Source organism: Pelophylax lessonae (genome assembly GCF_965119305.1).
Source record: "Pelophylax lessonae genome assembly, chromosome: 8".
In the NCBI taxonomy this organism is placed as follows: domain Eukaryota; kingdom Metazoa; phylum Chordata; class Amphibia; order Anura; family Ranidae; genus Pelophylax; species Pelophylax lessonae.
The window spans coordinates 60,408,750-60,552,928 of record NC_138775.1 but is presented as its reverse complement, the minus strand read 5'-3'; the positions used below and the strand labels follow the sequence as shown (position 1 = coordinate 60,552,928).

Here is a 144,179-nt window from a genome sequence, read left to right as displayed (position 1 = left end):
CCATTTACATGGCGGGGCAGGAACTAGTTAAAGAGAACCTTGCAAGGCACCTTCATTGTGGCAATTTGAAGCTTCCATGGTCCTTTGGATTTTCTCCTCACCCCCTTGTGATACCACTGGCTGCTCTAGCATCCAATTACTAAACACTAGCACTGTGACATAGAAGGAAGTGGAAAGTCACATGATTGTCTATACCAGGAAGTACAGTGTATTTATCTTCCTTCTCTGCATTCAAAAGGAGAGGTAGTAAAATGAAGGAAAGATGAGCATATACCACTGGAGAGGTCAACATTAAGAAAAGCACAGGTATGCTCTAAGGCAGTGGTCCTCAACCCTGGCCCTCAGGGCCCACTAACAAGCCAGGTTTGCAAGATAACTGAAATACATCCCAGGTGATATCATTTGCTGCTCAGTGATTGCAGTACTCTAGTCTGCATCTCCCCAAGGTAATACCTAAAATCTGGCCTGTTAGTGGGCCCTGAGGACAGGAGTTGAGGACCACTGCTCTAAGGCAGTGATGGTGAACCTTGGCACCCCAGATCTTTTGGAACTATACTTCCCATGATGCTCATGCACTTTGCAGTGTAGTTGAGCATCATGGGAAATGTAGTTCCAAAACATCTGTGGTGCCAAGGTTCGCCATCACTGCTCTAAGGCCTCATGCACAGCAAGTGTTTGCTCAGCTCCCCTGAATGTCTTCCCTCCTTCCAGGAGAAAATCTGCTTAAAAATGCATTTTGCACCTACAAAAGTGGTTTATATTCACACACAATCTCTGATTTTTCCTATCTCATAGCGTATCAAGCATTTTGGGATCGACCACAATATGGATGAAGCGAACATTACGAGAAAAACTTTTATTGCATTCAGATGTGCATCAAAAAAAATAAATAAAATGAAGCAGCTTGCAAGCAATGTTTACTTACACAGAAAGGATATTTATTAAAGTTCTTTAGAACATCACACAGCCACTAAAAAGGTGTTTGCAAAAAAAGGTAATGAGAGGGCTTTACCAAACAATACCTAACATGTAAACTTGGATCTCCATCATCTGCCTGTAAACAAACCATACAAACAAGTGCAATCATACAGTATGTCTGACCAAGTGCAATCATACAGTATGTCTGACCAAGTGCAATCATACAGTATGTCTGACCCCAAAAGTAAAAAAAGAACGAAAACATTAACAGTGAAAAGACAAAAGCCTGCTCATAAATTCCGGCTACGGATGAGTACATGCAGACTAACAGAGTGCAGAGTGTGCAGTAATCTGTAGGAACCAATCAGAAATGAGCCTTGTCAAGATACATTTGAGGTGATGCCTTTGAACTACATGGAGGATACGGACATAGGGCTGTGTCACTTTGGCGATCTTCATGCTGGTGACTAGTCAACAGTGCCAGGATCACATAGGCTGATGTCAGACGAGCCATTCTGCCGCTAGAAACAAAATCGCTTTATGCAAGATTGCTAAATAGTCCGCCTGCCCGTCCCTGTGAAAGATCGCTCCCTCTGTCCCAAACACTGCTGAATCTAGTCATGGGATTGACATCCTGTTGCTTCAGCTACAGAGGAAGCCATTACAAAGGTTCAAACAAGCAGCCTCTTGGATTTCAGCAAATGGTCAGTGGCAGATTCGCTATGTGGCCCACCTGACATCAGCCTAAGAAACGTCTCACCAAGCTCCATGGAATCGCTGCCTTGCTGCCCCATCACTAGCAAGTGAGATTCAGCAGTATTTGAGCCAATGAGAGAGAAATTCCACGACTGTTCTGCTGGCAATGTGTTGTTAGTGGCAAAGTCACCCATCCGACATCCTACCTGCTCAGGGTTTCCAGGCATGGCTGTTATTTACTGCACCACCACCAGTAAAGAGAACCTGCCAAGACAAATATGGAGGCAGCCAGTGAAGTCAGAACTCCTGTGCTGCAAACCTGTTTAGTAACCATAATTGGTAAAGGATGTGATTGATAGTCTGCAATAGCAGCTCCCATACTTCTCTCCTGATAGCATTCTATGACCAGAAGCTTCAACCCCATCCTGACATACACAAAGAAATCTTGCAAAGCAGCAAAGGCCTACACAGAGATAAGGTATACAGTGTAGACAATGAGATTTTATCACAGCTGCACTGATCTATTGCTCAATAATTGTTGCCTGCAGTTACTCTTCACTGAGGTGTTGCTTACATCTGATTGGTTGCAGCATATTCTTGCAATTTAAACTGTGATGGTGAACATAAACTTAAAAAATAGTGCATGGAACAATGAGATGCATGGTGTAGTAACTAGAGCAACCAGGTATAAGGCCCAGTCCTTGGAGGTGCAAGCTGCATCTTTGAGCGTATCCAAAAGCAACATGTGAGGAAGGTTTCATGGACTTCAGTCAACTGAAATCCAATTGGTTGCTTATTTGTGGTTTGCCTGGTCATATTAGCAGCTGACCATTAAAATGGAAATCTGCAATTTGCTTGTGGGATTTTGATTGCACAGAAGGGCCTCTACCTGCATAGTTGTAGCTCCAGATATTACCAGGGATGAGAGAAAATACAGATTTCACCCAATAACATCTGGTACTGCAGAGTGACCATGCACATACAACAGTTCTCTATAACAATGGTCTGGATGGCTTTACTTCCATCCGTCAAGCAGAGGTAATGACAGTGGTGGGTTCTCAGAACGGAGTCAAGTCACACAATAGCTAGTCTTCCAATAGACAGGATAGAGTGTAACAGAGGTCAGATTATATCTCTGTTTAGTGCAAAAAGAAAACTGGATAAAAAGCAAAGCATGGCTAGAAGATTACACAGGACAAAGGGGTTTGCATAGTTTTTCTCTAATTTCTCTGTCACATGTAATTTCTATGATAACTGTGCAAACAGCAGAAACAAGATTAACATAAGTATACCAAAAAAAAAAAGCTTTGAAACTAGTTAACTAATTTTCCACAAATCTCTATTAAATTGCTTACCCTTCTGCTCAATAGTATCTTCTGATGACAGCTCAACTAGTCTCGGAAATGGAGAGAGGGGGGTTTGCAGCTTCTTTTGCTTGATATATATTGGGCTACCACTAAGCCAGGAGAAAGTCACATATGTTCAGTAGAAGAGAGAAGTATATACCTTTACTTTCCCCTTAGGGCTCTTTCACACGGGCGGTCCGATCAGATCCGCCTGTCAGTTTTTTAGGCGGATCTGATCGGATCCTCCATGCAGCTCTATGGGGCAGCGGAGGTCAGCGGAGACACCTCCGCTGACACCCGCTGCCATCCGCATCCGATCCTGTCCGTGAAATCTGGACAGATGGAAACCCTATTTTTCCATCCGTTCAGTAATCCGATCGGATCTGATGAGAGCGGACAGGCGGTCCGCTCTCATCCGATCACCCATAGAGGGCAGCGGGGGCTGAGACACCTCCCTCTCCGCTCTGCAAGCGGAGACGGAGCTGTCATCCGCCGGCTCAGCGGGGATCGCGGGTCGATCCCCGCTGAGCAACACGGATCCACCTACGGAGGCGGACCGTGTGAAAGAGCCCTTACTGAGTAGTCAACTACAGAGGGTGAGTGGTTGCCCAATCGGTGGTAAGTAGTTGCACATTTACTTTCCATTGTAAGTTCAAGGAGTATAAATAGGCGGACATTTTATTTCCTAAACAGGCCATCTTTTTTATTAGATTGTAATTTAATTAAGCAAAGCCTACAATAAACAATGTAATATATTTGTCAGTTAATAAGCAATGTTTATGTTAAAATATGTTTAACAATTTTTATTGTTAAAATATGTTTCTTATTTAAAGAACTCAATACTGAATACCGGCAATTTGGAAAACAAGGTAGATCCATTTAATTTTCATGCATAATCATAAAGCACATTAAAAAAAAATTAAAAGTCCAACCGAAGTTCATAGTCTGTAAGATTCCATAACAGATTGGTGCTATAAAATCTTTAGATATTGCAGTGCATCTCCTAGTGATTCACCGCCTCCACCTGTGCAACATGCTTACCAGAAGTTGCAAACCTCAAAATTAGAAGTCAATGCAGCATGAAATGTTTCATCCCCCGAGAACCGAGAGAGGAGCCACCCCAGGAGGTGATCGAGCCTGTGAGGGCCTGGAATAATCTTGTGCATCACATTAAAAGTCAGGCAGAGAGAGTATGAGATCCAGCAGCATCCACACACGGTCTGCGTGTTGCAAGTTGTGACACATGCTGTAGGTTTTTGAGAAAGCCAACTAGTGTTGTGCTAGGTTGTTGCTGCTGAGATCGTGGCGTATTTCATGCTGCATTAACCGCCTATAATTTTAAGGGTTGGCAACTTCTGGTAAGCAGGTTGAACAGGTGAAGGTGGTGAATCACGTGGAGATGCACTGCATTATCAAAAGATTTTTACAGTCTGTCTTGGGATCTTATGGACTATGAACTTCTGTTGGAGTTTTTATTATTTACCGTATTTGATATGCACATGAGCACTTTCTTTTCCAAAAACGCTTTATGATTATTGCTTATTACTAACTGACACAATTACAGAATTTAAAGAGACTGCACCTGCACAGAGGAAAGGGCTGCAGGGACTAAGGACTACAAATAATACATCCCCTCTTGCACATGACTTTGCTCCATCTTTATCTCAGAGAAAAGTAAACTGCTGCAAATCAGTTCTCTATTTTAGGGTACGTTCACACTGAACACGGGTTTGAAATCGTGCGAGTTCAGCTGAATTTGAAAGACATTGGTGCGGGTTTATGCAAAGAAGTCTATTGAAATAGTCAAAAGTAGTGCAGAAGCTACTTTTGGAAATTGGTGCAGTCGGCGTCTCACCGATTGGGACAGTGCCGTTGCCGGCAATAGGCTGAGATTTAACATGTCAAATCGCACGGATGTAAACGGGGGCTTTAAAGTCTGCTCTAAAAAGATGCACTTCTCAAACTATTCAAATTTAACTTTTATATTAGGTAAAAAAAAAAAAGGATTTAAAGCAGAAAATGGCCAGCACAAACTGAGATGTATAATAGATATAACAGAAGCACAATCACTATAAATGCCCGCTAATCATCAGTTTGTGTTTATTCAGCTTTTGCTAGTAAAGTAAGAAAACTACTAAGTATATAAAGCCTATGGCCACACTTCAGCTGAAGTCAAATGACCCAGAACATGGCTGTAGCTACTCACGTCTACCGTAATCACCGTACTCAAAAGTAAATTGCTAACCTGAATTGTTAAAGCTCACATTCACAAGCTGTTGTGCTCAATCTGTAGCTGTGTCAGATGTAGAGATAATAGTTCTTTGGTGGACAGGGGGCTCAGGTTCTGTATGTTCAGTTGGAAAAGTGTTAAGAGTTACGTGACCACATTACAACTGAACAGAAGTCCATTTCCCTAAGAAAAAAAACCCATTGGAGGGGGTGCCTTCTGCAATGCAAAGGTTTAATGTTCATTAACTTTAGGAGATTGAGGCTGGACTTCTTGTTCCAACGCATTTTGCTCCTCTCTGATGATCTGGGTGGTCTCACTGTGTTATCCTGTACAATGCAGGGCCATTTATTCTGCACTGTATGTGAGGAGGTAAGCGTGCAATTACAGCCCAGAGTGCCCTAGAGAGGAGACTGGTCACACAGATAGAGGAAGCCTGCCAGAGCGAGAAATATGGCATTACCCTTATTTCTCGACACCTAGGCAAAAAACAAGCATTTAACCTTTGCATAAAGAAAGTGTGTTTATGTGTAGCTTGCAAGCCCTGATCTGTCCATCTCTTTGGACGACCAATATCTCAGAAATAGATACATACTGAGCCCAACAATGCCAATAAATGGAGGCGTTACATGACAAATGGCGAGACAGATACTTTTGATCTTGAGCTGTTAGGGTTCATACACATGCAGAACATTAACATTGTTCCAATGGAATATGTTAGGCAAAAAATAAAAAAAAACATGCAAAAAAGAGTGCCAAAGGTGAAAGAAGAATGCTCTGTACTTCATACAAAAACCAGTCAACTTTTTTTTTTAATAATGGTGAAACTGGTTATTTGCCATGGAGAACACAGACTGGGGTTGATTTACTAAACCGAGAGAGTGCAAAATTTGGTGCAGCTGTGCATAGAAACCAATCAGCTGCCAGTTTATTTTGTGAAAGCTTAATTTAACAAGCTGAATTTAGAAGCTGATTGGCTACCATGCACAGCTGCACCAGATTTCGCACTCTCCAATTTTAGCAAATTAACCCCACAGTTCCAAAGACACCTTTGACCGTGAACTTAACTGCTTACAGAAGCTGCCTAAGGGCTCTTTCACACGGGCGATCAGTTTTTATTCTCCGCTCCGGTCCTTTTTTTTTTTTTCACAGAGCGGACGACACTTGTGTCATCCGCTCCGTTTGTCCGCATATCATCCCATCCGTTTGCGGATGATATACGAACATAATGTAAGTCTATAGGCATTGCAGATGTCAGCGAATGACACCGCTGACAGCCGATTTTTCTTCCTTTCCGTTTTTTGAACGCAGGAAAAATAGGGTTCTGTTCCGTTCCAAAAAACGGAACAGAACTGAAAGGACGCAAATCGGATGTCAGCGGATGGTATTCCGCTGACATCCACAATGCCACTGACTTACATTATGTCCGTAAATCATCTGCAAAAAAAATAGGATGATTTGCGGACATACGGAGCGCCCGTGTGAAAGGGCCCTTAGACTCAATTCACACTAGCGCAACTTATCAGGCGACTTGTCAGCCTGACAAGTCGCGCTCCCTCGCGGTCCATTGACTGCTACAGGACCCGTTCTAATAGGAGCGACACAAGTCGCTCCGACTTAGAAAAAGGGTCCTGTACTACTTCGGGGCGACCTCGGAGCAACTTGCATAGACTTCCATTATGTGAAGTCCATGCAAGTCGCTCCGAAGTCGTGGTGCATGGTGATGCACAAGTTGCCCCCGAAGTAGTAAGGAGTCGTGCCGCCCCAGTGTGAACCGAGCCTAAGAGCTACGCATGCAGTTTCAGCATCGTCTTAATTCAAACAAGGTCCATTCTACAACAGCAAGGAAAGTTTTGGTAAATTGCTGGCCTTCTCTCTCAAACCCAGAAAGCCAGATTGCCAATATGCTTAAAATATGACAGCAGGTGCTAAATGTTTTGAGCCTATTCTATTGTTGGCAGCTTAAAAGCTTGTTCCCTGGCCATAAAAACAGACCTTGCATCTAAATGAAAGGTGCGCTTATTCTTTAGACCCCATGTAAAAATTAAGCAATAAACATTACAAAAAAAAAAAAAGGAAACCCTTTCACCCAAACATCTGCCCATGAGGGTGACATCAGAGGCTTTCTGGTGAGATCCTGGGAAAGTTTGGGATTCCAAATCTCACTAGCAGATATTCCTGTGCTGTGCTGAGATTTGGGGCCTCTTTTTCCGAGGATCTTGTTAGAAGGCCACATCACACTCGCCTCGGCGCTTCAAGCGGAAGCCAGAATACAAGATTAAAAAGATTTATTTTTTTGGAATGTTTAATGCCGTTTCACATTGGTGAGGGAAATTTAAAGACAAAGCAAATGTTAAATTTAGATGCAAGGACAGCTTTATAGCTAAACTCTGGGTTAATAAAAGAAAAAAAAAGAAAAAATAATAATTTTCAGTTGGGGCCCCCTTGCACTGCAAGGGTTAAACGCCAATTTCTATGGGTATCAGAAAAATCTGTATAACTTTCCGTACTGAGCACCTTTGGGATACAGCAGCGCTGGACCAGTTATATGGATGCAGGAAGCCTGCTGGAGCCAGGAATAAGGTACAGTACAAACTACAACTTTTTTTGTACAACTTAAACTTAATGAGTTTTTAACCCTTACAGTCTACAAGGGAATTTTTATTTTCCAACCCGGAATTCAGCTTGAAGTCTGGCTAATAAACTGGTCTTGCTCCTGAATTCTTTATGCATTTATTTATACCTCCTCAAAAAGAATCAATGATCCCTTGTACCAAGTGCCAAGGACATTATTTCCTTAGTCTAAGAAAAGGAGTAACAATCCTATAATATACAAGTTATAAAGCAAATAATATTTAGCGACCGTTACAAAAAAAAAAAAAACTCATCAATTCAATAACATGGAAAACCGGCAGGGAAAAGAGGCATGGCGGTCATATTACAGTGACCAAAGCAAGCACCCTGTAAAGGAAACTTAACTCTTTTCATGTCTAATCATACTGTAACACTGGGGGTAACATCTCTAAGAGTGGGGCAGTGGATCCCCCAGATTCCTAAAACCACACAAAATAATGAGCCAGCAAACTGGAGTGGTGGCGAGGGGGAAACTAGTGGAGTCTATTGTCTGTTTCGGCTCTGAGACAACGAGGCAAACAACCTTATTGGCGACACTGCAGGCTGAATGCTTCATCATGCCTATAAATACAAACTGATTAGATTGTCTGATAGTATTCTGGGGGATAACATACATGGCAGTGAGGTGCTACTGCCGGTATACACAACTGAACCAAAAACAGGAAAAAAACTTCAGCAGGTGAGTGGAACGTTTAATAAATCTTGCGGTTCCGATAAGACTGTTCAACTTATTCCTTTAATTTAATGAAGGTGTCGGCTATTTTCGCGAAGTTTTCTTCCTGCTGGTCAAGAGCGTCAAGCACGATCCCCATTGGAGTCTTCTTAATTCCGACGGCCTCAATCTTATTCTCCAGCTTGTTCTTAATGTTGCGGAGCCTCAGAGAGGCATGGATGAACATTACTGAGGAGGAAAATGATAAAAAAAAATAAAATGACAATACTATATGAAGATAGAGACCATGTGACCTAAGCAGCTTTCTTGGTTAACCTCCCTGGCGGTATGATTATGTCAGGAATTATGTACCAAAAGCGGTACAATTTTTTGCATGGAAATTTGGCGTTATGTATTATAGGCCTACAATTCTTAGTAATTACTGACTTAAACCTGACCAAAACAAGACTCTAGTAGACATCCCAGATGTGATAAATTTGAAACACAAACGCATGAATTATAATCTAATCAATAATATAATTTTATTATATAATATATATTATATAATCAATAATATATATATATATTACATAATACAATTATATTATTGATTAGATTATAATTCATGCGTTGTGTGTGTAATATGAATGTTATGTGTTTGTGTTTTGTGCAACGTTTGAATTTCCCTCCCAGTTCCGCTCCCATGCAGCATTGCTGTGGCAGGGAACGGAACCAGGAAGTCATCTGACCGACGGAGGAGCGGCGGGGATTTCAGCTGGCGATCAAAGCAATGGGAGATCATCGCTGGATCGCCAGGAGAAGGTAAGGGACAGCGCTGCACGCTCTGCACATCCACCCCGAGCGTGACTCGGGGATACAGATCCTAGCCTAAAAAATCCACCCCGAGTCACGCTCGGGGATACCGCTAAGGTGGTTAAAGGACAACTCTAGGTGGGTTTAAAATGATAACCTTCATATGCAACTTAACTCAGAACGCCACCCAAAAGGGGACGTTCCACCTTAAGGCCTCCTCCTCCACTTCTCTTTCACACTTTTTTTCGGGGGGGGGGGGGGGGGTCCCCAGAAGACTGTGGGACCATTCACAATGTGCAGCGCAGCTTGCCCATCCGCAGTGGGCACCAGACAGTGAAGGAGCTCAGTTAGGATACTAGCGACAAGGACTTAAGATGGTCCCCAGTGCCACCTCGGGTGAGCACAACGCTGGATCCTGGTACAGGTGTCTGTTTAATAAAAGTCAGTAGCTTCCGTTTTTATAGCTGCTGACCTTATATTTTCAGAAAACCAAATGGAGCTCCTCTTTAAATTTAAAATGAACTCCAGGCAAACTACTAAAGCAAACCACTAAAAAAACACTGAAATACATATAAGGGAGCTGCTTAAAATCCAAAAGAGTTTATATTTCTGTCCACTCATTCTGAAGATTTAGGGCTCATACACACCGCAGCTCAAAGAAGCGGCTCCTACAAGCATTTGAGCTTTTTTGAGCTTTCATTTTTCTCTGGCACGTTTCGTCAGGCGTGCTGACGTCATCAGGGGATCATGTGACCGTACACTTCCTCACACATTATATAGAGGCTAGCACGATTCTCAGCATCCAATCGCTAGTCACCGAAGTTAGAACCGCCCATTCTTTGACAGATTGATAGGTTCTTCCCCTCAGTAAGGATACCTACCGGGGACATTTTAGGAGAGAATTTTAGGACAAACTTAGCACTATTGCGGCTCTTCCGTTTTAACCATTTACTTTCTCGGGGCCAGCAAATGCAAACTCTGTCAATGGTCCTTACACTCCAAATTGCGATTAAAATTACTAAATAATATACACATAAGTGATGAGATGCTGTTCGTGCTAAAAGACATTCCTTTTAAAATATCCAAAAACAATGATTCTAAATTATTTGGATATTTTAAAAGGAATGTCTTTTAGCACGAACAGCATCCCATCACTTATGTGTATATTATTTAGTAATTTTAATCGCAATTTGGAGTGTAAGGACCATTGACAGAGTTTGCATTTGCTGGCCCCAAGAAAGTAAATGGTTAAAACGGAAGAGCCGCAACAATGCTAATTTTTTCATAAAATTCTCCTCTAAAATGTCCCAGGTAGCTATCCTTACTGAGGGGAAGAACCTATCAATCTGTCAAAGAATGGACGGTTCTAACTCCAGTGACTAGCGATTGGATGCTGAGAATCGTGCTAGCCTCTATATAATGTGTGAGGAAGTGTACGGTCACATGATCCCCTGATGACGTCAGCACGCCTGACGAAAGGTGCGTCGGGAGCGTGAGACCGTAGAGTTCCGGTGTGGTGGAGCGCAGATGCGGAAGCGGCGTACCATCCACCTGATTAGCCGAATGAATTGTATCTTAAGGCTTTTATCTACCGCTATGTAGTAAGTGCAATCTTTTACAATTAAACCTTTATTACCTGACGGTATTACACTATTGGAGTTTCCTTTATTTTGCATTATGATGTCCGGAGCCCCGGAGCTTCCTATGATAACTGGCTTACTATCTACTTGATGTGGAGAAAGTGTTGAGGACAACCCGGAGCCTCTGTGGAGATACATGCTGGTTGTGACCCCCTGTAATTTAAGGGGTCAACTTCTTCTGGTAAGAAGTATTTAATCTGAGCACTGGGTGGATGTTGATTGGTGAAGGCACTTCTTATCAAGTCCAAGTTTGCTGCTGAGACAACTAGTTTGCACCGAGCACTTTAAGGACATTATTTATTTATTTACCATTGGAAGGACTTTTGTTATCAATATTAATGAACTAAATATTAATGTGGTTTTATTTGTGATACCTATCACTTTAAAGCACTATAGCACCTTATTGTGAGTTTAACTGCTGAGCGCAATACCCACCTTATATCACATATTAATAAGTTTTCACGTTTTTATTGCTGCTCGCAGGTGGAAGAAATTCCCTTATTATTCACTTTTACCTTTGTTGATTCTCACATATAATTTAGTTTTGAGTTGTCAAATATCACTCTGTTTGCGCAGCTCCCCTTTTTGGTTTGCACCAAATAATTTTTTCATTTAATTTTTCTCTGCCTGGAAACACCCCTCCATGTTAGTCAGTGTGTCCATGCACACTATAGGTGTTTTTAGGAGTTTACAGGCAGAAAAAAAAAACCTAAACCCTTTCTCTGTGCAGCAGCCCCCCCCCCCCCAATACTTACCTGAGCCCCCTCTCAACCCACTGATCGGTTTTGGCTCTCCGGGGACTCTGCCTCCTCATTACCTGAGCCAGTGGCTCCCGCTGCTGTCAATTACAGCCACTAAGCCAATCAGGAGAGAGGGGGGGGGGGCAAGCCACGGCTGTGTGTGAATGGACACGCAGAGCCGCAGCTCGGGAGCGTACCTGCTCGGGTGCCCCTGTTGCAAGCTGCTTACTCTGGCACTCAGCAGGGAGGAGGAACCAGGGCACGGTGAGGGACCGGAGAAGAGGAGGATGAGGACTGCTCTGTGCAAAGCCGCTGCACAGAGTAGGCAAGTAGGACATGTTTTTATTTTTTTATTTTAAAAGACTTTAAATATCAATAACTTCTTTGTATGGCCTTTACCATATTTGGTACCACCTGATATCAAGCACAAGATCACAAAATACTTGATTCTCCATGCATGCTCTTATGTCAGAAAACATTTGACAGATACCTTTTTAAGAGTTATTTAACTTTGAGAATTAAACACATTGAAACGAAAAATAATAGAAAAATGACTAAGTGTAGAAAACTTACACAAGAGCGGCAAAGAAATTCCGAATACAAAAACCATGACGCCCCCACACATCGATATGACGAGGTAGCTGCACAGCATGATAGACATGACAAATACGGTTGGGTATTTCTTCTTAAATTTTCTGACGATATCCCTGTTGTGCGAGGTCCACACGAAGGCCATGAAGACCAAAATCACCACTGTGGCTCCCAGGATCATGTTGAAAGGACTCAAAAACCTGAAAAACAATGAGAGTCAGAAAATCCTAAATATATATAATTTTTTTTGTAGAGGATATTTGTTTGATCCACATTTTTATCCAACACTGCAGATGTTATTTAAAACCTTCTTGGCCAACGACCCAAGACAAATACATTGATCAGGAATTTTGACTTTTCCAACATTCAGTTTTCGAAGGATTGCTTAGAGTTAGTGACCCACAAAGTATTGAAGCCAGGCAACTATTACTCAATGATGAACTCCTATTTCTCGTATGATAGGTATACTGTAGATATTCAACTGTAAAATAATGATTACACATAAATAACTAAAATATGAGAAAACCGTTTATAAAAACATAAAAGAATAAAATATGATTTCATAAAATATATAAATAAAATTGACTATTCTATATGTATGGGAGTGTGCCCTAAAATGCAGACAGTGTGAACCCAGGAACATGCACCCGCACAGCTGTGTCCGTACAGCCGCTGTGCCCCAGCTGACATGAATAGGTCTGCATGCACATGGATGAACAGAACACCTGTGCACCCCATGAGGGCAAAGACGGCCCTCGCACCAGTGTAAGCATTGTTCGGTTGCCCGTGAATGAGGCCTTAACCACTTAAGCCCCGGAAGATTTTACCCCCTTCCTGACCAGGGGGTATTTTGCGATTCGGCACTGCGTGACTTTAACAGACAATTGCACGGTCGTGACCGAGCGAGAGCGCGCCTCTGGCGGCGCGCGCTCAGTCCCCAGAGCCTCACAGGCTAGTGACGTATATATACGTCACTTTGCCTGTGAGGGGCTGACCGCCGCAGTATATCTACTTGCAGCGGTCGGCAAGTGGTTAAAGTGTTACTAAACCCAAGAGCCTGCATTCACTATATCTGGTCTTCCACAGTACACAGAACATGGAAATTCAATTATTTTAGTAAAATATAAACTGCTAAATACCTTATCTCATCAGCAGTATATAGCAGTCTTCTATCAGTGTCTGGGTAAAGCTTATAGGAGGAGTTTTCATTCTCGACTGTTCTATCAGGATTCAGACCCCTGACCCTCTGTCTGGAAAGTGCCGATTGGCCCTGTGCTGATCCCATGCACTCTCCCAAAAAAACAAAAAAAAAAAAAAAACACTTTCTAGCAATACATACCAAACTGAGCAAGTGTAGAGTGCCCCAAAGGCTCTGTTCTATCAGGAGATGGATTGGGGGACAGTCGAAGAAGGGAAGGTTTAGAGAAGACAGGATCAAACAGCCTTTTTACACAATGCAGAGGTTTAACCCCTTAGGTTCCACAGTGAGTATAACAAGCATGCTTTATACAGACTGAATTTACTATTGTGGGTTTAGTAGCACTTTAATTGGTATAGCTAGCCTTATAATATCCAAGCCCCAAAGGTGGTGACCTTTGAGCCCCCAAAATGCGTTTGCTGCTTAAGACTCTGTACACATAGATCAATAAAAAGATGACAGGCTCCAGCCTTCCTTACTCCATGATTATTTCTGAAAATAAAGAGAAACCGGTTCAAAATTTTTTTTTTTTTTTATAAAAAGGTAGGCCTTTTCTTCCCTCTGGTTATCCTGATGATCAGTGCACTGAGACAAAGTGATGGGAAATCCAAACTGACAGCTGTCACCAGAAAAAAAAAAAAAAAAGGTGAAGAAGGCAAATTACTTCCACAAAGAGAACACCTTTTAGTAAAAACTAGGGGATTTCCTCTTACTTTGGAGAGATAGATAGATCTCTTCCCAGATCATGTTGTGTTTATTGGGACAACTCCAACAGGATATGGACAAAAAATAAAAAACTGACCGGGGTTTTAAAACAACCATTCTTTACTCAATACAAAGCCAAAAAGAAGGTTTTTGGCTTTGGACATACTAGAATAAACGCATCTAGTGGAATCAGATGAGGATCAAACTTCCTGAAGAGAATACTTGTATTGGATTAGTCCCGGTTCACACATATGCGATGCGGGAACCCTGCGAATCCAGTGCAGGTTCCCGCATCGCACTCAACTCGCAGGCAGTTCACACTGCCATATGCAAATCACTGGGGGTGTCAATACAGAGTTAACGACACCCCCAGATCAGTTTGCATAGTGCGAACTGTCAGTTCAGACTTGAATCAGATCACATAGGTGTGAACATCCATGCTATCGGATTCTGGTGCGGACCCAAAAAAGGGTCCTGCGCGATTTTGGTCCGAATGCAATGCAAATTCAGCCATACAATCTGTATGACTGAATTTGCATCACACAGACATCGCATGTTATTTGCAGAAGCAGTGTGCTGTGAATCACATGCAATGTCGGTCATCGCATGTGTGTGAACCGGCTCTTAAAGCCTTTGGATCACCATAAAAGCCTCAAAACTAGCATGTGCAAAAGGCAACCAAGGCATGTACCAAGACAGCCTATATATACGTAATTACGTACCCAGTACAAGTTTCATTTTTTCATTTAACAAAAATGTACCCTTCACATAAGTGGTAGCTTCCGCGCTTCTAAACTGTTAAAACCCAACATGGAATCCTAGAATTCTCCTTTATCAAATCCCCAAGAATCCTACATGGAATCCTAGAATTCTCCTTTATCAAATCCCCAAGAATCCAACATGGAATCCTAGAATTCTCCTTTATCAAAGTCCCAGGAGACCGACATAGAATCCTCAAATTCTCATTTATCAAATCCCCAAGAATCCAACATGGAATCCTAGAATTCTCCTTTATTAAATCCCCAGGAGACCGACATAGAAACCTCAAATTCTCATTTATCAAATCTTCAAGAATCCAACATGGAATCCTAGAATTCTCCTTTATCAAACCCCCAGGAGACCAACATGGAATCCTCAAATTCTCATTTATCAAATCCCCAGGAGACCGACATAGAATCCTCAAATTCTCATTTATCAAATCCCCAAGAATCCAACCATGGAATCCTAGAATTCTCCTTTATCAAATCCCCAGAAGACGGACATAGAATCCTCAAATTCTCCTTCATCAAATCCCCAGGAGACCAACATGGAATCCTAGAATTCTCCTTTATCAAATCCCCAAGAATCAAAGATGGAATCCTAGAATTCTCCTTTATCAAATCCCCAAATATTCCAACATGGAATTGTAGAATCCTCCTTAAAGAAAACACCAGCAATACACACACAAAACAAAAATCTAAAAACGTTGAATTCCTCTCCTGTCATTATTCCCAGAATCATTGGTCAATGATGACTTGATGGTGTTGAAAACTAGTGACTCAATTGGCCCTGATCCATCAGAGCGATACACGTATGATCATTTTAAATTTCCAATTTAGCCCTCCACCTGCTGTGCTCAGTCTGTCTTTCCTCTCTTGCAACATGAAGAGAACCTGGCTGCCTCTATGCGTTATGTCCAGCACAGCAGAGGTGGGAGTTAATAAGTGCCGGGTTATATTTAGCTCACAAATAGCTACGTTTCTTGGTATGGAAAAAGTGAATGCGTTCAAAGCCACAGGAACTGAATGTTAACAGATGTGTAGAGACGAGAACCAACACCCAGTTATTCACCGCAAGAAAATCAAAGTCTTACTAATGTGCTTCGTATTTTGAACGCTTTATTCTACAATGTCACCTTTGTAGTAAAAAAAATAAAGTATATATATAGGTCTCTGCAGTATGATCCATTTATTATTAGGCATTTATCTTACATAAATCGCTATTTTATTTCCATTTAGATTTCTTAAATTTATAGTTTTTTTTCCTGAAAAAGACTGTACTCTTAGATTTACAAAAACTATGTACATCGAAGACCTACCTATTCAGTATTAATCACTCCACGCATGCCAGGGCGATACCGGTAGTTCTAATCCCGGACCTTTCCTTCAGGCCCCATGCCCAGTTATTGCTCAAATCTTGCCAGCTTCACTTTTAGAACATTTCCAAAAATGTGCCCCTTCTTAACATATAGCACTAAAAAGCTACAAATGTACTCCATGGTTATCGCTTACCTTGACTATTGCAACTTAATCCTTGTTGGCCTACCTCTACACACACTATACCCCCTTCAGTCTATCACAATTTCTACTCCTTTAGACTCATCCAAATAACCAACCACTTTGTTTCCACCACCCTCTTTGCCAATGTCCCAACTGGCATACAAAGCCAACTGCAACTGAGCTGCATCAACAACCATGTCTCAAAGTATCACCCAAACCGCCCTCTCAGTTCCTCCCAAGAACTCTAGCTCCCTCACCACCTCTTTACATGCACGCCACCATTCCTCGGGAACTCCCTTCCCCATTCTGTCCAACTATCTCCTACTCTGTCTGCCTTTAGGTGATCCCTGAAAACTCATCTCTTAAGGAAAGCATATTCCGCCTCTCCCTAACAACTGCAATTTTACATTCTCCATCAGCTTATTCCACTCCAGTTATTACCTCTCACTTGTCCCTCCCTTTTAGAGATTGTAAGCCCTCATAAGTAAGGCCCTCCAAATCTTCTGAATTGTACAACTATACCCTAAGTCAGGGCTTGACAAATCCCAGGCGCCAGGTCGCAATTGCGACTAGAAGTTGCGTCCCTGTGCCTGGCCTATGTCAGCCCATTTACTGTTGGCACCTGGCAGGAGCATAGACTGCAAGAGTCGTCAAACAACTGGACGCGACGCATGCAATCGACGGGAATCTTCGGTCAAAGTCCCTCCTCCTTCGACCGCATTGGCCATCTCCTTATGGTCTTTTTTTTTTTCTTTCAAGCAAGGCCTGCCGCTGTAGTCCGGGTTCTGGTTGGATGGGCCACGGGATTCCCACCTGTGATTGGCCTCCGCGGCTGTCAGTCAGGCAAGGCAACAGGTGGCTGTGCTACCTGCGTCTCTCACTACTTTTGGCTTGGCAGGCTGGTCTGGATGGTGGTGGGTCAGTACCCTATCTGTGCCTGACCTCAGTCGTCATCGCCGGTGGTGGTGGATGTGTCTTCCCGAGCCTGGGACATGGAGCTGTGAGAGAGGCCCCATCACCGGGAGAAGTTTGGCCGGTGTAGCTCGTGTTGGCTCCAGTCCGTGCTCCCCTCATCTCTGTTCATCTGACCACCCCCTCACCCCCCAGTCTCCTCATTGTCTCCTCATTGAGGTGCCTGGCCTGAGCAGCTGTCAGAGCTCCTCTCCGATCATCTCCATACTACTGTAGTTCCTGCTGGCTCTCTTGTGTGTATATATCAGTCCTGGGAGCCTGGCCTGTAGCTGGTCTCTCCCAGGCTAAAGGAGGCGGTTGTGGAAGGGCTAGGCTGTCCTTTTCTTGCTGAATCCTGGGTCAGTCCTAACTTTTTTTAGCTGGCTCCTAGATTCAAAGCAAATTTGCCAAGCCCTGCATTAGCGCTGCATTGCCTTGGTTTATTTGGCACCACAAAATATATTGGGTCACATTGGAGAAATGTGAACAGGCCCTAAAAACTGAATGCACCGCACCAAGCATTAGAAACTATCATAAATTCTCTGCAGCAATAAAAGGAATAATGACAGCGCAGAGCCAGAAGCCATCAGGTTATATTGGATTACAGGAAAAGTGTTCTATTTCTGTGTACAGGGAGAGGCCTTCTAGAAGTATTACCACCCGGATAAAGAAAACTGCCAAGGGATCACAAATGGCATTAAAGGATTCCCTTGCTCTGCCAATAAATATTGATCACATCCGTTTCCAAGCTGCCTAAACAAAACTCCGATAATAAGTTGTGTGTATCGGGATGTCCTGACAAAAGATAAACCAACATTACAAGGGGCTCCCGATCTGGACGTCAGATGGGCGATGACAAGGTAAAAGAATGAACGATCATAACAGATGAAAGGCGAATGGATACAAATATGTGACGCACTGCTGCAGCCTCACTAATTGGCTGTCACACACATGTGAGATCGCAGCTACATGCAAGGTTTTGTAGCAATAGTCCCTGATACATTTTAAACCTAAACTCAAGGGAAAAAAAACCCCCAAACAACAACTACTGTTTTTCTTGAATGGACATTCACATATTTACATATTTCTAACAGGATGTAAATATTTTTTTTAAAGCAGTATTAGAGCCGGTTCACACTGGGGCGACTTGTCAGGCGACTTGGTCGCCTGACAAGTTGCCTGCCATAAATTAGCACAGGACCCGTTCTAATAGGAGCGACACAAGTCGCTCCGACTTAGAAAAAGGGTCCTGTACTACTTTGGGGCGACCTCGGAGCGACCTGCATTGAGTTCAATGATATGAAGTCCGTGCATGTCGCTCCGAGGTCACGGTGCGTGCTGTGCACCGCGACTTCACAGGTCGCCCCGGCAAGTCGGATCGCCTCAGTGTGAACCGGCTCTTAGGCCCCTTTCCCACTTGTGCGACTTTCTTGGAACTTGGGACTGCAAAGTCGCATGACAAGTCGTACCCCATGATTTCCAATGAGTACCATTCGTATCGGTGCAACTTCAAAGTAGACCCTGCACTACTTTGGTCCGACTTTGATGCGACTTGAGGTCCACAGATCTCAAGATTACACAGGCATTGCTTCAAGTCACATCAGAGTCGCCCGACTTTCAGGACGTACAAGTGTGAAAGGGGCTTTAAACGGGTTGGAAACCCCCCCTTTTTTTAAAAAAAATAAAATAAAAAACATATCTATACTTATCTGCTCTGCGCAATCATTTTGAGCAGAGCAGCATCGATTTTCTTCTAGGGTCCCCCACCGGCGCTCCAGGTCATTCCTCTTCATCAGGTGCTCCCATGAAAAGCGGCTTTCCCTAGGCGCACCCATTCAGCTGCTGCGTCCGTTGACAGCGGGACTCGGCCCCGCCCCTGATTTTATTGATTATCAATCTGTCCAATAAGGAGGGAGACAGTGGCACATCGCAGGTATAATAAAAAGGGGGTGGGTCTGGGGGAAGCTGCAGCACAAAATGTTTTACACCTAATGCATAGAATGCATTAACCACTTCCCTTCCACCCGCCGCAGATTTACTGCGGCAGGGTGGCTCTTCTGCGCAAACCGATGTAGACCTACATCGGTCGTGAGCGGGAAGCTAGGGGGCGAGCACACGCCGCCGGAGGCACGCTCCCGCCCCCACTCGGCAGCAGGGAAGCTGAGGCACGGTCAGCCGGCTTCGATTGCCGCCTGACACCCGCGATCGCTCCCCGCTGAGAGAGGACGGTCGGCTGTTGTAAACACAGCCGACCGTTCTTTCCTCTGAAATGATCAGATTTCATGTGATCCTACTATATAGGATCACATGTCTCTATGGTCATTTCACAAGCCACGCCCCCCCCCCCACCACAGTTAGAATCACTCCCCTAGGCTCACATTTAACCCATTGATCACCCATAGGGTTAACCCCTTCCCTGTCAGTGTCATTATTACAGTAACAGTGCATATTTTTAGCACTGATTACTGTAGTAATGTCACTGGTCCCCCTAAAAAAGTGTCAAAAATCTGTCTGCTGCAATGTCGCAGTCCCGCAAAAAAAAAAAAAAAAAAAAAAAAAAAATACATCGCAGATTGCCGCCATTACTAGTAAAAAAAAAAAAAAAAAAAAAAAATATATGACAAACCTTTCCCCCGTAGTTAGTAGACGCAATAACTTTTGTGCAAACCAATCAAAATACGCTTATTGCAATTTTTTTTTAACAAAAATATGTAGCAGAAAACAAAATTGGCCTAAAATGTAAATTTTTGATTTTTACTTTTTTTTTTTTTGAGAATGTCATATAGCAGAATGTGAAAAATATATATTTTTTTCAAAATTTTCACTTTTTTTTGTTTATTAAAAAAAAAAAAAATTGCACAGGTGATTTAAATACCACCAAAAGAAAACTATTTGTGGGGAAAAAAAAAGGACATCAATTTTATTTGGGTACAGCGTCGCACGACCACGCAATTGTCCGTTATTAAAGTAACGCAGTGCCGAATAGCAAAATAGGGCCTGGTCATTAAGGGGGCAAATCCTTCTGGTCTTAAAATGGAAAACCTTTAGGATTTACAACCACTTGAAACCCCAAAGAAAACATATTGCAGCTTATGATTTCTTAGATGTGATGGCTGCATTCTTTTTTTTTAGGCTCTGTCTTCTATTTTCAGCTGGTGATCCAGCCAGTGCTGTTTTTCAAAAGTTCTCTAGCAGAATATATCAGGTACAGAGATAAAACAAACCATTTATTACAATGATCAGATTTTATTCATGTAAAAACTTATGCTGGCCACACACGCACAGAATTTCGTCCGAAAAGGGTCTTTTTAGGAAAGATCGTTCGAAAATCGGGCCGTTAGTGAACACAAGTTTACTGACGATTTCGATCCTTCGCCCGGCTAATGTCGAAGGATCCATAGTGAAAACTTTTATCTTTTCAACGAAAGTTTATATGTCTATGGTAAATTTGAAACGAAAATAATATTCTGAATTGTATTGTGCATGTCTTTCACATATCAGTGAACCGGAAGAAGAATCTATAAACATAAATTTTTCTCCAATTATTTGATCGACAAACGAAGGTTTCTACACGAATACTCCTACACGACCCGTTTTGTCCACTTATGTTTCCTCCTACCACGACCCAAAATAAAACATCCGGTTGTACGTGGGTGAATATGGGTTTTGTGTTTCCGGGTTACAGACGTCATTTCCTTCGTTTGGTCAATCGGTCGATAAAATTATATAGGTTTTTATTGTTGATCATTATGCTCATCAAAACGATTCTTGAAAAGAGTTTATTTCGTCAGTTAGTGGCCAATTCGCTTTCGAGCACCGAATAATCGTTCAGTCTGAAAACGGACGAAATTCTGTGCGTGTATGGCCAGCATTAATCTAGAACTATAGGCAAAGCTCTATTTTGGATAGATTAATGGAGGGTTATAACCCGTCAGATTTTTTTTCCCCCATTTGTGTCCCATTGCGGAGATTTCCCTTCACTTTCTGTCCCATAACCAAACAGGAAGTGAGGGGAAATCACTGCAAATTATTGGGAATTCCTTGGGACCCCCCAGGTCACCAGAACTAGTATCCCCATTGCAAGATTCCCTCTCTATTACTTTTCTGGGGATAACCCAAAGTTTGGGATTTTCTTTTGCTTTCAATAATGGTAAACAGGACAATGAGAGAGTGAATCGCCCTAACGGGGGCACAGAATCAATAAAAAAAAACTTAACAGGTGTTCTAATTCACCTCCACTCTATCCAAAACTGAAAAAAAGTTTTGAATTTAGTTATACTTTAATCCGAAAAGATAAAAAAATGGTTTGCTGTAACTGAATATAGTATTAGCTGGAGTTTGGCTTCAATTTGTTAGTGTAACTAAATCTGCTAGTACATTTAAACGCTCCCCTCCTCCCAGACTAAAAACGTTGCTGTCCAAAGGTTCCCCTGTGCTCCTTCATCCAGAGGGGGGGGTACTCTAATACAGGAGGTGCATTACTGGCCAGAGTACCAGGTGAAAACAGAGGGGAAAAAAAATAAAAATTATGCAGCCACCACATCTACTGTCTGGCAAGCTGCAATATATTACATTTTTTGTTTTGGGTTTATTTCTGCTTTAAAACAAGCCCCACTTCCTTCTGTAGCTGCGGGCACTGTGGAACAATTAATTTGAAGTAATTCATGGTTGTTCTCAAAGTTTCCCCTATTCCCCATTCATGGCAGCTCAGCTCACTATGCTCCCCTCCCCCCCCCCCCCCCCCCAGCAATGATTTAGAAGCTCAGCAACCCCTGCTACCCCCTCCCAGCAGTGACACTGCAGCCTTTTAATATGTAAAAACAGAGCAGGTGCTCTTGGATGGAGAGAGTAGTCAGCTGGGGATCTGGCAGAATGAAGTCTTTGCTACTGCTGTGAACTTTGAGGCTGCATTGCTCCACAGTGCCTACAGCTACAGAGGTCAGTGAAGGCTTGTTTCAAAGCTCATTTACCATTTAATTTGAAAAAATCCACTTTAAAGTAAACTTGTACTTTGTTCATACTTGACAAAGTAAAAGGTTCACTTTCATTTATAAGCAGTATGAACTTAATGCGCACTCACTCTCCCGCCAGCACACCCAGCTTCCATATGCGAGCTTCAACTTGCATAAAAGGAGTTGTGAATGCAGCTAGAACCCCCATGTCTTCTCTGTATAAGAAGCTCACAGTGTGCAGTGAAATCAGAGTAAGCAATTAAAGTAGAGGAGCCTGTACAACTGTGCAATAATGAAGGTAAGGCTGGAATTCGGCTTTAATATTGGCATACAGTTCCTTCTGAGGAATGCGGGATAGGATGGATGAGTCAAGCAGTGACCTTCCAGAAAATCTGAGTCATAAAGAACGTCAGTGTTCATGTTTACTTTCCAACAGTTACAATCTCTCCAACCAAACTTTGAATTTTGAAACAAAGGCAACTAGTTAGGGTAAGGGCTTGTTCACACACAACTATATTTCTAAAGCTTACCAAACGCTCCTATAGCATTTGTACGGTGTTAGTACGGGCATCAGACTGGCATTAATGAGCTTTAGTATGAGGCATTTTACAAGCATTAAAAATGCCCCCTAAACATACCATGCGCCGTTTTGAAGCGTTTGATGAGCGCTATGGCGTGTTACTGCTCCACAATGGAAAGTGACTTATTTTAACGTCCTGCAACCGCGCCGAAAATGCCTGCCTGAGCTTTATTATAGACTTGAATGGGAGACATTGAAGGGCTTCAAACACCTCCTGACTCGCCATGAGGCTTCAATTCTGAAACGAAGCGACGCAAACGCTTCATGTTTTTGTAATGTGAACAGCACTGTGTGCTGTCTATTGTATCTTGTGCATAGGCATTTGAGGGGGCATTTTTAACGCCCCTCAAACGCCTGTTTTTAATGCAAGTGTGTACTTGGCATAAAGTCTCGTACACACGATCAGATTATCGAATGATCTGTTGTCCGATTTTTGTGGCATGCTAGTCTCATGTCGAAAGTGAAGCGGTTATTTTCATATGAATTTTCCCGTACGACAGAATTCTACTTCAGAAGTGATGTCATGTGTTGGATTTTTTTGTATGTTCTTTCGTTTCTGAGCATGCCTAGTCTTGCTCTTAAGATTTTTACGAAATGATTTGTACGAAAAACTATACTAATTAAACGAAAATTGAACGTTGTGTTGACGTACGATAAAAATTTTATAGCCTGCACATCCAGTTTTTGTCGTCCGAAAATCCGTAATTGGCTGTTGAAAGCACCATACTAACAATCCGAAAATCGGCAGATCGTTCGTCTGAAGAAATTTCCCTATCGTGTGTACGGGCCTTTAAACTGGATACACACTATACAACTTTTGTTGTTTGATATTCTTTAGATTTACCTTCAGCCCCCGTTCACATAGGGGGCAACGCTACTTCGCACCGCAACCTCCGAGGTCACGGTGCGAGCAGCGCGCCGCGACCTCGGAGAGGCCGCCACGGACTTCATAACATTGAAGTCTATGGCGGTCGCCTCCTGGTCTCCCCAAAGAAGCTCCGGACCCTTTTTCTAAGTCGGAGCGACTTGTGGAGCTCCTATTAGAACGGGTCCGTGGCTTCCCTATGGGAGGCGACCTACGGCGACCTGTGAGGCGACCAGGTCGCCTTAGTGTGAACGGGGGCTCAACAATGTAGTGCAAGGACCTGCCTAATTGCATACAAATTGGAAGTGTTTAGGTTTGACCTCTTATTATATGGTTTTGGTGAATCTGAAGGAAAAAATCTAAAGACAATTGTATAGTGTGTATCCAGCTTAAGAGCCGGTTCACACCGCCACGACTTAGTCGCCTGACAAGTAGCGCTCCATTCTGTGCAATGGAACCGTTCTAATCAGAGCGACTCAAGTCGACTTAGAAAAAGGTTCCTGCTCTACTTGGGGGCGATGTTGCAGCGGCTTGCATTGACTTCTATTCGAGAAGTCGTTTGCAAGCCGCAATGAAGTCGTGCTACACGGGCGGCTTCAAAGTCAGGGTGACTGAGTCGCCCCGGTGTGAACCGGCTCTTAGTCTCCTACTGCTAGGAGAGATGAACAAAGAAACGTTTTGAGGGAACATGCCTGTAAAATCCACAGAGCACAGGTCTAAAATTTCCTATCAGCTATCACAGACAGGCTGGAGATGGGGTGAAGATGGGGTAATGACAGCTAAGTAATAAACATTTTTTGCCCAGGACCCTAGACTGTGTTCTTAGAAACAGCACCCTCTGGTGGAACACATGGATATGCACCTTGGTCTTCAGCTGAGCTCCTAGCCCACTGGCGGCCAACTTATTCAATATATGGGACTTCAAATGTGGCCCCCACAATCATCAAGAGGGCCACACATAATATTCAGAGAATGTAACAGTATAGAGACCTGTCAGAATGTGGACACATCCAGTAGAAGGTTATAGATGGGAGATTGAGTAAATACACCAGGGGAAAGTCTGAGACCAGACACGTTACATGAGACTGCTGGAGGTATCTGACATTACATTCCTATTACAGGCCTTTGCTCGCACATTAGTGCTTTCTACAATCCCCATATATAGTACTGATGTCAGGTTTTTTTTTTCTTTCAGATCCATTAAGAATGTAACCAAATTATTCATTAACCACTTTAAGCCTGGAAGGGTTTGCCCCCTTAATGACCAGGCCATATTTTGAAATTCGGCAGGGGTGGACAGTGTAGAAAATGTTAGCGTGTGTTAAAGAAACGAAACTAAAAACCAGCAGAAGCCAGTTTCATAAATATTTTACATCCACTGGCCCTGAATAATTCCCATTTGGATGGGAAAGAACTAACGGTGGCTGGATCCTGAGGGCCACACAATAGCAGCCCCTGGGCCACGTTGGGCATCTGGGTATTATTCTGATAAAAACATGCCAAAAATGGGGGGGGGGGGCGGGGGGTATGTCCTCACCGGGGTTCTCCAACAACAGCTGAGGAACAGAACCCTGTCCCACTCCACTCAGAACAGGGAATTTTTTGAGTGAAGCCATTTAACTCAAATTCCCCAGGGGTGTCAAACTCCATTTCATCGCGGGCCGCATCAGCATTATGGTTGCCCTCAAAGGGCCGGTTATATCTGTAAGATTGGATGTTCAGAGCACCCTACGCCCCCTTACATGAGAAGCCAAGAGTCACCCACTCTTCCTTACATCACAATGCACCCCCTTACCTTGTGCTGCTGCCAAGAAAAAGATGCGGGTGGATCTGGGAAGAAGAAAGTGCAGGGTCTGGAGGAGAACCAAATGAGGGCTGGAGGCAGCTTCCAGAGTCTGCTGAATGCTGGGGAGGCAGGGGCAAGGTGGTGTTGCGGCTGTGCAGGATCTGAAAGGAGGAGTTCTGCCCTCCTCTCTGCTGCGGACTGCTGAGAAGGGGGGGGGGGGGCAAAGACTAGCCTTTCTGCAGCTGCACGGAGGAGTGCAGGATCTGGCAAAGTAGTTCTGTCCTCTCTGCTGCTGACTACTGAGACAAGGTGGGAGCAGAGACAAAAGAGGGGTGCCGCAAGAGCAGTGCGAGGGCCACATGAAATGGCCTGGGGGGCCGCATTCGGCCCGCGGGCCTTGTGTTTGACACCTGTGCCCTAAGTGAACAGAGCATCCAGGGTAAGAAGGTCAATACCATTACAAGAAAATATTGCAAAGCTCAACTCCAATCTGCTTTTCAGTTTGCCTTCCATGCTATATAGCTTCTTTATCTTAAAGACTCATTCTTTTTACACCTGAAACTTTTTCTCTTTAGAACCTCAATCACACCTCCTAAATACGTTGGTTTTCTGTCTACAAATCCAAATTTGAAGGCTGCCCTTTGTCAACAGGAGTGTTCCTGGGGATCACCATAGCAGCCTGAGTATATATAAAAAAAAAAAAAGGTGCGAACGCAACAAATCCAGCAAAATTGGTCACAACGAGAGGTCAAAATATTTATCCAACACGTTTCAGAGGCTCACAAATCCTTTAATCGTGCAGGAGACAAATATGCTATTTTTTCTCTTAACCCTGATGATGAAGAGGGAATATTGAGCCCCTAAAAGGCTAAACTTTGACCTCTCATTGCAGTCATTCTCGATTAGTGGCGCTCATACTTCTTTCTATACCCTTCACACTGCATAGCCGCCTAGGTGATATGAGCTCTTATGTCGGCTCCTCTGGCTGGGGGAAGAGCAGTGACACCGGTAGCGACGCTGCTGAATTCAGACAGGGCAGTGTCACGTTATTGGCTGTGCTCTGTGGCAGTTACCATTACTCTGCATTTTTTACTTTGTTTGGAGTCTCACTTTACAAAAAAACTCAGCTCCAAATAGCGTTTTTTCCCCCCCCCCCCCACATTTTCCTATAAATAGTTCATCACAAATAAAGATGTGATAATAAAAAGTACAGAGTGATACAGGCAAAGCATTAATGAGCCGAACATAAGACCGCTCTGTATTGGCACGAGAGCAGCATAAAGACACACTCCGCAGGGCTCATCAGGCTTGTAAGGAACTAAAAATACATTTCCCAGTATGCAGATTGGATAGCAATTCCTTTCTAAAGTGGAACTAGAATAGAAAATGATATATACACTGATCAGCCATAACTTTATGACCACCCAGAGAATACTGACTAAAGCTCAGAGTTGTATAAAGTACTCGAAACCCATACTTGAGTAAAAGTACACGTGCTCTATCAAAAAGTGACTTGAGTAGAAGTGGAAGTGCTTGATCAAAAAGTGACTTGAGTAGAAGTACTATAGTATTCAACATTTTTTGTACTTAAGTATTGCAAGTAGTTTTTTTAAAAATGTTGCTACTCAAGTACTGAAAGTAAAAGTACCAGTAGTTTTGAAAAAAAAAATGCTACTCAAGTACTGAAAGTAAAAGTACAAGTACTGTGTTATGTAGTTATTAAAGAAAGAAGTCAAAAGTTTGAACATCATATTGTTTTTTATTATTTCAAATGCAGCTTTTATTTATACATACAGTAGCATTTATTTTCGTATGCGCTGATAATACACATGTTTTGAGCTTCATGAAACCTGCCATCTACTGTTCTGGCAGTGGTAATTTTTATAATTGTAACGAGTAACTATGCAGCACAAAAAAAAATATTGGAGTAGAAGTATTGAAATCATTGAAAAAAGGTAGTGAAGTAAAAGTGGAAGTAGGAGAAAAAAATTCTACTCTAGGAAAGTACAGATACCGCCTTTCGGTACTTAAGTACAGTAGTGAAGTAGTTCTACTTAGTTACTATACATCTCTGCTAAAGCCTCGTACACACGCAACTAATTTCCGCCAACCGCTCGTCCGTCTTTTGTCCAGTGGTGTCTGTTGGTTGGAATGTGCCTAGACTGCACACAAATTTTCCCGCACGACAGAATTCTACTTCAGAAGTGATGTCATGTGTTGGATTGCTTTCTTTGTGTTCATCTCTGAGCATGCCTAGTCTTGCTCATAAGATTTTTCCCCATCGAAATCGTACTAATGAGATGAAAATCGGACGTGTTTTGATGGTCGACAAAAATTTTTTAGTTTGCACACCAGGATTTTTTCGGCCGAAAAGTCGGAGTCGGTTGTCGGAAGCACCATACTAACAAGCCGAAAATCGGCAGATCGGTCGTTGGACGAAAATTCCCGGGCCGAATTTCTACTCGTGTGTACCGGGCTTCAAAAGCCTGTAAGTTGCGAGGTGAGACCTCCATGGATCAGACGTGTTTTCCACAGTTTCTCAAATGAATGGAGATCTGGAGAATTTGGAGGCCAAGTCAACACCACAAACTCGTGTTCCTTAAATCATTCTTGAACCCTACTTGAAGTGTGGATTATCCTCCTGAAAGATGTCGCTGCCAACAAAGAATACCCTTTCCATGAAGGGATGTAATGGATCAGCAGCAATGTTTAGGTAGGTGGTATGTTTCAAGTAATATCCACATGAATGGCAGGACCCAAGGTTTCCCAGTAGAACATTGTCCATAGCATCACACTACCTCTTGCTGGTTTGCCTTTTTCCCATACTGCATCCTGGTGCCATGTCTTTCCCAGGTAAGCGACATACACACCCACAACCATCCACATGATGTAAAAGAAAACGTCATTCATCAGACCAGGCCACCTTCTTCCATAGCTTCGTGGTCCAGTTCTGATGCCTCACATGCCCATTGTAGGCACTTTTGGCTGTGGATAGGTTTCAGCATGGGCATCCTGACCAGTCTGTGGATACACAGCCCCATACCCAACAAACTGCGATGGCCATTTATTCTGCTTTACAAAAATTGGGAAGGTTCCCCTAGGGTGGGACTTTTTAGGCACAAAAGTTTGGGGAGATATATCGTTGAAATTTTAATATTTTATTGAACGTAAACATACAAAAATACAAGGGTTAAAAGCAATTTGCAAACAACAAACATTCTGCCATTACAGTGACCAACCACATAATACAAAGACCAATAACCCGACGCGTTTCAAAGACTAAATCTTCTTCCTCAGGGGTGGCTTGGAGTGGTATTATGGGTAACTGTAAATGGAGTGAATAATGCTTACAGAGGTATTCACCTTACCTTTCAGTGGTCCTTAAAGCGGAGTTTCACCCAAAAGTGGAAGCTACGCTTTAAGGCCTCCTCTCCCCCAGCTCCTGGTTGTGAAACTGAGAATTTGGGGAGGAAAGATTGAGAGGGAGCAGGTACCCGCTCCCACTTCCTTTCCGGTCACCTTAGACGATCGGAAGTTCTCCTTCCCTCCCGAAGTCTTATGTGACACGATAGGTCCTAGAAAACTTTGGGACCAGTCACAGAGCACAGTGCTGCTTGCGCATGCGGAGTAGGAACCCAGCTGTAAAGCCGTTAGCTGTCACAGCCGGGTGCCCATAGTAAAGATGCCAGTGCCGCCAAGGCAGGAAACAGGGAGAACACGGCTTTTTGTAGCTGCTGACTTTGAATAAACACAAAAATGACTGGAACTCCGCTTTAAGGGAAGGCTGATCAGTGTATGATGCAATCTGTCCCTGGCATAAAACAGAACCAAAGGTGGGGCCCCTAGTTCTCTCCATATTGTGCAATTACGCTGAACATATTTGTGTACTATAGCACTCATTCACATGTGCAGCAGGCCTTGCCCCCTCTGTAAAGCAATCTGCAGTGGATCACTTTTCAGAGATGTTTGACAAGCGTTAAGGAGGCGATATGTCACTTCCTCGCTGCCTAATTAAACCCTGTAAATGCTGCACCAACACAGAGCAATCGCTTGCATTGCACGCATTTACGGGACAGCCCTACAGACTTGCATGGTGAGTGTTCAGGGGAAGCAATGTCCCCAAATGCTAACTGCCATTTAAAGCGGAGTTCCACCCAAAAGTGGAACTTCCGCTTTAGGTGGTCCTAACCTCCTGACATGCAACATTTGGCATGTCATTTTTTGGGGGGGGAGCGGGTACCTAATTTTGACAGGTACCCGCTCCCACTTCCGCTCGGAGTGCCGCGGCACCCTGAGTGGAAGTTCTCCCCTCCCCCTCCCTCCCTGCAATCTTCTGGGACATGTCAGAGGTCCCAGAAGATTGCCGGCCAATCACGGCACGCAGCGTGACTCGCGCATGCGCAGTGGGTACCCGGCTGTGAAGCCGCAAACTGTCACAGCCGGGTGCCCACAGCAGTGATGCCAGCGCCGAGGGAGAGGATCGAGGCTTCGAGCGGCCGCATCGCTGGACAGGTGAGTGAAATGGCTGGAACTCTGCTTTAAAGTAGTTCTAAAGTTTTCTTTTACCTTCAATGCCTTTCTTGCCACATCCCCAAACATTTACCTAAATCCTGTATTTTTCCAGTGCTGTGCACCCCCCCAAACATTTACACCCGAGTCCTGTATTGATCCAATGCCGTGTCCCACTCCTTACTCCTCAAACAGTTACCCGAGTCTTATATTGATCCAGTGCAGTGCAGCCCCCCAACACTTACTTGAGTTCCATATCAATCCAATGCTCTTGCTGCGGTCAATCAAATCCTATGAGCAGAGAGCAGGGTGAGCCACGCTGTGCATTTCTATAGATGCACAGCGCCTGGCTCCTGGGCAAGCGCGCACATCTGCCACCACACAGGAAAGGAGGAGCCAAGATTGCTGATGGGGGGGGGGGGGGGAACGACTCCTCCAGAAGAGGAGGATCGTGGCAGTTCTGTGCAATACCACTGCACAGAGCAGGTGAGTAGATCATGTTTATTTTTAATTTAAAAAAATATATAAATAAATTATATCTATGTTTTGCCTTTACAACTGTTTTCGTTTTTGCTGCGGCATCAGGGGTGGGGAAATTTAAAAAAAAAAAAAAACTACTTGCATTTTTTTTTTTCCTATTGGCAGAAAGCCAATAACATCATTTTCAAGCGATACGTTGCTCTAAAAATAAGCATTCCTCAGTAAACAATTTTCAATGCTGCTGACTCCTGCTCTGTCAGTCTTCACAGCAAAGAGGTAAATGTGGCCAGTACAGTCTCCAGCCAGTCTATTTGGAAAGGGAAAAGGAGAGGGGGGCATTGTCATCCTAGTCTATGAGCTGTGTGTTTCTATTGATGCACACAGTATAAGAAGGAAAGGGTGGCTTCATAAAATGCCATAAGAGAAAAGGAGCCACCCTGAAACAGAATGTCTGGGGCAAGGGTCGTGGCATTAGCTTAAACTGCAACATAGACCAGGATTAACAGACAAAGAAGCTGCATACTCATAATGCATACATAGCAAGTCAATAAAGTGCAAAACTGAGGGCTTAAAGTTTATTCATAAACAGCATTGAGGACGGGATCATTAGTTCGTTATCAGTTTTTGCAGACGACACAAAATTAGGCAGGGCAATAATGCCCCATACACACATGCAGATTATCTGCAGACTTTTGTCTGCAGACTTACCAAAACCATATAATATGAGGTCAAACCTAAACATTTTCAATTTGTATGCAATCCGGCAGGCCCTTGCACTACATAGAAAAGGTAAGTCTGCAGACAAAAGTCTGCAGATAATCTGCACGTGTGTATGGGGCATAACTGCACAGCATGAAGCAGATATCCTACAGAATGACCTGGACAAAATAACAGAGTGGGCAACGACATGGCAAATGAGGTTTAATGTGGAGAAGTGTAAGGTTTTGCACTTGGGGACTAAAAACATAAAAACACAATACACGTTAGGAGGGGAACCCCTGGGAGAATCAAAAATGGAGAAGGATCTGGGAGTATTGGTGGATGATAGACTAGGCAACAGCATGCAATGTCAAGCGGCAGCTGCCAAAGCCGGCAGAATATTAGCATGCATAAAGAAAGGGATGTATTCCAGAGAAAAGACTATAATCCTTCCACTTTATAAAACTCTGCTCCAACCGCATCTGGAGTATTCTGTCCAGTTCTGGTCGCCAGTCCTCAGGAGGGATGTGTTGGAGCTGGAGAGGGTCCAGAGAAGGGCAACTAAACTAATTAGGGGATTGGAGGACCTTGATTATGAAGAGCGTCTACAATCGCTTGATTTATTCTCCCTGGAGAAGAGACGCCTGAGGGGGGACATGATAGCAATTTTTAAATATCTCAATGGGGATCTAGGCTTAGAAGAAAAGCTGTTCAGTCGCAGGGATTGCATGAGGACTCGGGGGCATACAATGCGATTAGAGGAGAAGCGTTTTAACCTCAGGCAACGTGGGGGGTTCTTTACTGTTAGGGCTACAAGATTGTGGAATTCTCTACCACAAGATGTGGTTTCTGCAGGTAATATGGTGGCTTTCAAAAGACTTCTAGACGTACATCTCAATGATCAGAACATTCAGGGGTATGCGAGATGATTACAGCCACACACACCTACACAGGTTGAACTGGATGGACTATTGTCTTTATTCAACCTCACCTACTATGTAACTATGTAAAGTGATTGTAAAAGGAAATAAAAGAAGCAAAAAAACAAATCTCTATACTTACCTGCTCTGGGCAATAGAATTGCCCAGAGAAGCCCCGAACCTCCTCGTTTCAGGTCCCCCGTCGGTGCTCCTGGCTCCTCCTCTCTGTCCAATGCCCACACCACAAGCAGCTTTCCACGGGGGCACTCATGTGTGCTCACTCCCTGGCCCTGCATCCATTGACACAGACAGTGTGACTCGGCCCCGCCCTCCACTCCCTTGTTGCTTGCTTCAAATGACAGCAGTAGGAGCCAATGGCTCCCCGGGGGCCCCAGCAAAGCCAGCGAGACACGGAAGTGAAAGGAGAGAAGAGCTGCAGACGTGCACGTCGCCGGATCGAAGGAGGGCTCAGGTAAGTAGAAGGGGGCCTTACATTTTTTTTTACCTTAAAAATCAAGGAAAAATATTTAGGGTGTAGAACCATTTTAATATTCCTCGGTTTTCCAATTAAATCTAAAGCTGGTCGCAAGAATAACGACAATGGTTTTGCCATTGATCTTCTTACTGAAAAAATTAAAATCAAGAAAAAAAAAAAAAAAAAAAAAAAACACACATTTATGACTATCTCCTATCACAGAATAATGCGATTGGCTATAATATTACTAATTGTGCACAGCAATGATAAATATTCCCCAGACTTAGCGGGATAAAAAACAAAAAAAAGAAAAATATAAATCCCCACCAAATAATTCCGAGACCAACATTCCACATATTATTAATTTTATACAAATAAATAAAAAACTCTCCAATGCAAACAAACATAAAGATCCACATAAAATTGGGAAGGTGACAGAAAATCACATTGTATGGTTGACTTGGTGAAACCCTGGGACAGTCCCCAGGTATCGGTGAGAACTGGCACCACCAGCTGCAGCACAGAAGGAGGAATTAAAGTTGGAGGTGTTGATCACTGAAACTATTTATTTCTCTGTGCACACTCAGCAGATGTCATGGGAAATGCTCCATATCCAGCATTCTATGAATATCCTAGTACCCCCAGCTGTCTGTATCTGATCCTGTACAGTCCATGCTGAGCCTGGTAGTCCCCCAGCTGTCTGTATCTGATCCTGTACAGGCCATGCCGAGCCTTTTGTTCCCCCCAGCTGTCTGTATCTGATCCTGTACAGTCCATAATGAGCCTTGTAGTACCCCTAGATGCCTGTATCTGATCCTGTACTCTCCATGCTGAGCCTTGTAGTCCCCCCAGCTGTCTGTATCTGATCCTGTAAAGTCCATGCTGAGCCTTGTAGTCCCCCAGCTGTCTGTATCTGATCCTGTACAGTCCATGCCGAGCCTTTTGTTCCCCCCAGCTGTCTGTATCTGATCCTGTACAGTCCATGCTGAGCCTTGTAGTTGCCCCAGCTGTCTGTTTCTGATCATGTACAGTCCATGCTGAGCCTTGTAGTCCCCCCAGCTGTCTGTATCTGCTCCTGTACAGTCCATGCTGAGCCTTTTAGTCCCCCCAGCTGTCTATATCTGATCCTGTACAGTCCATGCTGAGCCTTGTAGTCCCCCCAGCTGTCTGTTACTGATCCTGTACAGTCCATGCTGAGCCTTGTAGTCCCCCCAGCTGTCTGTATCTGATCCTGTACAGTCCATGCTGAGCCTTGTAGTCCCCCCAGCTGTCTGTATCTGATCCTGTACAGTCCATGCTGAGCCTTGTAGTCCCCCCAGCTGTCTGTATCTGCTCCTGTACAGTCCATGCTGAGCCTTGTAGTCCCCCCAGCTGTCTGTATCTGATTCTGCACAGTCCATGCTGAGCCTTGTAGTCCCCCCAGCTGTCTGTATCTGCTCCTGTGCAGTCCATGCTGAGCCTTGTAGTCCCCCCAGCTGTCTGTATCTGATCCTGTACAGTCCATGCTGAGCCTTGTAGTCCCCCCAGCTGTCTGTATCTGATCCTGTACAGTCCATGCTGAGCCTTGTAGTCCCCCCAGCTGTCTGTATCTGCTCCTGTACAGTCCATGCTGAGCCTTGTAGTCCCCCCAGCTGTCTGTATCTGATTCTGCACAGTCCATGCTGAGCCTTGTAGTCCCCCCAGCTGTCTGTATCTGCTCCTGTGCAGTCCATGCTGAGCCTTGTAGTCCCCCCAGCTGTCTGTATCTGATCCTGTACAGTCCATGCTGAGCCTTGTAGTCCCCCCAGCTGTCTGTATCTGATCCTGCACAGCCCATGCTGAGCCTTGTAGTTGCCCAGCTGTCTGTTTCTGATCATGTACAGTCCATGCTGAGCCTTTTAGTCCCCCCAGCTGTCTATATCTGATCCTGTACAGTCCATGCTGAGCCTTGTAGTCCCCCCAGCTGTCTGTATCTGATCCTGTACAGTCCATGCTGAGCCTTGTAGTCCCCCCAGCTGTCTGTATCTGATTCTGCACAGTCCATGCTGAGCCTTGTAGTCCCCCCAGCTGTCTGTATCTGATCATGTACAGTCCATGCTGAGCTTTGTAGTCCCCCCAGCTGTCTGTATCTGATCCTGTACAGTCCATGCTGAGCTTTGTAGTCCCCCCAGCTGTCTGTATCTGATCCTGTACAGCCCATGCTGAGCTGTCAGTGTCTCCCTGTGTGCTGCATCATGAACGGACTCACCCCACCAGGCAGAAGACGGCAGCCGCCAGGGCCATGTAGTTGGTCTGGTAGTAGAGCAGGTTGCTCACCACCCTGTTGTTCCATTTGGAGATGTCTTTGAAGTCCGGCCGGGAGAAGCGGTCAGAGCCGGGGAAGAAGTCATCCCAGGCCCGAAGAGGAGCCACCTGGACGTCCATGTTTCTGCAGCTCTGTCTACAGTCAGCTACATCTAATACGCATGCGCATCCAGCCCATCTGCAGCCCAATGACTTCATTCAACTATCTACTGCGCATGAGCGCACAGCAAGGGCTTGTACTGCCAATGAGCACTAGAGCGCGCGGTGTGCTACTAAAAGTCGGCATGTTGTGGCTGGCAGATTAAAGAGAACCTGCCTGACCACTCACATTGTTCCTAAGACTGGTCATACACCTATCAATCCAAATTATTCAGCAAATTTTGGTTGGATTAAGTCATTATCCATAATTATTCACTGCCATTTGATCTGGCAAGATTGAACCTAATATGAATGTGGGATTGGCAGAATTCTAATAGTTTTCAAAATGTTTGCATGGTGTACGGAGCAGTTGGTCAATTCTTAAAGGATTACCTTGAATTGATGGTAACTTTTCATCCTGCAGGAAATCATCTTCATCCATGAGTATGTTAGCATTTGCACTGGATCGATCAGTTGGAGGTGACCCTGCCTCTCCACCTCGTCCATTCAGAGAACGTCTTGTATTCACGGAGAAAACTATTAAGTGTTTTGTGAATGGCGCCTATGGCAGCTACTCGACACGAGACTCAAAAGACAGTGGCGATCACTGGAGTGGTGACTACAACAGTGATTGTCGGCTTCCACGGCAATCTCACATCTATAAACTTACATTGGTACAGGCTGAAGTAATATAACTGCAAAAAATCCATACCCAGAATGCAGGTTTAAAGCGGAATTAGACTCCACTAACAGCGCTCAGGTTTATTGCCATAATGCCTCAGTTTGCACAGCAAATTTGCTCATTAAAGTGGACTTATGCAATGACCGGGATGTCCTTGACATTCCATTCCTGCCACTGACATCTTTCCCCAGTCTTCTTCTGGGTTCACCAACCCTGGACATCTTGATTGGCCAGCCCTGGGCAACATAACTCTAGAGCAGTGGTCTCCAAACTGCGGCCTGGGGGGACTGATGCGTGGGCCTTTGTTCTCCATTATTGAAGATCTTTTCTTCCCACTTATACAAGACACTATTCCTCCCACTGACACCAAGAATGGGGCATAATTCTTCCTACTGACATCAACAACGGGGTGATTTTTCTCCCATTGAAACCAATGATGGGGCACTATTCCACACATTAATACCAATGATGGGGCACTATTCCTCCACTTACACCAATGTAGGGACACTATTCCTCCCACTGATACCAATAATGGGACACTATTCCTCCAACTGACACCAACAACGGGGCACTATTCCTCCCATTGACACCAACAACGGGACACTATTCCTCCCATTGACACTAACGATGAGGCACTATTCCACCTACTGATACCAATGATGGGTCACTATTCCTCCCAATGATACCAATGATGCGTCACTATTCCTCCAACTGACACCAACAATGGGGCACTATTCCTCCAATTGACACCAACATTGGGTCACTATTCCACCCACCGATACTAATGATGGAGTACTATTCCTCCCACTGAAACCAATGATGGGACACTATTCCCCACACTGACAACAATGATGGGGCACTTTTCTTTCCACTGATACCAATGATGGGCACTATCCCTTCACCTGACATCAATGATGGGGTAATATTCCTCCCACTGATACCAATGATGGGCAGTATTCCTACCCCAGGTTAACTGCTGCCTAAGGCAGCCATAATTGCCATCCAACCCCCCCTGGAAACATTTAAAAGCTTGTATAATCCCTTGTAGGTGTCCCTATTACATTGGCAACTGCATGTGGCCATGTTTGCCTTCCCCATTTGACTGCCAGGATAGTAAAACAACAAACAGTGGCCAGGCCGACAGCATTCTAGCAACCAATGGAACTGTGTGTCATCGGTTGCTAGGATGTAGGTGACTGGGCTGCACAGCATTATTGGTTGCTAGGGTGCAGGTGACTGGGCTGCACAGCGTTATTGGTTGCTAGGATGCAGGTGGCTTGGCTGCACAGCAATTTTTGGCTGCTAAGATGCAGGTGACTGGTCTTCACAACATTATTGGTTGCTAGAATGTAGGTGGCTGGGCTACACAGTATTATTGGTTGCTAGGATGCAGGTGACTGAGTTTCAGAGCGTTATATGTTGCAAGGATGCAGGTGACTGAGCTGCACAGCAATTCTGGTTGCTAGGATACAGATGACTGATATGCACAGCATTATTGGTTGCTAGCATGCAGGTGACTGGGCTGCACAGCATTATTGGTTGCTAGAATGCAGGTGACATGGCTTAACAGGATTATTGGTTGCTAGGATGCAGGTGACTGGGCTGCATGAGTTGATGGCTAGGGTGCAGATGACTGGGATACACAGCGTTGTTGGTTGCTAGGATGCAGTTGACTGGGCTGCACACTGCACAGCATTATTGGTTACTAGGATGCAGGTGACTGGGCTGCACAGTATTACTGATTGCAAGAATGCAGGTGACTGGGCTGCACAGCATTATTGGTTGTTAGGATGCAGGTGACTGGGCTGCACAGCATTATTGGTTGCTAGGATGTAAGTGACTGGGCTGCACAGTGTTATTGGTTGCTAGGATGTAGGTGACTGGGCTGCACAGCATTATTGGTTGCTAGGATGTAGGTGACTGGGCTGCACAGTGTCATTGATTGAAGGGATGCAAGTGACTGGGCTACACAGCATTATTGGTTGCTAGGATGCAGATGACTGGGCTGCATGAGTTGATTGCTAGGATGCAGGTGACTGGGCTGCACAACATTATTGGTTGCTAGCATGCAGGTGACTGGGCTGCACAATATTACTGGTTGCAAGAATGCAGGTGACTGGGCTGCACAGCTTTATTGGTTGCTAGGATGTAGGTGACTGGGCTGCACAGCATTATTGGTTGCTAGGATGCAGGTGACTGGGCTGCACAGCGTTATTGGTTGCTAGGATGTAGGTGACTGGGCTGCACAGTGTCATTGATTGAAGGGATACAAGTGACTGGGCTACACAGCATTATTGGTTGCTAGGATGCAGATGACTGGGCTGCATGAGTTGATTGCTAGGATGCAGGTGACTGGGCTGCACAACATTATTGGTTGCTAGCATGCAGGTGACTGGGCTGCACAGTATTACTGATTGCAAGAATGCAGGTGACTGGGCTGCACAGCATTATTGGTTGCTAGGATGTAAGTGACTGGGCTGCACAGTGTTATTGGTTGCTAGGATGTAGGTGACTGGGCTGCACAGCATTATTGGTTGCTAGGATGTAGGTGACTGGGCTGCACAGTGTCATTGATTGAAGGGATGCAAGTGACTGGGCTACACAGCATTATTGGTTGCTAGGATGCAGATGACTGGGCTGCATGAGTTGATTGCTAGGATGCAGGTGACTGGGCTGCACAACATTATTGGTTGCTAGCATGCAGGTGACTGGGCTGCACAATATTACTGGTTGCAAGAATGCAGGTGACTGGGCTGCACAGCATTATTGGTTGCTAGGATGTAGGTGACTGGGCTACACAGCATTATTGGTTGCTAGGATGCAGGTGACTGGGCTGCACCACGTTATTGGTTGCTAGGATGTAGGTGACTGGGCTGCACAGTGTCATTGATTGAAGGGATACAAGTGACTGGGCTACACAGCATTATTGGTTGCTAGGATGCAGATGACTGGGCTGCATGAGTTGATTGCTAGGATGCAGGTGACTGGGCTGCACAACATTATTGGTTGCTAGAATGCAGGTGACTGGGGTACACAGCGTTATTGGTTGCTAGGATGAAGGTGACTGAGCTACACAGCGTTATTGGATACTAGGATGCAGATGACACCATGTTATTGGTTGCTAGGATGAAGGTGACTGGGCTACACAGTGTTATTGGATACTAGGATGCAGATGACACCATGTTATTGGTTGCTAGGATGCAGGTGACTGGGCTGCACAGCATTATTGGTTGATAGGATTCAGGTGACTGGGCTGCACAGTGTCATTGGCGGATAGGATGCATGTGACTATGTTGCACAGTGTCTCTGGTTAATAGTTTGCAGGCGGCTAGGCCGCACAGCATCACCAGTTGTTATGAAGCAGGTGGTGGCAGCATCCTAGCAACCAGCTCAGTGACGCTGTCCTGCGTTTGCAACCACTCATGCTGTGGCCTGGCTGACAACATTCTAGCAACCAATGGAGCTGTATGTCATTGGTTGCTATGATGCAGACAGCTAGATTGCGTAGCATCATTGGTTGTTATGTTACAGGTGGTTCCAGCACCCTAGCAACCAGCTCAGTAACACTGCCCTGTGTATACAGGGTAAGGTTAGTGAGTTGCAGGTAAGATGTAGTGGACACGGCTTCTTCCCCTCACTGGGTGCTGCCTAGGACAATCACCTCAGTTTGCCTCATTGGCAGCACTCTCCCGCATACAGTGCCTCCTCCGCAATAAAAACTCGCCAACAATCTTTTGTAAACTCAAATTTTTTTTTTTTTTTTTTTTTGTAAACTCAAATTTAGTTCCATCTTAATTGACCATAAGTCATTTTTATCTAACAACATTTATTTCTTTACACGAACACATCAAAACGGACCACAGAAGAGAAAATAGAACACAGGAATGCATCTCCATTCTCTCATCTGCATACAGTGTTGCTCAGATTGTCTGTTGTTAATAAAGTTAGTTTAAAGAAATAAAAAAAAATACGGCATGAACAGCTTGTGGCCTGTCAGCGCTGGCCCCGCCCCCTCGCCCAGGCCCGGTGCACTGTGGGAAGTGACAGGCTCAGGCGAATATGGCGGATGCTGAAGAGCCGTGAGTATCTGTGTGTGTCCAGCTAGGGTCCCCTCTGTGTCCCAGGCCGGGAGGGAGTGAGACCCTTCTTTTATTCTCTCTCTCTCTTTTTAGGGAGAAGAAAAGAAGGCGGATAGAAGAGCTCTCTGACAAGTTAGTGCTGGCACAGGGGAGGTGTTAGAACATGAAAAGAGGAAACCCTCTCACACAATGCCCAGGATACCCATAGGGGAGAGAGAGGCGGGGCTACCTGTCAGTCACGTGACCTGTAGACCATCACAACACAATACTGACCAATGGGGCTTCACTGGAATATAGAGTGCAATGATTGGTTCATTTTAAGGACATGTCCACCTAAACTAAAATGTGTACCAGGATGGTTACTTTGTGTGTTTTATTTTTATTATTTTGTGGTTTAGTCCTCATTTACAATGGCATGTGTTTTCATGTGTTGTGTTGGGGCCTGATACACCACAAAAGGTATATAAACTATTATTTTTGTAAAGTAACACACTACAGTATATGGTTATCAGGCCTTGCATTTTTCACCCCCCCCCCCCCCTCCCGTACTTACCTCTGATAAAAACCGAGCTGTTGGGAAATCCCGGCTCTTCTCTGTCAGTGCTTCCAGAATGGACCAGATCCATTCTGATTGGTCAGCACTACCCCTTTGACAGCGCAGACCAATCAGAAATGATGTGGTCCATTCTGGAAGAGCTGGGATTTCAATCCCTCCATCACTGGACCGGCTGTGGGGGTGCTTCCTGCTCAGGATCGCCGGGAGGTAAGGACAGCAGGGACCAGGGGGTGCGGAGCGTGTCTGATGTTCACTTTTACAATTTTTCTGTAAAGGTGAATTTACCCTTTAATAATGAATTGCCCAATTAAAACATTAATGCACTTAATGGTGTGAACAGAGCCTTATTGTTAGGGCAAGCATAGACTGCCTTTTAAAGTTTGTATAGGTAAGCGATGCACCTCTGCCATACATTAACTTTTCTACATAGTTTACCATTAACCTCCCTGGCGGTCTGATTATTTCAGAATTTCTGTGCTGAAAGCGGTACATTGTTTTGCATAGAAATCTGTTGTTTTACATTTTAAAACTCCCCTTCCCCTGCGATCCCCCACCTTCCTCCCCCGCTGTCCTTCCGCTGTCCTCCTGCTGTGTGCTCGGCCGATGCCGGCACCTGTCTTCCAGTTCCCTTCCCTGTGAGCGTTGTGACGCAGGGGGGTGGAACCGGCGACAAATTCAAAAATATAAATACACTAAGAGCCAGTTCACACTGGGGCGACTTGTCAGGCGACCTGGTCGCCTGACAAGTCGCCTGCCATAGATTACCACAGGACCCGTTCTAATAGGAGCGACACAAGTCGCTCCGACTTAGAAAAAGGGTCCTGAGCTACTTTGGGGCGACCTGCATTAACTTCAATGATATGAAGTCCGTGCATGCCGCTCCGAGGTCGCGGTGCGAGCTGCGCACCACGACTTCACAGGTCGCCTGGCAAAGTCGGGTCGCGCCTATGTGAACCGGCTCTTAATGACATGATACAAAGCTGTGATCCTAACAGATTACACTGTATCATGTCATTTCACCACAGGATTTCACCTGGGGACTTTTCCAGTGCCCTGCCTGTGCTTTTCCAGTTCTTTGTGCCTGGAAAATAGGGAACGACCATGGCCTCCAAAAAGCATTATTTTTGCTCAAAAGCGCTTTTAGAAGAAGTGGAAAACAGCAACAGCGAAACAGAGTTACTTGAAGAACCGAGCGATTCATGGGAAAATTCGTCATCAGGTACGGAAAGTGACGACAGCGTTGATTCTGATGTCTCTTTCTGGAAATTTTGAAGAATCATTTGATATACTTCCCAAATTCCACAAGCTATGTGCCAGAAAGAGAAATCAGAATCGTCGCTGTCGTCACTTTCCGTACCTGATGACGAATTTTCCCATGAATCGCTCGGTTCTTCAAGTAACTCTGTTTCGCTGTCGCTGTTTTCCAGTTCTTCTAAAAGCGCTTTTGCGCAAAAAAAAAAGCTTTTTGGACGCCATGGTCGTTCAAAAATTTCCAGGCACAAAGCACTGGAAAAGTCACCAGGTGAAATCCTGTGGTGAAATGGCATGATACAGTGTAATCCGTTAGGATCACAGCTTTGTATCATGTCATTAAGTGTTTTTACACTTTTGAATTTTCCGCTGGTTCCACCCCTCCTGCGTCGCAATGCTCACAGGGAGGGAACCGGAAGGCAAGTGCCGGCAATCCTCCTCACAGTCTCTCCCCACTCTGTGCACGGCTGACAGGGAGCGCAGGGAAGGTGAGTAATGTTCTGGGGAAATCCCGAGTGTTGCTCGGGGTTACCGCTTTTGGTACTAAAAATTAACCCCGAGCCACACTCGGGAATACCGCCAGGGAGGTTAGAGAAGAATACCAGGTATGGATATTTTATACATAGTTATGTTGGTCCAATGTAACTATCTGTACACTTTACCTAGCTGATGCCCCTGGAAGCTGGAATCACTGGAGTAGATACAGCTGCTCCAGTGACCTCCTCTTGCTTCTCGGTCTCACACCAAGCAGCTTCCCTGCTGCATTCTGAACATAGGAGGTTGATTGCTCAGCATTCAGAGAATGTTTTGCTTTTTCTGAATTAAATTAAATGGTTTCTTATTTGATGAGGTGGTGACATCACTGCCTCGCCTCTCCACCCCCATCCATTTAAAGAATGCTTTGCATTCATTCAAAAAATTCAAAGCAATCACTAAATGACACTGGTGCCAAGCGACTTACCACCTGTGTCCAGAATGCAGCCGGAAGCAAATGGAGATTTCTGGAGTGGAGATGTCTACTCAAGTGATTGGAGATTGCGGTGAGCATGTGTGGGATGCGAAGCAAAGCAGGTGGAGCTTTACTGGCCTTTTACCTGCTGTTTATACTATACTTGACCTTTGGCAAACTAGCAATCCTGGCGCTGGGGACAGCTTGGCAGAAAGAGAGAACACTCATCTGCTCCTATGACATTGTCTTTTTCTTGGCTAAAGCAGCAAGGTGTTGCTTCATCGCTGCTGACTGGTAGAGATGGGCTCAGGCGTGTTCGGGATTATGCCTGGGCCCATCTCTACGGTCTCATGAGCAAAATTCTGCACCGTTTTGTTTTCAATATTTATTAAGAATTTTTGAATTCTGGACCATTTTGGCCAGCGAGGAAATAACGCTGTAGGGTCTGGTGGGTGATTTCTTTAGCAATCTGTTGCAGACGACTTTTCACCAGCGTCAAGATTTCCAGTATGACACCGCACTTCTAGTGGTTATTATTGTGGTTAAAAGGGCCAGACTTCCTAAAAGAAAAAAAATCCCACTAGATACCGTCTATTTACAGATGTTCAGAATTCCAATAAAATATTATACTACAAACTCTTTTTTTTTTTTTTTTAATAAAATAATAAAAGATAACAAGAAGGTCAGGAGCAAAGTATTTTATATCTGATTGTGCATGCATGTTAAAAAGGCTTGATTGCCTATTATTTAAAAAAATATTAAACATCAGCACAGAAGTTCCCCTAAAGTTTAAAGCCTCGTACACACGCAACGATTATCGGCCGACCGATCGTCCGACTTTTGTCCAGAGTGGTGTTGTGTTGGTTGGAATGTGCCTAGACTGCACACTTATTTTCTCGGCCAACAAAAATCAACTTCAGAAGTGATGTCATGTGCTGGTTTACTTTCCGTGTGTTTTTTCTTCTCTGAGCATGCCCAGACTTGCTCATCAGATTTTTGTCTGCCGAAATCTGTACTGACTGACGAACAATCGGCCGTTGTGTTCACGGCCAACAAAAATTTTATAGCATGCACACCAGATTTTTTTCAGCCGAAAAGTCGGAGTCGGTTGTCGAAAGCATCATACTAACAAGCCGAAAATCGACCAATCTGACGTTGGCCGAAAATTCCCGGCCAATAATCGATGCGTGTGTACGAGGCTTTAGGAGGAATATCAGTTGGTCTGCTGGGAATGGGATTATCAGTTAAGACAAATCAGTCCCATTCTGCGGATATTTTTAGTATTTGGATCTATTTATTCTTCAGAGGTTCAGGCAGAATGTAGTCCTTTTTCTTGTCCTCCTTTGACGTCAAGTGCTACTAAGTTACATAAAGGGTAGCAGTGTCTGTAAGTGTTAAAGAGCATGAATGAACAGACATCAATGTAAATAAGCTAGGCCTAGGATGCCATTCTGAACTCTGAAAATTCAATACTTTTCTGTAATTTTCCTCTCCTGGTGCCGATACATTGCAGCAGACATATGGTTGAAGCTCCACCCCCTTTCAACCCACAGGACCAATTATAACTTTAAAAAAGATTGAAGTAGAACTATAAGTAAAACTTTCTTTTTAATTTTGGATAGAGTAATGGAGGGTTCTAACCAACGTAAGGTTTATTTTTGCCATCTTTGTCCCATTGGGGAGATTTCCCTTCACTTCCTGTTTCATATATGGGGCAGGAAGTGAAAGGAAATCCCTGAACATTAAGCAAATCCCATGGGGACCCCCAGGTAACCAGAACTGGTGTACCATTGTAAGATTTCCTCTTACTTTTATGGGGACAACTGAAAATGTGGGATTTTATTTTACTTTCAATGCTAATGGTAAACGGGCACAGATGGCATTAAAAACTGACCGGTGTTCTAATCCCCCTCCACTCTCTAAAACTAAAATAAAAGTTTTGCCTTTAGTTATACTTTAGGCCAGATCCCAGGCCCCCTCTTCTCTTTTTGTCCTTAAGACTTGCTGGATCCAATCTACTGACCTCTAGCTTCAGCCACTTTGAAGTACTCCAGGCAGGTTCATGCTCTCCTGTTTTAAGTCCTTAGGGGGTGGAGCTTCAACCATATGTATGCTGCCATGTAGGCACCAGGAAATCAACATTATACTGCATAGGACAGTTTTATTTGGGGTCGGGAGTTGGGGGAGCAGCTACTGCTGCAGGAAATAGCTGCCAGTTCCAGGAAGTGGTCAGGAAGGAAAACTATTATATTGTACATTCACATCAGTCCCTTACCCTCAAGGAGCTCACAATCTAAGGTCCCTAACTCGCATTCATACATACACATATTGGTGCTGTCACTGCTAGTGTCCCCATTACATCAGGAAACTTATAGGGCCGGCCATTCCACCCAGAATGTATACTAGAATACCTTTTGGATGCTTTTGACGTTTTACGCTGGCCATATACAGCTCAAATATCAGCTGATTCCTGCTATTTCTGCTAAAATTTTAGCCATATATTCACATATTTCTATTTATATTTTTTATATTCATATATTTCCGCTTCCTTACAAATGCAATGCATTCATTTTTCTTTAATGCAAAACAGTTAATAAGCTAGACAATGGATCCATTCAAATAATTGTTAATTCGTGCTTTTACAAACGAATTCCTATTCCAGCGGCCATATCTCAACTGGTGAGAATGTAAAAGGTAACATTTTTATTAGTTAGTATGGGCAGATTTTAGAAGTCAGCCCAGAAATAGAGACCACTTGAACCACAAAGTACCTCCAGCATTTTTGTTTAGGTGGATATCCTCATTTGGTATACTGAAACAGTATTAATGCTTCATTTTCCTTTATGTGGTTTTATTACTTTTTTTTTCTTCAACTTTTTGTATATTTTGTTTTCCCCTTGTTTTGTAGGCTGTTTAATATTTTGAACTATCTCAGCTATTTAAAATTAAATTAATTTATTATTGGTGATAAAAACAATAATTAGCCTTTATTGTTTGGTATTACTTAAAAAGTATGTCTTATTTTTTCTCCTGACACCCTGATGTTTTAGAATTATTCAGTTTGTGATTTGTTTTAACAAGTATACAGGTAAAGGTTTGAGGCTTATCAGAAAAAAAGAAAACCTTTTTAAAAGAGCAGTTAGGTATTTAAGGGCTCGTTCACGTCAGCAGATGCGCATTATACTCGATATAACGTGTGTTCGCTGGTGAGCGTTGTGTTGGGACAGAGCATTGTGTTGTTAGAACATATTGCACTGTTTACTTTTTTTATTGAAATGTTGCCAAACGACATTTCATTCAACTTTATGCACCGACTTTGTGTTGTTTTGTGCATTTTTCACTAAGCACACCACTACACATGTATTGTGTGAACAAGCCATGTAGAAAATATATATATTTTTTTATGTCTTTACGTGGAGTCTGCGTTGATCTGTGCTCAATGCTGCTCAACACACCTGGTGTGAACAAGCCCTTACTTTTGAAAATACTGATTGCTTGGCTGATTTAGGGCCTTCTTTCAATGCTTTGACAGCCACTGGCCTGAAAAAATAGGTTTTCAATTTTAACTTCAAGCCCCATTTTACTTTACTAAAATGTAGTCTGGCTACATTAAGGGTACATTGAAAAGGTATATGGTTAACATCTTACTTGTAAAATGGTTTAATTTATCTATAGAAAACGTTCGTTCTGGTATACATTGCAGAGAAGGATTGGCTACTGAGCACTATTCTCTTCAGTGGTCCAGACTTACCTTCTGCTGAATCAAAGTTAGAACTCTTCAATCAGTAGGGAGCTTAAGATTGGGCTTACTAGAGACATTGACCATATACCTGCTGAACTTTAGTCAGCTTATAAATGCAACGCTTGAGTGCCACCCATATAGTAGGGATCTATGCTTCTATCACTATAGGGAATATAACTTAGGTACTTAAGTTATAACTTGTATATAAAATTTTAACATATATATTTTATATACTGTGTATATATAATTTAAATAACCTTATAACTTAACCTGTATAACTTCCATGCCTTAAGCTGAATACACACTATACAAATTTTGTTCGATTTTTCTTTAGATTCACCTTCAACTATGCAGTGCAAGGGCGTGCCAGATTGCATACAAATTGAAAGTGTTTAGGTTTGACCTCATATTATATGGTTTTGGTAAATCTAAAGGAAAAAATCTAAAGAGAATTGTATAGTGTGTATCCAGCTTTATTCCTCTCTGACAGCGGTGTTCCTTTCTACTTGCATTCCTGTCTTCTAATATGGGTTGGCCCCTTGACGTCCTAACTTGCATTGCAGGACAGCTGGTCCTGCATTATACCGCATGACGTTGGTGAGACTGTGGCTGCACAACCAGAGAAAAGGAGTGCCCTCCTTATATTTGAGGGTCAAACATCCCCTAATATGAGGGGCATACAAATATTTATTTTTTATAAGCTGACTGAAGTTCAGAATTTGAAAATGTAGAGTGAAGTTTTGAATCTGGCTTAAAACTAAGAAGAAAGCAGCAAGGCTTAGACTTTACAGCATTTCCCCATTAGTGAAAGAGCCGACATGGATTGCCATGTGGTTAAAATAAAATACCAAGTTTCCATAGCCCTTAAGCTTGACATACACTATATTGTCAAAAGTATTGGGACACCTGCCTTTACACGCCCATGAACTTTGATGCTTAGTCTGTAGGGGTCAGTTTTGAGTTGGCTCATCCTTTACAGCTATCACAACTTCTACTCTTCTGGGAAGGCTGTCCACAAGGTTTAGGAGTGTGTCTATGGGAATGTTTGACCATTTTTCCAGAAGCGCATTTCTGAGGTCAGGCACTGATGTTGAACTAGAAGGCCTGGCTCGCAGTCTCTGCTCTAATTCAGCTCAAAGGTGTTCTATCGGTTTAAGATCAGGACTCTATGCAGGCAAGTCAAGTTTTTTCACCCAAAACACACTCATCCACACTATATTGCCATAAATATTGGGCCAGCCCTCCAAATCATTTGGTGGAGGGGGGATTTTGGTGTGGGGTTGTTTTTCTGGGTTGGGCTTGACCCCTAAGTTCCAGTGAAGGAAACTGTTAAGGTGTCAGTATACCAAGGCATTTTGGGCAATTTCATGCTCCCTTCTTTGTGAGAACAGTTTGGGAATGGCCCTTCCTGTTCCAACATGACTGCGCACCAGTGCACGAAGCAAGGTCCATAAAGACATGGATGAGTGAGTTTGGAGTGGAAGAACTTGACTGGCCTGCACAGAGTCCTGAACTCAACCCGATAGAACACCTTTAGGATGAATTAGAGCGGAGATTGAGAGCCAGGCCTTTTTGTTAAACATCAGTGCCTGACCTCATGAATATGCTTCCGAAAAAATGGTCAAACATTCCCATAGACACATTCCTAAACCTTGTGGACAGCCTTCCCAGAAGAGTTGAAGCTGTTATAGCTGCAAAGGGTGGGCCAACTCAATACTGAACCCTACAGACTAAGACTGGGATGCCATTAAAGTTTAGTTTAATGTGGTTGTAAAGGCAGGTGTCCCAATACTTTTGACAATATTGTGTGTACATAGAGCAGTTGTCTAGACACATCCTTTTAGCTTTTGAGTGCAAAACAGATCAAGGCAATCTACCATAAATAATGTTGAAGAATGAGGTGCGCAAACAAAAAATGAATCTCCAGCAGCAACCGAAACTTTAACCTTGATAAAGTAAACGTGTGATGTGCAAAAAATGGGTGCGCTAGATGTGAACAATGTGTGTTGAACCAAAAGGGAAAACACAATGAGCAAAATACCTAATATATAAATATACCCAGATATTATAAATGGTGCACAATGTGAACAAAAACGTGCTATAGAAATATGAGCAGTCCAAAACGAGTCCAAAATGAAAAAAAAGCTGAAATCTTCTTGATCGTGAATGAAGGTGAAGAAGAGGACGTGCAAACACCAAATCCCTCTTGGCACCCACGTGTAAAGAAAAGAGAGGTAATACCCTTACCAACTCAACATATTAAAACACTTCAGAAGATGACACCAGCCAGTGTAATAGATATAAAGTCCTGACCTTTCACTCTTCCACCCGATATGTGGTATATCAAAAACTCTTACCAAAGGCAAGTATTTCACAGGTCAGATGGTGAGTGATAATGTTCTCCAAATCATCAGGCAAATTATCCTGACTAGCAGGCAGTGAATTTTCTTGTAAATCTTGTCCTGACTCCTGTTGCTGTGTGGGGGTTGGTCTCTCTCCTATACCCCTCAAACTCAGTGACAGATAGTGCCCAAAAAAGAATGGAACAGGCGATGCGATAAGAGTGCATTACCTCTTAAATGACCTTATTAAAAAAGGTAGAACACTTCTCCATTCCCAGTCGATGCCTCATCAGGGGAAATGCGTCGGGGGAGAAGCCTGCGCCATCACCACCCGTGGTCCATGCTGCAGAGTGGCCACATATGAATTTGCATTTCCCTATTCAATCAACTTAACTGTTAGTGTTCTACCTTTTTTAATAAGGTCATTTAAGAGGTAATCGCCTGTTCCATTCTTTTTTGGGCACTATCTGTCACTGAGTTTGAGGGGTATAGGAGAGAGACCAACCCCCACACAGCAACAGGAGTCAGGACAAGATTTACAAGAAAATTCACTGCCTGCTAGTCTGGATAATTTGCCTGATGATTTGGAGAACATTATCACTCACCATCTGTGAAATACTTGCCTTTGGTAAGAGTTTTTGATATACCACATATCGGGTGGAAGAGTGAAAGGTCAGGACTTTATATCTATTACACTGGCTGGTGTCATCTTCTGAAGTGTTTTAATATGTTGAGTTGGTAAGGGTATTACCTCTCTTTTCTTTACACGTGGGTGCCAAGAGGGATTTGGTGTTTGCACGTCTTCTTCTTCACTTTTATTCACCATCAAGAAGATTTCAGCTTTTTTTTCATTTTGGACTGCTCATATTTCTATAGCACGTTTTTGTTCACATTGTGCACCATTTATAATATCTGGGTATATTCATATATTAGGTATTTTGCTCATTGTGTTTTCCCTTTTGGTTCAACACACATTGTTCACATCTAGCGCACCCATTTTTTGCACAATCTACCATAAATAGTTGTTATATATTTATATGGCAGGGGTGTTGGTTGGCTTGATTTGAATAAAGTACATGTAAACCCTAACCAAATGACATTTAATTTGCTAAAGCACCTTGTACCATAAACCACCCCCTTGGCCTTTTTTTTTTTTAAATAAAATCCAGTACTGATTTCACCATTTTTTTCATCTCAGTGCTTTGTATTGGCTCAGCTTCTCCACCCCTGCTTCACCTTTCTGCATTATAGCTGGGGGGTGTTCGGTGTAGGAGCAAAGAGTATACAATGGAGCAGTAGTAGGCAACCTTGGCACTCCAGCTGTGGTAAAACTACAAATCCCATCGTGCCTCTGAGCCATACCTGTGCCTGTCAGTCTTGCAGTGGCTCATGGGACTTGTAATTTCCCTACAGCTGGAATGCTACACCTGTAGTAGAGTCCCAGCTCTGAGGCTGCTGACATGGCATCCATAAAGATGACACTCAGCAGCAGTCTCAGGGCGTTTGGATGTCTACACAAGGGAGGGATTTCCAGGTAAATAACCTAAATGCACATTAAACCTTATAAAAAGATTTTTAATCTTTAATCTCCTTATGCAATCAAAATCTGGTTGAAGTTCCTAGAAATCTGTTTTATAGCCTTGCTGTATTGCATGGAAACTTTAGGACAAGTTTTTGATTTGTTTCCTGGATATCTTGTAGGTGTCCTTTACTAACAGCACCAGAATTTTCCCATTTCTTATAGTTTGTCCCTTTTCATCCCTTACAGCTTTATTCTCCTCCTGCTGTAAATCTAAATCTTACTCTGTTCTTTATTATAGAAGTAATATGAACTCAATAACTTTGATTTGCTATCTCAATGATTACCACGTGTATTGCTAAATGTTCTATTGTTATGTAATAAGCAGGATTTCATTTTCTGTGAATGTTATTTTATTGATGGTTAACTTATGCTTATAATAAGCCATTATATATGTTTATGTATTCTGTGGGCATTGTGGCTAGGGCTTAAAGTGGACCTATAGCCTACATACAACTCCCATGTCTATCCTGACCAGTCTGATTTAAATCTAATAAATAGGAGGGGAAGTAGGATCTTTGTAATACCTGTGCTGCAGAAAACCTTACATGCAGTTAATCGCTTGACCATTTGCCTAGGCATTTGGTCATCTTACCTCAGCTAAAGCAGCTTGGAGGCTAGACGAGCCAGACAGCCAATGTGGTTGATTCACTAAAACTGGAGAGTGCAAAATCTGATGTAGCTGTGCATGGTAGCCAAACGGCCTCTAAATTCAGCTTGTTCAATTAAGCTTTATTAAAAAAAAAAAAACCTTGAAGCTGATTGGTTTCTGTGCCGAGATGCACTTTCCAGTTTTAGTAAACCAAACCCCAATGGCTTTGCCTGATTTCTTATCTTCCTTTTCAGCTAAGCATATGAAAGCAAATGCCTAGGCATATGGTCACCTGGCTATCCATTATAAGGACTTGTGGCAGGATGGGACAGATGTATTTATTTTACTATAGGTCTACTTTAAGATGTCCAGCTCAGGCACATATAGGCCAATCTGGGACATATCCTACTTCTGCGGGCACAGTGTATAATCTCTGTAGACACTCTCTGGCTGACCATTCCGGGGGGGGGGGGGGGGGGGTAGAAATAGATCATCCCAGCTTATTTCCAGATAAGGCCTTGTTGGTCCTCTGAGGTGAGTCTAGCACTGTCGGTTTCTACACAGTTCATAAATATATATGTTCTCCCTATACAAGCACGCTTCTTCATGTCACCATCTTCAGAAAACCTGCTTTTGTGGTTGGATTTTCTAATTGCCATCCAATGCCTATGATTTAATCACCTGTCCTTTCCAGAGATCGTTTTCTGTAAATACTGCTTTGTTGTAGAATAATGTCAGTGAACTGTATTGTGTTCTATGCAGAATGGCTGTGGATGTTGGGTGTGGGGAGACTGGAGACTGGGAAGGTCGCTGGAACCATGTTAAGAAGTTCCTCGAGCGATCAGGACCTTTCATACACCCCGCGTTCGAACCAAGCAATGAAGTGAGAAACCACATGTTTACATTCTTTTGTCTATAGCTTTGCACTCTGGCTAGGTGGAATGAGAGTGAGACTTCTTATTTGTGTCTTATAACAAGTGCTATAGTATGATCCATTGACATTGAGAATAGAGCTCAACTCCAGGCACATTGCTAAATGCACAGATTAAATATACATATAGGAGTTATCCAACCTACTAAAGGATTTGTGTGTGTGTCAGTTTAGCCCTGATATTTCCGTAGTTCTTCCTCATAGGATGGCCCTGTCTGGCAAAACAAGAAACAGTTTTTTTTTTTCTTCGCATTGAAGTTGCATATAGGCGACATTTACATGAGCGTTTTGCTACGGTGCAAATGCCAGTGGTAGGAATCTACTGATTCCTGCGGCTATGTTTGAGAGAAGTGAGCAACTAGCTGCAGTTGCTGAGTGCATACACTTCAGTGACAGGTTGGCGGCCACTGCAGCTTATCGAGTCTGTTCACACTGTGTCCAGCAGTGATTACAGCGGGTAATGCGAACAGCGATTACCACGGCAAAAGGCATATGCAATTGTAGCCTAATGCCTCGTACACACGCAACGATTATCGGCCGACCGATCGTCCGACTTTTGTCCAGAGTGGTGTTTTGTTGGTTGGAATGTGCCTAGACTGCACACACATTTTTTTTTTCGGCCAACAAAAATCTACTTCAGAAGTGATGTCATGTGATGGTTTACTTTCCGTGTGTTTTTTCTTCTCTGAGCATGCCCAGTCTTGCTCATCAGATTTTTGTCTGCCGAAATCTGTACTGACTGACGGAAAATCGGCCGTTGTGTTGACGGCCAACAAAAATGTAATAGCCGCACACCAGATTTGTTTCGGCCGAAAAGTTGGAGTCGGTTGTCGGAAGCATCATACTAACAAGCCGAAAATCGGCAGATCGGACGTTGGCCGAAAATTCCCGGCCAATAATCGATGCGTGTGTACGAGGCATTAGCTACATTTGTGGAGATGATCAACAAATCCCCCCCCCCCCCTCAGATCTTGTCTACCCCAAGACTGTGTTTGGACAATGAAAGGAGAAGCAATCAGATTTATGAGCTTAGCATCTAAGCACTGAAACACTACTGAGTTTATTTATGTGCTGCTTCTTCCTTTCCTAGTTTAGGCTCAGGGATTGCAAGAAGGTAATACAAAGTCATATTAAGATACTTACTCTGCTTACATTTAAAATATATATTTAACAATGTTTTGATTACAGAACTGCATTTGTGTGTGATATATCTGCCTGGAGTTCAGCCTTAAGAGCAAACTAGTGATAAGAGAATTATGGGGCAACCTTTGCTGATCTCCTCCTTTGAAATGCTGGTTTGTCTGCCAGATACAAAATGATACACAGATCAGAAGGTATGCATTTAGCGCCGGTTCACATACACGCGACGCTACTTCCCGGGGCGACCTCCGAGATCGAGGTGCGAGCAGCAGCGCTGCTAAAGTCTATGGTGGTCGCCTCCTGGTCGCCCCAAAGAAGCTCCGGACCCTTTTTCTAGGTCGGAGCGACTTGTGTAGCTCCTATTAGAACTGGTCCGCAGCTTCCCTATGGGAGGCGACCTGTGGCGACCTGTGAGGCGACCAGGTCGCCTCACAGGTCACTCTAGTGTGAACCGGGGCTAACTCTGGCTTCACTTGCCTCTGGTTTGTTATAGATCAGCCTTTCTCAACACAGAGGAATCCTTGAAATAAATTTCTGGTCTTGAGGAACCCCTGTTAAAAATGAAAAATCTACAACTCATGACACAGTGTGACAGTCAGTGGGAAGAATGCTCCTAAAGGGCCGTACACACTTGACTAAAATCGGACGAAATATCCTCCGATTTTTCTCTGTCTTCTCAGCGTTCATTACCGTTTTTAGTCGACAGTGCATAAATGTTCACAAAATTTCTCGTCCGATTTTTCTTTTTTTTTTGGCACATTTGTTCGTAGACTTCCGGGTTGTCAGCAACTTCAGATCATGCGCGGTCTTTCGTATCCGATTTTTCACGGACGTACTGCATACACATTAAACGAAAATCGGACGTCTGGGGACGGGCGAAAACATTTTTGGTGTTTGTCCCTCCGTTTTTTTTCGTTGAAAATGTCGGCATCGGCTGCTGAAAGTTGTGTACACACTAGCCGAAAATCTGACGATTTCACCTCGGGCGGGAATTTTCGGCAGATTTTCTACTAGTGTGTAGTGTGTACCACACTTTACTCTTGTCATCATTGGGAAGAATTCCCCCCTTACAGATAGCTAAAAGGAACAATGGTGTCATTGGAAACCTATCTGAGAGGCAGAAATTGCCCATTGCTCAAGGAACCCCTAGCAACCTCAGGAGGAATCCTGGTTGAGAAACCCTGTTATAGATCCAAATATTGATTTGGAAACGGTTGAGGTCGGAAAGAGACAAGCATCTGGAATTTTCAGGAGGAGGTCAGCAGTGTCAGTCCCATTGTTTCCTTCATTCCAGTTTCACAGGAAAATAACACTGCCTTTTATTTATTTTTTTTAAATGTATGAACTATGTGTTTTTGTCCATGTATGTTGTAAGTAGTTTAAAAACCTTTCAAATAGTCATCAATTTCAGCTCTATTGATATTCAAGCCTAGCTCCACTTTTGTTGAAAAAAACATTCCCCTTTGGGTGATCTATGTACATTGTGGGGATTTTACCAAACTTTGGTGCCTTTTCTTTTGTTGTTCTGAAGAGATACAGTATCTCACAAAAGTTAGTACACCCCTCACATTTTTGTAAATATTTTATTTTATCTTTTCATGTGACAACACTGAAGAAATTATACTTTGCTACAATGTAAAGTAGTGAGTGTACAGCGTTTATAACAGTGTGTTTGTCTCCTCAAAATAACTCGACACACAGCCATTATTGTCTAAACCGCTGGCAACAAAAGTGCATACACCCCTAAGTGAAAATGTCCAAATTGGGCCCAATTAGCCATTTTCACTCCCCGGTGTCATGTGACTCGTTAGTGTCCCAGCTGTAAATGTGAAGCAAGTGTGTTAAATTTGGTGTTGTCACTCTCATACTGGTCACTAGAAGTTCAACATGGCACCTCATGGCAAAGAACTCTCTGAGGATCTAAAAAAGAATTGTTGCCCTACATTAAGATGGCCTAGGCTATAAGAAGATTGCCAAGACCCTGAAACTGAGCTGCCGCACAATAGCCAAGACTATGCATCCGTTTAACAGGACAGGTTCCACTCAGAACAGGCCTCGCCATGGTCTGCCAAAAAGTTGAGTGCATGCGCTCAGCGTCATATCCATAGGTTGCCTTTGGGAAATAGACATATGACTGCTGCCAGCATTGTCACAGAGATTGAAGAGGTAGGGGGTCAGCCTGTCAGTGCTCAGACCATACGCTGCACACTGCTATAAATTGGTCTGCATGGCTGTCATCCCAGAAGGAAGCCTCTTCTAAAGATGATGCACAAGAAAGCCCGCAAACAGTTTGCTGAAGACAAGCAGACTAAGAACATTGATTACTGGAACCATGTTCTGTGGTCTGATAAAACCAAGATAAACGTATTTGGCTCAGATGGTGTCAAGCATGTGTGGCGGCAACCAGGTGAGGAGTACAAAGACAAGTGTGTCTTGCCTACAGTCAAGCATGGTGCTGGGAGTGTCATGGTCTGGGACTGCATGAGTGCTGCCGGCACTGGGGAGCTACAGTTCATTGAGGGAACTACGAATGCCAACATGTACTGTGACATACTGAAGCAGAGCACAATCCTCTCCCTTCGGAGACTGGGCCGCAGGGCATTATTCCAATGTGATAACGACCCCAAACACACCTCCAAAAGGACCACTTCCTTGCTAAGGAAGCTGAGGGTAAAGGTGATGGACTGGCCAAGCATGTCTCCGGACTTAAACACTATTGAGCATCTGTGGGGCATCCTCAAATGGAAGGAGGAGGAGCGCAAGGTCTCCAACATCCACCAGGTCCATGATGTCATGATGAAGGAATTGAAGAGGACTCCGGTGGCAACCTGTGAAGCTCTGGTGAACTCCATGCCCAAGAGGGTTAAGGCAGTGCTGGAAAATAATGGTGCATACAAAATATTAACACTTTGGGCCCAATTTTCACTTAGGGGTGTACTCACTTTTGTTGCCAGCGGTTTAGACATTAATGGCTGTGTGTTGAATTATTTTGAGGGGACAGCAAATTTACACTGTTATACAAACTGTACACTCACTACTTTACATTGTAGGAATGTGTCATTTCTTTAGTGTCGGTTCACACTATGGCGTTTCAACTTCGGGGGCGACCTGTGAAGTCGCGTGCACCGCGACTTCGGCGTGACTTACACAGACTTCACATAATGGAAGTCAATGCAGGTCGCTCCAAAGTCGCCCCGAAGTGGTACAGGAACTATTTTCTAAGTCGGAGCGACTTGAGTCGCTCCTATTGGAACAGTTCCCGTAGCACAGAATGGACCGCGACTTGTCAGGCTGACCAGTCGCCTGACAAGTCGCGGTAGTGTGAACCGGGACTTAGTGTTGTCACATGAAAAAATATAATAAAATATTTACAAAAATGTGAGGGGTGTACTTTGTGAGATACTGTGCCAGTATGCACTGCTATTTTTTATTCCAGATATAAAGTAGATTTTCAAGTTCTACAAGTACAATTAACATTTGTAGATGTTCCCTGTAACATAACAGATATTCACTTTTTGAGTTCATTTCCTGTTTAAGAAACACTTATTGGACGATGGGTGCCTTTTATGCTCGCCATTGACATCGATCTGATCATTTAGTGAAATGATTTTGATGTCAATTTGTGCATAAATTGTGTATTTTTTTTTTTTTTTATTGATCTGGTAGTATTGAATCAATGATGGATTGGATAGGTTGGAAACTTCGGCATGATGTATGGGGCAATCAAATAGTCATTTGTAGTATCTGTCTGGAACAGTCAATCATAAGAAAGAGATGTGTGCATGGCCAGAATTAAGCAGCACTATCCACCCGAGGGCAATTACCTTAGACCCAGCCAAGAAACCACAGTCGCCAGCCACAGTTTTACAATTCTATTTTTCTATAGAGAATTCACAAGAGTGCAGGGGGATTGGATAGTATTTTTTTTTTCCTCTGCCATTTTGTGGATCCATCATCTATATAAATAGTTACAAATGTGACCATGGCTGCTAGGCTGAAAAAATGTTTTTTTTTTTTTTTTTTCTTTCAGTCATGCTTGGGGGTTGGAGAAATCTCTCTATCAGAAAATATTTATGGGGATAAAAATTTGCCCCTCATTGTAGCATTTCAATTTGATTCACACTAAGGCTACATTTACATGTCAGCGTATTGATCGCTGGCAGAATCGCTGCGATTCCGCCCGCGATCCAGAAATAAATGCAAATCGCGGGACGCCTGTGCGTTGCCCGTGATTTGCAATAGCACCCCAAATGCTGTGCGATGTTGCCGCGATTTCCGCCTGCCGAATCGCGGTAACATCGTGCAAAAAAAAATCGCGGGACGCATTACGCTCCAAAGAAGCTCTTGTACTTTTTTGGGCGTAATGCGTCCCGCAATTTTTTTTTGCGCGATGTTACCGCGATTCGGCAGGCGGAAATCGCGGCAACATCGCACAGCGTTTGGGGTGCTATTGCAAATCACGGCAACGCACATGCGTCCCGCGATTTGCAATGATTTCCGGATCACGGGCGGAATCGCGGCGATGTGAATGCAGCCTAACATCTTACTTCACACCTCCCTGATCATCAGATACCCTCTCCTACAAATCCAGTAAGCCTGCCTGGTTGGCTGACTTGGCTACTTTAGAATGGCTGAACAGTGAACATCATGAGTATACCAGGAGTCTCAGTTGTGTAATACATATTGCATCTTTAAGATGCATTTGTTTAGCAACATGTTTATTACAAAGTGGTAACTTTGGCATTTATATATTACTGCATGAAGCAGGATATTAAGCCCCGGTTCACACTTATGCGATGCGGGAAGGCTGCGAATCCGCAGCCTGTTCCCGCATTGCAAACGCACCCCCGGCAGTTCACACTGCCATATGCGATATGCTGGGGGTGTCAATGTAATCTTAACGACACCCCCAGTTTGATCGCATATCGCAGTGCGATCTTGCAGTTCGCACAGGATCGGATCGCACAAGTGTGAACCGCTGTGCGATCCGATCCTGATGCGGCTGCCAAAAAGGGTCCTGTGCGTGTTTGCTGTGGGTGCGGTGCGAATTTAGCCATACAAAGTGTATGGCTAAACTCGCACCGCACAGCCGATCGCATGTAATGAAGGAGCAATGCGCTCCGACATTACATGCGAACGCCGCAGCCGCACAAATGTGAACCGGCTCTAACCGTTTCGGTTCTTGTTTGACTTGATAACACCACAATCAGCATGCATATTCCATAAACCTGCATTAAGAGGGTAATTACTCAAGAGATAAACTATTATTTTCCAATTTTACAAAACTTTGGTTCAACCCCATCTTGACTATGCTGTCCAGTTTTGGTCACTGATCCTCAGGAAGAATGTGCTTGAGCTGGAGAGAGTGCACAGAAGGGCAACAAAGCGAATAAAAGGGCTGGAGGACACTAAGATAATACTGGATCAGAGAAGAGACACTGCTAGTATAACTAAAGGCCACATTTTTATTTTTTTGTTTCCGATAGAGTCCAGAGGGATTGGAACACTTGTCAGTTTTTATTGCGGTCTGTGCCCCCATTGTAAAGTCAGAAGGTTTTTTATCTTAATGCATTTTTTGCATTTAGATAAAAAACCTTCTGTGTTTAGCAGCCGTCCCAGCGCCCTCTAATACTTTCCTGAGCCCCATCTCTGTCCAGCGATGTCCACGAGTCCCTCGGCTGTCCGGGACTTTCCCTTCTGATTGGCTAAGATACATCCGCAGCGCCATTGGTACCCACGGCTGTCCAAGTCCATTAGCCAATCAGGAGATAGAGGGGGCGGAGCCGAAGCACAGCTCTGTGTCTGAATGGACACACGGAGTTGCAGCTCGGCTCGGGTGCCCCCATAGCAAGCTGCTTGCTGCGGGGGTACTCGACAGTAGGGAGGAGCTAGGAGCAGAGAAGATGGACCTGAGAAGAGGAGAATCCGGGCCACTATGTACAAAACCAACTGCACAGAGAAGGGAAGTATAACATGTTTGTTATTTAAAAACAAGAAAGTAAAAGTAAAGAAAATCTAAAATTTTTGGTTGTGTCCAGAAAAGTAATAGAGGGGAAATCTTCCAATGGGCATACTAGTTCTGGTGACATGGTGGTCCCCAAGGAATTGCTTTAGGCTAAGTACACACTGACATTTAAAGCAGGCATTTAAGAGGCGTTCAAAGATACAATGGACATGTTCACACTATCAAAACTTGAAGCGTCAGCGCCGCGTCACTTTAAAATTGAAGCCTCATGTCGAGTCAGGAGGTGTTTAAAGCCTTTCAACGCCTCCCATTCAAGTCTATTGTAACACTTGGCAAATGCTCTGGCAGGCAGTTGGGGTGCGGTTGCGGGGTGTGAAGATTAGCTATTTACTGTAATGGCATTTGTGGAGAGGTTTTAACATGCCTTAATGCTCATCAAACGCTTCAAAACTGCCTATAGAACGTTTGGGGAGCATTTTTAACTCGCCGTTAACACTTATAAAATGCCAGTCTAACACCCATACTCATTAACACGAGTCTAACGGCCATACGAACGCTATTCATTTGCAGGGATTTCCTCTCACTTCCTGTTGGCTATGGGACAAAAAATTCTAACAGAGGTTATAATTAGTGAGTGACTGATATCGGTTTTTCTTTGCTGATACCGATATTTTTGCCAATGCATTTAGGTATTGGCCGATATTTTTGTACATTTAAAAAAAAAGTTTTTATTTATTTTTTTTTTTTTGACAGGTACGTTTGTGGAGGGATCTGGGGGTCCTCCTCTGCACTTAAAAGCATTCAAAACGCCAAGTTTGGCTTTTTTGAATGCTGTCATTTTTTTGAATCTGGCGCCAGACAGTACCCGGAAGTGATGTCACTCATGACATCACTTCCGGGTTTTTGCATGGAGACCCGATCAGAGCCGAATGCGGCTTTGATCGGGTCTTTGACGGCCGTGCAGGCTGGTTGCCCGGGTCACCCGGTGGGACGGGAGACCCGGGCGAGCCGCTAAAGGCGGTGGGAGGGCGCATCGGTTGTCATTACAAGACAGCTGACCGTCGGCTATGGACGCCGGTACTGGGGTTATGCCTCTAGCTGCAGGCATCACTCTGGAACAAGCACTTTCCCGAAATATCGGTAATATCGGTAACCTCCGGGGCCGATTTCGATATATATGGAAAAGTGCATATCGGCTCTCGATATTTCGGCTTTGCCGATAATTGATCGATCCCTAGTTATAACCCTCCTTTACTCTATCCAAAATGGAAAAAAAAGTTTTGCCGGTAGTTCTACTTTAAAGGATAAGTTCACCTTTGGGAACATGTTACATATTCCACCCATTTTTAGGGTGGAGTATGTAACATCTTTCCACTACTGCAGCCACACACCATTCCCTCCTCTCTCTGTGACAGCAGTACGAGGAGAAGTTGTACGGGCATTCAGATACACTGACAGGTCTGCTGGACACCTGCATGAAACCAGCGATCAGCAGATCCTTTAACAGGGGATAGGGTTGCAATATACAAATCTTTAAATGGGGACTTGGCATTGGGAGGAAACCTGAGGTAACTAAAGAAGACACACAGCCACACAATGAAGTTGGATGAGAAGCGGTTCAGTCTTATACTGTTAGAATGGTAAGGATGTGGAACTCCCTTTCACAGTTAGTCCCGGTTCACACTGAGGCGACCTGGTCGCCTCACAGGTCGCCGTAGGTCGCCTGCCATAGAGAAGCTGTGGACCCGTTCTAATAGGAGCGACACAAATCGCTCCGACTTAGAAAAAGGGTCCGGAGCTTCTTTGGGGCGACCAGGAGGCGACCGCCATAGACTTCAATGTTATGAAGTCCGTGGCGGCCGCTCCGAGGTCGCGGCGCGCTGCTCGCACCGCGACCTCGGAGGTCGCCACCCGAAGTAGCGTCGCTCGTATGTGAACGGGCACTAAGTGTCAGCAGGGATTGTAGGTAAGTTAAAAAAATATTGATGTATTTCTTAGCGAGCACAATGCACAGGGATAGTAAAAAAAAAAAAAAAAATTTAGTCATACAAAATTATGTACACACACACACACACACACACACACACACGTTGAACTGGATAGACTGGTGTCTTTATTCTACCTTACCAATTTAGTTAACCAACCTAAGTTAAATAACATGTATCATCTTCATGAAGTCTCCCCCTCATTCTGAACACCTTCTAGAGCGCTAGATCCTAGCATGCATTTTAAAGCCAGTAGCACTTAAAAACAATATATGCTGGTTTTCCTAGTGGCGGGTTCTTCTTTAAACAAAGCTGTTTATATGAGTTCTGCCAGCTGTTCCAAATCCAATATTTTTATCAGATATTTTGAATTATAAATCTTCATGTTTTTCTATGCATCTCAGATTTATAAAGCTGAACTCCAGGTAGATGAAGTGTATTCAAAGCTAAAACTTTTTAGAGAAGGTATACAACTTTGGTCAGTGGAAGCTTCTTACTCTTTATTTGTCTTGTTACCATTGTCACCTTGACCTAAAGATGAACACCGCAACCCCCCCCCCCCCCCCCCCAATTAAAATTTTTAATGAAGAATGTTGTAAATATACCTGTTTGTAGACTCTATTCAATGGATCTCTGTTGTTCTCTTATACAAAAGCACGCACACATTGTAACAAGTTTATGGTTGCTGGTTGATCACATTGGGTATGCAGTGGAAACATATTAATTTTTTTTTTCTTTTGCAGTCTCTCCAGTTTCTCTTAGAAACCTGTAAAATATTGGTTGTTGGAGCTGGGGGATTGGGATGTGAACTCCTCAAGAATCTGGTAATTTTACATTTTATTTATATTTTGAATATTGAAAATTTGTTTTGCATTGCATACTCATCCAAGTAAATTGTTCATAATCATAAAGCTAAACCTGAGCCCAAATTTCGTTTTTTTTTTATTACCAGTGAAGGCTTAGAGCAGGTCAGGTTTTTATTTTAAAGTGCATTTTCACCTTTGCAGTCAAGGTTGACCCCCCCCCCCCCCACTATGTTACGTGTTCCTATTCACACAACATACCTAATAATCAAAATGTTAAAATATTTCTTGACCTATGTAGCTTTTTACTTTGGAGCAACTTTATGGAGAGCTTATTTTGCCTAGAATAGAAGGCATTGTGAAGATAACGCACAAAGTGAGGGATTGGTTTATTTAAAAGTGCATTACCATACAATGTACCCCCAGAGCCTTCAAATCTTCAACTGCTAGTTTGTACTAGGCTTTTAACCCCCCAAAAAAACTAAGAGCTCAAGAGGAGCCACTGTACTAGCAATCCAATGTTAGTATAGCGATCTCCGCCGCCAAGCTATTGTGTTCTAACAAGGGGGCTATTGGCTAAGAGTGCTAGTTGGGTGCCAATCTGCAGACCTTTTTTGATCATGCCCCTTCGACAGAAGGGGCCACCATACACACAGGAGTCGAATGTTCAACATTCGGCCTGTGTGTATAAGGCTATAGGACAGACAGTGGTCAAATCTAGTTTACAGCTGATAATGAGATCTGTCAGCACAGACAGGGTTAATTTTAACATAATTCCCCAGATCCTTTCCTAATATATCGAAGGAGGGAGCTTAGTAGAATTTTATAGGTGAGTAAAAAGTTGTAAGTTATGCTATAATAATGGGAACAAATATAAACTAGTTTGCTGAAATCCCCATTCTCTAAAAGTGCATTAAAAGAACATTGTACTATCCTAATTGTTCAGTACAAAATACAGGCAAAGTATTCATAGACCGTGGGTTATAGACGCATACTGTACATTCAGGTGTTTGGACACTGGCAAATCTTTTGAGGACATTTAAGTTGTTTAGGTTTGACCTCATATTATATGGTTTTGATAAGTCTAAAGGAAAAAGTCTTCAGAAAATCTTATAGTGTGTATGGCCCATAAGTCCTCAGTTTTTCCTAGTGTCCTAAGAACCTTTTTTCCTTTGTGGAGAAAGCACTCTTACCGTAACCACATTTTTTTATTTTTCTTGATTTGTTTATCTTCTAACTCTTCACTCAACTCCTTGCCTGATAATGCCTCAAATAAAAGCAGTGCATCCAAATTGGTGCAACCTCAGTAAACCTTGAGAGTTGTACCCAGACCCCACACTGTGGGGATGGCCTGTGATATTGCTTTAAGCCCTGCATGGGCTCTTACCCTGGCGCTTTGTGCAACGAGTATAATCAGCCGATGGAACCCAGTCTATGAAGACCTTTTTAGAGGTATGCCCACCATGATAGATGAATCCTGGACTTTATATACAATTCAGTGTCGTGGACAGATAACACTGGGTCATCATATATGCTTGTGCCTCTTACTGTTAGAGAACGGGACAATATTTGAATGGCATTTAGTACAGTGTAAAGGTTTCAAATTTTGGGGCTAAAACTCAACCACCTAGAGGTGAATGACCAGGTTGCACAGTTTACCGCTATCACCGCCTAGAGCTTTTGTAGGTTACTCAGGCACTTCCTCCAGCTCTTTCACCATGAGGATTTTCTGCAGGACGGTCTACACCTGGGTTGATGCATTCTCCTTCTGAACACACTTACCCTGTATTCCGCACACTACTCCGTGAGTACCCCACAGGGAAATACCCAAGAGCAGGTTAAAGGAAACCACTGCAAAATTGCAAGCGAACATTCATTCTGGTACAATCCCACACAACACGCAATCTCAGAAAAGCGATGCTCTCCTTGAACCAGAGCAGAAGCTGGCTCTAACACCGGTCTCTGTATTCAATTCTAGCTATATTTCAGGAAAACAACAAAAAACCCTATTTGACAGAAGCATAAATATTTTGCATCTATGTCAGTTTTTCAGACAAATAATGCCCTTATTACAGCCATCCTTGTTCAAGGCTTAAAAATGCTGTGCCTCTTCTCCTACTCTTGTTTTTATACTGTAGACAGATCCAGATATACCTGCCTTAGATGAGGCAGACAAAAGAGGAAGAGGATATTGAGGCAGTGTTAGAGGAAACTGCAGAAGGTTTTTCTCCCCTAGGTTGTCACTTTGTTGAAGCGTGAGCTTCACGCAACTGATTGTTAATGAAGAAAAACTCACTGCTACCATCCACAAAAGCCTTGCCATTGTGCAGTTCTATTCTCGTCTGTCTTGCAATGCCCTTGCAAAAACATTTAAAACATTCCCTGTTCATGAACTAATTTTTACTCCAAAATCTTTCCCAAACTTTAATTAATTGGAAAAAAGAGTTCACAAAGAAGTGGTATGTCCCTGTAGTTGATTCTGTCTTAGTCTTAAACTTCTCACTCTACCTTCTGAAGATATTCCTTCTTTCAGAGATACTGCAGCTTAAGATGCTTAGCAGGTTCTCTTTTCTCTTGCAGGTCCAGGACTAGGGCAATGAACAACCAACATGACCCTCCAGGATCATGCTTTTAATAGATTGTTAGAGAATTGACCTTCCCCTCTGCTCTTTTTTGTATGGTTGCCCTAGAACACGAGGCAGGTTCTGAATGGTTCTAATCGCCATTCACATGCATAGGCAAAGCTGCCTAAAAAAGCATCTCGCATATGCCTTTTCAAGGAAGGCGTCTGTTTGTAGAGGCACTTGACCAATTCATAAAACAATGGCACAGGAGGGCAGGTTTTACAAAGCCCCCTTAGGAGCCTCTACTTCCTCCAAAGCACAGAGCACCTAACTGATCCACCCAGGCTTCAACTTTAAAGCCTAGGTTCAGCCCTTCCTTTCGGCACAAGACTTTGGCCACCAAACCCAGTAAACCTTCCTCAAAGCCTTCTTGCCAATTAAGGGGTGCTCACACTCCTAAGAGTGGGGAGACATCTTACAGTTTGCCACTCTCTGGGTCACAGACATCCCAGACCTGTGGGTTAATTCAGTGGTTTCAAAGGATTACAAAATAGAGTTCAAAACTTACCTCTTTCTTCTCAAATCAACCAAAAACTGGACAGTCAGATTTGCAGAATGCCTTAAACCATCCCTTGTCATGGGAAGTATTTGTACCAGTAACTCCACAAGTCAGGTTCAAAGAATTTTATTCAAAACTGTTTACATTATTAACGCCCAATGGGGTATTCTTCCTTTTCTGAACCTAAAATATCTATAAAAATGTCAAAACTTTTGCATGGGGTATTCTTCCTTTTCTGAACCTAAAATATCTATAAAAATGTCAAAACTTTTGCATGGAATAGGCAAGGTCGGTAATAACCTCTCTGAGACATGGGGAATACATGGCATCCATAAACCTCCAAAATGTCTATCTACATGTTCCCATTTATCCAGTTCAAAGCGCTTTCTGCACTTTGCAATGACAGACAATCACTTCTAGTTTGTCGCATTGCCCTTTGGCATATCCTCTGCTCTCAGAATATTCATAAAGCTCCAAATATCTCTTCTTGCCCTTCTCAGAACTCTGGGCATCCAGGTCACAGGGTACCTAGATGACCTCCTTCTTAAGGACTCATCCCCCATCCAGCTGTCTGAAAACATCCACAGGACACATCAGATGCTTCTGGCTTTCATTTGGGTGTTCAGTTTGAAAAAAATCTTCTCTCCAGCCTCCTTTGCCTGGTATACTTGGGTCTGAACCTGGGCACATCCCAAGCTCATGGATGGAAACCTAACTGTCCAGTGATCCCTGCAGTACACATCCCAGGAGTGGAAAACTGGAAAGCAGAAATAAATAATATCTTACATACTGCATGTAAGGGTTGCACATGCTTGAAATTAAAGTCCCAGTATTCTATGATTTATGAGATGTATCTATGATGTATGGGGATGCCAGAATTTAAAGCATTCATGTGAGTTAGATCTCTACCTATAGGATTTCTTTAATCCACACTGAGCTAGGTGTAAATTGATTTCCAGAAGATGGTTTCTCTTTTAGATCATTCTACTGTTATAAATTCTAACTCTGGAATAGAAAAATGCTGATGATCAAGTGGAAATGGACCTTAAATCTGCTTTAGAGCCCCAGGGAAATTGTACTAAATGTGCACTATTGATCGTAATCTATAAGCATACCACGGAATCAATATCTGCTTTCATTTCCTTTTGCTTATCTGATAGCTGCTGTAGAGCTAGAGAGCATTTAAAATATAAGCAAAGAAAATAGGTGACGTTTTTTAATAACATTTTATCCTCTATTGTCAACAGGCTCTCTCGGGATTCCGACAGATCCATGTTATAGATATGGACACCATAGATGTCTCCAATTTAAACAGGCAATTTCTTTTCCGGTAAGTAATGACTTCATTACTAGAGCAAGAAAGTTGAAGAGAAAATTCTTAATGTCCCTTTTTTAATTTTGCAAAAGTTTTAGGGTGAAGGGTGATGTTAACCACCGCCTTTTCTATTACGTCCTCTGACAGTCGCCGCCCGATGGTATTAGCCTTCACTAATGGGTAATGGCGCACTCTGCAGGAGCAGGCTAGGCAGATAATTAATTATCAGGTTAATACAAAAAAACGTTTGTACCTCCGCACGCCACTAGGGGGCCATCCCACAGCCATTACTCAAAACCCATCTGATATTACCCCAATTTCATTCTGCCTAGTGTCAGGAGCAGAGCATAGGTCTTTCCCTGCTGAGACCTAGCGTCTTGGCTTTCTTATATATTTTTTTCTGAATTCCAGTGTTTTTTCTTTCCACACTAGATTTGGTTTTCTCTCACTATCACTAGCTAGTCAGGGATTCCTTTCCTGGAGGACTACAAGTGACTGCAGAGCTGGGCCTCGGACTGGGTAATATAGATCCTTATGGAGTCCCAGCCTGCCAACGAGCGTTGCAGGTTACTGGTACGCCCAGGCCTCTCAACGACAGTGGCCCTCCATATGGGGACGAGCCGGCTGAAGCTGCGCTTAGCAGAGGATGTCTCAACCCGGAACGCCCGCGTGTTGCCATCGTCCTTCCATGGCTGACGGCTCCCCCACTTAGGGTGGGAGGTCTCCCGTTTTTTAGCGGTGCCCGCTGCTGTACTGGTGAGTACTGAACCCCCTTGTCCCTGGGGACATTTGGGGAGTTGTGAGCCCACTCCTGGGGACAGCAAGGCGGACGGTCTTTAGGATCCCTCTTCTGGCCGGGTTGGGGTTCCCCCCTCCCCTCCCTGCCCCCGTTGGGGGCGCTGTATGGTATGCTGTGGGGGTCTCCCTGGGGTCCCTGCTAATAGCCAGAAATGTGTTTGGTGCATTTATTTTGCAGCTGTTTGGAGCGGCCGCCACTTTAGTGGTATGCAGATTCTCAGCTGTGTGTGAAACATCAGCCATGTGAGAATTTCTGCTCTAAAGCCCGGGTCGGGCGCCAACTTGGATGTGGACGACATGCCGCGTAAGGGCAGCAGCCATTTTCCCTGTGACTTTTGTCATAGGCTTTCAATAGACACCTTTTCTCTGGGCTCGAGGGCTGGTCTCTAGAGATGTGAGGTCACTTCCTCTTTCTTTACACTGTCTCCTGTGTACAGAATTATGCTGACAGGCTGGGGATTTTTGCTCATATCTCGGCCATTATTTGACCAAATCGAATTCTGTTTTTTTGCTGGAGTGTTTTCACAGGGGGCCTGATCTGTTAATGCAGATTGCGGGGGGTCTGCGGTTTTGCCGATTTAAAGGGCCAGCGTCCCTTTTTTATTTTAAGGCAAATTAGACTCCCAGAAAAAGAAATTCACCGCAGAACTGGTGGGGGCTTCAGGTACACCTGAATCCTCTTCCATGGCCTCCTTATCTGCTGCCCTTGCGACTTTAGTGCCCCAGGTGCATCTGCTAATGTCAGAACACTCTTCCAAAAAACAGCATGTGGACTCCTAATCGTCTGACTCTGAGCCAGAATTGGTTGCCACGGACGATGGTCCCCCTGAGGGGTCCCGGTCCCCCTCTTCTGAGCGGGATGAGGAGGAGTCTTCCCCCCTCGGTAGCGCGGAAACGCGCTACTATGGACGCTATCATTAGTGCCATTAAAGAAGCTCTTGTTCTTGAAGATGAGCCATCTAAGTTACGTAAGGATTTCAGGTTCGACTGACCACAGAAGTCTGTTCAGGCTTATACCTGCCCGGAGGAATTTCACGAGATTGTGAATGACCACTGGTGGCGTATTAAGCACATGTTGGTAGTGCCTAAGCGCTTTGCCGTCCGCTATCCTTTCGCGGAGGCAGTGGAAAAACGTTGGACGGTATTCCCAAAAGTGGATCACACTGTGTCTAGGCTGAATAAGTCCACCTTGATGCCAGTGGAGGATTCCCCGGTCTTCCGGGATCCGGCTGATAGACGGGTGGAGGCACTCTCCCATCACATTTATATGATGGCGGGTTCCTTGTTGAACCCTGTTTTTGCCTCTTTGATGGCCTCTTAGGCGCTGACGGTATGGGGCGAGGGGCTTCACAGCACCCTGGTGGCAGAGTCGGCTTCGCCGACTGTCCTTGCAATGGTTCATCAGCTCATCCAAACTGGGATGTATCTGTGCAACGCGGCTTTGAACGAAGCTCCCTTGGTCGCACGGTTGTCGGCGGTGGGGATCGCGATCCATCGCATTATCTGGTTGCAGAGCTGGTCGGCTGACCACGCGTCCAAAAAGGACGGTGTCTGAGATTCCCTATGAGGGGGGTCGTCTTTCTGGGGAAACTCTCTGGACAAGTTGATTTAAGGGGCTCACAGGAGGTAAGAGTACTCTGTTGCCCCAGATCACCAAGGGTAAGTCCCCCTGCGCGCGGCGGGGGCCCTCCTTCAAGACCCAACGTTCTTCCTTTCGTGCCTTCGGGACGCAAGAGAAGAGTAAACTCTTCCGAACCCCGGGTGGCCAGAAGAAACCATGAAAGGGTAAGCCAGTAGCCAGACAGTCGGGCTCGGTGGCGCAGTCCACCTCTGCTTGAAGGGACGCCCTCACCCATTGTCGGGGTGGAGGGACGTCTGCGTCGTTTTCAGGAATCCTGGTTGTCCGGCATTCAGGACAGGTGGGTTCCAGAACTGATTCGTTCAGGGTACAAGATCGAATTCCGATCTCGCCCCCTAGACAGGTTCTTCAGAAAAACCTGAAAAAAAAAAGAAAAAAAATCTCCAGCTGTCTCCCGATCATCTCTGGGATCTCATGGGGGCAGTGCACGATCTGCTTGCCCAAGGAGTCATTGTACCCGTTCCCTCATGGGAACGTTTTTCGCGGTTTTTACTCTAACCTATTCACAGTTACCAGGAAAGAGGGCGAGGTACGCCCGATTCTGGACTTAAAATCTCTGAACCGCTGTGTGCGGGTGCAGAAGTTCAAGATGGAATCCATCTGGTCGGTGGTAGCATCGTTGAGATCCAGGGACTTCCTGGCTTCAATAGACTTGCAGGATGCGTATCTCCACATCCCGATTTTCGAGGGTAATCGGAGATATCTCCGCTTTGCTGTGACTGGGAGCACTATCATTTTGTGGCGTTGCCTTTCGGCCTCGCTTCGACTCCCAGAGTCTTCACCAAGGTGTTGGCTCCGGTTCTAGCTTTACTGCGTTTTGCGGGGCATTGCTGTCCTCGGTTACCTAGACGACCTCTTGTTAAGGTCAAACTCAAGGGTGACCTTGTCGAGCAATCTGGCAGTGACGGTTCAGACACTCAAGGAATTCGGGTGGACCATCAATTTTCAGAATTCAGCACTGACTGCCTCAAATCGTCTTCAGTATCTGGGGATGGTCCTGGCTTCTGCTCAATCTTGGGTCTACCTTCCGGAGCAAAAACTCTTCAATCTCTCCTCTTTGCGGACCTGCCTGCAAGTTCTGGGCCTGATGGTCTCGGCCTTCGAAGCAGTTCCATTTGCTCAATTTCATACCGGGACTTTGCAAGCAGAGATCCTGCACAGGTGGGACTGGACACCTCAGTCCTTGGAATGGAGAATTTCCTTGAGTTGCCTGGTGAGGGGCCAGTCTTTCCAGCCTTGGTTGTGGACAATTCTCACCACAGATGCCAGCCTGTCGGGCTGGGGAGGAGTTCTGGGCACGCTCTGTGCCCAGGGGACCTGGTCGGCAGGGGAGATCTCGCTGCCGATCAATGTCCTTGTGCTCAGGGCGATAAAGCTTGCCTATTCCGGTGGTCATCTCAGCTTCAGGGGTGTCCGGTCTGCGTACAGACGGACAATGCCACAGCCATGGCATACATCACCAGGGGGGCACGAAGAGTGCCCGGGCGGCCATGGAAGTGGCAGAGATCCTGTCTTGGGCCGAATCGCATGTACCGGCGATATCGGCTGTTCACATTCCGGGTGTGGAAAACTGGCAGACGGACTATCTGAGTCGCCAGACCTTGGATCAGGGGGAATGGTCCCTGCATCCGGAGTGTTTTTTACCTTCTGTGTGCCCGGTGGGGGACCCCAGACGTAGGTCTGTTCCTGTCCCGCCTCACCAAAAGGTGGAAAGGTTTGTGGCAAGAACTCGCGATCCTCTGGCGGACACCGCGGATGCGTTGGTGGGGCCTTGGCACTGCTACCGGCTGGTCTATGCCTTTCCTCAGATTCAACTGCTGTCCAGGTTCCTTCGCAGGGTGGCGTCGGAACGGTTGTCAGTAATTCTAGTCGCCCGGACTGGCCTCGACGGTCCTGGTATGCGGACATCGTCCAGATGGTCGTCGAACCTACCTGGCGGGTTCCTCTGCGAGACCGATCTTCCATCCTGCTTTACAGTCGCTGGCTTTAACGACATGGCTGTTGAAAGCCAGGTCCTGAGGGATAGAGGCCTTCCACAGGCGGTCATCCCTACCTTGTTAAAGGCTCACTAAGCCGCTTCCAGGAAGATTTATCACCGCACCTGGAAAGCGTATATCGCTTGGTGCGGGGAAAATGGTCTTCTTCCTCATTCCTTCTAGGTGGCGAAGGTCTTGGCCTTCCTACAGTAAGGAGTTGTTCAGCGTCTGGCGCTGACCAGGGTCAAGGGTCAGTTGTCGGCCTTGGCCATCTTTTTTTCAGCGTAGAGCGACCGTTGGCGTTGCATTCTTTGATCCGCACCTTTATTCAAGGGGTGCGGCCCTTGGCTCCCTCGAGGAGGGCTTCTTTGCCTCCCTAGGATCTGACTCTGGTTTTGTCGGTGTTACAAACCTCTCCTTTCGAGAACATCCGAGAGATTCCTCTGTCTGTGTTGTCACAAAAAGTGGCCTTTCTGGTGGCCATTCCGTCAGCTCGCAGAGTGTCTGAATCGGCGGCCTTGTCCTGCCGTTCTCCTTATCTGGTGCTTCATAGAGATAAGGTGGTTCTGCGACCGAGTCAATCTTTTCTTCCCAAGGTGGTTTCTTCATTCACCTTTATGAGGATATCGTGTTGCATTCGCTGTGCGCACGGCCCAAGCATCCTCAGGAGTTTATCCACAAACGATAATGTGAATAGCTAGTGAAAAATTAAATCCACAAACAGTGGTATAAGAATAGTGTCCAGGATAAATTATGGTGAGTAAGATCCCAGAAAATGATACAAGTCCAAATAAATCCAGGTGCGAAATATTGTGAGAAACGTTCCTTCCAAGAACACCCAGGGAAAGTGTAGGATGGGGACACCTCAGTTCACAGATAATCAAAGCAGCTTACCAGAGCGCCATGGCTACTCTAATAAATGAGAGCCTCTCCCAGCATGTAGATAAACAACCATACATCGGTGAATCCAAGAAGGTGGGTGATACCTCTTAATCTCTCCTAATCACTCCGTTTGGTCAGATAAACATATGAGGGGAAATGAAGACAAAGGACCATAGTGTAATCCCGTAAACCACATAAAGTATATTTATTTAAAAGCACTACTCACAATGTAGACGACAAATGCAGGCACATAAAGCAGACCGCTGAAGGGTTCAGTCGCGGCGTCCCGCGTGTCTCGCCTCCTATCGGCCTTCAGGCGAGCGCTGTACATGTACGGCGATTTGCCTGTAGGAGCCAGCCTGCCCAGGTATATCTGTGACGGCTGGTCGGGACCGGTTAAACAGGATAGATCCACTGTATAATAAAATCTTCCTATTTGGGAGAACCGTTTACAGTGTCCACCTTCTCTCTATCTTTACATAATTTGTTTGCTTATTAAATACAGTTGTGCTTGAATAAATTTTCTGATATGCTTTTGCAGACCAAAGGATGTAGGAAGACCAAAAGCAGAGGTGGCGGCAGAATTTATAAACAGCAGAATACCTGACTGTTGTGTCACTCCGTATCCTTCCTGGAAGTTTGAGTCCTATACAACATTTTAGTTGTGTGCATAAAGCTGTCTTTCTCATCCCATCACAGCCCATCACTTTTCTGTGAGCTCTGATAACTAAGATAAGCTGAAGAAATGAACAGCTGAGATTCTTTCTGCTTTTATAGAAAACTGCATGCTCTTGACTGGCCACATTTTATTTGTAGTACTTTCAACATGACAGCCACCCCTGCAGTTGCAGATGATATTGCAGGTGTAACGTTTGGCAGTAGAGCAGAGATGAAGTTAAATATCGGTATTGGGGGGGTGAGGGGGTTGTGATAGGGATCGACAGATTATCGGCAAGGCCGATATATCGAGGGCCGATATGCACTTTCCCCGATATATCGGTATCGGCCCTGAAACTGGCTGATATTAACAATATTACTGTATGTAATATTAGTGTATGTAAAATCCTAGCATCCACTTTATTAGTGTTTTAGTGTGAAATACCTTCATTACATCGCCGCTTGGCCCTTCCGTGACCCTCAGCTGTCAGTGGGGGAGGAGAGAAGGACAGCAGAGCGGGAGATGTAACAAAGGTATTTCACACTATTCTAATCTAATACTCGGCGCTTCTGTGTACACTGCAGAGGGGAGGGGCTGAGATCCTCCTCTGACAGCTATGAGAGGAGAAAACAGCAGAGTGGGGATTAGCGAGGAGAGCCCGGAGCAGCGATGTAATGAAGGTATTTCCCACTATTCTATTACAAAAACACACTCTGGACATTATATAAAACACTAATAAAGTGGATTCTAGGATTTTAATGACACTAAACTAGGTTCACACGGGCTTCTTGGCAGGCAGGGAGGGAAGGGAAGACTACACATTACAGCTAAAAGACCTACCCCACAAAAATTGTCTTCATTTTTCAAAACTTTAAATGTACAAAATATCGGCCCATATCGCCCGATACCGATACTTCGTGACCAAAATATTGGTATCGGCCCTGAAAAAAACCATATCGGTCTATCCCTAGGTAGCAAGGCTGACTTGGGTTATGGTAAAGTTTAAAATGTTTATTTTGTGGCTTGTCAAGGTTATTTCTGACAGAAACGCTGATGGCTTTGGCTGAGACCACTGCGAACACAGAAAATATTATTTCTCCCAAGCCTGCAACAATCATTTGTACTCTTCTGACTACTAAGATCCAACACCTACTGACGTTTGTGCAAGGAGGTGTCAATTTCTTTCTTGGTTTATTCATAGATTTTTGTACTGTAAATAATGCAATAGGTGACCGCAAGATACATCCTACTGCAAATGTGAGAGTGAGTCTGTCTCTGCCTTAGTACATTGAGGTAGTTCTCTTCTCCCTAAGTGAAGGCAGGATAATCTCCTCCTGCCTAATGCATGTGGGGGGGGGGGGGGTGAGGGGGGACACGAGGGGGGATTTTCCAGTAGAGAACAAAGTAATACTTGTGGGCATTTTGAAGGAGGCAGTGAGCAGCAGTAAATCGGAGTTCATTTTTGTCCTTAACCAAATAATATAAAGTCATTATAAAAAAATTCAAGACAAGGATGAATCATTTTATCGAGGTAATGCTTGTCTCTTTCAGATATTACATAATGATCCCTTGTTATTCAGGAATTCAATATATTTTATTATTTTTTCCTACCACTCCAGAGTTTCATCTCATAGTATGTGGTCTGGATTCGATTATTGCCAGACGGTGGTTGAATGGAATGCTGGTAATGTTACACTTCCTTCTTTTTGCGACTAAAGTGAACCTGTGTTTACATAGTAAATGCCTCTTATGTACATAAACCGATTCAGTGCCGGGTCACACTTGTGCGATGCGGGAAGGCTGCGAATTCGCAGCCTGTTCCCGCATCGCAAACGCACATCTGGCAGTTGACACTGCCATATGCGATACGCAGGGGGTGTCAATGAAATGTTAACGACACCCCCAGTTTGATCGCATATCGCAGTGCGATCTGACAGTTCGCACAGGATCGGATCGCACAAGTGTGAACCACTGTGCGATCCGATCCTGATGCGGCTGGAAAAAAGGGTCATGTGCGTGTTTGGTGCGGATATAGTGCGAATTCAGCCATACAAAGTGTATGGCTGAATTTGCATCCGTACCTCCGATCGCATGTAATGAAGGAGCAGTGCTCTCCGAATTACATGCGATCGGCGCACTCGCAGAAATGTGAACCGGCCCATACTTTTAAAATTGTATAAAACCCCAAATCTTAACCAATCAGTGTGTGCATCTATATGAATCAATGTGTACAAATGTGCTGCAGGTTTATATCAAAAGTCCACAATTGCATTTATACCTGGGAGAGGAGGGGAGGGAATTGGGCATTGGGAGTAGTGTGTGTGTGTGTGTATGTATGTATGTATGTATATATATATATATATATATATATATATATATATACACACACCGCTGTGCAAACATTTCGGGCAGGTGTGAAAAATGCTGTAAATTAAGAATGTTTTTAGAAGATAGTTTATTTTTATCAATTAAAAAAATGGAAAGTCAATCATCAGAAGAGAGATCCAGATCAAATCAATATTTGGCGTGACCAAGCTTTGCCTTAAAAACAGCATCAATTCTTCTAGGTACACTGGCACACAGTTTTTAAAGGAACTTGGCAGCTAGGTTGTTCCATGCATTTTGTAAAACTAACCACAGATCTTCTCTGGATGTAGGCTGCCTCAAAGCTCTCTTTCTCTTTATGTAATCCCAGACAGACTCGATGTTGAGATCAGGGCTCTGTGGGGGCCACACCATCACTTCCAGGACTCCATATTCTTTACGTTGTAGATAGTTCTTAAAGACATTGAATGTATGTTTGGGTTGTGGTCCTGCTTCACAATAAATTTCAGGCAAAACACTCCTCCCTGATGATATGGCATCAAGGCTAAGTATATGCCTACATTGAGGACATCATTGATCCTGACCAAACTTGAAAGGAACCTCCACCATGCTTCACTGTTGCCTGCAGACCCTCATTTTTGTACCCCTCTCCAGCCCTTCGCAACAAACTGCCTCCTGCTACAGCCAAATATTTCACATTTTTGTCTCATCAGTCCAGAGCCGCTGCTGCCATTTTTCTGCACCCCAGTTCCTTTGTTTCTGAACATAGTTAAGCCTCTTATGGCACGTACACACGATCAGAAAATCATACGAAAAATACCGCTTTCAAATCGATCATACGATAATCTGACCCTTAGTACACAGCTTTCGAGAGCTGATCACGACAATTCATGCTAAATTATTCGCTGAGACGCACACGGAAATGTTTCTTGTACGATACCAGATTGTACTGATTTAAACGAAAATTGTACAGTTGTCCTTCGAAAAATCCAATACAAATACACTACAACACGTCTGAGTTTTTATTCTGTCTTACGTGAATTTTCGTAACTTTAGTAAACTCTTCATTTTCGATCTGAGACTAGCATGCAAAAAAAAGGACTATCATTCATCTGATAATCACATTGTGTGTACTAGGCATTAGCATGGCATGTTTCCGCGTCGGAGGTATGGCTTTTTGGCAGTAATTCTTCGATGAAGACCACTTCTGGCCAAACTTCTCCGGACAGTAGATGGGTGTACGTGGGTCCCACTGGTGTCTGCCAGTTCTGTGCTGCTTACACTGCTGGACGTCTTCTGCTATCGAAGAGAAGTAAGCATGGTGTGTCTTTCATCTGCTGCATTACGTTTCCTTGGTCAACCACTGCTTCTACAGTCCTCAACATTGCCCATTTCTTTCTGCTTCTTCAAAAAACCTTGAACAACACATCTTAAAACCCCACCCTGCTTTGAAATCTTTGCCGGGGGGGGGGGGGACGACCTTGCTGATGCAGTATAACTACCTTGTGTCTTGTTGCTGTGCTCAATCTTGCCATGATGTAAGACCTGTGTAATGAAACCGTCTTCGACAACCTCTCCTTAGTAGCATAGTTTGTCTGTTCCAAAGCAGTTTTATGCCTCCTACACAGCTGTTTCAGTTAGTGACCGTGTTTAAACCTACATATGACATATTTCATCTTTAGCACCTGCTTGGTATAATTGGCCATACACCTGACTCTAATCCTACAAAATCCCTGACTTTGTGCAAGTGTAAAGCCTGGTACACACTATTAGTTTTTCTCCGGGTTGAACGAAAAAAAGCTGTCAGCTCTGGTCGGAAACACTGTACTAACCATCCAATGTTAGTACAACGATCTCCCCTGCTGAGCTGCTTTGTTTTGACAGGGGGACGCCCCCCACCAGAACACTCCGATCAGCGCTCTCCGCCATGGCTGAGAACGCTGATCGGGAACCGTTTGGCTGCTGGTTTTCCAGCATGCTCGTCCCGACAGAAGCCAGCCAAACAGCTGGCTTCTGTTGGACCGGCTGCCATGTCAGCTGGCGTTCAGCCCGTGTATACGGGGCTTAAGCATTGATGCTGGTTTGAAGCCAAAGATTTTTTTTTTTTTTTTTCTGTTCACTCTTTGCATTATGTAAATTGATAAAAGTAATCAATTAATATACATATTTTTGAAAACATTCTTACTTTACGGCTAGTGTGCTCAACCTTTTGAAGAGCCCCAGGCCACTTAAGTAATTTAGTGACTAAGTGTGGGCCACAATGAAATTAAATGGTTTAGAACCGTGAGTATTTTATATTGAATAACGAAGAATTTAAACAACAATAAGGATCATCATTTTCTGTGGGACCAATCCAGTTGGGTGTTTACCCACTGTTTAATCACAATCAAAAAAATTACATATTTAGATCACCATGGTTCCCACTTTCGCAATCGGGTGTGACCAGCCAAAAAATCTTTTTCTTAACCTTAAATAAGGACATGTGCGTTTGTTGTGCGTTCCAGTGCATTTTACAGTGTATCAGTACAAAAAAAGGGAGAGAGATATTTGCGCTCAGAATCTAAGGAGAACCTGCAAAAAATTATGACAACAAAGGCAGCCAGCTAAATAGGCAGATTACAATCCTATAAATAACAATAACACAATAGAAGCAGCGCCAATAGTGAATATACATATAAAAATATATGTAAATAAATGAGAATCCTCAAATCATAAAAAAGTCCCAGAGTCCTTAAAAAGAAGAAAGAGGGAGGACCAATCCAGATCATCCAGTCACCGGTGTACACAGTAGGAAAAGCATAATATCACCCAGTAGTGACAGCCAAACTCCTTACCGGAAGGTCTGACCCTCTTGTTACAGAGTGGTCAGACAAAGCCAGGAAAATCAGAGTGAACATTGTAATAGAAGCACCCCTCTCACATCCTCCAACCAGAAATGGCTCCTAGGCTCTTCAGTAAAGGTATAATGCAGATGGAAACAAGCCCAAACCTCTCTCATTCACCAGCAAAAATGACACCGCCTCGGAAGGATAAGAGGGGGCCAATAGCGTAATATGTACAAACAGGCAAATTTTATTAAAGTATTGCACTTACATGAATACAATTTAAAAAGGCAGGCAGAGTAAAATCTGCGGTATGGAAAGCGTGCTACACATCAGAGTGCTCGGTCCGCCTTACGTGTATCGTCACACAGTTGACATCATCAGAGAGGTTTCGGTACAGTCCAGTGTAGGAAAAATGCAGCATGTTCTTTTTTTTTTCTGAAACTGGAACGCACTAGAACTGCTAGCTCTGGTGTGAACTATGCCATTGGAAACCATACAACCTACTTATCCATGCGTTTTTGATGCAGAAGAAAACACACTAGACTGCATGTGGTGTGAACTGGCCCTGAATCAGTGTTGAGGCCTTCACTATATCAGGATCTTTGGAGCCATCCCTTGAACTGCCAAAACAAGGTTTGTGGACAATCTAAACAAAAAACAGACCAGGGATGCGCATTCCCTAGTAGTGCAATAAACCTCTTTATTAACCACTTGCCTGCTGTACAATTTGACCCCCTTCCTGCCCAGGCCAATTTTCAACTTTCAGCGCTGTCACACTTTGAACGACAATTGCGCGGTCATGCAACCCTATGAAATTTTTATAATTTTTTTAACACAAATAAAGCTTTCTTTTGGTAGTATTTATTAACTAATGGGTCTTTTATTTTTTGCTAAACTAAATAAAAAATTTTGAAAAAAAAAAAAAAAACAAAACATTTTTTATAGTTTGTTTTAAAATGTTATAGTTTGTTTTAAAATTTTGAAAACAGGTAATTTTTCTCCTTCACTGATGTGCGTTGATGAGGCTGCACTGATGGGCACTGATGATGGGGCACTGATTGGCGGCACTGATTGGCAATGCTGGTGGGCACTGGTTGGACTTTACTGATAATCCGTGGAAAGAAAAGCCGATAACTGGCTTAACTGTGAACTTAACTGATAACTGTGAAGCCTGTGGACAGAAATTTGGGTATTGCGCTGCTCTATTTGTAGTATGCAAATAGATTTAGTATTTAGAGTGTAACATGTTCAGCAACCTAGCCCTGCACTGTCGATTTCCTCCCATTGTGACAGCAGGCGGGGGATTCTCTCCCCACACCCGCTGTCACAATTTGAAAACAGCGCTGCCATTGTGGCAGACAGCTTGTAGTTCTCAGTGCACTGCGAGGATGCTGAAAAGCGATCTCGTTGTTCATTGATCTTTCTGCTCTCCAGTATCTGTCCATGTAGGAGGTACAAGCAGACTGCTTTTACTGAGAGTTTGCATAAGCCTGGCATTGCACCTGCTATCTGCTGCCATAGTTCTGGCTCTATTCTGCTCCCATACTTGGGTATTCCCATTCCTCTTGTGCATTCTCCATCACGGAAATAAAGCTAGAAATCCAAAAGCGAGGGTGGGGACCCTCCTTATATAGCAGACAGGCCTTATAACACAAATTCAAAAGATTTTTACTACAGGATTCTCCAAGAGATTTGAAGAATATCTAAATCCAAAAGCAGAAATGTAATATATCTGTATAGCTCACCGATATTTACCTGTGGTGGCTGCATTGGTTTTAAAACATTTTTTTCAAGCTATGGACATTTTTAGCAAGTAAAGAAACTACCTTCTGATCTTGCCAGAAAAGCAGCGTCTTTGTCACTTCTGATGAGTTGAACTGAAAGCGCAAACAATATAGTCTTCCTTCCAAGCCACTTCTTGTAAGCTTCAAGTTCCTTTGCCCCCTATATATGGAGATGAAGAGAAGCAGACGAGAATTTTGAACCGGGAAAGCAGCTTCGTCTCCCTTCATAGATGCAATGCACTTTGCATATCCACCCTAGGGCAGGATGTATATTAATTGCAGCATTACCAGGTGGAAAAAAAAAATGTAAAGTTGTATTAAACCCAACAGTAAACATTTAAGTTATTGCAGCTTACCAATTCTTAGATGTGATGGCTGCAATTGTTTTCTTGTTTAGGCTTCCTTTCCTTTATTTTCATCCGATTATCCAGCTAGTAAAATGAATAGTGAATATGTCAAAAAAATTAAATATATGTATAATGACAATATGTGTAAATAATAAGCTAACTCAATGACCTTAAATCATAAGTGCTTCCCAATATCACACAAAAATAAATGTCAATAAATCAATATGTGCATACACTCAAAATCATGAAATTAAATGTCCATAAATAGGTGCATTCCAATCCTCAAAGTAATGGCCACCATAGAAGTGATTAATATATGATATTGTGCTTCACTCCACCGCCACCAGAGATCAAAGCCTCTCACCTGAAGATTTGACCCAGAACACTGAGTCAAAAACTTCTTTTTTACCCCTCTGGGGTCACAGGCAGATGATACCAAATGGTAAGGAGGTCTCAGACGGATGCACAGGGACAAGGTAACAGCGATGGTGCCGCTTTCACACAGGGCACATAGAGATCACCACATAAGCAAAGAAGCAAAAATAAATCTAATGCTCTCCGTGTGGATAAGCTGGTAACAGCCGTTTATTAAAATCAATATACTCACAAACAGCCACTTGGAGTCATGCTTGTAAAAATTAGATCGCGCAGCAGGGAAGGCTCTGCCCCCTATACGTGTTACATCTAAGCCTATTGGGCGCTGACTTCAACAGTAGAGGTCCCTGTGCATCCGTCTGAGACCTCCTTACCATTTGGTGACATCTGCCTGTGACCCCAGAGGGGTAAAAAAGCTGTCTTGAGGTGAGAGGCTTTGATCTCTGGTTGCGGTGGAGTGAAGCACAATACCATATATTAATCACTTCTGTGGTGGCCATTACTTTGAGGATTGGAATGCACCTATTTTATGGACATTTAATTTCATGGTTTTGAGTGTATGCACATATTGATTTATTGACACTTATTTATTTTTTGATTTTTTTTGTGTGATATTGGGAAGCACTAATGATTTAGGCTCCGTTCACATCTAGGCGTTTTGGGGCGTTTTTGGGGCGTTTTTCTGCTCTAGGATCAGCTCTCAAAACGCCCAACAAGACAAATGACAAATCCTATTCATTTCAATGGCCCCTGTTCACATCTGAGCGTTTTGACGCTGTATACAAAACGCCCAACGCTCAAAAAAGTACATGAGCTTCTTTTTGGGCAGATTACAGGCGTTTTCCATTGATCTCTATTCAATCTAAAAACGCCTGCACAAAAATCGCGGTAAAAATCGCGGTAAAATCGCGGTAAAAAACGCCGCAAAAATCGCGGTAAAATTGCGGTAAAAAACGCGCGAAAAACGCTACGCTCAGGTGTGAATGTAGCCTTAAGGTCATTGAGTTAGCTTATTATTTACACATATTGTCATTATACATATATATTTTTTTTTTACATATTTACTATTCATTTTTCTGGCGCAGCACCTGTTTGTTTTGAATTACTTATATTGTGGAAGTGGATAACACTATCTGGTGGTGGCTGCCGGATATATTTTTTTCAAAAATAATTTTTTTTTCTATTCACATAACTGCGCTGATAGCTTTTTTGCACATTTTTTATCCAGCTAGTAAAGTCTGTTGGTTTTAAACAGAACAAGCTCTCCTACAGTCACCAATTACCGCTGACAGGCGTGCTTACAAGAATCAACTTTTTATTTACTGATGTAAAACCTTTATCCTAAAAAAAAACCAAAAACTGTTGCTGTCTCTGCTTGTGTAACTGCAGTGTGAGCTTGAGTTTGACATTCAATTTATTAGTGCATCTAAATCTGCTAATACATCTAACACTCCCCTCTGCCAGATTAACAATGTTGCTATCCAAAGGTGTCCCTGTGCTTCTTAATCCAGAGTGGGGTAACTCTAATACAGGAGGTGTGTTATTGGCCAGATCACCAGGTGAAAACAAAAGGGGGAAAAAAAAAAAGATCAGACCAGTACACCCATCACATATAAGGATTGGTAAGCTCCAATATATTGCATTTTTGGTTTTGGATTTAATACCGCTTTAAAAAGGTAACTAATGCAGCCACCACCTCTAAGGGCTGTTAAGCTTCCTCACTCTGTCGAAAACATTGGCTGTTTATGCATTGTCAGGTGGTTTAACTCTCCAGCTTTCCCCAAAAACTGAAATCCGTCTCTGGTAGAGTTGTTTTTTTTTTTTTTTCCACATTAGAGGAGTGGCCGATTGCTTCCTAAAACTTCAGGTATTATACACCAGCCCTCAAATTTTCCACTCACCTTCTCGCATTTTGCAAGTGGAAAATGATTAAAGGGTGAGTGTGGGGCTGCCTCGGGAGCCGTTCTCCCAGCGATCGCCCAGGGGAAGAGAGGAGAGGAAGAGGAAAGCCGGCCAGATCATCAGAGCGGGGATCGCCCCGCCTTAACCGCTTTCATTTGAATTGCCGGGCACTCGCCTCACACACGTCACCACCTCCTGGCCTGGCGCCTTTGATGGACAGAATACTGGTCCAATGCCGGGACGTGTGATGTCTATAATAGGAGCCAATCCAAGAGCTGGGACTGTGTGTGACAGCGCGCGCCCAGCAATTCAAATGAAAGCTTTAACAGCGGGGCAATCGCCACTCTGTGATTATCTGGTTGGCTTTCCTTTCTCCTTTCTCTTCCCCTGCATAGGTGAGGCTGCATTGATGGGCGCAGGTGAGGCAGCATTGTCGGGCGCAGGTGAGGCAGCATTGTCGGGCGCAGGTGAGGCAGCATTGTCGGGCGCAGGTGAGGCAGCATTGATGGGCGCGGGTGAGGCAGCATTGAGGGGCACACGTTAGGCAGCATTGATGGGCACTGGTGAGGCTGCTTAATTAGCACAGATGAGGCTGCATTGACGGGCGCAGGTGAGGCTGCATTGACGGGCGCAGGTGAGGCTGCATTGACGGGCGCATGTGAGGCTGCATTGAGGGGCGCAGGTGAGGCAGCATTGAGGGGCGCAGGTGAGGCAGCATTGAGGGGCGCAGGTGAGGCAGCATTGAGGGGCGCAGGTGAGGCAGCATTGAGGGGCACACGTTAGGCAGCATTGATGGGCTCTAGTGAGGCTGCTTAATTAGCACAGATGAGGCTGCATTGATGGGCACAGGTGAGGCTGCATTGATGAGCACAGGTGAGGCTGCATTGACGGGCACACATTAGGCAGTATTGATGGGCACAGGTGAGGTTGCATTGATGGGCGCTGTTGACGTTGCATTAATGGGCACTGGTGAGGTTGCATTGATGGGCACTGGTGAGGTTGCATTGATGGGCACTGGTGAGGCTGCATTGGTGGGCACTGGTGAGGCTGCATTGGTGGGCACTGGTGAGGCTGCATTGGTGGGCACTGGTGAGGTTGCATTGATGGGCACCGGTGAGGCTGCATTGATGGGCACCGGTGAGGCTGCATTGATGGGCACCGGTGAGGCTGCATTGATGGGCACTGGTGAGGGGGCATTGATGGGCACTGGTCAGTCTGCATTGACTGGCTAACAAGATGGGAGAGCTGGAGCTGCTGATGTTTGAGGAGGACTTAGATTTTGTGGGGATAACTGAGACTTGGTTTGACAGCTCTCATGACTGGATGGCGACCATTCAGGGGTATTCCCTTTATCGCAGAGATAGAGAAGGTAAAATAGGGGGAGGGGTATGTCTGTATATTAAGAACAGTGTACAGGTAAATATGAGGGATGATAATAATAATGGAGCTATGGACGAGGCAGAATCCCTATGGGTAGAACTTCAAAGGGAAGGCACTGTGGGGAAGGTAATATTGAGCGTATGCTATAGGCCCCCAAACCAGAGGGAGGAGGGGGAGGCGGACCTCCTTTTACAGATAGGATTGGCAGCAAGGATGGGAAATGTCATTATAATGGGGGACTTTAATTATCCAGATATAGACTGGGCAGAAGGAACCGCGCATTCAGCCAAGGCTCGGCAGTTCCTAAATGTTTTTCAGGACAATTTCATGGGTCAGATGGTGAATGCACTGACAAGAAACAATGCGGTACTTAACCTACTGATTACCAACTATACAGACCTGCTCACGGATATAGAAATACGGGACAACTTAGGGAACAGTGACCATAGGTCAATTCGTTTCAGTATTAATTATAGTAATAGTAAACACAAGGGCAATATAAGGCCAATTTCCCAAAACTGCGCTCTCTGCTAGAAAATATCAAATGGGATAGAACCCTGGGAACAAAGAACACAGAGGAAAAATGGGAGTGCTTCAAAAGCATACTTAACAAAGGGATTGACCAGTGCATTCCAAAGGGAAATAAATTTAAAAGAGCAAAACTAAACCCTGGGTGGCTAAACTCCAACATAAAAATGCATATTAATGCTAAAGGAAAGGTCTTCAAAAAATACAAGACTGAGGGGTCATTGGCAGCATTCAAGCATTACAAAGAGTGTAATAAGAAATGTAAAGACGAAATCAGGGCGGCTAAAATAGAACACGAGAGACATATAGCGGAAGAGAGTAAAAAGAACCCCAAGAAATTCTTTAACCTCCCTGGCAGTATGATTTTGTCAGGAATTATGTACCAAAAGCGGTACAATTTTTTGCATGGAAATTTGGCGTTAAGGATTGAAGGCCTACAATTCTTAGTAAATACTTACTTAAAACTTACCAAAACAAGACTCTAGTAGACATCCCAGATGTGATAAATTTGAAACACAAACACATAAATTATAATCTAATCAATAATATAATTTTATTCAATAATGCAATGAAAAATAATGAAATTTGTCAAACAAAGAAATTCAATACACATCCTGAGTGTGAAACAGTTTGAAGCATGGAACTAGACAAAGTCCAACGTTGCAATCAGGACAATAGTACCTTGTTTCCTTTCGGACTTTTCTTCCATTGCCATCCTTCTTAGAACAGCAATCGACGCACATCCTGGTAGGCGCCAACTTTCTTGCGGTTGGCGGTACAAAGTCTACAAAATGACAGCCTGTCAGGCGTTCTGGATTGCCAACGTCAACAGCGCGTCGTCCGGGTCTGTTAGCAGATACTGATGGTGTCGGGTGGTTGACGAAAATCTGCTCAGCTACCTTCCAGATAAAGTCCGAATGAACAAGGGGTATGGTAGTGTTGGCTTTGTAAAGGATATAGGCGTTCCAAAGGCACTGTTCAAGGAGATGCCTGAAAATCTTTTTGTAGTACTTTTTTTGTTGCTTCCGCATCGCCGGGTAAAATGCCTGATCGGCTCGGTCGACACCTCCCATTGTGTGATTATAGTCGATCACGACTTGGGGCTTCAGCACATCTGTTCCGTGTTTTGTGCGGACCATGGCAGTGGAGGTGCTGTGCACGGTGCTCATGAGACACATGTCCTTTTTGTCTCTCCACCGCATTGCCATCATTTTACCCTTTTGAAAGGCAACCATCTCTCCTTTTTTTAGCTTATTCCTGCTAAACATTGATGGCATGTCACGCCGGTTTGGCCTAACAGTACCATACTCATCTGTTTTGTTTAGGAGCAAAACCTCATAAAGTTCCGGAGGTGTAAAAATTGTCCGTTGTCACGCAATATCCCTGGTTCAGCAGTGGGTCCAGCAGTGAAAGGACAGAGGATGTGGCCATCCCATAGCCGCTGTACCTGGGATTGAACTTGGTACCTTTCCCGGTGTAAATGATAGCATTCCATATATATCCTGTGGACGACTCACAGAGCATATAAAATTTGATGCTGAACTGCGCTCTTTTGGATGCAATAAATTGTATCCAGCTCAGGCGTCCCTTGTAGGCCATCAGACTTTCGTCCACACTGACATCCCTGTCTGGCACATAGGTCCGCTGGAAGTTGGTGACAATCATTTGGCACCCCTCCCAGATTTTTTTGAGTTTGGGCGCAGGATGTGTGGCCTCATCAAACTCTTCGTTGTTGGCGAAGTGTAAATTTTTAATGAACAGTGAAAAACGATATGCGGACATCACTGTGCCAAAAAATGGAGTGGCCAGCATCTTATTGGTGGTCCAATACCATTTCTGGAGCGGTTTCCCGACCACCCCCTGAAGGATGATGAGTCCCAGAAACTTCCAGATGTCCTCTATACTGACCGGTTCCCATTTTCTGGATCTGGAAAATCTGGCGTGCAGCGTAGCGGATTGCTGCTCATGGTAGCGGTTGGTTTCAGTGACGATTTTTAGAATTACCTCCTCAGAAATAATTTCAGGTACGCCAGAGGGTTGTCACTCTCCACATGAACCTTCATCCCAGGAGATCCAGTGAATCGTAATCTCGGGGGCGCTGCCTTGTCCGCATCGCTGTTTAGAGGGCACCAAGTGCGCACATCACTTAGGTCAGGTGTGGGATCATCGGCGTCACTTTCTGGATCAGTGTCGGTGTCAGAGTCAGATGACAAATCTCCCCACGACTCACTGTCACTGTTCTGCGAGCAGCTCCTTGTCGCAGTCGCTCATCTGATCCAAAAGCGCATATGTAGGACAGCGCTTTTTTGATGCCATTTTTAAATGATTTTATTTCTCACAAATGACAATGGCAAGGGGCACTGAAAGGGCACTGTGTCTTTTACCAAAGTGATACAGTGTAATCCTCTCAGATTTTTATATGTTTATGTTTGGTGCAACTTTGTATTTCCCTCCCTAGTTCCGCTCCCATGCAGCATTGCTGCTGCAGGGAACGGAACCAGGAAGTCCTCATACCGACGGATGAGCGGCGGGGATCTCGGCTGGCGATCACAGCAATGGGAGATCATCGCTGGATCGCCAAGAGAAGGTAAGTGATACCGCTGTATGCTCTGCACATCCACCCAGAGCGTGACTCGGGATACCAATAGTAGCAGGAAAAATCCACCCCGAGTCACGCTTGGGGATACCGCTAAGGGGGTTAAGTATATAAACAGTAAGAAAGCGAGGCCAGAACACATTGGCCCCATCAAAGACGATAAGGGAGTTTTGGCCACAGAGAACAGGGAAAAGACGGTAGTGTTAAATAATTTCTTCTCTTCAGTCTTCACAAGAGAATTGGGGGGGCTACACTAACCCAGCTTGTAAGGCCAAACTAACGACACATCTCAGGAAATACCGCCATGGCTAACAGAAGATAGACTTAGAACTAAACTAGAGAAACTTAACATAAATATATCACCAGGACCAGATGGCTTGCACCCGAGGGTTCTTAACCACTTGCCGACCGCCGCACGACTATCTACGTCGGCGGTCAGCCCCTCACAGGCAAAGTGACGTAGGTCTACGTCACTAGCTTGTGAGGGTCTAGGGAGCGAGCGCGCGCCCCCGCTCCCGAGTGGTCACGGACCCCCCCGCGCGTGTGACCGGCGGACCCGATGTCCGCCGGCCACTCTACGATCGGCGGGGGAGAGGGAGAAAGTCAGGCAGCTTGTGTAAACAAGCTGCCTGTCATTCTCCTCGCTGTATGAGAGCTGATCATCTGGATCTACTATGTAGATCTGTTGATCACTCTGCATACAGCTGAAGCCCCAGCCAATCACAGTTAGAATCACGCCCCTAGGGACACACACAGCCCCTCCCTCTCAAATAAAGTTAACCCCTTCACTACCAGTGTATTTTTACAGTAACAGTGCATATGTATAGCACTGATTACTGTAGAAATGTCACTGGTAACCCCAAAAGTGTCAAAAATGTCAGTCAAGGGTCCGATCTGTCCGCCGCAATGTCGCAGTACCGCATAAAAAATCGCAGATCGTCGCCATTACGCGTTAAAAAAAAAAAACAACAAAAATGACAAAAATCTTTCCCTTAGTTAGTAAACGCAATAACTTTTGCGCAAACCAATCAAAATACGCTTTTTGCGATTTTTTTTTTTACCAAACATATGTAGCATAAAACAAATTGGCCGAAAATTTTAAAAAATTTTGATTTTTACATTTTTTTTTGGGGGAATTTCATATAAAAAAAAGGGAAAAATATTGCTATTTTTGCAAAATGGACGCTCTTTTTTTGTTTATAGCGCGTGATCAAAAAATCGCACAGGTGATCAAATACCGCCAAAAGAAAGCTCTGTTTGTGGGAAAAAAAGGACGCCAAATTAGTTTAGGTACAGCGTCGCACGACCGCGCAATTCTCCGTTAAAGTCACGCAGTGCCGAATCGCAAAATACCCCCTGGTCGGAATGGGGGTAAAATCTTCCGGGGCTTAAGTGGTTAAAGAGCTCAGCCAGGTGATTGCCAGACCATTATTCTTGATCTTTAAGGATAGTTTACAGACAGGTATGGTGCCAGCTGATTGGAAAAAAGCCAACGTGGTACCAATATTTAAAAAGGGGCCGAGATATATCCCGGGTAACTATAGGTCGGTCAGCCTAACATCAGTAGTCTGCAAGATTTTGGAGGGGATGTTAAAGGACCACATACAAGACTTTAGTAATGAAAACGGTATTATTAGTAGTAATCAGCATGGATTCATGAAAAATCGTTCTTGCCAAACCAATCTATTAACCTTTTATGATGAAGTGAGCTGCCACCTAGATAAAGGTAAGCCTGTGGATGTGGTGTACCTGGACTTCGCAAAGGCCTTTGACACCGTTCCCCACAAACGCTTACTGTTCAAACTAAGGAAGGTAGGTATGGACCATAAGGTGAGTACCTGGATAGAGAACTGGCTCCAGGGGAGGTTGCAAAGGGTGGTGATTAATGGGGAGTACTCAGATTGGGCGGGTGTGGAAAGCGGGGTCCCCCAGGGTTCTGTCCTGGGGTCAATCCTGTTTAATTTATTCATAAATGATCTAGAGGAGGGGATATCGAGTAAAATCTCAGTATTTGCGGATGATACTAAACTAAGCAGGCCAATATCTTCTGGGCAGGATGTGGAAACCTTACAAGCGGACCTGAACAAAATTATGGGGTGGGCAACTACACGGCAGATGAGGTTTAATGTTGAAAAATGTAAAGTAATGCACCTGGGTGCCAGAAACCAGAAAGCAAGCTTCTCACTAGGGGGAACCTCTGGGTGAGTCTAGGATGGAAAAGGACCTGGGGGTACTGGTAGACAACAGGCTTGGCAGTGGCATGCAATGCCAAGCCGCTGCAAGCAAAGCCAACAGAATACTGGGATGTATAAAAAAGGGGATTCACTCCAGAAATAAAGAGATTATTCTCCCACTCTACAAGATTCTGGTCCGGCCACATCTGGAGTGTTCTGGGCACTGGTCCTCAGGAAGGGTGTGCTGGAACTGGAGAAAGTCCAGAAAAGGGCAACAAAAATAATTAGGGGAATGGAGGACATCAGCTATGAGGAAAGATTACAAGCACTGAACTTATTCTCTCTGGAGAAGAGACGATTGAGGGGGGATATGATATCAATGTACAAATATTGTACTGGCAACCCTAACATATGGAAAAACCTATTCAGAGAAAAGGAATACAATAAGACACGTGGCCACTCACTAAAATTAGAGGAAAGGCGGTTTAACTTTAAAATACGCAGGGGGTTCTTCACTGTGAGAGCAGTAAGGATGTGGAATTCTCTTCCGCAAGCAGTGGTATCAGCAGGGAGCATTGATAGTTTCAAAAAACTATTAGATGGGCACCTTAAAGACCACAACATACAGGGGTATACAATGTACGGTTAACAGCAAACACACACACACACACACATCATAGGTTAAACTGGATGGACTGATGTCTTTTTTCAACCTCACTAACTATGTAACTATGTACTATGTAACTATGGGCAGTGGTGAGGCTACATTCATGGGCACTGATCATGCTGCACTGATTGGCACTGGTGAGGCAGCACTGATAAGCTTCACTGATGATGATGCTGCACTGATGGGCACTGGTGAGGCTGCACTGATAAAGTTGTTATTAATATTTATTTTTGCAACTTCTGCATTCATGCAAAAACATTTAACAGTGTAATTTTATGAGATAATTTATGAGGACATGTTTAGGGGTGGGGCAGGGTAGGGGTTGGGTTGGGTGGGGTGGGGTAGCTGGTGGCGAGAAACCCTTAAGGCCTGGCTAGTAGCTCAGGACTTGAGATTTTGAGCCCTGTTATACATTATACATTTATTATTTCTTTATTCTTAGATATCCCTCTTAAATTATGAAGATGGAGAGGTACAGCAAAGCACGGTTATTCCTTTTATTGATGGAGGTACAGAAGGCTTTAAAGGAAATGCTCGTGTCATTTTACCGGGAATGACAGCATGCATAGAGTGTACTCTTGAATTGTACCCACCACAGGTCAGTGTGTAAAATGTTTTCATGTTTCAATGTTTTCATGCCTACGTGAGCATGCACATTTTCTGAGGTTGGCTGTCTCCTGCCTTATTTCCCTTTGCATTTCCAGTTCAGAAATACACTGTGAGAGGTTCAGACTGGTTTCCTGTATAGCTGGACAATTTGCTATGGAAAACCACTACATAAGATTTACTTCATGCTTTTTAGGGTTCTCCGTTGCTGGATGCACACCTGAGGATATAATTGCCAGTAATGAGCCAATGCTGAGAACATTTTTCTACAAGCACCAATCATATTTAGGCCTGTCTTTGAAGTTGATTGGTGATGCAAGAGGTAGAGAAAGTTACAAGGTCAAAGCTTTAGGAAGTACACATTTACTGGTTTTGAGTAGAGACGTGTGTATATATTTTTGTGTATTTATTGTGTATAGATTTTTTAGGGGATATACAGAACTTCTATTATGATAAATTGCGAGAAGGTATGACTTAAACACAGTTGCAGTGTTTACTGACCAGTATCATAGTACATTAGAAAAAGAACACCTATGTCTAGAACCTGCACTGAACACAGAAAAAGGATGTAACTAATTGAGTGGTAATAAACTGCAACACTTCTTACTAAAAACCTCCAATTGCCAACAATATCATAAGAGTCCATTCACACTGCCGCGACTTGTGAGGCGACTTATGCAACAAAAGCAATGTTAATCAATGAGTGCCGTCTTAATTGGCACTACTGAAGTCGCTCCGACTTCAGAAAAGGGTCCTGTACTACTTTGAGGCGACTTGTATCCGACTTGTCCCATAGACTTCAATGGGAGTTGTCTCCTTATCTTATTTGAAGCGACTTGTGATCCGACTTTCCATGAAGAAGAAGGAAATTAATTAGCCAGGCATTCCCCACTGGACTCCACCCCACATTCCACACTGGACTCTAGAAACAGAAAAAAAAAAATCGTTTGTCCAGAACCAGAAAAAACAGATCATTTTTCTTAGAATTATTTGTAGCACAGGGATAGGGCTCTGCTCCTTTTACACCTGGGCGTTTTTGTTGTAGGCGTTTATTGGACATTTTTTGGGCGTCTTTGGAGGCAGGCATGACATCTGAACTTCTGTATAGGGGTATATATATACACACACACATATATGTGTATATATACACATACACACATATAGGTGTGATAGGAGCGGAGCCCTATCCCTGCAAAGTCGCGCTAATTCGCCCCTTATGAGGCGACTTAGGGGTCGTGGCAGTGTGAACCGGCTCTAAGACCTCTGTAATAGAACTACAAAACATAAACAAGGGCTGCAGAGTACAACAGCAATATGTAGCAACTCCCTTAATATGAAAAAGTAAAAACAAAGTACCGTATCACATTTACAATGGAAACCCTGTACTCAAAGCAGGCCAGGGGTATAAATTGGCTCCAGCTCTTAGCCATTAGTTGACACTGAGATCCGGTAAGGTAGAGTTGTTGGCTCCAACATTCAGTCCACACCCTTTGTCCTGTTCATCTTTTCACCACCCACATAATGACTTTTACCGTGAGTGCTCTATTCACTGCTAGAGATGCTGTCTGCTTCCTCAGCCTTAGGCTGAGAGCACGAGCCAGAATATTCCCCGAACATGCTTTAAGTAGAAGGTTTCTTTTGAGTGTAATACTTTGCTTTTACATTTCATATTAAAGAAGTTACTGCACACTGCTGTTGTGCTTTGCAATCTTTGTTTTGTACTGGACCCCATTAGTAGCTCAATGAATGCTCTTGGAGTTGGAGTGGACGTTTAAAGCGTTGTTTTCTCATTATCTCAGGTTCCCCACCACCTTTATAAATTATCATACGATTAATGTGCAAACAAAAGGGAAAAAAGTTAAACTATACACTTATTTTACACCAGCGGCTGGTGTGCAGTCTGGCCGGACCACCAATGCCAGCACATCAGACTTCTTTTTTTTTTTTTTAAACAAATTATTGAAATGTTACACAAATATTTAATAACGTTGGCCAGCAGTGGATTGCCTCACATTGCCATGTGGCAAAAAAAAAAACTGGATGCACTACTTCTTTTCAGTGCACACCTCCACGGGGCAGTGGTGTGAACCACCCACATGAGGAGACGAGACATTTTACCTTGTCATGTGCTGGGATTTTGCTGAAATAGTCACCCAATGCAGTCCCACTACATCTGCTGTAAATTAACCTTAAATCTTGCAAGATGAGACTCCAGCACAGTCAGTGTTGGGCAACTTCTCGCAAGATTTGGGAATCGTCAAGGTTCCCAGGATCTTACCAGAAGGATTATGACATTGGCACTATGGGCAGAAGATCAGACTATGGTAATTGTATATTTCAGTTTTCTTCCCCCCACGGTCATACACCAGTTTATAATGGAGGGGGAGGTTTGGTGTAATAACCTCTTGCCCAACCGCCCACAGTATATGTATATATACATCATTACTTTGATGTTAAATAGCTGCCATAACCCCGGTATCGGTATTTACAGTGGGGATTCGGTGTGTGATAAAAGTGGTCTTACAGTAGGATTCACTTTGAAAGGCAGCTGGAGAGGTGACAACACCGGTCTTTTTGACCCCAGATGCTTATTTCTATTACAAGGGTATGCTTACATTCCTTGTAATAGGAATAAAAGTGATAAAACAAATAAATAAAATAAAGGGATAGTGTAAAAAAAAAAGAAGTAAAATAAGGGAAAACATTTTTTTTAAAGCGCCCAATTTCTCCATGCTTGCGTGCAGAAGCGAATGCATACGTAATTTGCGGCCGCATATGTAAACTATGTTTAAACCACATGTGAGCTATTGCCACGATCATTAGAGTGACAGCAATCATTCTAGCGCAAGACCTTCTCTGTAACTCTAAACCAGTAATCTGTAAAAAAAAATAAAAATGTTCCCAAAAAAAATGCGTTTAAAGGACCACTGCGCAAATACAGTGCGACGTAAAAAATTGCACCGATCACCATTTTATTCTCTAGGATCTCTGCTAAAAAAAACTATATAAAATTTTTGGGGGTTCAAAGTCTTTTTCTAGCAAAAAATACTACTTTAGGCCCCTTTCACACTTGTGCAACTTGTCATGCGATTTGGGGCTGCAAAGTCGCATGACAAGTCCTACTCCATGATTTCAAATGAGTACTATTAATATCTGTGCGACTTCAAGTTCCAACGACTTCAAAGTAGTCCCTGCACTACTTTGGTCCGACTTTGATGCGTCTTTTAGGTCACACAAGTGTGAAAGGGGTCCTTAAACTTGTAAACAAAAAGTTCCAGAAAATGCCTGGTCGGCAAGTGCATAAGAAGACCTTGCTTTCTAGTGTATGGCCTGTTTTAAGCTTGAAATCAAAACAAATAAAATGAAAACACCAGTCTGTTATGTATTATAAGGCCTATTGCAAATAGGATGCCTAAAACCGCTACATTTTGACGCATTCAGGCTATATCTTTATTTTTTTCAGATGAAAATTTAGTTTAATTTTTTTAGAGGGCCCATACACAAACTTGCGTTGCGTATAGATCAGCAAAAAAAACGGTGTTTTTGGTCAGTATTTGTGGCTTGTATGCCACACTTGATTTAAAAAAAATAAAATCAAGGCTAAAATCATTTTTAGACGTGTACATGTATCGTCATGTGCCTTACAGCTCATCTTTGTTTTTTCTGCAAGAAATATCTGATATTCATGCAAGACTACTGTGTGCAAGTGCTCTTAATCATTCCACTCAGCTGGCTCAAGTACCAGATATTGTATTGATATATATTGGTCTCTTGTATTCTCTTGTACTGAGTTTGGGAGAGGGAGGCCTAGTATTGGCAGCCAAACTGGCTGTGCTGATGGAACATGCTGATAGGAGGAGAAAGCCAAGTAATGTACTCCCTTTATCTGCTAAAATAATTTCTATATTTGTATTTATGTTCAGTATTTAGCCACTTTCCCAGAATTCAGCTTTAAGTATATATATTTTGTGTAAAAACTTGATTTTTTTTTTTTTAAAGGGTTAAGTTTGAGTGTCATTCCATTAACTTTGGCTGTGTTTTCCTGCCCTGTTACTGTAACGTATTTGTATTGTTTTCTCTCTCAGATTAACTTCCCCATGTGTACGATTGCATCTATGCCCAGGTTACCAGAGCACTGTATAGAGTATGTCCGGATTTTACAATGGCCAAAAGATCAACCGTTTGGAGGTATAACAGAAATCTTTGATAGTTAGTAGCAACTCATTTCTGATCTGAAAAGCGATTTCCTTTTCAGGTTTCCATAACTTATGTATATACGACTTATAATTTTTTAATGTTCGATGCATTTGGAAGGTTTAGTGACCCCGTTGGGTTCTTATTGCTGTCTCTGTCCCTGCTAGAAAGAATCACCCCCTCGATCGGTCCTGGCAATGATTATAACAGAGCTGAGAGTGGGGAAAATCCAAAATTTTGAGTTGTCACTGGAAATGCAACCCTTATTTATGCTCTCTCACAGCTCCTTGCTCCTCTACAGCCAATGCTGAAATCAGCCGTGTCGACGAACTGGGGGAGCGTTGGCATCACTCCCCCAGTCGTGTGACAGTGCTCAGGCCTAGCGATTGGCTGCTAGACTCACTGTCACAGGGGAGCAGGTCGCATGCTTCCCCATACCTAGAAGTGCTGACTATTCTTGCCAGTTGTGAAGGAGCAGTGGGAGGGGGGGGCACAGGTAAGAAAAGTATATGGGGGTTGGGGGTATCATTTGCAAAGAAAGAGGACAGCAGTGACTTGTTTTTGTTACATGAGACTCCTGCATAGGGATACATAAAGTTTTTGGTGCAAAGCACCTGTTCCCTGCGCTCAGAGTGGTGTAGTCTCTAGTCCACCTTATTAGGGTCTTTCCACTGTTACTGGTGCTGTGGACACGACAACCCAGGAGGAATGCTACGGCCTTGCTGCCCCTTACATGACCAGGGAAGTCTGGAAACACTGTAAACAACAACAAACACATGGGCGCATAGGCCTAGTGCATTATCCTTTGGATGATTTATTAAAAGGTAGAAAGATTAAAAATACACACAAATGAGTTCTTGTTAAAAAGCATATCACATAAGGAACGCAGTCCTCAGTAAAGGGATCCGAGGGTGAGTTGTCCCTTGAATTCGTGAAGGCTAACGCATTTCGAGGCTTAGCCTCTTCCTCAGAGCCTAAAGAAGCATGTCTAGGCACTTACTTAAATACCATACAATGACATATGGAACAAGACACAGATTGGGGTCAGGCCCTCCTCCTGTGGGACGTGTGCAAGAGGTGACCGCCCACATCATTAGTGGGCAATGTTGAAGTCACATGCATTGTGGAGGGTGCCTCCCCCTAGAGAGATTTTGGTCAGAGGGTACAAAACAATAAAATAATATTGTAATGGTAGAACAGTATAGTGATGTTTAAAGTGGTAGTTCAACAAAAAAATGGAAGAGGATGCAGAGGGTGCTACTAGTTTCTTTCGGAATACAGATAGATACGGTTATGAAACATATGTAGCCATAGGGATTAATGATCTTAGGTGTTTGATGCAAATAAAAGCCGTCATGAAAATTGCGTGGCCATGGAAATTTATGATCTTAAGTTTTGTGATGCAAATAAATGCAGTCATGAAACATATGCAGCCATGGAGATTTATGATCTTCCATTTTAAATGTAAATAAATGCATGCAGTCATGAAAAATGTGTAGCCATGGAGTATTGTGATCAGGGATGGTGGTATACAATCTATGATATATATCCAGATTTATCTTGTCACAAAACCAAATGGGAGAAGTGTATCCAACAGGGGGGTTTTCCAGATCAATGCATCGGTGGTGTGCAATCCAGAATGCATAACCGGATTCATCTTGTCACAAAACAAATGGGAGAAGTGTATGCTGCAGGGGGGTTCCAGATCAATGCATCAGAATTGCCAAACCTGTACAGTGAGCCAGAGTAGCTAGCCCGTGTACAATGAACTTGCTGCTTAGATAGTGTAAAAGGACAGTGGGCTTAATACACAGAAAGCAATATAGAAAGCAATATATGTGTAACAGGCTGACCTTTTTAGGAGAAGAAGTGTATGTGTGCTAAATCAGACTAAACAATCCCACCTGTATAAGTTTGTCTGAGAGTGTGAGGGGGATGGGGAGACCACCTGCCAGTGTACATTCAAGTAGTGAATACAGTACCTTTCCATTAGTCCTGGGCGGTTTGCAGGTCTCGGAGGGGGGCCAAGTTTACGCATGCTGTTGGTTGCTACATGGTGGAACGCACGCTAACCACCTCGGAAGCAGCTGTGCGTTCCACCTCCTCACCATAGTGGCCTATTGCCGAGTGTGTTGTGTGTTCAGTCCCGCTCACGTAGGTGGAAGGGGTACATCACAAAGGAGGTACAGATTCAAGTAACAGTCTTAGACAGCATTTGTTTACCTTTGCTCTAATATGGAAGAACTGGCTTCTATGCTGTGCAGAAGGCTGTATGCTGTTGTATAAAACTACTTGTTGTTTTCTCTAGAGGGCGTTCAGCTGGATGGAGATGACCCTGACCATATCCAGTGGATATTTAAGAAATCTCTTGAGCGTGCTTCTCAGTTCAACATCCGAGGAGTGACATACAGACTCACTCAAGGTAAACGAAAGCATCCTATAGCTGGAAGACTCTGCTTGAAACTTTTTTTTTTTTTTTTCATATTTATATGATAACTTCAGTCAACTTTTTTTATTTTGATTGCGTAGGGAAGGTTTTGAACCCCTGTCAGGTTTTCATTGGTGAGTCCCAATTTGGGGGAATTCCCCTAAACTTGTTCCCTCAATATCTCAATATTACCCCTGGGAAAGGAAGCAAAGGGAGATCTTCGACAAGAACATGCACAGCAAAATAAATTTGATAGTTTCTAATCTTCCCCATGCTATATATTTTTTTTGCTGTTGTGTCACCAGAACTGGAAATGAGAGGAAACCTATCCAAAACTTTTATAACGGTTTAGGCTGGAGTTAAACTTTAATGAGGAAGTAAACCCTTCCCAAAAAAATGAGAAAAAAAAGAAAACCCTGTAAGGCAAAAGCATAATGAGCTAGTATGCATCGCATTCTAGCTCATTATGAAATACTTCCCTTAGAACGAAGCCCCCGCAGTGCCACCCGCTCAGCCGACATGTTTGGCCGTCCTGGTTCGCGTCCTCCGGCCATCTGATAGGCCGGAGGCGCTATTACATACGTGCGGGAGCCACCGTTCACGGCACAGGGCTCTGAAGGAATGGCACGGTTGGCCGTTCCTTCAGAGCGCATGCGTCGATTACGTCATCGGCTGCATTAAAAGTAAATATTTCCTAAACGGTGCATGTTTAGGAGATATGTACAGTACCTATAGGTAAGCCTTATTAAAGGCTTACCTATATGTACAAGTTCCAAGAGAGGGTTTACAACCTCTTTTAAATATCTGAAAATGGGATCTCTGGAGTGTTCTGATCTGCAGTAAGATGTGTAATTTAACCTTGTGGTAATTTGAACTTTAATGTGTACTTTATACAGCTCATATGAGATCAAATGGAGCTCTTCAGCATAAGCATGTATGACATTATTATTTTCTGACTCGTAGGTGTTGTGAAAAGGATTATTCCAGCTGTAGCGTCTACAAACGCAGTAATTGCAGGTAAAACTCTGAACTGTTTGTGAAATTGTATGGATTTTCTGATTTTCCTTCCACAACCCAAACCTATACTGGTAGGGTAATTGGTTTTAAGACATAATAGCTTGGTGTGTTTGCTAATTGTTGGGATTTGAAATTATAAGTATCTGTGAGCACCTTATTCATGTTTGTATTATTATGGTAGCCACTGTTCTCGGTTGACTTGCTTTCTTCTTTAATGTATACAAGTGCCTTTAATTTGACAATGATCTCTTTCCACTTTTAGCGACCTGCGCCACTGAAGTATTTAAAATAGCATCAAGGTAATCGAGTTTATAAGTCACGCTTTTAATCTGAGTTGTTCCATGGCATGTCATGTGTTGACTCTTTTCATTATGATTTCTTGCAGCGCTTATATGCCCTTAAGCAACTATCTGGTATTTAATGATGTGGATGGATTATACACGTATACATTTGAAGCTGAAAGAAAGGTTTGTACAAACACGGGTGTGATGTTTTCCCGGACATTTTTAGCAGGATGGCATGACCTTGCATTGATTTTTTTTTTTAAAAGTATTCTGATCTAAAACCCGAACTATAGGCTGCCAGAGAGTAGCAACAGATGCATGTAGGAAAGCATCTAATCAAATAGTTTTATTATATTATCATCATGATTTATCAACTAACCCTTGCTAATAGATTTGTTAAAAAAAGAAAAAAACAATTTTGAAAAAAAACTGTATTTCGTAGTGTTCTGTGATTTCCTGCATGACTAATCTTGTCGCATTGTCAATTTTTTGATAGCCTTTTAGGTAATTTTCCCACTTGTGTCTGTCCATTGCATTTTTTCTAGGAAAAATAAATAGATTGGCAGACCAAGTTAGTCAGTCAGAATTTAAAAAAGCAGTCCTGTTGTCGATTACATAAAAAAGAACTGCAAAAGAAGGACATTATTACTTAAAGGATAAGTTTAACTTTGGGAACATGTCTTTAGGGTGGAACATGTAACATTTTCCCACTCCTGCAGTGGCTCTGCGATACAGCCGTGTCCTTTATTCACAGAGTTCTGTGAATGAATGCACTACAAGTACCGACATCCTTTGTGGCTGTCGGCTTGTAGTTCTCAATGAACTACCACAGCAGTGTTGAGCACAGTGGTAGTTTATTGATTTTTCCTGTCAGTGTGAAACTGCCTGCCTGTACGATGGCACCAGTGATCTGCTGATTACTGGTTCAATGCTTTCCATGCCTCTAAAAAAAAAAAAAAAAATAGTAAATGTGTGGAATTACATGAAAAAAAATGTGCATTTATTATTACTTTTTTTTTTTTTAAGGTAAACTTATCCTTGAACTTGTCTCTCCACGCAGGGCTGCTGTTAGAAATCGTGGGGCCCCGTACAGACTACCTGGCAGGGCCCCCCCAAGAAAATATTAAAGATATATTTAGCTAAAATTACAACAAAATCACTATTAGCAGACACAAATATAACATAACGCACATAATTCCTGCTAAATCTAAAAAAATATATATTTTAAATAAAAAAGATGAAATGAAAAAAATATACAGGCTGGGCAAGTTGGAGCTCAGTGATCAGAGAGACAGAGAGAGAAACAAAGTTACAATTTACATATAAACTCCTGAGCAGAGATAAGTGCTGGGAGGGGGGGCCACACAAGGGAGGGGGATTAGTGAGGGACAACTGTCTCTTTCTCAACAGATAAAAGCTGATAGCAGGGAGAGGGACAGATCAGAGTCAGGTGCTGGAGGAAGATTTCTGTATTTGTTGTCCATCACTAATCCCCCTTTCTGTGTGGGCCCCCCTGTGTGCTAGGGCCCCCTACAAGAGGGCTGGTGGTCCCCCCCTATCAGCGGCCCTGCCTCCACGTGTGCCTTTAGATCTCACTGTCTTGCAGAGTAATGGCCTCCCATAATATTCCTAAGCATCCAACACACATTCCCAACACACCCTACGCTTAGTTTCAAGAAAACAGTGTAGCTGGACCATAAAGATAACATGGGACCACAGTACTGTAAGGTTTAAAGTATTTGTAAACCCACAACAGTAAAATCAGTCTGCATAAAGTATGCTTGTTATACTAACTGGGGAACCTAAGGGGTTAATCCTCCGCATTGTGTAAAAAGGCCTGTCTTCTCTGATCCTCCCCTTTCACTGTCCCCAAACCATCTTCTGATAGAACAGAGCCTTGGGGGCAAGCTGCACATGCTCAATTAGCTGTGTAATGCTAGAGGATTTCTTTTTTTCTTGGGAGAGTGAATGTGATTAGCACAGGGCCAATCAGCACTGTCCAGAGAGAGGGTTTGGCGTCATTCAGCCTCATAGGACAGCCAGAGCAGAATGAAAACACCTCCTACAAGCTTTAACCAGTGCTCTGCTAACTGCTTAGTAGAAAAGGTATTTAGCAGCTTATATTTATTAAATCTATTGTATTTCCATGTTCTGTGTACAGTGAGACAGGGTCCTAGGTTTAGTAATGGTTTAAGTGCAGATATATTTGCTGGATATAAATAAACATTCACATTTTTAATTTGTTGAACTGAATATCCTTCTTTAATGGAGTTACCAGCATAAGACTGCATTAATGCTTTGCAAACTTTTATTGATTTTATTGATGTGTACAATGTAATCTTTTTGTAAAAATGATTTTACCATTAGCCCACAGATTTGGTTATTGTTTAAACTTGTTTTCCATGTTTTGGAACAGGATAATTGCCCGGCTTGTAGTCTGCTCCCTCAGAACATTGAGTTTCCATCCTCTGCTAAACTGCAAGAAGTTTTGGATTATTTAACTAATGATACCTCATTGTAAGTAGCTTATTCAAAGGAACATCAGGCTGAATCATTAACCACTTCAGCTCCAGAAGGTTTACCCCCCCCCCCCCTTCATGACCAGGCCATTTTTCTCGATATTTTAACAGACAATTGCGCGGTCGTGAAACACTGTACACAAATAAAATTGATGTCTTTTTTTCCCCCCCAAATAGTGCTTGCGTTTGGTGGTATTTAAACACCTCTGTGGTTTTTATTGTTTGCACTATAAACAAAAAACCCCGGCAATTAAAAAAAAATTAAAAAAATTTTTACTTTCTGCTATAAAACACACCCAAAAAAAAGTAAAAAAAAAAATCCCTAAAGCATATATTGATTGGTTTGCCCAAAAGTTATAGCGTCTACAAACTATCGGATATATAGAATTTGTTTTTGCTTTTATACTAGCAATGGCAGCGATCAGCGACTTATATTGGGATTGCAGCGGCCAAATCAGACACTGAGTGAAACTTTTTGAGGAGCAGTGATACCAATATAGTGATTAGTCCTAAAAAATATGCACTGTCGCTGTACTAATGACACTGGCAGGGAAGGGGTTAACACCGGGGGCGATCAAAAGGTTAAATGTGTCCCTGCTCGTACTGTAGGAAGTCAGAGATTCGTGTTCCTGCTTAGCAGAAGCTCAGGATCTCTATCTTCCCTTGTCACAGAACAGCTGTTTGCCTTGTTTACATAGGCAGATTGTTGTTCTGCCTCTGTCGGCAACGATAGGCGGATCCTGGCAGCGTGCGCGCTGCAAACCTGGATAAGGCGATCACGCATAGGTACGTGATTTTGCCTGTAGAAGTTGCCGCCCCACACTATATATACAGGGGGCGGTCGGCAAGTTGTTAAAGTGGTCTTCTTTGACAGAAGCTGGTCTAACGATTGGCTTCTGTTGAACGGAAAAGGCTACACACAGATCGAAATTCACCTGGTTCTTGCTGAACTGGCCGAGTTTGGATCCGTGAATACCTAGCTTTTAGCCTGGGCAGAGAGTTTGACTGTGGAAAGTATCCAGCAGGCCCCACCCACCCTACCTGCAGAAAACTTTAGGAGGGGACATACACAAGACTAATCACCCTGCACAAGATAGGAGCAGTGATCAGACTTTATTACAAGAAGCTCCTCCACAGAAGTAAAGTTTCACATTGGATTAATGCATGGATCTGGAGGAAGAAAACAATAAAATTAAAATTAAGAATACACATGCCTCTTGTATTTAGACAATATTTGCTTATGTTGGAGTTCAGCTTTAGGGCCCTTTCACACTAATCAGTTTTTCTCCCGTTTTTGCCTTACCAAAAGCTAAAGAAAATGAATGACCATTAAATCCTATCGAACTCTTCACACCAGTCAGTTGCTTTTTAAAAGTCCAGCATGCTGCATTTTTTGTGCATGTTTGCTGCGGTAACAAAAAAATGCACTTCCCCATTGAAACTAATAGAAAATAAAAATATTTGATGCGATTTTTGAGTCACATGCATTTTTACTGTGTTTTTGCAATGGCTCATTATGAAAGCAGCCTAAAAAACTCCAGGCTCCATGTTGTGCTGGTAATGTGGTCAAGACCTTAAAGCTAAAGCCACCGCCCCCTTGACCCCACTTCGCCTACTTCCAACCCCCTCGTCTCTGACACCCCTGCACATATGGCAAGTTTGTATTTTGCTATAAGCATCTGCCACTTATTTTAGGTGACTGATCTCTGATAACTCTTTCTTGAATGAATGTTTTTCTGCAGACAAATGAGGTCTCCTGCTATCACAGCAACACTGGATGGGAAGAATAAGACACTTTATTTACAGGTAAGAAGATTGTAGTAGGAGGTCATTTGCTACCTATCTTATTAGTCTGCATACATCTGGATCCATGTAGATTCTCTATAGCCCTAGGCAAGCCCATAGCGGTTCTTAAACCTTTTGAGTCATGGATCTTTTTAAGAATCTGATGAAAGATATGGAGCTCCTCAACAGGAATATTCACATAAAAGCAACTTTGCATGCAATGAATATTTGTACTCCAATTGTCTCATGCATATATGACATACACAAAGTTTAAATAAAGTAAACCATCTTCATGAAAAAAAAAAAAAAAATCCTTTTCATGAAAAAAGCAAAGGTAATGACCACTCATTTCAAAAATGAAATGCAATCCTCTTATACAAATTAAACAAAACTATTTTACTTCTGCTCAAATCTACTACTACTACTACTAGAAAATGAGAATTAGCACTTGCCTTTATGGATAACAAAAATTAGTCAGTCAGTGCAGCTTCATTTTTCAACATTACTAAACAGGGATTTTTTTTTAGAAATAATTTATTTCAACCAGCCCTGAAGAAGACGAAGAAAGTTGAAACACGTTGGGATAGCATTCACGCATTAGGGGCCCTGCATGTCCCCTTAGGTGGTTTGATGAGCCTGATGACTATTATGTGATCTTTTATCATGTATGGATGATTTAATCTTCACGTTGAATCATTGTACAATACAATGTATGTATTTTATTTTGTAACTTTTTGTGGTGCCTAAAAAATCCATATCCATGATACAGTTTTTCTTGCCATTATGAAGTTGGCAGTTGTGCAGAGAAGGATGATACAAATTTAAATGGTAAACCTAGGCCAACAGTGAATGATCAGATGCTTAGCGGTTGGCACTGTAGGCTGTGTCAGGGCAGGGGCGAATCCGGGGGGTAGGGGGATGGGGGGGGCGGGGGTCAATGGGGCAAAAAAATCTTACGGACTCCCCTGTCTCTCTGTCACATTCAGAATCAGCAGCAGGCCAGCAGCGGTGCCTAAGAAAGACCCTCTTGTTGATGCCGCGCCGTTAGCCTGGCCTCTACTGCCCGCTGCACTGGTTGCTATCGCCTGGCGTCTAGCGACCAGTGACACAGGCTCCAGCTCTGCGTGAGTGAGGGGAGAGAACTGTGCCTGCCAGTTTCTGTGCATGTGAAGGAATGTCCACTTTAACATTCATGGCTCACAACAATGGGCTTACTGCAGGCATGAATAAATAGGGACCCACAAAGCTGAAATAGGAGAAATATGTCCTATCAATATTTGGAAAATTTATGATGTGACTCTCATATTGAAAAGGAGACCACTGTTCTTTTTGTACATAAAAAGTATTCATGTTCCAGAATTATTAATTGCAACTGTAAGAAAGCGTTAAAACCTGATGTGAGACTTTTCTGCATCTCTAAGCCCATGTGATGGCGGCCTTACAGGTCTTGTCCCTCTGCAGCCTGGGATTGGACAGTAAAAGGAGAAGCAGCACACTGATGAGCTCATCTTTCTGTTGCTCTGCTCTCTCCTCCTATCAGTATGCTCCTTGCACTACAACACACCTGTTTAGTTCCTTTGCTGTTTATTCTTCCTCTCTGAGCTCTGCTGTACAAAGGAGTGCAAAAGGCTCACAATTAAAGTAGACGTTTAAAATATACAACATCTCACCTTTTAAATGCTGCCTCACAATGGCTCTATATTGCACTGCACACAGTGTCACGGTTTTAAACAAGGTTAGGACTGTATGATACGTTAAATACAGTTCTGTAAGCAACCCCTTATTTTCTGGCAGTGCCCCTCCCGAGACTAGAATCTGGAGCCACCCGTGTCAGGGTGCGTTTTCCTCATTTCTTTCAATGGAAAACTGTTGATTTGGACAAGGGTTTTTAACAAACTTTTTTCTCTTAATAAATGAAATCATCATTTAAAAACTGCATTTTGGATTTACTCAGGTTCTTTGTGTAATATTAAAACTTGATAATTTGAATCATTTAAGTGTGACAAATATGTAAAAAATAAAAAAAAAAAAATCAAGAAGGGGCAAATGCTTTTCTCTTTCGTTCATTGATGGACACCACGCTCCATAGTCAGAACCACAGGGTTATATCGCCCCTACAAGAGTAGGACACTTGGCAGAAAAAGACTTGGCTACCCCTTTAGGCAGTCCTAGCTGGTATACATCCCCCTCTCTGCTATTGACCTTCAGCTTTTTTTTTTTTTCTCTGCCTAGTCAGGAGTAAGGACCTATCTCCCTCCCGGGATCTTTTTGCTTTTTGCTGGTGGGTTCCACTTTTAATGTATGAAGTCTCAGAAGCATGTTTCCTCACCTGACCCCCCCTCTCGGAAGCAGCCAGTCCCTCTTGGTCCCAGCCCTCTATTGATGCACTGACAGCGGTCCTGGAGTCTTTTTTGTTACCCGGGTGGAGGTGGCCTTTTGGCGGCGGGTTAGAAGAAAGCGCCTCCCACCCTCCCCTGCCTCATCTGTCTCATCAGATCCTGAATCTGGCTCTGCCGCCGCAGATGTGGCCCACCCTGCAGGGCTTGCCATGCTCCCTGATCTGTTACTTAAGATGATTCCTCCACAGCTGTGGCTGCGCACGAGAAGGAGCTTGTTGACGCACAGATTACATCTGTGGGGGAGACTTTGAAGATGGGAGGATGCAGCTGAAGTTGCTGTGGAGGTGGCTGTCCCTTTTGGCACTTACAAGCCATCTCACATGGCAAAAGTGTTTCCTATTTTGACAAGTTTGTCTACAAAAACTGGGAGCGCCCAAAATGTCCCTTTGTGGTTCCTAAACGCTTTGCGGCGAGGTACTCCTTATAAGAGTCACTTCTAAAGAAGTGGACTGTCCCAGCAGTGGGGGACCCTCTGTCTCCAGGTTAAACAAGGCGACCATTGATTCCGGGAGAGGAATCCCCGGCCTTCATAGATCCGGCTGACAGAAAGACGCAGTCTGTGGCCCACAATATGTTCACTATTGCTGGTTGGGCGCCGAGTCCGGTTCTGGCCATTGCCCAGGTTTCGCAAACACTGACTGACTGGACTAAACTTTTGCGCCATGATTCCCCCCTGCCTTTGTTGAGTTGTGGACCTGTTGGTGTCTCAGCTCGACAGAAAGGTACAGAGGTTTGTGGCAAGGTCACAGGATCCTCTGGCAGATGCCACAGATGCTCTGGTGGCCCCATGAGGCCAGTTTCGTCTGATTTACGTTTTCCCTCCTCTGAAGCTTCTGCGTAGGATCAATGTAGAGGGAATTCAGGTCAATTTGATGGCCCCGGTCTTGGTACGTCGACCTAGTGCAATTGGTCGCCGACATCCCTGTTGACTGCCTCTCAGGGAGGACCTGCTGTCTCAAGGGCTGATCTTCCATCCTGCTTTACAATCGCTGGCTTTGACGGCCTTGCTTTTAAAAGCCAGGTGCTGAAGAATAGAGATTTGCCTGGGTCGGTGACTCTAGCCTTCAGCAGTGTCGGGAGGTCTACCTCTAGAAATATTTACCATCATACATGGAAAAGCGTACATTTCATTGTGTGAGTGGATCGATGTTCACCCTCGTTCCTTTTCGGTGGCTCAGATTTTGTGGTGTTGAGCAGAAGTTGGCCTTGAGCACTATCAAGGGCCAGTTGTCTGCCTTGGCGGTCTTCTTTCAGCGACCCTTGGCCACGCATTCCTTGGTGCTTACTTTCATTCAAGGGGCTCGACACCTCTGCCGGTGCAATCTCTACCACCGTTGGATTTGAACCTGGTGTACTCAGTTCTCCAGAAACCTCCCTTTGAAAATATCCAGGAGATTCCTCTGCTTATGCTGTCTCAGAAGGTGGCTTTATTGGTGGCTATCGCCCCTGCTTCCAGGGTGTCTGAACTGGCGGAGTTATCTTGTCGTACCCCCTACTTGGTGGTCCACAAAGATGAGGTGGTTTTTCATCCGCGTCCATCCTTCCTACCTAAAGTGGTCTCTGACTTCCATTCGAATCAAAACATTGTGTTGCCTTCTTTGTGGCCCAGGTAGGCCCACTCATCCTAAGGAATTTGCATTTCATGCCCTAGATGTGGTTGGGTCGTTTCGAGTGTATCGAGCAGCCACTGAGTTTTTTCCGAGGTCAGACTCTAACTTTTTGTGTACACGGATGGACCAAAAAAGGGCTGTTTGCTTCTTCTGCTACCATTTCCAGATGGATCAGACAGATGGTAACTCAGGCCTATTCCATCAAGGGTCAGGTTCCTACTTTCCCTGTAACAGTGCACTCTACTTGGGCGCTTAGTGTTTCTTGGGCATTTCATCATCAGGCGTCAGTGGCGCAGGTTTTCAAGGCCACCACTTGGTTGTCGGTGCCCCCTTTACAAAATTCAACAAGTGGATGATTTGGCATTTGCCCAGGGGCGTGGCCAGACGACGAACCCTATTGTGGATTACAACAGTTGAAGGACTTCCGGGACTACCTGATTTGACGTGGAGTCATGTTGAAGTGGGAATGGAGGCCCTGATACTGCTTTATACTATGTGATGAGCGTGTTTTTACTACACTACAAGTGAGTGCAATGTATGAGCATTTTGTTTAATAAAGGCTATCAGACATATTGCACTAGGGAAGCTATCTCTTTTGTTTTCCATGACACTTGGGAGAAACAGTGAAAAGAGTGCCACTGCATTGGAGTGTAAAGACCGTTTGCTTACTTCTGACCTGTCCTATGGCTACATTGGGATGTGTTATTAACATGCGAAGTGAGCTCATTTATGAGAATAAGTGAGCATGTGCATCCGGTGAGTGGCCACTTCTTACTTCCCCTTGCACTTGGTGGTGGACCTGTGGTGACCCTATCAGATAACACGAAGTTTTGGTGTATCCCTATCATATACCTAAGAACTGTCGTTATCCATATACGAGTACTTCATGGTGACTGAAGATTGGGGAAAAGGAGATTGATGTGTAATTTTATCCACCATTAGACCTATGGGACTATTTGATTAGAGACTGTGAGGACTGATATTAACCACACTAACAGTGTGGCGGACATTCATAGTCTTAGGGACCTTTTTAGATTGTTCCAGCGCTACTACCATTTCTCTACAAAGTCTTTTTTCTGCCTAGTGTCCTACTCCTGTAGGGATCGATATAACTTTATGGTTCTGAATATGGAGCGCTGTGTCCGTCAAGAACTCGGAGATATGGATTTTAGGGTAATTACAAAATCCTGTTTTTCACAGCACTGTGCTACCCAGGGTATAGGCAGGCTAGCTCTGTGTACTGGTGGGGGTTATCTTACTGCTAACAAGGATACTGGAAATCGGTATTCCATGATCTCCGTGCACTAAACACGGAATGGGATAAATTACAACAGCCTTTCTAAACCTCTTTACATTGAAAGAACCCTTGAAATGAAAATCCGCTTTCAGAGAGAACCTCGGGTAATATTTACTTTATCTACACATAGTACACAGTATATTATTTTAAACAGTAAGTTGTAGATATAAGAATAAAATGTAATGTGATTTCACCCAGCATATTTGATACCCTGGTCTGCTCTAAAATTACTTTTAATTACTTTTAATAATAGTGAAAACTAATAATAAAATAAATACCCAGAATATAAATACAGACAATGAACTGTCTAGAATTTCCTCACATTGTGATTAGTGAAATAATGCCTTTAGATTGTCATTCAGTAAAAAAAGGGACTCTCTACAGTGATGGTCAGAGCAGGAAGGAATTCTTTGATGGGTGGTCAATGAAATGCTCCCTTACATTGGTAGTTGGAGTAAGGCCTCATTTTACAAGTTTACTTTATGGAGATGGGGCATCTTAGTTTGTTAGTCATTGGTAATAATGCTCCCCCTACAGATAGCTAAAACGATTGTTGGTGTCAGTGCTTACTTATTAGAGAGGCAGAAACTGCTCATTACTCATGGAACCCCTAAGCAATCTTTGGTTGAGAAAAGCAGGAATACAAAATGACTTTTTGTCCTTTTTTATGGAAGGTGACATTATCCTTTTTGTTTCTTTTCTCTTTCTTTTCAGACTGTTGCATCTATAGAAGAAAGGACGAGGCCCAACCTTTGCAAGACTTTACTAGGTAATCTTGTTACTCGCAATAAATGTTAAGCTAGTTTTGGGGCGTGTTAATTATTATCTGCTTCAGACCTGAACGCTTCATATATGTATCCTAACAGTTGACATAACATTGTAGTTCAGTTGTAAAGCAAACCATAGGAGAAACCTGACAGATTGCTGTGCTCATTTTACATCCACAGAAGCACAATCTGGTTTATCTAATAAAGCAAAGAACAGATAGGTGTGTGCAGCTAATAACAGCCTAAGTCACCTCCCCACATAATTTGCATGAGAAACACAGAAAAGAGAAAGATTCCCACGGGGATTTAAATGGACATGGCCAGTCAAGAAGTAGGAGGAGTAAATGGCGATAGAAAAAGTGTAATTGAATAAAGATAAAATTGTGTGTGTATATATATATATATATATATATATATATATATATATATATATATATATATATATATATATATACACACACATGTAACACAATACCAAACTGTTGTAGGTTTAGCTCAGGTCTAAGGCATATGGTCAGTGTCATATGGTGAAACAACTGATCAATGGTTTCAAAATCTATGTTGATTTCTTCCTCAGGGGAAATTCAGAGCATAGCCATATTAGATCTATAGAATACAATTCTAAGTTGCAATTATTATCATGTTCAATAAAAAAACAGAGAATATAGCATGAATTTTCAGAAACTATATGAATCTATTAATATGGGATATGGAGACCGCATGCCATAAACTAGCCTCTCAAAAAGAGAGAAGGGTATTCTAGGAGCACAGGTGGAAAACGCGGACATGGGTAATTCGAGCCCATAGCTTATATGAAGCAAATACAAAATACAAAAGAAATGTGCAGCAGCCAATCAGCCATTGTTTTTCATTATTCATACTACCGGATGTTAGATGGAATGTGATTGCCTGGTACAAATCTGTTAAGTTTGCACACTGTTGTGAAATTAATTTGGTGCGCTACAATGTGTTCTGGTGTTTACATAAACAATAATAAACATTAACATGTAAACAAAGCAATAAATATGTTATCCACCAAGTGAATACAAATGCTGAACAAAAAAGTGGTCAGTGTCCATACAAGTGCTGAACAAATATAAAAATATTAGTGTCCAAAAACAAGTGCTGAACAGATTCCAATCTCTTTCCAAAGGGAATTAAAGTGTAGAAATAGTGACAAATTAAACTGGTGATGAAGTGATTCCAGCAAGATATGACAGTTTCCCACCACCTCTTGAATGTACTTCTTACCAGAGTGAAAGATAAAAAGGGCATATATGTGATAATCGTTTCCAAGAAACCTCTGATGACACCTCCAAAACTCAGGGTGAATCAGTAATACCTCCACCAAGTTAACAGGGTAGCCTCTTACCGGATATAAAGAAATGAAAGGTTTCTCCTGACACTTGCACTCGGTTTAGCATCCATAGCAATTCTTGTTAGCTTTGTTCTTTCTGGCTGACAGCAGATTTTGCACTCTCCAGTTTTAGCAAATAAACCCGTGTGAAAAGCACACTTTATAGATTCCCTGAAAATACATCTATATGTGGACAAAATTTTAGTGGGTCTGTTTATAAAGCAGTGAATGTGACTTTCACCAAACCTTTTTCCGGTGGAGAATAAATCACTGCCATTTAAAACACATGGACCCAGAATCAAATATCAAATGCACTGCGCTTCACTGGTACCAGGGCAGCTCTGAATATCCTTGCAAGCTCTGTGTGCCAAAGGCAAAGTATACTTGTGAAAATAAAGGAAGAAACAGAGTGCACTGGATAGTGAAGTTAAAACCCTTTTAAAAAAAAATTGCATTTGCAATGAAGTGTACTGATCAGGACATGCCAACAAGACAAATATAAAAGAACGAAAAGGAAAACTATGTAAGCTACATCAAGCTGGTGCAGAAGGGGGTCTGAAATTGTAAACTTGATGTTAAAACAGCCTCCACTATTCTGACAGGTTTCTTGACCATTCCTCTTTAGAGCGACTAGGTATAGCCCTGAGAGCAGGTCACTTCTTTATAAGTGCTATCTTCTAATTAAAGTGGTTTTATCTCTACTTAATACAGTGCGCGGTGTTTCTGCTTTTACATGGACCTGAAATATTTAACTGCAGAGGATGTTTGCTGAATGTCAGCTTATTTGCTTGATAAATATGCCCCTTGGTGTTTCTGCATGACATTAGCTGTTTAGACCAATGGTCCTCAACCCTGGCCTACGGGGCCCACTAACAGGCCAGATTTTAGGTATTACCTTGGGGAGATGCAGATTAGAGTACCGCAGTCACTGAGCAGCAAATGATATCACCTGGGATGTATTTCAGTTATCTTGCAAACCTGGCCTGTTAGTTGGCCCTGTAGGCCAGGGTTGAGGACCACTAGTTTAGACTATAGCATTTTGGGACATATAAAAATAGGTGCGCTGTTGGTGAATATAATAAAAGCTGCTACCAAAGAATCCAAATATGCGATTGGAATAAATAATGATGAAAAAGTGGTCTGGTGCACTAATAAATGTGACATTTATTAGCGCACCAGACCACTTTTTCATCATTTTGGGACATATGTCTGATAATTTACACCTATATCTCAATTAAAATGTGGCCTTATCCTGAAATTTTATATCTTCTTCCTCCTTTTAGAGCTCGGCCTTGTCGATGGACAGGAACTTGCAGTTGCCGATATCACGACCCCTCAAACCATCATATTTAAACTTCATTTTTCCACCTAGCTGACACAGGAGATTCCATGAAGGCACTTTTAGTTAGAATTACTTGCAGGACTGAGTAGCAAATACTGATATGGATGTGCTGTATGACAAAAATGGAAAAAGAAATCTGCAGCCAGTTGACGCCAAGTCAAGCATTGGTTTCTTACTAAGTTTATGTGGCTAATGGAAAATGCTCGTGTAACATAGCCCTCACCGAACAATTATTTATGAAAGGGAAAATTTTTAAATGTCCCCCAAGAGCATTTTAAATATACTTTTAGAAACATCTGCAATGTACAGTATTTTGATCTAATAAAGAGTACTTGTCAGCGGTGAAGCCATTTTGTTTGTAGATATACGTTGGCTAGTGATCCACTAGGAGCTAGTGACTTTTTGGCAGCTATACAAAGTTCATGCTTTCATGATGCCACAAGGGCTTAGCACAATAATAGGCTGCAGTCTCTGGCACATTTATCTGACCCACAAAATGGCTGCTGTCACGCATGCACTTCAGGTGCACTTTAGCTGCTCTGATCTGTATAAAGCCTTGTATCTTTTATGTTATGTCTTTCTTATGGCAGAAGTTACAAAAGCTGTCATTTTTTTGTCTGGTGTAAACAATATTGTAATTAGACATAATAAAAACATCTGTACCTTAAGTAATATTTATATGCTTGATATTATTAATACTTAAAAAGGTAACTCCACTTTCATTGAAAAAAATATAGCAAGTAAAATAGAAAAAATATAGCCCTTTACAATTGCTACACGAGCCATACTGTAATTTAATGTTATTAAAAATTAAGTTTCATTTTCAAACTGCAGCTGCTGTAATTTTCTGTAAAGTCAATGCACAATACACAGTAGGTGTACAGAAAGCCTACAGAAATGTAATTTCCTGCTTGTGTGAAGAACTAAGCACTAAGATACAAGTCAGGTTTTAGGCTGCTTCTGTAACAAAAATGTAATTTCCCTTTTGTTCATTTACAGACACAGCTCCTTATCATTTTAACCATTGCGTTCCACTGCCTCCTACAGGAGTAGGACACTAGGCAGAAAAAAAGTCTGGCTACGCCTATGGGCAGTCCCAGGGGTATACTCCCTCTCTGCTATAGGTGCTTAGTTTTTTTCTGCCTAGTCAGGAGTAAGGACCCAGTTCCTTGCTGGGATCTCTGGTCCTGCCATTTTTTTCTTTTTGGATAGATTTTTATTCTCCTGGTTTTTTTCCTGTGAGATCTACAATCAACTGCCGGACTGGGCGATGGACTATATAATCTGGATCCAGTGGTCACCCCAGTCTAGCCAGCGAGTGCAGACCTCAACTCCGCGCTAAGTCGGGCGTGACATAGCCTCACTGGACAAGGGCTGATCTGTGAGTTAAACGCCTTGCAAGGTCACATACGACCGGGTCTGGGCCCGAGTCACAGCGTTCCTCTTGGCTGACAGCCCCCCATTTCAATGGAGAGGAGGTTATGTGTGGAGAGGTGCTCGCCTGGTTCCTGGTATGGTAACTGTCTCCCCTCTCCCCCCAGTAGGGTTTTGGTGTAGACGTGGGCCTCTCATTGGGACCGTCGGATCCCAGGGCTCCCCTCCTTCCCGTTAGGCACCCCCCTTATGATGGTCCCTGTGGGGGGGGGGGGGCTGTACCTGGTGGGGGCTCCTGCCAGGGGCCTCCCTTTCTGCCTGTCCTGTTTTCTAAGGCCTAGAGATCCATCTTGGGTCCCTGGGAGCCTCGTGGTGCTGCGCGGGGCCACCATTTTGCTGTAGCTTGTGTGCTAAATGCACGGCAGCCATGTTTGTGTAGTGAGGCAGCCATTTTGCAGTGGTTTACCATTGAAAATAGCGGGAGCCATGACAGTGGAGCCCTATGGGTGGCGATCCTCATCCTCTGGTGCTGACTCCTGGATCTTTTCACTTTCTGATCGCCGCACGTGGAGTGCAGATTATCCTGGTGGCTGCATGTGCCTGTTTCTGCTGGGTGGTGAGTCTGGTTGGGTCCTCTCCCTCCCTACTGAGGATCTATTAGGTGTTCTGTTACTGGTGACCGAGTGGTGCTGCCGGAGCAGTGGGGGTGTCCCTTAGCAGTGTTTTTATACCTTTTTTTGTGGGGTCCCCCTATTGACTCATGGAGCCTTTGGAGCACATTTGCCCACCTGATCCCCTCTCGGAGGCTGCGGGGCCCTCCGGGTCCAGACCATCCATCGATGCACTAGCTGCAGTCCTGGAGTCCTTTGTGTCCCGAGTGGATGTGGTTTTTGGGCGAAGGGCTAGCAAAAAGAGCCCCCCGCCTTCCCCCGCCTCATCTGTCTCCTCAGATCCTTAATCTGATTCGGCCACCATGGACGTTGTTCACTCTGCTGGGTCTGCTACCAGTTTTCAGATAGTGAGGATGATTCCTCCACTCCTGTAGTCACACACGAAAAGGCGCTGGTGGATGCACTGATTGTATCTGTGCGTGAGACCTTAAAAATTAAGGATGTAGCTGAAGCTGCGACAAAAGCGTTAGTTCCCTTTGGCACTCACAAGCCATCCAGAGTGGCAAAGATGTTTCCTTTTTTGACAGAATTGTTGCTAAAGAGTGGCTGACAGGAAGGCGGAGGCTGTGGCCCGCAATATGTACACTGGGGGGGGGCTGGCTCAGCACCGAGGCCGGTATTTACCATTTCACTATTGTCGCAAACTCTGACCGAGTGGGCTAAGCTTTTACGCTGTGATCTGTAGGGGGTGCAGCTCCCCCCTGCTTTTGCTGAGCTGGCGGACCAATTGGTCCAGGGGCTACAGTTTATCTGTGATGACGCTCCCCTAGTCGCAAGGCTCTCTTTCAGCAGTGGTCTTTCGGTGTATTTTTTGGCTCAAATCCTGGTCTGCGGAGCACACTTCTAAAAAGGCCTTGACTGATCTTCCTTTTCAAGAAGATCACCTGTTTGGAGCTACCCTGGATGACATCATTAGGGACCTCACAGGGGGAAGAGTACCTTCTTCCGCAGGCTAGCAAGGGCAAGGACCCTCGTCGTGGGCCATCCTCCTCGGCTCAAAAGACGTTTTTTCTCCTCCCTCAGGTGCGACTAACAAGGGGTCAAAGCCTTTCAGGGCCGCCTCTGGTGAATCCAAGCGAACTTGGTCTGGCAAGTCGAGAGTGGGCTTCTCCAGACCTGCGGAAATGTCTCCTTGAGCATGAAGGCGCGCCCTCACCCGTATCTAGGGTGGGGGGACGTCTTTGCTGGTTTCCGGTCCCGTGGACTTCCCTGGTACAAGACAAGTGGGTCCACAAAGTCATATGGTCCGGCTACAAGATCGAGTTTCGCTCTTACCCCCCGGCAAGGTTCTTTCCTTCCAACTTGCACCCGTCCCCCAGACTGCTTACAGGGTCAGTTTAGGACGGTGCAAGACCTGTTACTTCAAGGGATGATTGTCCCGGTTCTGACATTGAAACATTTTCAAGGTTTTTACTTAAACCTGTTTACAGTTCCCAGGAAGGAAGGCAAGGTGCGTCCAATCATGGACCTCAAGGCGCTAAACTACTTTGTGCGGGTGCAGAAGTTCAGAATGGAGTCCATTCGCATGTAGGTGGCATCCCTGCATCAGGGATTTTTTTTGCCTCAATCGACATCAAGGATGCTTGCCTTCACATTCCAGTATGTGCTGGTCACCAGCGCTTCCTCCGCTTTGCCGTGGGAGAAGAACATTATCAGTTTGTGGCGCTACCCTTTGGTATCGCCTCTGCTCCTCAGGTCTTCACAAAACTGTTAGCCCCGGTGCTAGCATTGTTACGCCAACGGGGGATCGCGGTACTGGGCTACTTGGGCGACCTCCTTCTACAAGCCGTGTCTCCTACTGCTCTGGTGGAAAACCTGGAGATCACCATAGGAACTCTGAGGTAGTTTGGCTGGATTCTTAGTTTTCAGAAGTCTGCTCTGGTTCCGTCCACAAAGCTGGACTATCTAAGTCTGACTCTGGACTCGGCCTTACCCAGAGTGCACCTTCCTCTGGACAAACTCCAGAAACTGCAGGCTGCAATCAGTCTCCTACTGTCCAGCAGATGGTCATCTCTCCGGACTTGCATGCGGGCGCTGGGCCTGATGTCTACCTTCAAGGGGGTTCCGTTTGCATCGTTCCATACGAGGTCCCTGAAAGGGAGATTCTTGGCAAATGGGACAAGAATCCGCAATCTCTGGACAATCGGATCCAGCCGAGCTGGGGAACAAGAGAGTCCCTGATATTGTGGCTTCGTTCTCCGGCGCTGCAGCTGGAAAAAATCTTTCCTCCCCTTGTATTGGACAGTGGTCACCATGGATGCCAGCCTGTTCGCCTGAGGAGGCGTCCTCAGCACAAATTCTGCTCAGGGGGTCTGGTCACTGGAAGAGTCCAGACTACCGATCAATGTGTTGGAATTCCGAGCGATCAGACTGTGCCTGGAACATTGGAGGGATGTCCAATGCGCATTCAATCGGATAATGCCGTGGCTTATGTCAATCACCGGGGGGGCACAATAAGTGTCCTGGTGCCCCTGGTAGTAGCCAAGATTCTCAGGTGGGCAGAACGGTTTGTTATAGTCCTCTCTGCCATACACATTCTTGGGATAGAAAACTGGCAGACGGGACTCCCCCAGTCGGCAGGCGTTGGACCAAGGGAAGTGGTCTCTTCATCCGGAGGTGTTTTATTAGTTGTGTCTACGGTGAGGCATCCCCAAGGTGGATCTGTTGGTGTCTCGGCTCAACAGAAAGGTGCAGAGGTTGGTGGCTCGGCCACGGGATCGTCTGGCGGATGCCACAGACGTGCTGTTGGCCCCGTGGGCTCAGTATAATCTGATTTATGCCTTCCCTCCTCTCAAGCTTCTGCCAAGACTTCTACGCAGGATCGAGGCATAAGGGATTCCAATCATCTTAGTGGCCCTGGACTGGCCTCGCTGGGCTTGGTACCACGGTGTGGTGGGGCTGGTCGCCAACATTCCTTGGAAGCTTCCTCTAGGAAGGATCTGCCTTCTCAAGGACGAAAGCGTTGATTCCTTTTGGCACTCACAAGCCATCCTGTTGCCGCCTTGGGACCTCAATTTGGTGCTCTCAGTCCTCCAGATGCCTCCTTTTGAGAATCTTCGGGAGATTTACCTGCTTACGCTGTCCCAGAAGGTGGCCTTTTTGGTAGCTATCACCTCTGCGCGTCGGTTGTCAGAATTGGTGGTGTTATCCTGCCATTCACCTTACTTGATGGTTCACAGAGGTAAGGTGGTTCTTTGCCCCTGTCCGTCGTTCCTTCCAAAGTTTGTCTCTGGTTTTCATTTAAATTAAGACATTGTGTTGCCTTCCCTGTGACCCAGGCCAAAACATCCAAAGGAAATTGCCTTGCATGCCTTGAATGTGGTCTGGGCAATTAGGGTGTACCTGGCAGCTGCGTGGTCTTTTATGAAGTCAGACTCACTTATTTTTGCTCACGGATGGGCCTCGGAAAGGGTTGTCCGCTTCCTCTGCGAACATTTCCAGATAGATCAGACAGACTGAGATTCGGGCCTATTCCCTCAAGGGTCAGGTTCCTCCTTTCCCTGTCAAGGTGCTCTCTACTCGGGCGATCAGTGCCTCCTGGGCCTTCCATCGTCAGGCGTCAGAGACGCACGTTTGCAAGGCGGCCACCTGGTCATCTGTGCACACTTTCACAAAGTTCTATAAAGTGGATTTATTGCCATTTGCGAGTGCTTACTTTTTGCCGCGAGTTTTTGCAGGCTGCTGTTTAGACTACCTAGTCCACTTTGAGGGTGTATTGTTATTTTCAGGTGGGCTCCAGTTGTTTTGGTTCAGCTCCTGTTTACCTGGTTGGCTATAGTTTAGCCTTGGAAATTTTCTTTTTTTGCTGTTCCCACTCTTCATGTTTAACACTGCTTTGGGTCATGCCAATGGTTAAGAAGATCAGGAGCTGTGTCCGTCAGTGAACGTAAGAGAAAATTGGATTTTTGACTTACCGTAAAATCCATTTCTCTGATCATTAACGGACACAGCACCTACTCCTTTGTGGAGTTGTAATTCTTCTGACACTGCATGAAACTAAACTGAGTACCTATAGCAGAGAGAGGGAGTATACCCCTGGGACTGCCCATAGGCGTAGCCAGACTTTTTTTTTTATGCCTAGTGTCCTACTCCTGTAGGGGGCAGTATAACCCAATGGTTAAGAAGATCAGGAGATGTGTCCGTCAATGAACATCAGAGAAATGGATTTTACGGTAAATGTCAAAAATTCAATTTCTCTTTCGTTCATTGACGGACACAGCTCCTGATCTTCTTAACCATTGGCATGACCCAAAGCAGTGTTAAACGTTCATCGATGGCCACAATGCTCCATAAATCATAACTAGTGGGTTATATTGCCTCCTTCAGGTGTAAGACTAGGCAGAACAAAAACACCTGGCTACGCCCATGGGCCGTCCTCAGCTTGGTATATAACCCCCCCCCCCCTCTCTAGGTAATCGGTTTTAATTTGTCTAGTCAGGAGTAAGGACCTAGGCTCCTATCTGGGATCTCTGGTCCTAGCAATTTTTTTTTTCCTTCCTTACATCTTTTTTGTTTTTTCTCTCGGGAGATCTACAATCAACTGCCAGGCTGGGCGATGGGCTGGATAATCTAGATCCAGTGGTCCCCCCCCCCCCCCCCAGACAGTGAGCGCGTGCAGACCGCAGCTACGCGCTAGGTCGGCCGCGACATAGCGTCACGGACAGAGGCTGGCTTGCGAATTAAATTTCTTGCAGGGTCGCATTCGACCGGGCTTGGGTCTGAGTCGCAGCGGTCCCTTGGCCGATAACTCCCTTACTTTGGTAGTGAGGATTCTGTCTGGAGCGTTACCTGCACCATTGAAGGGTAAGTACAGTCCCCCCCTCTCCCCTTTTGGCGGATGTTTTTGGGGTGGACACGGGTAACCTCCAGGGACGGTCAAACCTGCCTGCAGTTTTCCTCTTCTCATCCTTAAAAATCGATCAGTGAGCTGGGCTTCCCCTGCTCCCTTTCCCACCTGTCTGGACCTGGAGTCTGGTGGGGGTCCCAGGGCAGAGGATGCAGCGGAGACCTCTGGGGTCTCCCCCACGATCTCCCCCACTATCCCTATTCTGTAAGGGTCCTGGGATAGTGTGTCCTGCCCTGATAGTCTGGAGGGGTCCCAGTGTAGGAGACCCTTAGCTGCATGCCCCACTGTTTGCAGTGTGGGTATAGTGCAGAAGGGGTCCCAGTGCAGAGTGCGCAGCGGAGTCTCCCCTAAAGTGTGTCCTACCTTCAGGAGGGGCTCTCCTTGCAGAGGGTGCAGCGTTGCAGAGGGCAAAGGGAAGATCCTGGCAGCATTCTGTAGCTGACTGAGGCCATTTTCCCTTAGTCTTGCTGGGCTCCGGTTGGCAGCCATGTTTGTGTAGCCAGATAATGTCGGGCCATTTTCCGTAGTCCGAGAGATGCTGGCGACAACAGAAGCCTCGTGGGGATGCCGAAGCTCCTCTTCCTCCTCAGTTTCTTCTCCTGTGCTTGGGACATATGAACAAAGATGGCATCCATGGTGATGCTGGGTCCGAATTCTCTGCATTCCTCCGATCGGTAGGATGAGTCCTTGGGGGCCCCTGTTATCTCCCTCTCTGCTGATAGGTACCCTGAGCCTTGGGAGGGGGGGGGGATCCTTTAGTGGTGGCAAAAGATAGTTTTTGTACTGCAAGGTATTTCTTTCCTTATGGAGCCTCAGGGTCACATCTCCCCCACTGACCCCCCTCATGGAGGTGGCAGGTCCCTCGGAAACCCAGCTTCCCATGGTTGCACTTATGGTGGTCCTGCAGTCCTTAGTGTCCCGGGTGGAAGTGGCGTGAGGGCAAAAGCCCAGGAAGAAGCACCCCCCGCCTTTCCCTGCTCAGTCTGTCTCATCTGATTCTGAGCCTGATGCCGCTGTGGACGCTGCCTGTCCAGGGGGGCTTAATATAACACCCCCAGATCCATCCGATAGTGAGGATGATTCCTCCATTATCGCAGCAGCGAATTAAAAAGGGAGAAGCACTTATCACTGCAGTGCATGGGACTTTAAAAATAGAGGATGCGGCTGATGTAGCCACGGACGTGGCTGTGTCTTTTGGTACGTATAAGTCACCTTGCACTCCAAAGTTGTTTCCTTATGTGCCTTAATTTGACAGGTTTTCCTGTAAGGAATGGGAACAACCAAAATGACCCTTTGTGGTCCCCAAATGTTTTGCTGTACGTTACCATTTTGAGGAGCAACTTTTAAAAAAGTGGACTAGTCCACCAGTGGTCAACCCTTCTGTTTCCTGGTTGAACAAAGCTACTATGATCCTAGTAGCGGAATCCCTGTCCTTTTAAGGACCTGGCTGACAGGAGGCTGTGGCACACAGCATGTTTACTATGGCTGGTTCGACATTGCGGCCAGTCTTTGCCACAGCCCTGGTGTCTCAGACCCTAACTGATTGGTCCAAGCTTTTGCGCCAGTGCCTGGGGGGTTAGCAGGTCCCTGCTGCTTATGTTGATTTAGCGGACCAGTTTGTCCATGAGCTGCAGTTTATTTGTGAACAGCTTTGAATACAGCTCCTGTGCTCTCCAAACTTTCTGTTTCAGTGGTGGTTATTAGGCGCATGCTGCGGCTTAAGAATTGGTCCCCGAAATACAAAAATACTGGAAAGAAATAATTCATTGGATTACGCACATAACCAATACACAACTTAAACTTAATGCAGCTTGTTGCTTACTTCATATAAATGACTATTCATACAAAAAATATAAGAAATCCTTGGTCAGACATTTTCTGAATGCGGCAAAAGCCATCATTCCATTACACTGGAATTCAAAGCAGATCCCAACAGTTAAAAATTGGCTGCTGAAAATAAAAGCTATCCATGATATGGAAGAAACATTAGCCATCAAAAAATAATCTCGTTTTCATTCCACGATCTATGGAGTCCCTGGGTCCTTTTCACTTTATCCTCTCCATATGAGAACCTTATAAATTCCTAAATGTACCTAAGATTAAAGATACGTCAATAACAACTTTAAGTCCTAAGTTTTTTTTTTTTTTTTCTTCTCTTTCCTCCTTTTCTTCCCTCTTTCCACCCTCTACCTTGTCAACTCTTCTATTCACCTTAATCTCACAAATTCCCAGTCCCTAGATATAGACATTCTACAACACTATTGCACTCATAAAGGAACTTTTACACCATGATCCTATGGCATAATTGCTTAAAAAGTTGATTGCGAGAAGCTATGTTTATTTTTGGCGTATCTAATATAAGGACTGGAACTATCCTTTGTTTGTTACCAATATGTTTATCATACTTTTACTTGTTCAATAAACTTTTATTGTGAAACAAAAAAATTGTTCCGCAGACCAAGCCTCCAAGAAAGCTCTCATTGATCTGCCCTTTCAAGGTGATCGACTGTTTTGGGCTACCCTGGATGACATCATTAAGGGTATTACGGGGGGGAAGAGTACCTTCTTGCCATAGTCTAGGGAAGGAGCCTCAACGCAGACGGGGGCCCTCCTTCGTAGGATATAGAAAATTATCATGTGTTTCTGGGATGGAGAATAAGGGAAATAGATCTTTAAAATCTTTCCCAGGAGGTTCCAAGCATACTTGGTCTGGTAAGCCTAGAGCTAGCTTCTCCGGACTCGCAGACAAGACCCCTTTAGCATGAAGGTCTGCCCTCACCCATTATTGGGGTGGGGGGACATCTTAACTGGTTTCCGGCCTCGTCGGCCTCCTTTATGAGCGTCAAGGGGATCCACAAAATGATTCTTTTGGTGGTACCCTGAAAGGGAGACAAGTCTTTGTGCAGATTTAATTCCTGCAAATGTTCAGGTGATGTCCGAACTGCCTAAGGTCCCCCCTATCCTTGTTCAGGGAATTGATTTACCTAGGTCTGATTCTAATTCTGACCAGGGTGGTCCTTTCTCTGGACAAAGATCAGGAACAACAGGCCGTGATTCACTGGCTGCTGTCACACACAGAATTCTCCCTCCCAATTAGCATACAGGCTCTGAGTCTAGTGGTATCCACCTTCAAGACAGTTCTGATTGCACAGTCCTACAGCAGCTCCTTTAGCAGGTTCGGCTCCACAGGAGGATACCAAGGTTTGTGGCAAAATCACGGGTTCCTCTGGCAGATGCCACAGGCGTCCAAGGGCCATGGTAAGGCCAGTATCATCCTCTGCTCAGGCTTCCTCCGCAATTCCTGCGAGGAATCAAGGGGAGGAATTCCAATCAGTCTGGTGCCCATAAATGTCACTTGGGGGCTTCCTCTCAGAGAAGACCAGTTGTCCCAAGGGCTAATCTACCATCCTGCTTTAGTCACTGGTTTTAATTGCTTAGCTATTGAAAGCCAGGCACTAAGGGATAGAGGTCTGTCTGGATCAGGGATCGCTACTATGGTGAAAGCGAGTAAGTCGTCTTCCAGCAAGATATACCATTGTAAGTGGAAAGCATACATTTCTTTGTGTGAATCAATTGGCGCTCATCCTCAATCCTTTTCTGTGGCTCATAGCTTAACCTTTCTTCAACAGGGCGTTGATCAGAAGTTGGCCTTGAGTATCATCAAAGGTCGGGTGTCTGCCCTGGCAATATTCTCTCAGCGACCCCCTAGCCAGGCACTCTTTAGTTCATACCTTCATTCAGGTGATTCGACATGTGGCTTCACCTGTACGGTCTGTTTCCGCCATGCGATTTGAATTTAGTACTTTCGGTTCTCCAGAAACCTCCGTTTGAGAATATTCGGGAGATTCCCTTGCCTATGTTATCCCAGAAGATGACATTCTTGGTGGCTATTACCTCGGCCCCCCAAGGTATCGGAATTGGCGGCATTATCCTGTCACAGTCCCTATTTAGTGGTCCATAGTAATAAAATGGTTCTTTGTCCTTGTCCATCATTCCTACCCAAAGTTGTCTCTGACTTCCATTTGATTAAGGACTTTGTGTTGCCTTCCTTGTGTTCCAAGCTGGCTCATCCCAAGGAATTTGCTTTGCATACCTTGGATGTGGTTCGTGCAATTTGGGTGTATCTGGCAGCTACTGAGTCCTTTCGGAGGTCAGACTCGCTTTTTGTGGTTACGAACAGACGAAGAAAAGGGGTGGCCGCTTCTTCGGCTACCATCTCCAGATGGATCAGACAGACCGTGATTCAGGCCTATTCCATTAAATGACAGGTTCCACCTTTCCCTGTCGCGGCGCATTCTAATCGGGCGCTGAGTGCTTCTCGGGCCTTCCGTCATCGAGCATCAATATTGCAAGTTTGCAAGGTGGCCATTTGGTAGTCGGTGCATACCTTCACAATTCTATAAGGTAGATACTTTGGCATCTGCGGATGCTTCTTTTGGCTGCAGAATTTTGCATGCTGCTGTTTAAGAGGGGCTGATCCCTCTTGAGGGGTGTTTTTCTTTAAACTTTTTTTTTTCAGACAGAGCTTATGTATTCTGGTTAAGGGCTCTTATTTTTACCCTTGAGTTATTTTCCCCACCCTTCATTTTCCTTTTGGCACTGCTTTTGGACATCCCAGTAGTTATGATTTCTGGAGCGCTATGTCGGTCGATGAACGTAAGAGAAAATGGGATTTTCTTTCGTTTATTGACAGACACAGCTCCTGATCTTCTTAACCATTGGTTTTACTGCCCCCTAGAGGAGTAGGACACTAGGCAGAATAAAAGTCTGGCTATGCCTAGGGGCAGTCCCAGGGGGTATACTTCCTCTCTCTGCTATAGGTACTCAGTTTTTTTTTTCTGCCTGGTCAGGAGTAAGGACCTAGTTCCTTGCTGGGATCTCTGGTCCTGGGAATTTTTTCTTTTTAGATAGATTTTTTTCCTCCTGTTTTTTTCCTGTGAGTTCTACAATTAACTGCCAGACTGGGCGATGGGATGGATAATCTAGATCCAGTAGTCACCCCAGTCTGGCCAGCGAGCGGGCACAGACCTCAGCTCTGTGCTAGGTCAGCCGCAACATAGTCCCACCAGATGGGGGCTGGGCTGCCACTTAAACTCCTCATGAGGTCGCAAACCTCTGGGTCTTGGCCAGAGTCGCAGCGTTCCTTCTGGAAGACAGACCCCCATTTTGATGGAGAACAGGTTCTGTCTGGATGGGTGCCCGCCTGGTTCCTGGTATCATAAGTGACTGTCCCCCCTCTCCCCACTAGAGGGTTTTGGGGTGGATGTGGGCCCCTCCATGGGACGGTCGAATTCTCCTACTTCCCGTTAGCCACCCCCCTCATTGGTCTGGTGGTCCTGGGCCATATTGCCCCCCCTTTCTTTGACACTGGCGCTGTGGGGTGGCCTGGTCCAACGCCTGGGGTGGGGGCAGGGTGCTGTGCTGGTGATGAAGGGGTGCGCCACCCGCAATCAGGGGGGGGGGGTTGTACCTGGTGGGGGCTCCTGCCAAGGTCCCCCCTTGCTGCCTTGTTTTCTGAAGCATGGGGATCCCTCCTGGTGCCACGCGGGGCCACCATTATGCTGTAGCCTGTCTGTTCAATGCACGGCGTCCATGTTTGTTTAGTATGGCAGCCATTTTGCAGTGGTTCACCATTGAAAATAGCGGCGGCCTATGAGGAGTCCCTGCCTAAAAAGTGGACTGTTCCACTGGTGGTGAACCCTCCGGTCTCCAGAATGAACAAAGAAACCATGATTCTGTTTGATGAGTCTCCTGCCTTTAGGGACCTGGCTGACAGGAAGGGGGAGGCTGCGGCCGGAAATATGTACACCCTGGCTGGTTCGGCACTGAGGCCGGGGTCCAGGGGCTACAGTTTATTTGTGATGCCTCTTCGGATGTGGCTCCCCTAGTCGCTAGGCTCTCTGTTTCAGCAATGGTCCTTTAGCGCATTTTTTTGGCTCAAATGCTGGTTCTTCGGACCAGACTTCTAAGAAGGCCTTGACTGATCTTCCTTTTTAAGGAGATTGCCTGTTTGGAGCTACCCTGGATGACATCATTAGGGGCCTCACAGTACCTTTCTTCCGCAGGCTACTAAGGGCAAGGGCCATTCTTCTCAGCTCATAAGATGTTTTTTCGTCCCTTAGGGGCGACTGACAAGGGATCAAAGCTGTTCAGGGCCGCCTCTGGTGGATCCAAGTGAACATGGTCTGGCAAGTCAAGAGCGGGCTTATCCAGACCCACGGACAAGGCTACTTCAGCGTGAAGGTGCGCCCTCACCCATATCGGGGATGGGGGGACGACTTCGCTGGTTTCCAGACCCATTGACTTCCCTGGTACAAGACATGTGAGTCCACAAAGTTTTACGGTCCGGCTACAAGATCGAGTTTTGCTCTTACCCCCCGGCAAGGTTCTTTCCTTCCAACTTGTGTCTGTCCCTGGATCGCTTACAGGGTCTGTTTGGGGAGGTACTACAAGACCTGTTACTTCAAGGGGTGATTGTCCCGGTTCCGACATCGGAACGTTTTCATTGTTTTTACACAAGCCTGTTTACAGTTCCCAGGAAGGAAGGCATGGTGCATCCAATTCTGGACATGCAGCTTCCTCTGGACAAACTCCAGAAACTGCAGGCTGCAATTCATCTCCTGCTGTCCAGCAGATGGTCATCTCTCCGGACTTGCATGCGGGTGCTGGGCCTGATGGTGTCTACCCTCGAGGAGGTTTTGTTTGCACAGTTCAATACGAGGTCCCTGCAAAGGAAGATTCTGACAAAATGGGACAGGACTCCGCAGTCTCTGGGCAATCAGATCCGGCTGGGCCGGGGAACAAAAGAGTCCTTGATATGGTGGGTTCGTTCCCCGGCACTTTGGCTGGGTAAATCCTTCCTGTCCAGCTGGGGAGGCGTCCTCTGCAATAATTTTGCTCAGGGATCTGTTCACTGGCAGAGTCAAGACTACCGATCAATGTGTTGGAACTCCGAGCGAACAGACTGTGCCTTGAACATTGGACGGATCGTCTTCAGGGTTGTCCAGTGCTCATTGAATCGGACAATGCCACGGCCGTAACTTATGTCAATCACCAGGGGGGCACAAGAAGTTTCCTGGCAGCTCTGGAGGTAGCCGGCATTCTAAGATGGGCAGAACGGTTTGTTCCGGCCCTCTCCACCGTACACATTCCCGGAGTGGAAAACTGGAAGGCGGATTACTTCAGTCGGCAGGCGTTGGACCAAGGGGAGTGCTTCCTTCATCCGGAGGAGTTTCATCAGTTGTATCTCCGGTGGGGCATTCCCGAGGTGGATCTGTTGGCGTCCCGGCTCAACAGAAAGGTGCAGAGGTTTGTGGCTTGGTTATGGGATCCTCTGCCGGACGCCACAGACGGGCCCTGGGGGGGGGGGGTCAGTATCATCTGACTTGCGCTTACCCTCCTCTCAAGCTTCTACCAATACTTCTACACACGATTGAGGCAGAAGGGATTCCAGTCATCTTAGTGGCTCCGGACTGGCCTCTCCGGGCTTGGTACTCTGATCTGGTGCGGCTGGTCGCCAAAGTTCCTTGGGGGCTTGCTCTTAGGGAGGATCTTCTCTTCCAGGGACCAATCTTCCATCCTGATTTACAGTTACAGGCTTTAATGGCTTGGCTATTGAACGCAAGTTGCTGAGATATAGGGGTTTATCTGAGTCCGTGATTCCTACCCTGTTGAAAGCTAGGAAATCTACTTCTAGGAAGATCTACCATCGAACGTGAAAGACGTACATTGCGTGGTGTGAATCTCTTGGGGTTCCTCCTCGCTCCTTCTTGTGGCTTGGATCTTAACCTTCCTTCAACGGGGGGGTTGAACAGAAATTGGCCTTGAGTACCCTCAAGGGCCAGGTGTTGGCTTTGGCGGTCTTCTTCCAATGACCTTTGGCCACACACTCCTTGGTTTGTACCTTTCTTCAGGATGTCCGACATTTGGTTTCTCCAGTGCGGGCTCTGTTGTCGACTTGGGATCTTAGTTTGGTGCTTTCAGCTCTGCAGAAGCCTCCTATTGAAAATATTTGGGAGATTTCCCTGCTTACATTGTCCCAGAAGGTGGCCTTTTTAGTGGCTCTCACTTCTGCACGCATGGTGTCGGAACTAGCGGCGTTATCCTCTCGTTCACCTTACCTGGTGATTCACAGGGATAAGGTGGTTCTTCCCCCCTGTCCGTCGTTCCTTCCAAATTTTTTTTTTAACTTTCATTTGAATGAAGACATTGTGTTGTCTTCCCTGTGTCCCAGACCTAAACATCTGAAGGAAATTGCGTTGCATGCTTTGGATGTGGTCTGTGCAATTAGGGTGTACCTGGCAGCTACGGAGTCTTTCAGGAAGTCAGACTCTCTATTTGTGCTCACGGATGGACCTCGAAAAGGGTTCCACTTCCTCTGTGACCATTTCTAGTTGGATCAGACAGACGGAGGTTCAGGCCTATTCCATCAGAGGTCAGGTTCCTCCTTTCCCTGTCAAGGCGCACTCTACTCGGGCGCTTAGTTCCTCCTGGGCCTTCTGTCATCAGTGGTCAGTGACGCAGGTTTGCAAGGCGGCCACCTCGTCGTCGGTGCACACTTTTACAAAGTTCTATAAAGTGGACGTGTTGCCATCTGCGGGTGCTTTGGCCTGCAAGGTTTTGCAGGCTGCTGTTTAAGAGGACCTGATCCTCTTTGTTTGGTTGAGCCCCTGTTGCCTGGTTGGCTAATGTTTAGCCTTGGGGAATTTTTTGGTTGTTCCCACCCCTCATGTTTAGCACTGCTTTGGGACGTCCTAATGGTTATGAATACCAGGAGCTGTGTCCGTCAATGAACGAAAGAGAAAATTGGATTTTTGACTTACTGTAAAATCCATTTCTCTGATGTTCATTGACAGACACAGTACCCTCCCCTAAATGGAATTATTATTCTCCTGCCATTGCTTGTTACAAAACTGTGGCTATAGCAGAGAGAGGGAGTATACCCCCTGTGACTACCCATGTGTGTAGCCAGATTTTTTTTCTGCCTAGTGTCCTACTCCTGTAGGGGGTAGTATAACCCAATGGTTATGAATACCAGAAGCTGTGTCCGTCAATGAACATCAGAGAAATGGATTTTACAGTAAGTCAAAAATCCCATTTTTTTTGTACTTACCGTAAAATCCATTTCTCTAAGTTATTTGACGGACACAGCACCCACCCCTCTATGGAGTTCTGATACTTCTAATACTGCTTGCTCTTAGGCCTTTTGTGTACATAGAAAAATACTTAGATCTTTGTGTTCAGCTCATGAAAAAACGGGGCAAAAACAAAATTGTAGCATTTATAATTTTGTTCAGTGTATATATGTGCATGTTTTATTGAAATCTTGTAAGTGTTTTTAAACAGCAGGGAGTTAATACATTTATTACAAATGGAGAGCTCTATGGTGTTGCTATTTTGTTATAACACTCGGTGGAGTTAGTGAGAGGAGGTGGACTTTACCTCCAGAGCGAAACAAGGGTGAGAAGGGAATCCGTGCTCAGAGAGTATAACATCAGTCAGTCATAGTGTCCAACACCCAGTGCTCTGCGCTTCACAGCAACTAATGCAAATCTTCTTTGTAACGTGTTCCTCCACCACCAGAAGCACTGCCTGCTCACCTCACACAGATAGATAAAACGCACATCTATAACATCCAACTGATGTTACACTCTCTGAGCACGGATCTCTTCTCTCCCTTGTTACGCTCTGGGGGATAGGTCAACCTCCTCTCACAAACTCCACCGAGTGTTATGAAGGGACAAAAAGGCAGCAACCTAGTGCTCTCCATTTATAATAAATTTATTAGGTAAAAACACAAGATTTCAATAAAACATGCGCATATACAGCTGCAAGAAAAATGATGTGAACCCTTTGGAATGATATGGATTTCTGCACAAATTGGTCATAAAATGTGATCTGATCATCATCTAAGTCACAACAATACACAATCACAGTCTGCTTAAACAAATAACACACAAATAATGAAATGTTGCCATGTTTTTATTGAACACACCATGTAAACATTCACAGTACAGGTGGAAAAAGTATGTGAACCCCTAGACTAATGACCTCTCCAAGAGCTAATTGGAGTGAGATGTCAGCCAACTGGAGTTCAATCAATGAGATGAACAAAGGTGGGGGGTACTGCGCTTCTGGGTTGATAATCAACGATGAATTAATATATAAATCAATAAATAAATAAATAGTGTTATGTGTATGTGCCTGTCACAATATAAGTATAAGGGAACTCAAATACCTAAAATAGATCCATCCTCATGATAAACAAATAACAATATTAAAATTGGTGCAAAAAAAAACACTTAAAGTGCTGATGATGTGCTGGTGGCAAATACAGTGCTCAGGTGCAAACAAATAAATATATCCAAGTGTCCTTAGTGTTTTACAAAAATGTTAATAACGGTCCAAAAGTGCAAAAAAGTCCAAATAATTAAGGTGGGTGTTCAGGTGGGTAAACTATCTCCACAGGTGCTACTCCTTCACCAAACACCGTGCACAAGGTAGTGGGGTGCTTCTTCTTATCCCCTCTAGGTGTACTAGCTGCTCACCTTAAGGACAATGGGAAAAAGCCTTATCAGTAATCCAGGGGGCTCCTCTCCAATCCTATACCATGTTCCACTAGGGTCAATAGTCAGGGCTGCTGTAGGTCACTTGGCTCCCTCTCACTCTCCAGATTACCAGCGGTCACAGTAGATCTCAAAGTAAAATACTCAACATAGTGCAAGTATGTCTGGGTAACAGGTACTTTATTAAAATATAATTAAAACCACTCACATTTGTGGAAAATTCACAGCGCAAAAGGATAGCATTAGAGTGGGATCGCAGTCCTCACTTCCGCAATGTGCGTCACTTCCGGTCCGAACGTCCCTACGCGTTACGCCACTTCCGCGTCACGTGGCTTCTTCAGGGGATCACGTGACGCGGAAGTCACGTGATCCCCTGAAGAAGCTTACCAAAAATCCACAAAAATGCAAAAAAAAACCCTGGCCGTCCCATTGTGTCAGGGTGTGGCAGCATCTCAGAAAATTTAAGTAGACTAATAGACTCTAAAGGCCCGTACACACGTACCGATCGTCGGCATACAAACGTCGGTGGACGAAGGATCTGCCGATTGTACGCGTGTTAGTATGGTGCCTCCGACAGATGTCTGCGCACAATCCGCGGACAAAAGTCTTTCTTGCAAACATGAAAATATTTGTATGCCGACACCAGAACAGACGATTGTTCGCCTGTCAGTACACAATTCGGCCGACAGACCGCAGATTTGCAAGACTGGGCATGCTCAGAAAATAGAAAACACAGGGAAAGTTAACCATTACATGACATCACTTCTGCAGTCGGCGGACAAAATTCTTGTGCTGTCCTTGTGCTGTCTTTGCACTTTTCAGCAGACACCGACATCCCGGGGAGAAAAGAGGAACATTTGTAAGCCGACCATCGGTACGTGTGTACGGGGCTTTAGTTGAGACCTTACGTTGAAAATCTACCGTCTTATGTCAAAGACACCATTCATCTCCTTACCATTTTGGAATCTCTTTCGGTTCCTCCGGATGCCCTGTTGGTGGCTATCGATGTAGAGGCTCTCTATAGTTCGATACCACACCAACAGGGCATTCGGATTATTGACCACATTTTATCACAATCTGATCATTCCCATGACGATATGAATGATTTTGTCATTCGTGGTTTAGAATTTATTCTGACCCACAACATTTTTTCTTTTGATGGTTCCCACTACCTCCAGGTGCAAGGCGTAGCGATGGGGACCTCTTGTGCCCCATCCTACGCCAATTTATACCTAGGGGTGTGGGAACGTCATATTTTCTCGGAAGAGTCATTAAGCACATGGACCAGACATATTATGTCTTGGTACCGTTACATCGATGATGTATTTACAGTATGGAGTGGTTCGGAGGACCAACTAGGAGAGTTCATGACACGCCTAAATAACAACACCTTCAATTTGAAATTTACTATGACATACGATCAGCATGCCGTTAATTTCTTAGATATAACCATCAAGAAGGACTCCCTAGGCAGTTTCCAAACTTCGCTATATCGAAAACCTACAGCAGCCAACACGATCCTCCATGCCACCAGTTCCCACCCTCAACCCCTCATCCGTTCAATACCCTACAGCCAATACCTTCGCATTCGAAGGAATTGCTCAGTAGACTCCCAATTCCAAATAGAGGCCAACAACCTCCGAAAAACGGCTCCTCCTCCGAGGTTACACAAAAACTTGCCTCAAAAAAGCCTATAACCGCACTATTTCTCACACCAGACAAAATCTAATTTTCAGCAATAAAACCACTACCAACAAATCCAAAAAAGAGTTTACGTCACCTAGGATAATACTCCAGTACACAAAACTACATCAATTGATTCGAAAGACAATTGAAAAATATTGGCATCTTTTACTCATTGACCCCAACATTAGTCCCTTTGTGTCGGAGAAACCGGCTATAACATATAGAAAATCAAAGTCTCTGGGGGACCATTTAACCCAGAGCCAATTTGTTGGAAAATTCAGGAAAGACCCCTGTAAGAGACTCGGTACATTTTCTTGTGGTGGTTGCAATCATTGTCAACATCTAAATACCTCTAACAATATTAAACTTCCGAACGGCAAACCATTCAAACCCACCCACTTTGCTAATTGCAAAACGGTGGGGGTAGTTTACTTTCTTTCATGCCCGTGCGGTAGTTATTATATTGGGAAAACCAAGTTTGCATTACATAAACGTATTTCAAGACATATCACAAGCATGCGCAAATGCGACCCAGACCTTCCTCTGGGAAGACATGTACGCGATAGACATGCAGGCCAATTCCCTGGTCCTAAATTCTTTGTCTTGGACAGAGTGCATCCCAATCCCCGTGGAGGGGATTGGAACAAGGTTTTACTACAAAGAGAAACAAGATGGATACTGTACCTGGAGGCAACCAAACCTCCAGGCTTAAATGACATGGTGAGCTTCAAACCATTTTTGGAGGGGTTCTCCTCAGGAGGATGGGAACAATGATATTGACCACCTTAATCCCTGATACATTCTTTTTCCCAAGACAATTGTAGTTATGATGGCGTTTTCTCTATAGCGGTCCATGTATTAATTTTGTGTCCTATTAACAACATGACTTTCTATAAAAATTCCCCTTAATGATCAAAATTATGTTTAAAGTGACAATGGTGTCAATGCACTTAATATAGTATGATATTATTATTCATAATCCTTCCCTTTTGTACAGTTATATTTAATCAAGCCTCTTTTACTTTTACATGGCCGCTCTAGCGGAAACGCTATCTGCTATAATTGAATGCGTGCTTTACACACATTTTTGGGCTTTCCATCTTATTGATTGGATCCCTTCCTTTAAAAATGTCGACAAATACAAATCACCATTTTGTGTATAATGCAATAAGATCTGTCTATCATTCTGTAAGCTGGGATCATGTTGTTACATCCTATAATCCAGCATTACTGCAGAAATTCCCACCTCATATTCATATAATTTCAATAATGATATCAAATTATGCAATTCGCTTGGTTCAATGTGTAAACTATATTACTGCTGTCCTCGAGCACTGTTATAAAAATTGCATTGCTTTATTATTATTTTTATTTGCATGCCTCCTTCCTCATTGTAATACAGTAGACCCTTGGGACATTGTTGGAATATCTTACCAACCCAATACAAATTACCAAAACACTAGCCGAATGTTCTATGTGTTTCCCTTCAACCCCTAGAGGTGTTTTTGTTTTCCCCTTTCCCATTCTTTTCCTCTCCCCCCTACTATGTTCTTTCTCATCCCCCTCCTTTTTCCCTTTTCTCTCTTTTCCCTCTCTTCTTCCAATGTGGCTATCGCTGGCTGTGCTTGTGGTCACCCCCGGCGCAGGTAGGGGGCGCTCCTCCCCAGGACGTCCCCTGTTGTGGGAAATTCACCCTCTTCTCAGAGCGGTGATGTACTTCCCTTCCAGCGTCGGTTGCCATGGCAGCGCGGCGCTCTCTCCCCTCCGCTTCCTCTCCAGGATGTGGGTGGGTGCCGCGCTCTATTGGCAAATGATCACGATTGGTCCTTCTCCACAGAGGTCGAAGGGCCACGCTCTACTGCGCAGCCGCCGGCGTAATTCTGGACGCTTTATAGCGGGCGGCTTGATGCATTCACTCGCAGAGGATGTCCATGCCGAGGTGAACAGGACGGAGGTGAGTATATTACCATTACCGCTTCTTACATGCCTAATCTATTCGGCACCACTATACTACGTTGGGTCTCCTTACCGTATACTCTGCACTATGCATGTTTTATGTACATCGGATGGCGATGCACTTTTCTCCATACTATGATGCTCTCCACCCTAGTCACTGCTTTATGTTACACTTTATGCCCTTTTTGCGGCAAACAGTCACTTCCTTTCTTTTCTCCACCTGGTTGTTTTCCTCTGGATATGATTTGACTTCTACCTGTAATACTAGAATTACTCTCTTACTTTGTTTGCAGTCCTTGATACTTATTTATATGAGATATGGATCATTATGTGTAATTCTGATTTGCTCCAATATTTCCCAGACTACTATTTTTATTACAATATTATTAGAATGAGTTGTCATATCATGCCCAGGTGGCTCACGGGTTTGGCACCGCTTATCCTCTTCACTATCTCTTGGATCCTATTTGATCTCCACACTCTTCCTTTATATTCACATTTACTGCATCACTTCACCTTTTCCTTCCTGACATGCACACTATCTCACATTCGAATACCTATTCCTGGTTCCTCGACCTCTTTTCCGACTATTTTGGCCGCTTCCCCTTATCTCCTCTTCCATTGTCAACACATATCTACTTATACTTTTCCTCTCCAGGATAATATCCACGCCAGACAAATGTCCTACTCTTATACTTTATTTACCTTCTGCCATGAACAAAACGTACTTTGTAGAGGTATGTGAGAAGAATTCCTCTCTCTTTTCAATGACCTTACCTGCCCTACATTAGATATGTTTGATACTTTGCTCACCCTCCCCCACCCTATTATCTTTTCAGTGACATTAAGTGACTCTTTTGAGTGACTATAACTACTCATGAGAAATTTGGACCAGTGACGGATCATTGTGGTGCCCTCGATCGGGTCGGCTTCCGCCCACATTGCTCTATTCTCTCCTTACCTTTCCAATGAACTATGTTCTCCTCGCCACCTGACATCCTTTCTTCGGTTGACACCGATTTTAATTGACAGCCCAGTTGCCCCTACTAAGAAGACCTCTTTGGGTAGGTATTGACCTCTAAAGCCTAAGATTTTCAATGTATTTTTTATATACCGCATACAATGAACCGCCTAATCTCGATGTTGTATGGTTTATGAATTTTACAACACTAATATGTAATTTATGCCCATAAATAGGTTGACATTGTGTACTGAACTCTGGGTGATCCCTGATGAAGGGTTTTTCAACCCGAAACGCGTAGGGTCCAGTCCGGTTCATCCTACCAATGACACCCAAGGGTCTTCTGTACGGATACTGGTCTGTCTAACTTGCAAGTTTTTACTTGTCGTGTCTATCCTGTTCTAGACATACATGTTTGTGAGATTTTTTGTTATGTGTTATAAATAAAGTTGATTTTTACATGCATGCTTCTTGTATTCTTGTTCAGTGTGTGTGTGGCATATAAAATCCCATACCATTGGGGGATTTTCCTATATCTATTTATCGGGATGATGGCCACCCACACTGGGTATTGCGTGATAGGTCCTACCTAATCCTATTGTTGAGGGAGGGGTCTTTGTTTCTGGCTGCTACTGGGGAATCTAGTGTTGCTGTAGGGGATCTATTTGTGCAGAGGGTCTATTGTTGCTGGGGAAGTCTGTTGTTGCTGGTGGGGGTATCATGTTGCAGGGAATCAATCATTGCTGGGAGGGATCTACTGTTGAGGGAGGGGCCTAATGCTGCTGGAGAGTCTATTGATGCTGGATGTTGGAAGTCCATTGTTGCAGGGGTGGATCTATTGTTGCTGGGGTGTCCATTGTTTCTAGATCTATTATATTGCCTTTCTTGTTATCGTTAATTCTCTAAAAAAGGTGGTACTGGGAGGTGGGTAGGAAATGAAACCAAGGAATGGTGCTCGGGGATAGGTAGGGGACAGAGTTAAGGGGTGACTCAGAAGGGAGGAGTTCCTGCACCTATTCTCTGAGAAAAAAAGCCATGGGAAGGATAATATCAACATATATAAATACAAAAGTGGTCCATATAGTGAACTTTGTGTAAAGTCACAGAGGACAAGGGGGCACTCTCCTCTCCAAATAGGGAAAGGTTTCTTTACAGTAAGAGATGTAAACATGTAGAATAGACTCCATTAAGAGCTGGCTCTGGCCAGATTGTTTCTTAAATGCACATAATATAACTGGATACTTTTATAGGTCCAGCGCCTTAAAAAAATATTCATACCCCTTGAAATTTTCCACATTTTTTCATGTTACAACTAAAAACGTAAATGTATTTTTATTGGGATTTTAAGTGTAGACAAAAGTGGAACATACATATTTGAAAAGTGTGGCATGCATTTGTATTCAGCCCCTTTTATTCTAATACCCCTAACTAAAATCTAGTGGAACCAATTGCCTTCAGAGATCATCTAACTAGTAAATAGCTAAATAGGTTTGTATCCCAAAAGGGTGGTACTGTGGATACAGAAATGGTAACAATGTGCCACATTCTAACATATTCAGAGTACTACCATATGAAAAACATGAATTCAATTTTTTCCTAAGGTAGTACTCTTAATTAGTAAATAGAGTCCATCTGTGTGTAATTTAATCTCAGTATAAATACAGCTGTTCTGTGATGCCCCCAGAGGTTTGTTAGAGAACCTTAGTTTACAAACAGCATCATGAAGGCCAAGGAACACACCAGACAGGTCAGGGATAAAGTTGTGGAGAAGTTTAAAGCAGGGTTAGGTTATAAAAAAAAATATCCCAAGCTTTAAACAACTCATGAAGCACTGTTGAAGAAGGGTGCCCATGGTATCTCTGAAGTAGCGGCAGAGATCCCCAGCTCAGGTGGGAGAATCTTTCCACAGGACAACTATTAGTCGTGCACTCCACAATTCTGCCCTTTATAGAAGAGTGGCAAGAAGAAAGCCATTATTGAAAGAAAGCCCTAAGAGGTCCTGTTTGCAGTTTGCGAGAACCCATGTGGGGGACACAGAAAACATGAAAAAGGGTGCACTAGTCAGATGAGACCAAAATTGAACTTTGTGGCCTAAAAGCAAAACGCTATGTGTGGCAGAAAACTAACACTGCACATTACCCTGAACACACCATTCCCACTGTGAAACATGGTGGTGTCAGCAACATGTTGTGGGGATGCTTTTCTTCAGCAGGAACAGGGAAGCTGGTCAGAGTTGATGGGAAGATGGATGGAGCGAAATACAGGGCAATCTTAGAAGAAAACCTGCTGGAGTCTGCAAAAGACTTGAGACCGGGGTGGAGGTTCACCTTCCAACAGGACAACAACCCTAAACATACAGCCAGAGCTACAATTGAATAGTTTAGATCAAAGCATATTCATGTCTTAGAATGGCCCAGTCAAAGTCCAGACCTAAATCCAATTGAGAATCTGTGGCAAGACTTGAAAATTGCTGTTTACAGACACTCTCCATCCAATATGACAGAGCTTGAGCTATTTTTCCAAAGAAGAATGGGCAAAAATGTCACTCTCTAGATGTGCAAAGCTGGTAGAAACATCCCCAAAAAGACTTGCAGCTGTAATTGCAGCAAAAGGTGGTTCTACAAAGTATTGACTCAGGGGGGCTGAATACAAATGCATTCCACACTTTTCAGATTTTTATTTCTAAAAAATTTTGAAAACCATTTATCATTTTCCTTCCACTTCACAATTATGTGCCACTTTGTGTTGGTCTATCACATAAAACCCCAATAAAATACATTTACATTTTTGGCTGAAACATGACAAAATGTGGAAAATTTAAAGGGGTATAAATACTTTTTCAAGGCACTTTAAAGCTGATTGCCTGTTGGGGATCAAGAAGTAATTTTTTTTCCCCTGCTGGAACAAATTGGATCATGCTTTATTGTGTTTTTTTTTTTTTTTGCCTTCCTCTGGATTAACTGTGAGCATAGAATAGTGTATATGGATGTTTTTTTTATTTGTGTTTGTTTTTATTGGTTGAACTGGATGGACTTGTGTCTTTTTTTCAACCAGATTACCTATGTGACATGGCAAAATTGGCTGTGGTGCTGAAAGTAGCTGTGAAAACAGCAACAGGAATTGTAGGTGTGTGGGGATAGCCACAGCCAGGAAGCCTGTACAAAGCCAGGTTAGACCTTCATATGAAGGTAGGTACACCTACCTCTTGCCATACCTACCCACCTTTCCTGCTTTGACTGCAGCAAGGGCTGGTAGCACTCCTTTCTTTTGGCTGTCCTACAAGACATTTTTTTATAGCTAGCAAACAGCATCCTCTTTTCTCAGATTTCTTTAAAATCCGCGGTGGTGTAAAAAGTACAACGAAAAAAGTACACTTAGGGGTGTGCTTTGTCCACCCCTCCCCCCCGAAGGGGTAGGACCTCTGCCCTGATCCCCTGGGGCGCAAGGCTCCTGAAAGGGACAAAGGGTTTCCAATGGTCTGCCTAGCCAGAAGGCCTGGCAGACCCCGTTCTTCTGGGCACCCAATGCCGCATCCGAATACTAGTTCGAGATGCTCTCCCAAAGAGAGACCGCCCAAGGACAGAGGAGGAAGAAACCAAAAGGCCACACATCCTCCCCCTAGACTTCAGGGCATGCCCTAGGACTTACACCCTCCATCCTAGTGTGAAAAAAAAACACACATAAGTGAAAGGTGACAAACATGGTAGAAAATAAATAAGTGTTTGTGCATAGTGCACTGGCCGGGCCCTGAGGCCTGGTAACAAAAATTCCCCCCGGATTTTAGCCAAAAGGCCCAGCCCTAAAAGGCGCAGTGCAGAAAAAGTGTTTGGAATCTGTGACCATGTGCTGGTTCACACATTGGGGTCTCACACCCAAGTTTTACTAAGAGCACCTCTGGGGCGACCACTCCCAGAGGGCACAGACACCGCGGACCCTCTGTCTTCCAAGCCCTTGGCCAGACAAGGTAGCACATTTGAATCAGGAGGTAATGGACCCTTCAAGCTTTCTCTGGGAGAACTTACTCCCGGCCCCCAATTACGCTCAGGCGCTCCTGTTTCAGTTCCTGCCGATACTAACCTTCCAGGTCCCCATCACTCCAGCAGGTTTGCATAGCCGCCACCCAACCTTGGTCAGGTCAGATGACAGCACAGCGCCCCCACTAGATGACTGATAAGAACAGATACTACACTTAGCCAAAAGGCCCAGAAGCGATCCTCTTTTCTCGGATGATCCACTGCATGTGACAAGCCCATCATTTTGCTTTTAGCCGTCTTAGAAGATTTATTTGACCCATCCTAGCTGATGTCCTTTGCTAAGATATTGTGATCAATATTTTGCATGCCTTTTTTGTTCCTGTAATTGTTTCTTTGGAATGTGTTATGGCCGTTTACAGATTTTTCGTAACATTTTTAAAATCCAAAAAAATTATTTGAAACAAAGCATTTAGGCCCCGTTCACATACGAGCGACGCTACTTCCAGGGGCGACCTCCGAGGTCGCGGTGCGAGCAGCGTGCCGCGACCTCAGAGCGGCCGGCACGGACTTCATAACATTGAAGTCTATGGCGGTCGCCTCCTGGTCGCCCCAAAGAAGCTCCGGACCCTTTTTCTAAGTCGGAGCGACTTGTGTCGCTCCTATTAGAACGGGTCCGCAGCTTCCCTAATGAAGGCGACCTACCGTGACCTGTGAGGCGACCAGGTCGCCTCACAGGTCGACTTAGTGTGAACGGGGACTTACAGGTTGACAGCACATGATGCAATTACCAGTGATTAGGATCAGGTCTTTGGATGCAAGTAGCTTGATTTTGGAATTTTGCATGGATACATTTCTAAAATATAATATACAGCAACAATCTAATGCCTCGTACACACAATCAGATAATCGAACGACTTATGCTTCGCATTCTGTTGCATAATACTAGTTTTAAATTCAACAATGCATACTAAATGTTTGATTTTTTTCGTATGATTCTGGAAAAGCTTCCTGGTTGCGTAGGTACCTATCGTATAGTGCAAAACAAAAACAATGGCAGCCAGGCTTTTTACGGGTTATTTTCATGTTTCTGATCATGTGTCAAAACCAGGTACCTGCTCCCCCCCCCCCCCCAAAAAAAGTGCCAAATGTGGCAGTGAAGGGGGGAGGGAGCAAACAAGCAGAGTTTCCCTTTTTGGGTGGAGCTCTGCTTTAAGTCCTGCTAGATCACTTCAGGCTGGCCCCTTTTGCAGGTATAGCTATGTAAAACATTAGAAAGAAATGCCTATACTGTTTAATTTCCAGTAATACACTGTCTCATCCTAATCTGCACATGCTCAGTTGCTCTCCATTTTTAGGCACTGCAGAATTTGTAGAAGCCGAGCTGCTGACAGCCTTAAAGCAGAACTAAACCCTTCTATCATTTACAGCCAAGAAAGCTGCTTCTGTTTGATCTGCAACTGCCATGGTGCTGCACATTTGATCAAGTATGACACCAGTTATTTGATGGTTTAACAGTTTGGTTGAGGATACAAGCAAATGTGACGATTAGCAATCCTGGCATTCCAGGAATGTACCTGTTTTTTGAAACCGTTAAATGGACTGGTTTAGTTCCACTTTATGATTTACTGCTGTTCAGGAGCTCTGGGCCTCAGCAAAATGGCAGCCTCCGTCAAGAAGGAACAGGAGCAGTGCTGGAGGCAATTTACTGCACAAACTACATTTGGAAGCATAATTATAATTGTGGAATGTATGAATACAAAGGTGAAGGGGGAGGGGGGGGTGTGGGGGTGATCCTTGTAAAAATCTTGGTCCATGTACCTGTGGGGGTTGCAACTATTGTAGATATATGAACACCAACAAAGGGATCATTCTTTTGTATTTTAATATTTTTATTGAAATGACAAGATACAATAGTAGAAAATAAATCAATAAAACAATAATGCAATAAAAAATGTCCAGGTTTTCATCAGAACAAAGATATAGGCCCTTCAGAAAGCCAGCAATGACAATGCAAATTATCCTCCGATAGATAAAACAAAGCATTAGGTGCTCTCAGACATAAAGAAAAGATGCAATCATTAATGGAGGAGCTAACCCTGGCAGATTTATTATAGGCAAAGTATTAATAGGACTGTGAGGGAAGGGTGGGAAGGAGGCAAAAGGAGAACCGGATCATTCTTTTGGCTCTCCTAATAGATACTATACTGCTGATTTCATACTGACTCAAGGAATAGTTTTTACCTTAACCGCTTGCTGACTGCTCACAGTATATTTACGTCGGCAGTCAGCCCCTCACAGGCAGAGCGACGTAGGTCTAAATCGCTAGCCTGTGAGGGCTCTAGGGAGCGAACGCGCGCCGCCGGATGCGCGCGCCCGCTCGGTCACGGACCCCCCCAGCGCGCGTGTGAGGGCAGACCCAATCGTCCGCCGGTCACTCAAGATCGTCAGGTGGAGAGGGAGAAAGGCAGGCGGCTGATGTAAACAAGCCGCCTGTCATTCTCCCCTATGTAGGAATAGTGATCATACGGTTCTACTATGTAGGACCGTTGATCACTGTTCCTACACCTCAAGCCACAGCCAATCACAGTTAGAATCACACCCCTAGGGACACACATAACCCCTCCCTCTCAAAAAAAGTTAACCCCTTCACTGCCAGTGTAATTTTACAGTAACAGTGCATATGTATAGCACTGATTACTGTAGAAATGTCACTGGTAACCCCAAAAGTGTCTAAAATGTCAGTCAAGGGTCCGATCTGTCCGCCGCAATGTCGCAGTACCGCAAAAGAATCGCAGATCGCCGCCATTACGCGTTTAAAAAAAACAAAAATTACAAAAATCTTTCCCTTTGTTAGCAAACGCGATAACTTTTGCGCAAACCAATCAAAATACGCTTTTTGCAATTTTTTTTACCAAACATATGTAGCATAAAACAAATTGGCCGAAAATGTTAAAAATTTTTGATTTTTACATTTTTTGGGGGGGGGATTTAATTTAAAAAAATGTGAAAAATATTGTTATTTTTGCAAAATTGTCGCTCTTTTTTTGTTTATAGCGCATGATCAAAAAATCACACAGGTGATCAAATACCACCAAAAGAAAGCTCTGTTTGTGGGAAAAAAAGGACGTCAAATTTGTTTAGGTACAGTGTCGAATGACCGCGTAATTGTCCGTTAAAGTCACGCAGTGCCGAATTGCAAAATAGGCCCTGGTCAGGAAGGGGGTAAAATTTTCCGGGGCTTAAGTGGTTAAACCTAAAGCAACCACATTTCAGTAAGTTTCACTAAAAGGTTCACAGGTCCGGGTGGCCTCAATAATTCATGGGCACTGCAGCCCTGCCTTGATGACCTCTTTGGCGGTATGAAGCATATGGCAGCGAACTTGGATTTTAGGAATTTTAAAGAAACGGCTGTGTTTTGTACTCCTACCTATTGTACTATGGTTAGCATTAATAGCATATTTATGATCTGTATGTACTCTGGATGAATTTCTTGAGGAGTATATTTATTAGTCTGTTTTCATTATAGGACACTCTTAGTCTGCATTGATATACCCCTGAGAAAGAGAAAGACCTTTTAAAGCCTTGGGTATTTCTGTCACAAGATACTGCCCACCTTATTGATGGAGGATGCAGTAATATGTAATTGTTCCACCTTGTGTAGATGTAATAACAGCCAGAATTGTTTGTAAAACATTTTTTAAACATGCTATTCTTTATTTTCTTTCAATAAAATAATATATGTTTATTATGGAACACAGTCAACAGCTCTTTGTTTGTTAAATCCCAAATCTATAGGAATCATGTTTTGATTGTGTTATACCGGGATGAGGGTAATTTCCACTAAATACACTATTATGTCAAAAGTATTGGGACACCTTGCTTTACATGCACATAAACTTAAATGGCATCCCAGTCTTAGTCCATTGGGTTCAATATTGAGTTAGCCCACCCTTTGCAGCTATAACAGCTTCAACTCTTCTGGGTTGGCTGTCCACAAGGTTTTCGGAGTGTGTCTATGGGAATTTTTGACCATTCTTCAAACAAGAGCATTTGTGAGGTCAGGCACTGATGTTGGTGACAAGGCCTGGCTCGCAGTCTCCACTCTAATTCATACCAAAGGTGTTCTATCGGGTTGAGGCCAGTCAAGTTCCTCCACCCCAGACTCGCTCATCCATGTCTTTATGGACCTTGGATCTAAGAGACTACTACATTGGGAGGGACCTTACTTTGTTCACTGGCATTCAGTAATGTTGGAACAGGAAGGGGCCACCCCCAAATTGTTCCCACAAAGTTGAGAGCATTAAATTGTCCAAAATGTCTTTGTATGCTGACACCTAAAGAGTTCCCTTCATTGGAACTAAGGGGCCAAGCCAAACCCCTGAAAAACAACCCCACACCATAATCCTCCCTCCCCCAAATGATTTGGACCAGTGCACAGAGCTAGGTCCATAATGACATGAATGAGTGAGTTTGGGGTGGAAGAACTTGACTGGCCCGCACAGAGTCCTGACCTCAACCCAATAGAACACCTTTGGGATGAATTAGAGCAGAGACTGTGAGCCAGGCCTTCTCGTCCTACATCAGTGCCTGATCTCACAAATGCGCTTCTGGAAGAATGGTCAAACATTCCCATAGACACACTCTTGTGGACAGCCTTCCTAGAAGAGTTGAAGCTGTTATAGCTGTAAAGGGTGGGCCAACTCAATATTGAACCCTACGGACTAAGACTGGGATGCCAATAAACTTCATGTGTGTGTAAAGGCAGGCGTCCCAATACTTTTGGTAATATATTGTATTTATGATCTGTATGTAGGAGGAATTTCTTGAGGAGTATATTTATTAGTCTGTTTTCATTACAGGGCACTGTTATTCTGCATTGATATACCCCTGGGAAAGAGAAAGACCTTTAAAAACGCATTGGGTACTTCTGTCACAAATTACTGTCCACTTGACTTGTGAACAGAAGAAAATTTTGTTTAATTTTGTTTTCATTTGTAAAATACATAATTTTGTTCTGTTATATTCGTTATGCTACATTAATTCATTTTCTGATAATTTGTTATTTCTGTAGATTATAGATATTCGTTATAACTAATCGATTTGTTTAATTGTTTTTGTTTTCGGATAATTCTTTATTTATGTATATACACATATATATATATATTTATTTATATATTTGTGATAACGGTACGTAATTCTGAACTTTGTTTGTTTATTGAATTCATTAACACACACACACACAATGACAATGTCTCTTCTGCTGCTTCTCAAAACTCGTCTCCTCTGCTTATATGCATTACAACACCCTTCTCAGGAATGCACTTTGCCAGTGGTTGTGCTGTGTCACCAGGGCCGGCCCTACCATGGGTCCTACTGGGTCCATTGGATCCAGGCAGCACTTGAAGAGGGGCGGCAAATTGACTCCCAAGATTCTTTTTTCCAGCAGTTTTGTGTGTCATCAGTTTGTGGCGTGTTACGGGCGGCATTTCCCCATCTCATACTGCTGCCTGTAATGCAAACTGAGTATGAGGCGGAGTGTCTCATCTGTGGAACGTCGCTCACGTGATAGTGGTGGATGTCAGACAACGGCGCACTCCATCTCACGCAGGGCAGGCTTGATCTTCTAGGGCACCTTGCACGGCAGACATAGGAGTGAAAGGAGGACTGAGGACAGACAGCGGGTGTTTGGTGGACCCGTCTGGTGGTGAGTATATATAATATTTTCTAAATATTATATTTATATAAAATAATGGATGTGGGGACCTTTTGTTGGGTGTGATTTTTTTTTGGGGGGGGGGGGGGGCAGCATTTCATACTTGGACCCAGGCAGCACAATGTCTTGGGCCAGCCCTGTGTGTCACTGCTGCTGGTACCAGGAGGAACCTGATGTTTAGAGCTTGAATCCATTGGCACACACACGCAATATCTTTTCTGCTACTTCTCAAAACTCGTCTCCTCTGCTCAAATACAACACCCTTCTCACTCAGTTCTCAGGAATGCACTTTACCAGTATTAGTAATCTGACCTCCAGCACAAAATGAATCAGCTGATTGGACTGTAAGATTTACTGCGAGTCAACCTGCTGTTCCATTAGACCTTTAACGAATAAACTAATCATGCCAAACCAATTTGTTATTTTGGTTATAATGTTTTTCATATTGATTCATATATATTAAAAATGGTTGTCAAATTGTTTTACAAATAAATATCTGAAAAGTGTGGCGTGTATTTGTATTCAGCCCCCCTGAGTCAATACTTTGTAGAACCACCTTTCACTGCAATTACAGCTGCAAGTCTTTTTGGGGATGTCTCTACCAGCTTTGCACATCTAGAGAGGGACATTTTTGCCCACTCTTCTTTGCAAAATATCTCAAGCTCTGTCAGTTTGGATGGAGAGCATCTGTGAACAGCAATTTTCAAGTCTTGCCACAGATTCCAAATTGAATTTAGGTCTGGACTTTGACTGGGCCATTCTAACACATGAATATTCTTTGATCTAAACCATTCCATTGTAGCTCTGGCTGTATGTTTAGGGTTGTTGTCCTGCTGGAAGAGGAACCACCGCCCCAGTCTCAAGTCTTTTGCAGACTCTAACAGGTTTCTTTCTAATGCCCCGTACACACGTGCAGATTATCTGAAGACTTTTGTCTTCAGATTTACCTTTTCTATGTAGTGCAAGGGCCTGCCGGATTGCATACAAATTGAAAGTGTTTAGGTTTGACCTCATATTATATGGTTTTGGTAAGTCTACAGACAAAAGTCTTCAGATAATCTGCACGTGTGTACGGGGCATAAGATTGTCCTGTATTTCGCTCCATCCATCTTTCTATCAATTCTGACCAGCTTCCTTGTTCCTGCTGAAGAAAAGCATCCCCACAGCATGATTCTGCCTCCACCATGTTTCACAGTGGGAATGGTGTGTTCAGGGTGATGTGCAGTGTTACTTTCCACCACACATAGCATTTTGCTTTTAGGCCAAAAAGTTCAATTTTGGTTTCATCTGACCAGAGAACCTTCTTCCACATGTTTGCTGTGTCCCCCACATGACTTCTCACAAACTGCAAACAGAACTTCTTATGGATTTCTTTCAACAATGGCTCTCTTCTTGCCACTTTTCCATAAAGGCCAGATTTGTGGAGCGCACAACTTATAGTTGTCCTGTGGACAGATTCTCCCACCTGAGCTGTGGATCTCTGCAGCTCCACCAATGTTACCATGGGCCTCTTGGCTGCTTCTCTGATTAATGTTCTCCTTGCCTGGCCTGTCTGTTTAGGTGGATGGCCATGTCTTGTTAGGTTTGCAGTTGTGCCATACTCTTTCCATTTTCAGACAATGGATTGAACAGTGCTCTGTGAAATGTTCAAAGCTTGGGATATTTTTTTATAACCTAACCCTGCTTTAACCTTCTCCACAACTTTATCCCTGACCTGTCTGGTGTGTTCCTTGGCCTTCATGATGCTGTTTGTTCACTAAGGTTCTCCAACAAACCTCTGAGGGCTTCACAGAACAGCTGTACTTATGCTGCAATTAAATTACACACAGGTGGACTCTATTTACTAATTAGGTGACTTCTGAGGGCAATTGGTTCCACTAGA

General features: G+C 44.0%; 2 protein-coding genes across 2 annotated transcripts; one reads left to right on the top strand and one right to left on the bottom strand.

The window, feature by feature from the left end:
- Positions 1-8,498: 8,498 nt before the first annotated feature.
- On the bottom strand, positions 8,499-35,054 carry ARL6IP5 (ARF like GTPase 6 interacting protein 5). Its single transcript, XM_082265922.1, has 3 exons — positions 34,863-35,054; positions 12,240-12,457; positions 8,499-8,722 (listed from the first exon to the last, which is right to left on the bottom strand). The coding sequence occupies exons 1-3, from the start codon at positions 35,036-35,038 to the stop codon at positions 8,550-8,552; spliced, it is 567 nt and encodes a 188-aa protein (XP_082122048.1). The 5' UTR covers positions 35,039-35,054; the 3' UTR covers positions 8,499-8,549.
- Positions 35,055-39,773: 4,719 nt separating this feature from the next.
- Positions 39,774-111,227, top strand: UBA3 (ubiquitin like modifier activating enzyme 3). Its single transcript, XM_082265575.1, has 18 exons — positions 39,774-39,817; positions 39,911-39,949; positions 51,591-51,711; positions 61,593-61,673; positions 66,023-66,105; positions 71,927-72,007; positions 73,531-73,574; positions 73,663-73,727; positions 89,389-89,544; positions 93,638-93,740; positions 96,055-96,168; positions 97,138-97,191; positions 97,454-97,490; positions 97,577-97,658; positions 99,892-99,992; positions 101,737-101,800; positions 107,800-107,854; positions 110,493-111,227. The coding sequence occupies exons 1-18, from the start codon at positions 39,798-39,800 to the stop codon at positions 110,579-110,581; spliced, it is 1,389 nt and encodes a 462-aa protein (XP_082121701.1). The 5' UTR covers positions 39,774-39,797; the 3' UTR covers positions 110,582-111,227.
- Positions 111,228-144,179: the final 32,952 nt, after the last annotated feature.

What these genes read in the sequence shown, in the direction of transcription:
- UBA3 (XM_082265575.1), top strand. Translation starts at nt 39,798, where the DNA reads ATGGCGGATGCTGAAGAGCC. An exon ending in ATAGAAGAGCTCTCTGACAA is followed by an intron (nt 39,950 to 51,590) that starts GTTAGTGCTGGC and finishes TGTTCTATGCAG; the next exon opens with AATGGCTGTGGATGTTGGGT. An exon ending in TACAAACGCAGTAATTGCAG is followed by an intron (nt 97,192 to 97,453) that starts GTAAAACTCTGA and finishes TTCCACTTTTAG; the next exon opens with CGACCTGCGCCACTGAAGTA.
- ARL6IP5 (XM_082265922.1), bottom strand. Translation starts at nt 35,038, where the DNA reads ATGGACGTCCAGGTGGCTCCTCTTCGGGCCTGGGATGACTTCTTCCCC. An exon ending in GCCGTCTTCTGCCTGGTGGG is followed by an intron (nt 12,458 to 34,862) that starts GTGAGTCCGTTC and finishes ATTGTTTTTCAG; the next exon opens with GTTTTTGAGTCCTTTCAACA. An exon ending in AATTTCTTTGCCGCTCTTGT is followed by an intron (nt 8,723 to 12,239) that starts GTAAGTTTTCTA and finishes TTTCCTCCTCAG; the next exon opens with TAATGTTCATCCATGCCTCT.